Source organism: Phyllostomus hastatus, unplaced genomic scaffold, assembly GCF_019186645.2.
Source record: "Phyllostomus hastatus isolate PE091 unplaced genomic scaffold, TTU_PhHast_1.1 phas_contig_86, whole genome shotgun sequence".
Taxonomy (NCBI): Eukaryota; Metazoa; Chordata; class Mammalia; order Chiroptera; family Phyllostomidae; genus Phyllostomus; species Phyllostomus hastatus.
Window position 1 is genome coordinate 92,865,065 of NW_025333977.1, and position 117,595 is coordinate 92,982,659.

At 38.4% G+C, this 117,595-nt stretch overlaps 2 protein-coding genes and 1 pseudogene across 3 annotated transcripts; all 3 read right to left on the reverse strand.

The window, feature by feature from the left end:
- Positions 1-17,776: 17,776 nt before the first annotated feature.
- Positions 17,777-117,213, reverse strand: OSBPL11 (oxysterol binding protein like 11). 2 transcript variants are annotated; one of them, XM_045851577.1, is made up of 13 exons: positions 117,009-117,213; positions 83,919-83,987; positions 63,410-63,585; positions 62,560-62,639; positions 59,509-59,685; positions 52,900-53,101; positions 48,966-49,111; positions 43,838-43,978; positions 39,971-40,469; positions 36,758-36,944; positions 28,450-28,632; positions 21,755-21,908; positions 17,777-19,464 (listed from the first exon to the last, which is right to left on the reverse strand). In XM_045851577.1, exons 1-13 carry the CDS (start codon positions 117,203-117,205, stop codon positions 19,399-19,401), a joined length of 2,277 nt encoding a protein of 758 aa, XP_045707533.1. In that variant the 5' UTR covers positions 117,206-117,213; the 3' UTR covers positions 17,777-19,398. The 2 variants fall into 2 exon arrangements, with proteins under 2 accessions (XP_045707533.1, XP_045707534.1); XM_045851578.1 differs by lacking the exon at positions 117,009-117,213 and adding an exon at positions 116,822-116,977.
- LOC123827176 lies at positions 66,058-67,435 on the reverse strand (annotated as a pseudogene).
- On the reverse strand, positions 103,349-103,636 carry LOC123826919 (protein S100-P-like). Its single transcript, XM_045851146.1, has one exon. It carries the CDS (start codon positions 103,634-103,636, stop codon positions 103,349-103,351), a length of 288 nt encoding a protein of 95 aa, XP_045707102.1.
- Positions 117,214-117,595: the final 382 nt, after the last annotated feature.

The window sequence follows — 117,595 nt, forward strand, 5'->3', positions numbered from 1 at the left end:
TGGCCATGTTTCTTTTTCTCCTCATTTTGGCAGCCTTCCTTTGTTTGTTTCTAGGTATTAGCTAGAGCTACTATGAGTCCCTGTCTCAGTAGCATGGCCTATTGTAAGAGGTGTGTCCTGTGGGGTCCAGTGGCACAGCCTCCCGGATCATCCAAGCTGGGTACTCAAGGTGCAAACTCCATGTGGGCTGGGTACACCCTCCTCTTGTAGTTGAGCCTTGATTGCTGTCGGCCAGTCAATGGGAGGGATTTAGTCAGGCCAGTCAACTGCAAGGATTGGCTGTAACCACTGACCACCAATCTGAGCCCTGTGGAGGATCAGCTGTGCAGGGGAAGGGTGCTGGTGTTCCAATGTGGTCTATAGCTGTCCATTGGGTTCATAGACTGTGGAGTTTCCCTGGTGGTACAGGCCAAGCTCACCCGACCCCTGTGTTCTGCTGGGGACCACCCAGCATGAACTACAAAGCAACCTGCAGATGGCTGCTGCTTATTCTGGGCCTAGAGTTTCCCTAGCAAAGCCAAGCTGTGATTCAAAGCTGGTTGCTGCCCTTGCTGGGCCTGGAGCTGCTTATCCAGAGGTATGGGGGCAGGGGGCTCACTGAGGGTAGTTGTTGCTTGCTTGAGAAGATTTAGGAAGATGTGAAGCCTGAGACCAGCCATTCATATGGAAAAGCCACTGTTAACAACTTGGGTGGCTGGGTGGAGCCTCATGGATTCCACAGGCTGGAACAAACCCTGTGAGCCACATTGATGGAGTCCCAGATATGGCCGCCCCCTGCTGGCTCTGTGGCTGTGTGGTGATGGGGCTCAGAAAATATCAATGGCCTCTGCCTGTTGGGAACTGCCCTGACTGGTATCAGGAGCTGAAACCCCCGCCTAGGCTAAGGCTAAGGGAATGCCCTTGGAACCGTAAGCCAGCAAGGAGATAAAAGCTTATCTCCCTGGCAAGAATGCTGCTTCTGCTGCTTTATTCATGACTAAACCCCAAAAAGCTTGGTCGGTTAGCCAAAGACGGGTAAGATTCCCCACGGGGGGAACGACCTAAGACAGGCACGATCACTTTTGGGAGGCCCCCCCAAAAGAAGGACTTGGGGGGCTGCAGCAAAAAGGGGGTGATGGACCCTCGCTCCTCGGCTTTGACATAGCCTGAGTTCTCAGCGTCTGGGAGAAAACCTCCTTGTCTCCCAGTTGCCTTAGTTCCCTTGCTCCACCTAAGCCTGAAACAATGACAGGGTGGTGCAGCTCTGTGCTGAGAAGTGCAGATTCCCCGGGGTGATCAGGCCTAAGAAAGAACATGTAAATTACTGTGAAACCTTCTTTGTTTAGAATGCTCTCAGTTGAATGAGAGGGGTCCAAGGAGGAAGTTATGTTCCTCAAAGTCTTACAGCTCTTTGACCCCGACTCAATAGACCGGCAGAGTTCTTTGTTTTCTATGGTTCCTTACTTCCCCCTAATCAGTACTGTACTTTACCTGAATTATTATGCAGAATGAGCCCAATAAAAGCAGGTATGGACTGTAAATCGGCGCGCTCCTCACTAGAAAGGGTGGCCATTTCATCCCTACTTCCCCACAGAAACTAGTCTGTCTCTGTGCATGTGTGGTTTTTCTCACGTGTTTTCATCGAGCCATCCACAGCATTCCGTGGTCACTGCTGGCCGGTGACCCATGCGCAACATCTGCCCGCTTTTCTGGTTGGGAGAAAGCTGCTCCCCAGCTCTTGTCCTGATATCAGGCACTTCAGTTCCCCCCCGTATGCCACTGGTGCCTTTCACACTGCTACCCCAGTGCTGGAGCTCAGAGGGAGTGAGCCTGAGTAAGTCCCAAGTGTGGGTTCTTTAAGATACACTGCTGGGGACTCTAGTAGTTCCTTTTACTGACTCAAACCTTGCTGGTTTTTACAGCCTGAAGTTATGGGGGCTTATTTTCCTGGCACTGAAACCCTGGACTGGGGGGCCTGGTGTGGGGCTGGGACTCCTCACTCCTGAGATATCCCTTTGGAATTTTTATCCACCACACTTGGGTGTGGGACCAGCTCATTTCCTGTCTCTACGTTTCTGCTTCTCCTACCAGTCTTGATGGATGTGGTTTCTTTAATTCCACAGCTGTCGGACTGCCATTCAACTTGATTTCTGATGGTTCTGAGTAATGGTTGTTCTGTAGTTTATTTATAATTTTGATGTGGTTCTGCAAGGAGGCAAGCCATGTTCATCTACACACCATCTTGACCAGAAGTCCCCATCACACTGTCTCTTCACTGAACTTTCATTTTTTTCTTGTACAGAAACAGTTATGTCATTATTTTTAAAAAGTCAGGAAATACCAACAAGCAAAAACAAAAAAAATCCATAATACCAAGATTTTAAAAATCACTATAATTTTGAACAGTTTTCCTGCCCATATATATATATATATATATATATATATATATATATATATATATATGCACTCCATAAAATATGATACTTTATAAAATGTTTCGTATGAAATCTGCTGTTTTACACCCAACAATGTACTGTCAACATCTTTGCTCACTTAGACTTGCCCTTCTCCTGTTATAGGAAGCTGGATCTGAGAATGGAAGATGCATGGTCAGGATCCCCACTTTGATAGGCATTGCCACACTATCCTCCAAAAGTTGTGCTTGATTACAGCCCCATCATTAATGTTTGAGGATATAGATTTCCCTTCACTAACATCAGTTGTGGTTTTAAAAAAAATGTCTGCTAATTGGAGAGATGTAAAAAAGTAATCTCATCAGTGTTTTAATCTCACTTTGTTTGTGTATCTTGCATCTCACCACCTTCTAAGACAACCATTTACCCTTTGCCTAGTTTTAGCTTCTCCATGCATTGAACAGACTTTATCTCAACTACTTTTGGCCCAACTTCTGACAGATCTAACCATTTAAGTGGTTTACATCTGTATTCATACAGGGTATTGCCTATAATTGTCTTTTTCTGGAATGTCTTTGCCAGGTCTTGATATTCAGATAATACGGGCCTCAAAAAATGAGTTTAAAAGTTTTACCTTCTTCACTATTCTCCAATAAAGTTTGTATAAGATTAGTGTTATTTTTTCCTCATATTTCTGTTATAAATCGTTAGAGAAATGATCTAGGCCTGGAACTGTCTTTGTGGAGAAATTCTTAAAAAGATACAAAGGCTGTTCAGATTTTCTGTTTCATTTTGTGTCAGTTTTGATAAAGTTCTGTTTTTCAAGGAGTTTTTCCATTTTATCTAAGTTGTCAATTTTGAGGATAAAGTTTTTCATTATATTCTTTGTTATCCTTTTAATGTATGTAGGATCTATAGTTCTACCTCCTTTTTATTTCTGGTATTTGTGTTCTGTAATTTACGTTCCCTTCCTTTTTTCTTGGTCCGTTAAGCTAGGGCTTAACAATTCTGTGGTCTTTTTACAAATAATCAGTTTTTGGTGTTGGTAATTTTCTCTCTGGTTTATCTGCTTTCTCTATATTAATTTGTTTTCAATTATTCTCTGTTTTCTGCTTATCTTGAGTTTACTTCTTTCTTTAGTTTCTTGAGTTTGTACCTTGGATCATTGATGTTAAACTTTCTTCTTTGGAAATATAAGAATTTAAAGGTATAAATTTCCCTCTAAGAACTGCTTTAGCTGTTCTTATATCTACAGATTTTGATATGATGCTTTTCATGACCATTTAGTTGGAAACATTTCTAATTTCTCTTGTGACTTCTTTCTTTGACCATGGATTGATTATTTATTTATTTATTTATTTATTTATTTATTTTGAAAGGTTTTATTTATTTTTAGAGAGAGGGGAAGGGAGGGGGGAAGGGGGAAAGAAACCTCAATGTGTAAGAGGTAAGTTGATCATCTGTCTCTCACATGCCCCCCCAACTGGGGAACTGGCTTGTAACCCAGGCATGTGTCCTGACTGGGAATCAAACCACTGAACTTTTAGCTCACAGACTAGTACCCAGTCCACTGAGCCACACCAGCCAGGGCTAGCCATGGATTATTTAAAGATATGTTGTTTAATTTCCAAATATTTGGAATTTACCTAGATATTTTATTTTTTTATTTATAATTTAATTATTTTTTAAATTTATGTTTAGAGAGAGGGGAAGGGAGGGAGAAACAGAGAGAAACATCAATTTGTGGTTGCCTCTCACACACTCCCTACTGGGGATCTGGCCAGCAAACCAGGCATGTGCCCTGACTGGGAATCAAACCAGCAACCCTTTGGTTCGAAAGACAGAGCTAAATATACTAAGCTGCACCAGCCAGGGCTAATTTAATTATGTTTTGGTAAGACAGCATCATCTGTAGGATTTCAATCCTTTCAAATTTATTAAGACTTGTTTTATAGCCCAGCAAGTGTCTAAATTGGTGAATATACCATGCATACTTGAAAGATTGTACTCTGCAGTTATAGGACATGGTGTTCTATAGATGAGAATTAGGTCAAGGTGATTAATAGTGTTGTTCAGATCATGCGGTTTTGCTGGCTTTCTTGTCTAGTTGTCTAATCAGTTACTGTAAAACGTGTGTTAAATTTCCAACTATAATTGTGGGGTTGTCCTTTTAATTATGTCCATTTTTGCTTCATGTATTTTGAGGCTGTCTATTAGGTACTTACACATTTATGATTGTTATGTCTTTCTTCTTTGGATTTTTAAATTTTTTATTTATTTTAATTGAATTTATTAGGGTAATATTGGTTAATCAAATTATATAGGTTTCAGTTGTATAATTCTATCACACATCATCTGTATAATGTAGTGTGTGTTCACCACCCCAAGTCAAGTCTCCTTCCATCACCATGTATCCCCCTGTACCCTTTTCAACCTTTCCCATCCTCTTTCTGTTATGTATTTCGAATGGAATTGACATTTTTATCATTATGAAGTGTCTCTTTATGTCTTCTAATACTCTTTGTCTCCAAGTCTATTTTGCCTGATGCTAATATAGTCACACCAGGTATAATGCTTATTGTTTGCATGGTGGATTCCTTTTAGTTATCTTCAACCCATTAAAATGTGTCTCTTTCAGACAGTACTCAGTTGGGTCTTGCTTTTTTACTCATTCTGACACAATAAATGACATGTCTTTTGCTTTGGGGAATTAAAATTATGAGCGCTCTAAGAAGCTGATAAATTTCCTTGAAAGTAGGGAAGACAGGGTCTCCAAGATGCGGTGGTGCTTGGAGACACCCTGATGTGCCTTCCCACTCTGAGCTAACCAACTGCATCCTCTGAGAGTGCCCCGCCCCCACCTCCTGTCATAAAGTTTTTGTATCCTCTACGCTATGTTTAAGTGCATTTGTAAACTATTGCTTATCCCAAGCTGCATTGATCATTTTTCAGAATAACCTTAGTGAATGTGGTGGTGGCAAGGAGGAGGAGGGGGGCTGCATTTGTGAGAAACTTTAAATTACCTTGAATTAGTTTTAAACATTTGTCTTAGATAGCGTCTTCTACTTAGAACTTCTATCCCCCCACCACTCCAATCTATGTTGACTATCACAGGGGAACACTGTCGCTGGCACAGCCCTCCAAAAGGGGTCCTGCCCTCAAAGAGCAGTGGTTCCTGGGGCAACAGGGCAAGGGGTGGGACAGGCCTGTGAGTGTTGACACTAAGGAGCAGGAATTAAGTGAGAGGTGGAGGCAGGAAAAAGGGAGCAGCACCTAGAATCTTACCTCTGTCCAACAAGCAACTTGTCTCAAACACCTTCAGAAAGGTGAGCAAGAAACAGGCAAGAGATGTGGGCTGTAGTGACTGATTACTTTGGAAATCTTTTAAATTGGTGTAATGATGATAACTATTTTATCCTTTCATTGACACGTATAGAACAATAAAGTGAGGCAGGAGACAGCACAGGAGGAACTCTGAGACTGCGGTGCTGTTACTTGGCTAGCGTCTAGCATCCTGGTTCCCAGGAGACGCCTTTTAGCACTTAGGTAGAATGAACACCAAACCAAGGCAGGGAGAGGGAGGGAGGCATGTCTCACCCACTAGCTCAGCAGTCCTGAGCCTGGTCCAGTAATACTGCCAGGTATTCCCACATCACAAGAAATAGCATGTTAACATAGGAAGAGGGCATTGAAATTATTTTTGTATTCTCTACACTATTTGGGGAAGAAAACCTTTGAAACTGTGCTTTCATCCCAAGGCCTGGAAGGTGAGACCTCTTGCTGGCACCTTCCACAATGCCAAAAGAAAGAAGCCCATGAAACAGCTTTGGTTAATTGCCTACCTCTGGTCACTATCTGTTTTATGAGGGAGTCCTTGATGTTTACAGAAAGAGCCCATAAATAACTTTGAGTAACTGTCCCAACGTTAATTAACTGCCCCCTGTCACTATCTGTTTTACAACAAGATGAACAAATGTGGTCTGGAGCAAGATAAGGATCCAGGCTAACAGACCCCCACACATACCTAAATTCGGGTAGTCACATCTCCTCTCCCCCAACTCCAGGAAACCTGGCACCACCTTTACCTGTCAATCAATATGTAACTTTTTACCCCCATCCTACCAACTGTATAAACCCTCAGGAACAAAGGACCCTTTTTCTCTTGGCTCTCTGGCCTCCCAGCCTCTGGCCACATGGGGCTGTGCTTGCCACCCTGGCCTTTGGCCAGCCTTACTTTCGCTACCTTGCTTTGCCCTGAACCTATGCCTTTCACCCTCACCTTAGCTAGGCCTGTTCTCTTCCATGGGAACCAATCACTAATACACCAACTGCACACTAATAGATTTGCTGATCTGTAATTCTTTACATGCATCAAGAGGAACCAGGTTTCTCCCATTGACATTATTGAGGAAGAATTGGTAGGATTTTTCAGACTACATATAAGAAATAAGGTTAAAATGTTAAAAAAGAAATAAGGGAGGAGTGTAGAACATCCCCAGGCCTTTGGCTTGAAGAAAAATGTTCTTTCTGTTCTCTGGTGGTTTCTTTCCCACAGCGTCTGTTCTTGCTTTAGGTATGCAACATCTTTTCGAATCTCTGGAACTACTCCTCAGGGTTTTTAAATTGTATTTTTCCCCCTTTCTTGTTGTTCCTGTTTCCTACTGGGTCATTTTTTAAAAATCAGTTACTTGCTTTCATTTTGTAGTTTTCTGAAGAGGTCTGATGATCCTAGGATGTTCAGTGATATTTCAAACTTTCAAATTTAGAATTTTTAAAAAGCTCCATCAATTGGTTCTGTCCACTGGCAAACTTTGCTCAGGGTGAGCTGATGGCAGTCAGGTGTTAATGCTGCAGGGGCCCCTAGGGCCAATCTAGTGCCTCTTGTTGGGATTCCCAGCTCCCATACCCCCTTTCCGCTTCTCTCCTTACAGAATCCTGACTTTGCTCCTTATTATTCTATAAACTTCTTCCTGGCAGCCCATGTGCTTCAGGAAAACTCAGTCCACCCTCAGGTTCAGCATGGAACTGTAGACTCTTCCATGAAAACAAACATGACTCCCACAAGCCTTAAAAGCTAATGATGATCTTTACCAAATGTCTCTTGATGTAATAAATGAAGAACTACATTAAATACCATACTTTTCATATCTACATCTCTCCTAAAGTTCTACTCCTCAAAGCAACTACTCCTTTTTCCTTACCTTGCCTCGAAATTTCCTGCTCACTCAGGCTCTCCTTTCTCCTGTCACCACCAGATCTTTCCATTCTATCTCAAGATTGCTTCCAGATCTTTCTTCTGTAGAAAAATCTATTGCTTCTCTCTTCGTCTTTAGTTGTCCACCTCCGCCCAAGGTTATGACCTTGCTCTGAAAATGAAGAATGCCTGCTAGACAGGGGACAAAGGGAAACTCTGATAATGACAGTAGTTTGATTTTTTTTGTATCTGCCACAACATACATACATGTGCATATGTATGAAATGGATAGAAAAAGTGGGGTGGATGGGCACAACCGCACCGCTAGTGGTTTGGGGAAGAAAACAAAGGGTGAAATCAAAGAGAAGCTTTCATTTGTTACTTTATAAACTTCTGTAATTTGAATCTTTTTTTTAAGATTTTATTTATTTATTTTTTAGAGAGAGAAGTGAAGGAGAAAGAGAGAGAGAGAGAGAAACATCAATGTGCGGTTGCTGGGGGCCGTGGCCTGCAACCCAGGCATGTGGCCTGACTGGGAATCGAACCTGAGACACTTTGGTTCGCAGCCCACGCTCAATCCACTGAGCTACGCCAGCCAGGGCTTGAATCTTTTACAATAGGAAATGAATACAAATACTGCTTGAAAATTCTTTTCTAAAGTATGGAAAGTCATCCACTCGTATCCTTTGAAGTGGAAATGAAAGCTGGAAGGAGAAAAGTTCTTTTTACTACACACACATCTCTACCACTTAAAAGGAACATCAGTTATTTTTGAAATTTTAAAAAAATTATTTAAGAAAAAAAACAATTACAAAATTATATGATAAGTACAAAAACACAGAGAAGGAGCATTCATCCCAAACTGGAAGGAAATGGTAGTAAGAAAAAGAAGAGGTGAGAATTATTTGGGTTGAGAGGTGGAGTGGCCTACGAGTAGGGAGGTTAAAGTCCATGCAAACACCATAAGGAGAGACACTGAGGCATGAAACAGGTACATTTTGGGAAAACTGGTATTATCATGTCCTGAAGTGCAAGAGTGAGGAATGCTGGGAAATGATGAAGAGGTGGATGGGGGAACAGAAGGGGTGGCAGGAAATGATCCATTTAAGCTCAGCCACAGGTATGGTCAGAAGTTTCATAAATAATATTAACTGATTTAAGCATGACAAGAAAATCTCTCTTATTCAGGCCTCAAAACTCATATTCAGCTGTACAATTTCAATTCACTTCCACTTAAAATTTTATTTAAAATTTTAGAAAAATTAATACATACTGTTCAATTCTATTCTAGGACTTCTGACCAAGGTGGAGGCATAAGTAGATACACTTTGCTTCCTCCACAACCAAAAGAAGGACAACAAATTAAAAAACAAAAACAAATAAACAAACAAAAAAAACCAGAACTGCCAGAAGATCAAACTGTATGGAAGTCCGACAACCAAGGAGTTAAAGAAGAAACATTCATCCAGACTGGTAAAAGAGGCAGAGTGGATGCAGAGCAAGGCATAAACTGGAGGATCAGGTGGTCCCACATTTGCATGTGGATAAACCAGAAAAACTGGGAGTAAGACAGAACATACCACCCAAAGTTCTGACATGGGAAATAAAGCCTTAAAACCTCTGGCTGTAAAAAGCTGTGGGGGTTGCAGAGGCAAAAGAAACTACCAGACTCACAGGAGAGTTCACTGGAGAGACCCACAGGATCCAAGAATGTACACAAACCCATCCACCCAGGAATCATCACCAGAAGGGCCAAATTTGCTTGTGGGTGACTAAAACCTGGCCGAGAGCCAAGCAAGTGACATTGCTCCCTCTCCAACCCCTCCCCAACATACAGCACCAAAACACAGTAACCTGGGTTGCCCTACCCTGGTGAATACCTAAGGCTCTGCCCCTTACTATATAACAGGAAAACTGAGACAAAAAAAAAAGTATGGCCCAAATGAAATAATAGGTCACAGCTCCAAAAATAGAACTAAACAATGACTAGATAGCCAACCTATAAAATGCAGAGTTCAAAACACTAGCAATCGGGATGCTCATGGAAATAGTTGAATATGGTCACAAAATAGAGGAAAACATGAAAGCTATGAAAAGTGAAATAAAGGAAAATATACAGGGAAGCAACAGTGAAGGGAAGGAAACCTGGACTCAAATCAACAATTTGGAGTAGAAGAAAGAAATAAACATTCACCTGAAACAGAAGAAAAAACAAGAATTCAAAAAACTGAGAGGCTTTAGGAACCTCCAGGACAACTTTAAATGTTCCAACATCCGAATCATAGGGGTGCTAGAAGGAGAAGAGGAAGGGCAAGAAATCAAAAACTTATTTGAAAAAATAATGAAAGAAAACTTCCCCAATGTGGCAAAGGAAATAGACTTCCAGGAAGTTCAGGAAGCTCAGAGAGTCCCAAAGAAGTTGGACCCAAGGAAGCACACACCAAGGCACATCAGAATTACATTGTCCAACATTAAAGATGAGGACAGAATCTTAAAAGCAGCAAGAGAAAAGGAGACAGTTACCTACAAAGGAGTTCCCATAAGGCTATCAGCTGATTTCTCAAAAGAAACCTTGCAGGCAAGAAGGGGCTGGAAAGAAGTATTCCAAGTCATGAAAGGCAAGGACCTACATCCAAGATTACTTTACCCAGCAAAGCTATAATTTAGAATGGAAGGGCAGATAAAGTACTTCCCAGATAAAGTCAAGTTCAAGGAGTTCATCATCACCAAGCCCTTATGATATGAAATGTTAAAGGACTTATCTAAGAAAAAGATGAATAGTAAAGCATCAAAATTATGAATAGTAAAATGACAACAAATTCACAGCTATTAACAAGTGAACCTAAAACAAAAGCAAAAACGAAAACAAACTAAGCAAACAACTAGAACAAGAACAGAATCACAGAAATGAAGATCATATGGACAGTTATCAGTGGGGAGGGGAGGGAGAATGGGGGGAAAGGTTCAGGAAATAAGCATAAATGGTGGGTACAAAATAGACAGGGGGGTGTTAAGAGTAGTATAGGAAATAGACAAGCCAAAGAACTTATATGTATGATGCATGGACATGAACTAAGGTGGGGGGAATGCTGGCAGGAGAATGGGTTCAGGGCAGAGGGGAGTAAAGGGAAGAAAAAAATGGGACAACTGTAATAGCATAATCAAGAAAATATATTTAAAAAATAAAATTCTAGAAAGTGTAATCTATTGTATGACATGAAGTACGTTGGTGGTATAGGGGATTGAATGGTGGCCTCCAAAAAGCTATGTCCACATCCCAATTCCTAGAAACTGAATGATAGTTTTAGTTGGAAAAATGGTCTTTGCACATATAATGAAGGATCTTGAGATGAGATCACCTTGGATTATCTAAGTGTGCCTTAAATATAATGTCAGGTGTCTTGCAAATGTAAGGCAGATGATTTAAAACCAACAGAAGAGGAGAAGGCCCAAAAAAGAGGAGGCACTATGACCACAGAGGCAGAGATTAGACTAATCAGCCACAAGTCAAAGGATGACAAAAGACACTAGAAGCTGGAAGAGGCAAATAATGTATTCTCCTGTAGAGCCTCTAGAGAGAATGTGGCCCTACTAACATCTGGATTTCAGATATCAAAACTGTAAGAGAGTACATTTCTGTTGTTTTAAGTCACTCATTTGTGGTCATTGTTATAGCAGCATCAGGACACTACTGTGAGAGGTTCCCTGGAAATGGGACAGGGGTGGAGAGGGAAATGTGGGAAGGAGGGATTTCTAAGGGGGTAAGAGTAAACTCTCAAGAATAATAAATATTATCATGATTGTGGCGATGTTTCATGGGTATAGGCCTATGTCAAAAATGTCAAAACTTATAAAATTGTATACTTAAAAATGCGTACTTTAAGTTCATTACACATTAACAAAGCTGTTAAAAAGAACATATTAATGGGTCTAAAATAAGACTTCATTTGCAATGTTCCAGCCTTTTCCAAGTAGTCCACATAACACTGAAACATGGTGCATTTTCAGGAAACTGATCATAAGATGAAATCCTACCACAGGAATAACAGCTGAATAACCTCAGAATATTGAAACTGGGGGAACTGATATGCCAAGATATGAAATATTACCATGTGCAAGAAAAAAACATCCTCATCTTACATGAACTGTTAGAACTGAGACCAATGACATCAGTTACAGTGAGACAGATTTTGGTCCAGAAAACTTTCTAAAGTTAGTGCTGTCCCCAGATAAAACAGCTATGGGAGGAGCTAGTTTATGGGTGACTATCATCAGATATTATAGAATGGATTCTTCTCTTTGACCCCTTCCTCTGTTGGGTCTGTTTTTCTTGATATCATTTTCTCCAATTCCTGCTTTCTCCCCATCCTGTGTTTTGCTGGAACATGTATTTAATAGCTTAAATGCTGGGATTTTTTTTTTTTTAATTTTGTATGCCAGATTCACACTTTTCACTGAGGATAAAATTCTAGTCAAAAATTGGAGGTGTTGCTCTTTTGCTTTTGGCTTTCATTAATGTAATGAGAAGGCTGATGCTATTATGATTTTAGGTCCTTCTCTTTATCCTTAGTGTCATGAAATTTCACAACGTGCTTTGGTTTGAGCTTTTACATTTCCTATAGAGGACCATTCTGTGTGGCAGTGGAAAATGTAGCCCAGCCCCACTGGGAAAGGCCAGTGGGGAGTGAGGTCCTGCACACAGGACCCTCACCTACGGATGGGTTCTCCCTTGGGGAATCAGGCCTGCATTGTACCCAGGCTGCTATGAGGCTTGCTTTTGCTAAAACTCCTTCACCCTGAATTGAGGCAGCAAACGCTTACTGCATATCTTTAAAGTAACTTTCTGAAATCTGAGCTAAACCTCCCAAGGATGAGTGTAACCAGTTCAACCACTTTTCCCTTCACATTTGCAAATATCCTTCTTCTCTGATGTGATTAGCAACACCCTCTTCTTTGTTTGCTGTACAAGCAACCACCTAAAGCGAACCTGGTCACAGTAAATGAAGACCATCCTCAATGTAATGTACCCATAAAAACAATAAAAGCCTGTCCAGGCAGGGGCCGGGGTCCTCTCTTTCACTTAGAGAATGGCCATGCCATCCCTTTTTCTCCACAGGGCTTCTGTAGTCCATGTGAATTTGTCCATTGCAGCTACAACACACAGATCCTGCTGGCCAGGGTCTGCTTCATCTAGCGCCCGAACAGGGACCCTGGGCTATGAGCTGCAGTTGTGGACAACACACCAGCTTGGTTGGAGTGTGCACATCAGCTCAGGCAAGGGCAGATGACGCTGAGTGCTTTTCAATAGGGTCATAGGGTGTGACACTTTCAGAGAAAAGGGGATTTCTTCCAAGGTTGTCCTCTCGAGACTACTTTACATCTGTACTCTCTTTAGTAAGCAGAGCCTTGCTCTCTCTCCCAAGCATCTGTTTTAATCTTGACAGGCATGGGTCAAGCAGTTAAAAGCCACAAGGGTGCTTGCCACTAGAAGACTCCTGTGAGAGGATCAGCTGGGACGTCAACTGAGTCAGAACACTAGGTTTCCTGACAGCAGCAAGCAAAAGTCCATGCAACAAGAGGCACACTGTAAAAACACAAGCCCATCCCTGTGGTACAACCCCCAGCTAGGTCTAGGCTTGGGAGAAAGAGCAAAGACTTTTCCTTTAAAAGTAGCAACTAGTTACAGGGATATTTTACAAGCATCTCAGCAAATTCTTTCAAGCTGCCTCTTGCGGTCCTTTTGATTTTGCCTTTTCCCTTTGTCCGCCTGCATAAGGAAAAGCAGATAGTGAATGAGTGTTTTGGTTTTGATCAGACCCCAAAGATCGCTTTACAGAAGAATTTAGTGTTAATCAACAGATTTTGTATGAGAGCTTTTGACATTTGCCAAGCTCCAAAGACAAAAGGCACTTCCTTCCCTTGGTCTGAGAAATAAGGTGCTCTCACGTGACTCAGAACCCTGCGAGGGTGTCTGGGATCAATTCCCGAGATGTGCAGGGGCATTATAGGGACCTCCAACATCACTTGATCTAACTTCTGGCTCATCCAAGAAGTGCGATATAAAGGTTGGTCACCTAACGCTTCAAGCCACGCCCCCCCGCCCCAGTCCTAAACACTTGGGGAGGGCCCCGAAACCCGTAAGCGTGGTTAGTGTACTCGGTAAGTCTGGTACCCCTATCCCCGGTGGTCTTTCACCAACAGCACATTTAGACCCACCACACTATATCCCTCAATAGCTAACTAGTTAGGGTTCAGCTCAGGCAGCAGAATCTGAAAAGACAACAATCAAAAGTAAAAAGGAGCCTTTTAATAGCAAGAACAGGCTCTGGTTTATCTGAAGAGCAGGAAGTTTACCTGTGGGTGTTACAGCAGCTCCTCCGGGGAGTGGGTTGTAAGGTAAAGGAACAGCATCTCATTCAGCTTTTACAAACTATAAAGGAATACTACCCTGCTTTTCCTGACAAGGGAACCTTAGATACTGAGGTTTGGGGAGAGGCAGGTGGTAAGTTAAAATCTTTACAGAGCAGTAGTGTTTCTATCGGAGCTCAAAACTTACTAGCTTGGGGGCTAGTCAGGACTGCTGTCCTGCCCATATGGGCTAGGAGACCGGAACTAGCCACAGAGAAGGATGAGGAGTTTAGTTCAGAGGAGGAAGTCACGTATGATGTGGTGGAAGAACTAGCTAAGAAAGTTCTGCCCACAGCCTCAGCGGAGGACCAGCTTCGTAGCCATCACTCCTTACTTCAACTCTGGGAGTGTTCCTCACAGGATGTCTCACCACCAAGAGAGCCAGAAAATTTAGACAGATACCCTGTTAGGGCCATGTGACAGTGCCTTCAGCAGGCAGCAGATGCTGGGGATTTAGAGGCCCCTTCAGCCTTCCCCATTATAGTCAAGGGTCAAAGAAACGTCCATGAGCCCCTTCCTTTTTCCCTTTACAAGGATCTAAAAAGGAGCATTAGAGAAAATGGGCTTAAGTCTCCTTATACTAGCGGGCAATTTCAAGCCATCACTGACAGCTATAGAATGGCCCCTTGTGACTGGATTGCCCTGGCCAGGACGGTCTTAACCCCAGCTCAGTTCATGGTCTGGCATTTGGTGTACTCTCAGCAAGCTGGCCACCGAGAAGCCGAGAATGCACAAAAGAATAATCCTGTCACCCTCCCTGTGCTGCTTGGGTCTGGTGATTTTGCTACCACTGCAGATCAAGCCAGACTTCATCCTCATGCTTTTAGTCAAAGTGCTCAAATTGCTCTCAGAGCCATGAAGGTTGTGCCTGATTCTCAGGCCAGGGAAACTTCTTCCTTTACCAATATCCTTCAGGGTGCTATGGAGGCATATACTGACTTAACTGATCACCTCCAAGAAGCTATTGAAAGGCAGATAGATAATGACAGAGCAGCCAAAGTTCTTTTGTGGTAGCTAGTTTATGAAAATGCTAACAAAGACTGAAGGGCCATTATAGGACCCCTGCGAGGTACCACCAAAGTCATCAGTGAGTTTATCAAGTGTGCCAAGATGTTGGCACAGAGCAGCATAAGGCTTCTCTCTTGGCTGCTGCAATTAAGGGAGATACCAGATGTTACAATTGTGGAAAACCTGGTTACCTGCGTAAGAACTGTTTGTCCACATTGGAAAGGATACAAAGTAATGACAAGCTTCTCCCAAGGATTGTCTGTGCTGTGGCAAGGGAAGACATTGGGCAAAGGAATGCCGCTCTAAATTTGACAAAAACAGCCAACCCATTCAGGAAAACTTCTGAGGGGGCGCCTGCTCCAGCGCCCCCAACCCCAATTGGAGCTTTCAGAACAGCAATCAGTATCAAGGAATTCGAGGAACTGCAGTTTCCAACCTTCATGCAGCCACTGGCAGAAGCACAGGGTTGGACTTGGTCACCACCGAGCTCATCTTAAAGGAACAGGATCAAGTAATTATAGCTCCCACTGCTGTTTGGGGACCTTTACTCCCAGGAATGATTGATTTAATCTTAGGAAGATCTAGTATTACTACCAAAGGCATTTTTGTTCAGCTAGGAGTCATTGACTCAGACTATCAAAGGGAAAAGTGATTGAACTGGTTCCACTCCATACTTGGGAGGTTTAGCTCAGATTTTAGGAAGTTACTTTAAAGATATGCAATAAACACTTGCTCCCTCAATTCAGGGTGAGGGAGTTTTAGCAAAAGCAAGTCTTAAAGCAGCCTAAGTACAATGCTGGCCTGATTCCCCAGGGGAAAGCCTATCCATGGGAGTGGGTCCTATGTGCTGGACCTCACTCCCGCTGTCTTTTCTGAGTGGGATCTGGGCTACATTTCCCACACCACGTGGAACCATCTCCTGTAATTTCCCTTGTGCAGGGTATTCATGGCCTTTTCAACTGGATTCACGTCACTCAGTTCTGGTAAATTTTCTTGTATATATATTCATATTTCTAAATAACATTTTCCCTTCCACTGGTTTTCTCTTCTTGGAACCCCTCCCCCAGTTGTGTATTGGACATCCTGGATGGCTCCTGTAATTTTCATATTTCTCTCCAATCGTCCATCTTTTGTCCTTTTGTTCTACTTGCTGAGAGCTTATTTTTTATTTTTGAAGCTTTATTGATATAATTGACAAATAAAAATTGTGGCTATTTTTACATGTGAGAACTCTATTTATCTTTTAGAATTTCTATTGAGGTTTAATTTGAATTATCATATCTTTAATTTTGAAGACCTGTTCTTGTTCTCTAAGCAGTCCATTATTAAAATAGCATTTTGTTCATGTTTCATAAAAGCAAGACCAAATCATTTGAAGATTTTTCTGGTTATTTCCCCCATTTCCCAAATTATCTGCTTCCTCAAATTTCCATTTTTTCTGATTGATCATTTTATTCATGTCGGAAACTTCCCTCAAATGTCTGCTGATCCTTGGCTATTGCAGTGAGATGTCTGTCTAGTAGAGTGCTGGTGGGAGGAGGGATGCATGGAGTTTGCTGGTGGGAAGGTGAAGGGTTGGTTATGTTGGAGGGAGTTTTGCCTTTGCTTTATATAATTACCAGGGTTGTCAGTTAAGATTTTTTTGTTGTTGTTGCTGGACCCTCCAAATATATTGGTAGCACTTTTTTCTGGAGTTGTTCTCCCCAAAAGGATCTTTAATCTCTTGCCTGAGGGGATAAGCCTAACTGCCAATATTTTGGGAATGGGATAAGGGAAGGGGCTGAGAGCTCTTACCTTAAAGTGTATTCAGTTTATAAATTTATTTGTGTTCCTAATTTGGGAGCCTCTTTGGTTTTATCTCTCCAAAGTCTTTTGTAGGGTTAGTTGCCTGGCTGCATTATTCATGGCTTCCTGTGCAGACTTTGAATCAATCCCCTTGTTTTCAGCACATTTCTCCATTCTACCTCCCACGATGTCTTTCTGGGGTTTGAAAAGACCAACAGCCTTGCCCTTGTTAACATCCATTTCCAGGAATTTAGCTTTCATCTAAGTCCATAAGGATAGGGATAATATTTGCCATGTCAGAGTCTAATGCACCATCCAGCCCCGAAGGAATATTCGCCAAATGTTTAATAAACAAATAAAGGTCTAGCTAAGAGATTTCAAGTGGGCACTAAACCTTCTGAGCAATAATTTCTTGAAAGCCCAAATACACGGTCCGAACATTTTCATTGTCACTTCGAATCTTGGAATTCTTGACATACAATTCTTAGTAGCCAGGAGTGTACATTTAAAATTTTATCCCCCCAAAAAGAGATACAAACATGTAGCAATTGCTACAAAGACTCATTTCCCTGGCCAAATATTAATAAGGTGTAGCTAAAACAAAACAAAACAAACAGAAACAAAAAACAAAAAAAGCCTCTAGCTCTTGTCAGGTGGATAAGGTGTAGCTTCTGGAAGTAGATATTCTCCTTTCTAGGAGAGAAGTGAGGTGGCAAGCAGAGAAGGACAAGGTAAAACAATTACCCTGCAGTAGTAGTATTTCACTCCTGTCAAAGAGTCCAGTCTAATAATATGGGGAGATTTCATACTAGTAAATGTATTGTTTTCATTAAGAATTTAAAAACCCATTAAATTTACTCCTTTATCTAAGAGATTTCTGAAGATAAGGATTTAAAGAAAAAAATCAATGTTTCTCAAAAAACAGGGTAATAACTCCACTAAAATATGAATTTCTGATTTCTCTCCATTTATAAAACAGACAAAGGCATCATTGTTCTCTAATTTTATTAATTTTTAATCTTCCCAACACATGAACTATAACTCACTTTGAGATTTTTTTCAGTGCATTTCACAGCAAAAATGAACGGAATCATTAAAATGGTTGTACATAAACCAATTATTTTCTTGTAATTTACAATTTGTTGAAAAAAAGTGTTTTGTTGTTTCATCCTATTAACCCTTTCAATAAAACACAATTTATTCAGAGCACAAAGCTTAAATTTCTTATGATGACGTAACAGACATAGCCACCTACAATGGCTGATGAAAACAGGTATGTATTACACACACTGATTGGAAGACCACATCAGAAGAACAGAATAAGGCACCACTCTTGGAAAATTAAGGTAGCTTTCAGTAACAAGTACTGAGCACCATAAGTAGGTGCTCAATAAATACTTGAATGAATGATGATAGCCGTAATTAGCACTATTCTTTTAGTTGACATAAACTCTTTAACCTCAATAAAATACTTATTTTTAAAAAGATTTGTACCTGAATACAATTTCCTGATATCTTTTGATTTCATACTTTTTCTTCAGCATTTGAGTTTCCTTGAAAAGAAAATATAGTAAAACCATACTGTACATGTTCTCAGTACCATACATAACTTCTGAACTACTGACAAATATGAAGAGTTGTTTTGAATATTGAATGAACACAGGTAAGACAAAGCATACTTATCCAGAGGGATAAAACATAATACTGAATATTAACCTACAAGTGGAAAAAAAGTACGAAAAAAGTAACAGTTTCATTTTTTTAAATATTTGCTATGTACTTTAATGCCTCAGTTCTTGAGAAAGGCCAAAATCTCATATTGACATGAACACATTTAAAAAACTGTCTCTCAAGTGTAATATTTAATAAAACTAGGTATTGAAAAATGCTCTGAATTTTTCAAGTCAATGTTGTTTTCAAGTATATTAAAATGCTCAGAAGAAAAAGTTCTCCATGGTTGTAATTTGAATCAATTTATAAATATACTTTTTAAAAGAGAGTTCCAACGGAGGTGGATAATGGATAGATCCTCAGACACAGGCACACAGTCTCTTTGAAGGAACAGAATGCCTTGTTTCTACAACTTGGTTGATTTTTTTTTTTTTAACACTGATTTCAGGCACAATGGCTGAGTCCACTTCTGGGTTGTCTTTCTCTTCCTCTTGGTTTTTTATGAGCAATGACTACTTAAAGTTACTGACAGAAAGCAAAGCATAGACTCTGAAAAGAGACTTCACTTTTTACTATAAAGAAATTAACGTCATTAAGTTTTTCACTGTTGTGTTAATCTGTTGACCCCATGCAAAAATAGGGGATTCAAATTTAGCTTAGGAGCAGGAACTGGATAAAAGATTAATCATCTAACGAGTCAGATGAGAGGGTTTCAGATGATATTGCTCACATCATGTGGACAGGTAAGTGGTGAGAGGTCCATAGTGCTTCTTCAACACTTTGGTCTCGCTGCGGTTCTATGGTGCCCGAACAGGTACATTCATGTTTAGCTAGTTTCAGTCTGCAATCAGGAAGCAGGTCACTCAGTGCAATGACTCCATTCTGGGAGGATTTAGGGTAAACAGAGAAGAATTTCATTTGGTCGAGTCTTGGTGTGTGTCACTCTGCTGGTTGTGTTGCTGGAATTATTTTCCAAAGGGGTTTGTGATAAACCCAGCCATCTCCCTGAAACAAGTAGAACAGTAAATTAAAGAACCACTCCTCTAATATTTTCTGAATCAATAACCAAAACTAAAAGCAACACCCTTATTGAAATGAAATGGAATTCTGTTCTCATATTTAAAAACAAAGAGTTTCTGAAAAGGAAAAAATCTCTGTGCTTAACTAGGACATGAAACAATGCCTGTGGTTTGGCTAAGCTTAGGTGAGAAGTTCTGGTCCAAGAGGATCTAGTCTGTGCCCCATGAACACTTTATTTTGCAGAAGTCAGTTGCAGCAATTCTGCCAATCTTGCTGAGATGCTGCACACTGAGGCAGCAGGCAGAGCACAAATAAATGGTCACGGAGGTCCTGCCTGTTCTCTCCATCTCACCGGCATCTCTAGGCCCCGAGCATTGTTTTCTAGTTTTTCCCTGACTCTACCCCATTAGTTTTCTCTTGTTCCTGTGAACGGAGGATACCACAAGGAGATAAAGGCAGAGTGAGAGACTAAACTAAAGACAGGAGAGGGCCGAGTGAGGGAAAAAGGAGCAGCGGCAAATGTGCAATACTGGGGTGTGGGCTTGGCAGAGTTGAGGCCACAGTGGCCATGATTAAAGTTCAGTGTTTATTGTTTACAGCACCAGGAAAAGTCCGTAGGCTTTGAACCTCTGTCCTTAATCCCAACATCTCCTTCAATTTATATTTAAAAATTATTTTTATATATTTATCCTCCTTGTTCCAAAAATGATTTAAGGCCATGAATTATTTGGCTCATAGTGGCCAGGACTCTCCCTGGCCGAGCTGTAGTCAGACCCCTTTGAGCCTCTCCCCTTGAGTAGACCTCATCTTGGCCTCATGGAGCTCAGTTTTAGCAAAAAAAAAAACAACAACAAACAAACCCTGATAAACCAGTTTATCAAGAATCACTTCATTCTTAAGAGCCATTCAAACTCCTCTTCCCTCATCCTTAATTATCCAATCAAGTGCCTCTCTTCCTTACTCCCTACCCCTGATGCCTAACCAAGTTATTCTTAGTAATTTTCCATCCACCTTCTCACTCCGCCCACTGGCGATAAATTCCTATTATGTAAAAATCATGTTCAAATTACTTTTTTAAGATACCATCCTGGTGGACCAATATTAAAATTCAGTGGGTATACTTAGACTTGGCTCTAGACAAGAAAACTTTTCTTGATATCAGATCTGGTTCATTATTCACCTTTCTGAGGCTACCAGAAAGTAATAAATAAAACAAAATCTTTAAATTTAGAAAAGACTTCAGAAATCATTTAGTTCAACTGCAAAAACAGTGCATTAAACTCTTCCACATAGGTCATTATGTGAAACTCAAAATGTGCTTCCTAGTAGTTTAGGCTTAGCTCAAGTCTGCTATTAGAACTGATTTAAAAAAGTACTATATAATAAGCCTACATATATTAGAAGGTTATAATGAATGGCTTCTATTTTCTGTTTTTCAGGCTAAACACCCCCACTTTCCTTAAATGCTGCAAAGATTCTAGTCACTTCCTTTGTGTAGCCAATTAAGTTTCCCATGTCTCCCTTAGAATATGGTCTCTGGTCCGTCTGACTAGCTAGCTTGGTTGGTTGGAGTGTTGTCCCAATACAGCAAGTTTGCAGGTTTGATTCCTAGTCAGGGCACATATAAGAAACAGCCAATGAATGCATGAATGAGCACAACAACAACAAACAACAAAGTGGTCTCTGAAAGCAAACACAGAATTTCAGTGTGGTACAAAGGCAATAAAATTATAAACTGTATATTTTATTATTATAATTAAAGATTTTGTTAGCATTTTCATTTGTGGTCAATTAAGTCCCCAAATCTACTTCAATTGAATTGTTGGTGAACTATTTTGTTTTATTTATTCATTTTTTGTATCTTCACCTGAGGCAATATCTATTATTTTAGCCAGACAAAAGAAGGGCAGGGGGGTGGAGAGAGAGAGAGAGAGAGAGAGAGAGACACACACACACTGAGGTGAGAGAAACATTGTTCAGTTGCTTTTCACACACATCCCAATTGAATATGGCACCTAGGTATGTGCCCTGACCAGGGACTGAACCTGTAACCTTTTGGTGTATGGGACAACGCTCCAACCAAATGAGTCACCTGACCAGAGTTGAATTCTTTTGTTTTGACAAATTGTGAAAAGTTCATAAAACTGCTCATGGTTAAGCTGGACTATTTTTAGAAATGGAGATGTATGAGTGATAACAATTCAAGAAAGCCTACTAAGCTAAAGCTCTCACTAAGCAGGCAATGAATTTTGGTCTGAAGACAGGTGGAACATACCTCTTTAATAAAATATTTGGTTTTCCAGGGCGTGCCTGTTTCAATACGATGCCTTTCTTCAGTCCTCTGGCGTTCTTCCAGGGTACGTTTATGCTCTGTGGCTTTATCAATTTCAGATTCTCTCAGAGAGTCTGTGACATTTTTCCATAATCGCCTGAAATCAGAAAGTCACATATTTTACAAACATTCTTCAAGATGATATTAAATAGAACTGATATCCTCAAAATTACCAGTAAATTTAAAAAATTATGTGTCCTAAATCAGGTCTATAATTTCATGCCTATGAGTTACAAGAACACTGATATGTTGCTGATATTAATGTCCAAAATGCTGATGAATCTGCTTCTTTTTTAATTAAAAATCATTTATATTTTAAGTTATAAAGCCAAGATTTTTATCTTTAAGAAACTTATGAAATGCTAAACAAAAATAAAAATTTTAAGCTGAAATATAAGAGAGATCACTTCTGCTTCTGGACATGATGATGTAATGGGCACCACATTTACCCTCCTACCTTTAATTAACTAGGAAAACAGACAAAATAGAATGAAACAACCAATATTGCTCTGATATTGAGCAAATGGCAGCACAGGACAGTAATCCCAAACAGAATGGAAACAACTCCAACTCACTGACTGACGAGTTTACCGAAATAGCATAGGGAGGGGGAAGCTAAACAAACTCCAAGCAAAGGAAAAATGCCAAGACAATTCTTTGGGGAAAGTAGGATATAGTCTGTTCAACAAATGGGACTGAGATAACTGGATCCACATGCAAAACAAATTTAGACCTTAACCTCACAATACAACTTTTAGAAGAAGAAAGAGGAGAATATCTTTGATATTTTGAGTTAGGCAAAGGTTTCTTAAATGCAACACCCTAAACCATATCAATAAAAGAAAACGTTTATAATTTTACCTCATCAAAATGAAAAGAGGACACTACTGACAATGCAAAGATGAGCAACAAATTAAAATATTTTCATCTCATCAAAACAAAAAATTTTTACTGGAAAAAGAACACCATTAACAATGCAAAGATAAGCAACAAACTAAACTATTTGCAAAGCCCATACTCTACAAAGGATTTTACCCAGATTTTATGAAGAACTGCTGCTGTAACACAATAAAAGAACAAACAATTCAATTTTTGAAAATGGGTAGAAAAATACAAGCAGATACTTCACCAGAGAAGGTATACAAATGGCTAATCAGCACACAAAAACATGCTCAACATCACCAGTAATGACAATGAGATACTATCTCATACCAACTAGAATAGGTATATTAATTAAGACAGTAAGAAATGTTGATGAGCCCTGGCTGGCGTAGCTCAGTGGATTGAGCGCAGGCTGAAAACCAGTGTCGCAGGTTCAATTCCCAGTCAGGGTACATGCCTGGGTTGCAGGCCATGGCCCCCAGCAACCGCACATTGATGTTTCTCTCCCTCTCTGTCTCTCTCTCTCCCCCCCTTCCCTCTCTAAAAATAAATAAATAAAATCTTAAAAAAAAATGTTGATGAGAATGTGGAGAATTAGAATCCTCATACACTGCTATCAGGAAATGTAAAATGGTGCAGTGATTTTGGAAAATAGTTTGGTAGTTTCTCAAAGTTAGACATACAACTACCATATATTCTATTTCCAGCAATTCTATTTCCAGTATTTACCCAAAAGAAATGAAGACATGTCCACACAAAGATTTGTATGAGAATGTTTATAGCAGTATTAATCATCATAGTTCAAAACTGGAAATGTCCATAAATGGGGAATGGATAGACAACTGTGGTACTCCACTGAGCCTTTTAAAAAATATATTTATTTATTTTCAGAGAGGGGACTAGAGGAAGAAAAACATTGACGTGCAAGAGATACATTGATCAGTTGCCTCTAGAATACCCCACCCCAATGGGGACCTGGCCTGCAACCTAGGCAGGTGCCCTGACCAGGAACTGAACCAGTGGCCTTTTGTTTCTCAGGCTGGCACTCAAACTACTGACACATACCAGCCAGGGCAAAATGGTGTATTATACAATGGAATTATATGGGACTTAGAGCAAAATATATAGCATTGCTCAGTAATAAAAAAAATGAACTACTGATACACGGTACATCATGGATGGACCTCAACAACATGTTAAGTGGAAAAAGGCACAAGAAATCACATTCTGTATGATTTCATTTATCTGAAATTGTTACAGAGACAGAAAGTAGGTTCCCTGAGACTAGGGGTGAAAATGAGGATTAACTGTAAATGTGTATGAGGGATCTTATGGGCGGATGAAGATTCCAAAACTGACTATGGTGATCAGACTACACCACTCAGGACACACATAAATTTATGATGTGTAAACTGTATCTCAACAAAGTTATATTTTTAAAGTAACAACTTGACATTAAAGTAGAATTCAAAGCAAGAACTATGACCAGGGATAAAGGATCATTTCATAATGATCAAGGGTCAATGTATGGATATGTAATATCCTAAATGTATATTACCCTTATAAAAGAACTTCAAATAATATGAAGTAAAATCTTATAGAACTACAAAGAGAAATGTCCAATTATAATTGGTAATTTCAGTAACTGATTTCAATAAGTAATCTCTACTGATAGAATGAGTGAATGAGTACACAGAAAACTGGTAAAGATACTGAGGATTAGAAAAATACTATCAATGCTCTTGACCTGATTGACATTTCCAGAACACTTGTACCTAACCTCAACGGAACACACACCTGTCAAGTGCACATGAAACATTCACTAGGATGTAACATAGTGAGCGCCACAAAGCAAATCTCAGCAAGTTTTAAGGACTGGAGCCAACCAAAGTGCATCCCCTGATCAAATGAAATTAAATCAGAAATTAATAATGGTAAGATATCTGGAAAACCTCCAAACATTTGGAAATTAAACACAATACTTAATGACTTCATGAGTCAAATAAAATCATAAAGGAAATTTAAAAATACCTATCAAAAGTTCCAAAGTAGCAGGGTATAGAGAAAGTAGACTTAGAGGAAATATACAGTTGTTTCTCTCTAAGTTTATATTAGGAAAGAAGAAAAATCAGTGACCTAACCTAGGGGTCAAACTATGGTCCACTGCCCATTTTTGTAAATAAACTTATCCCTATTTTTGTTCTAAAATGGCAGAGCTGAGTAACTGGTAGAGACTATCTGGCCTGTTAAGCCTAAGATATTTACTTCCTGACCTTTTACAAAATAAGTCTGCTGACCCCTGACCTAAACTTCCATTTTAAGAAAGTAGGAAAAGGAATAGGTACAATGCACAAAATAAGCAGAACAAAGGAAATTTAAAAAAAGAGCAGAAATCAATGAAAAGGAAAAGAAAGGTAGATAAAAATCAATGAAACCAAAAGCTAGTTCTTTGAGTAAAACCAGCCTTTAATCCTACTGATTAGGCCAAGAAGATGCTACCAATAAAGAACGAGCGTGGCAACATCACTACAGATCCTATACACGCTCTTAAAAAAATGGGAATATTATGAACTATATGCCAATAAATTTCATGAATTCCATGAAATTATATGCCAATAAATTTGACAAATTCCTTGAAACATACAAACTATCAAAACTCACTCAAGAAGAAACAGATAATCTTAACAGCCCTAGGTACTAAAAATATTGAATTTGTAGTTAAAAACTTTCTTCCAAAGAGAATAGACAGATATCCCCCACCCCCATGAGTGTAGACATAAAAAAATCCTTAATAAAATTTTAGCAAAGATAATAATCAGGAATATCTCTTAAATATCTTATTTAATAATATCCAGGTTCTTACATCTGCTTCTACACTTAATTTGCTGTGATATATTGTTTTAAAGTATATAAAGTATGGTCTCACACAGATATACAGCTGGAAAAGGAAAGACTATAGGCTTTTTTCAAATAATTCAGTTCTTTGATATTATATCAAAACTCCATAAGTGTTAGTTTTTCAAATTTAACTGCAATATAAAAACTGAAAAATGTCAATGAATTTTTCATACTCTACTACATTGAAATCTATTGGTATAATTTGTGTCTTAAGTGGAATTTTTACTCATGCATAATTTTGTAGTATGATGCATTCATCATTTAAAACATGGTCTTCCAGATGTTGACATTTTATTACGTAGTAATTAGAGAGTACATTCATTAGTATCACCACCAATTTCATCAGAAAACTTTTTACTTGGAAAGCTTTTAAGGTCATTATGGCAGGCGCAAGTTTTCAAAAATCTAATTTTACCTTGAAGCTTTTTTCCCCCTAGTTTTATTGAGATATAATTGACATACAGCACAGGGTAAATTTAAAGTGTTCAGCATAATATACTGATTGATACTGTGAAGTAATTACTATAATAAATTTAGTTAATACCCATCATCTCATATAGATACAACAAATAAATACTTTTTCCCTTGTTACGAGAACTCTTATAATCTACTCTCCTAACAACCTTCAAAATATACCATACAGCAGTGTTAACTACGGTCATGATGTAGTATATTACATACTCAGCACTTATTTATTTTATAACTGGAAGTGTGTAATTTTTGGCCACCACTATTCAATTCCTTTACTTCCTACCTCTGCCTCTTTTTTTAAGTTTATTTTTTATTGTATTTTTTCCATTACCATTTATCCCCCTGATACCATCTTCCACCTCCATTCAGCTCCCTGTAATCACCACACTGTTGTCCTTTTTCCCTTTTCCTCAATCCCTCCAATATGCCCTGCCCCACCCCACCCCCACCCCACCCCCACCCCACCCGGCCCAGCCCCCCGAGCAGTCAGTCAGCCTGGTCTCTGTCTATGAGTCTGTCTCTATTTTGCTTGTTATTGTGGTTTGTTCATTAGATTCCACATGAGTGAAATCTCACAAGTGAGATTATACAGTATTTGTCTCTCTCTGTCTGGCTTATTTTGTATGTATAATGCCCTCAAGGTCCATCCATATTATTACAAATGGCAGAAATTTCTTCATTTTCTTTGGATGAATAATATTCCCATACATATGTGTACACATACATGCACACACTCCCCACAAGTTCTTTATCTATTTATCCATCAATGAACACTTAGGTTGTTTCCATTTAAATTTTATGATTTGTAAAACACAAATTGTTTTCTTTGAAGTATCATGTTCACATTACTGATTCACAAGAAAAATCTAATATTGAAATTAGAACAGCTATAGTTTGTGAATCATTCCTTTAAGCAAAAATGGTGTTTCATGAAGAGTAATTTGCTTGTAACTCAACTGCCCAAGAGCTTTTCTTCCACATAACCACTGTACTTAATTCAGTATTGAACGCAAGTGTTTTATGGCTACTCCCAATTTGTCATGTAGAACATTAACAGGAATTCTTTTTCAAAAAACTGGCATTTAAAAATATAAATAAATCAAAATAAAAAATAAATGGCACGTTCACGGCAGTGCGGAACGCAATGACTACGAGTACCATCTGCTGCCTTGGTTAGGGCTGAGGCCCAGCAGTGCTGCTCCCCACCACTGCTCCTGTGCCACCAAGGCAAGTAAGTGCCAACAGAGTGAAAAAGGCAAATAACATCTTAACATTATTATGAAAAACATTTTGTTAAATTGGAAATACCCTGAAAAGATCTCAAGGATCCCAGGGGTCTGTAGATAAAACTCTGAAAATGTCTTCTTTAGGATAACTCCCCTGAAGAGTATTTTATTTCAATCACTACTGTTTTATTTTTTGACCCAGCCTAAGTCATTGCTTAATGGGTATTTAATCCCTTTACTCATCTAAGCTATTTGGTTCCATTTATATGACCTTAATTTAAGATATTTAATGTTCCCTTGTCTTTCTTTATTCTTTTCAAAATTGATACAGTAATACTTCCACATGACACAATTATTTAAGCAGTACAAAAGGGCACTTCCTTTTCACAAAGGAAGTCTCCTGCCTGTCCCAGACTCTGTACTCCTTTCCAGAAGTAAATACTGTCAACACATTTTGGAGAGACTGCACCTTAACACATATAGATCCACTTCACTTACGTGTACAGGCCTATGATATATATTGCCAAAACACTCTCTTGGAAGGCTGTCCCAGTTTACCTTCTAACCTGCAGTATAAAAATACCTATTTGCTCATACTTTTCCACCCAAAGAGGTATTATTTTAAAAATGAATTTGTCTTATTGTTTAATTTGCATTTCTTTGAATTCTAATTACACTGAACATTCTTTCACTTTCTTAATGGGTATTTTTTTCCTATTTTTGTGAGCTACCTCTTTTCAAAAAAATTTTTTGTGAACTACCTCTTTACGCCCTTTGCCCATTTCTCTGCTGGGGGCAGTGGTATTTTTGTTAATAATGTCTTTTGTCTTTTTGTCTTTTAAGACAATAATTTTGTCTTTTTGTTAATAATATGTAAGCATTTCTATGACAAGGATAATAGTAATCCTTTGTGTTAAATGTTAGTATTTTGTCCAGTTTACCAATGTTTAGTTTTTACTAAAAATGTGACCATGCATCACACAATGCCACAGCTGGAAAGGGGTGTAAGAGCATCAGATTGACCAAACCCTTTTAATTCACAGATGAGTACGCTGAGCACACTGGTGGCATGACTTGCCCAAGATAAGAAGCTACTAAAAAGGCTTAGATTAAGATGCAGAGCTTGTGCCTCTTTCCTGGGTGGATGCACAGATGACACACCTGGATTCAAATGGGTCCTGCTTCTCCAGAGGTCTCACTCTTTTCTTTGTCACTGCCAGTTTAGTCAAGTCCACATTCTTCGTCTCTCCACTGCTGTACGTGAACTCGAGAACACTATTCCACTCCCCTTGCACTCTGCACACCACAGCGTTGGTGGTGTTGTGCTTCACTTCACCTGTAACCCTGGAAGCACACAGAAGAAGAGACATGCTGTTATAAACTGATACTGCTTTTTCCTTCAGATTCTGAACCCAAAAACATACTTTGTGAATTCTTTAAATTAGCTACACAGGTCACTTCAATTTGTCAGTGCCAAAGTCAGACTCTGTAAATTCACATTAACTTCCTAGTAATTTTTTCAAATAACATCAACTTTAATCTTTAGAAGGAACACTGGGAACCAAGATAGAGACTTAATTATCATAAATGATTACCAAGTGTGATCTTTAAAATGCTTGCTACAAAACTATTATAACATTACAACTAAATAGGAATATGAAAAATATTAACATTTATTTTCATCATGGACAATGTTGTAATATCTAACTTTTGAAAACTAGTCCTATTTATTGAAAAGTTTAGAGTCCCTATTTTGCAGTTTTGGCTATGTCAATTTTGCATGAAATTACACAAGCCTAATTTTAAATTAATATAGAAAACAGACAGATCAATAAACAGTAGAAAAACAGAAAAGATACATTAAAATTTAAAAAATTCTCTTGACAAAATAGAAAAATTTAAAGAACACTGGTATACAAAAATCATTATAACACAGAACTCAAACACTACTGTTGTTGAAAGTTTAATGAAGAGTTAATTATCTGGCTGGTTTATTAACAGATAGGATACAGCTCAAATGAAGGCTGGAATACGAACAGGTCTAATTATTTCTAATGAAGTATTTTATGTTCACTGAAGGACACAAATAACAATAGGGTCAGATTAAACAGACATTCAGAACTCAGAGAACAGTGGGTAGTTTAGGGTCTAATCATTGTGCAGAGATTATGATTTATCTGGAGTTACCAGGGAATGCAGAAAGACCAAACCCGAAGGTAAAGGCTCAAGAATACTAAGTAGCATTTTTCAGGTATAAACCAAGGGCTCAGCATAGGTGAGTTTAGGGAGTGCACAGTTTTTAGTCAGGATAAGTCAATGGTCCACAAACTCAGAGCTCAACAGAGAGAGGTGTAGGCATCAATAAGCAAATAATCAATGAACCAGATCTTAAAGACCAGGAGGAAACCAAACATCCAAGATCAAATGTTGGACGTAACTACAGCTCAGTGGACACAAAGGGCACTTTGATTACAAGTCAGCTTGATTGCAGGAGCAGCGGGACCTCTGGATTACACTTCAAAGCATCTGAACATAATTACACTTCTAAGGGTTTTTGCCTGACTGAATGTTTCTTGTGATATCCATGTTTCTTCTCTGATCCCACCTGCCAGCATTGTTCCCTTCCTTGAAAACGCATCTCTAACCAATCAGGATATGAGGCGATGACATTGAGCACTTATCTCTTCCCTTCTCCATTCACACATACCCAGAACTATATTCTGAGAACTAGGGAACAACAGTCCACTCCTCACTTGGTCTCTCTTTTACTGACAAAGCATGATCTCTCAAGTTATTATTATCTTCTTCACAAGCCTTTCCACTTAACAAATAACAAGCCCTGCTCCCTGTTCTTGTTGGGTTATGGGGTCCTTGCTGCTTAGTGCAGTAACACAGCAAGAGCAGGGCAAAGAGAGCTGGGGGAGGGAACAAGAATCACACATATTAGACACAGGCCATAAGGAACTTGCAAAAGGAGCTCAAGGAGAAAGAAGGGCCTCATCTCATTTTGCTTATAACCATTCTTCATAACAGTCTAGTAGAGGGTTGGCAAAATTCTTTTGTAAAGGACCAGATAATAAGTACCTTAGGATTTGTGGGCCAGACTATCTCTGTCACAACTACTTCTGTCACCATAGCATGAAAGCAATCATAACAAGTAAATGAATATCTAAATATCTAAAGCATTTAGATCTCAATCTGGTAGCAATCAATGACATAGAATATGTTGTCCATAAGGCACTTACCAAAAAGCTAAATCTTAAGTTGTCGTCCTACTCATCTCTAAAGTGAGAATAATTGTTAATTGATGAAGGCATTTGCTCTCTCACTTTCTAAAAACCTGACATTGGATTGGCTTTTTACATTGTGCAGACCCTGTCTCTATAGCTATTTGGAATATCAAAATCACTTGATTATATGAATTTGGCTTCATTATAGAAAGCTTCTACTAATTGAAAGTTAAGATTTTTTAAAAGAGATTTTATTTATTTGTTTTTAGACACAGGGGAAAGGAAGAAGAGAGGGAAACATCAGTGTGTGGTTGCTTCTCACACGCCCCCTATTGGGGGCCTGGCCTGCCACCCAGGCATGTGCCCTGACTGGGAATCGAACTGGCAACCCTTTTGTTTGTAGGCTGGCGCTCAATCTTAACTTTCAGTCCTGACTGAACCACACCAGCCAGGACTGAAAGTTAAGAATTTAGCTTTGGGTTTCATTGATGTACATATAGGAAATATTCACATGAAGGGTAAATACATTTTATGCAGAACTACTAAAGAAGACACTTATGTTACTCATCACCACTCTGTAAGGACACCTGCAACAAATCCCTTTAGAATTTAACACCAGAGAAATAGTTCATCTCTTTTGAAAAAGTGATAGGCTTCCTTTATCAGACAATGAGAAGTATGTTGAGCATCATGTTTCTTCTTCTTTTTTTTTTTTACTTTAACAGAACAGTCAGAATTAAATTTTATTTTTAGGTATAATAATTCCTAATCCTAGCTTCACCATATTGTCCTTTTCCACTATTATCGTTATTATAATAAGACTTCATTTTCAACTCTCTGTATGAGTTTTTCCTAACTACAGAAGACTGAGCGCTTCTCAAAGGCAGAGATGGTCTTTTTCCTTCCGTGTATCTCCAGTATGCAGAAAAGTATGTCACTAAGCAGACCGTTAACATAATCTTAATGACATTATACCACTATGTATATAAGATGATCACCCCAAAGTGAGTGTGGAAAACGGGACCATGAGATCTACAAGAGCATGAGGATTAGTTAAGTAGGTTTGTTTGGCTGTATCAGAGATAGCTGTGGAAAACGAGGGTGTAAGGGAAGACAAGTGGAAGATAATATATTTCTACCCAATGCAGATGGTAATGTGTCTGTTTTGATTGCAGATAGCAGGTTAAATAAAACCCTAGGCTATGTCTTAGGAGGAAGGCATGGCCATTAATGAAGGAACGAAAAATTTTAGTTATAATATTCTGTAAAATCAAGGAAAAAAAGATGAAAGATAGGGAAGGCTGTTTCTACTATGAATCTTTTAAATGAGAAATTAGGTGGAACCACTTGTCTTAAGGGAGATTAGAGTGAAATAAAGGAGTTAGCCAAAAGTATCTCTCAAGATATTATGTTAAGGAAAAGTGTTACACTTCCAAGTAATGAAAAGATCCAATGACTGTGGCCTTGTGGCTAGGTAGAGTATGAAAGGAGAAAAGAAGCTAATTTAAGTAAGAAATTCCAAGAAATAAGATGGTAAATATAATGACTGATCAGTAACAAAAATGGGATGTATATCTGAAATTATTACAAATCTTCAAAAATGAAAATATGAAAACCAGGTATAAAAGCCAGGAAGGCTTTTGGATGTTCCCTTTTAGTAACCCAGATGCCAAGACAGGAGAAACTCGAGTCATGTGAGAACGCTGCCTGTAGGCCCTTTGCTGACAGCCCCAGCTGAGCTCCTGGACAGCAGCCAGATCTACCGCTTCCCACGTGAGTGGCTATCTTGGATACCCAGCTGGGTCAAGCCCTTATTTGAAGCCCCAACCAAAATCCAACTAAAACCACATGAAACATGCCAGGTGAGAATCACTCAGCTGAGTCTAATCAACCCACAGAATTGTAACAGATAATAATGAATTCTGTTTTAAGCACTATGTTTTAGAGAAGTTTATTACCATCAGTAGATAACCAAGACATCACCCAAAGTTATCTTAGCCCTGACTAGTGTGGCTCAGAGGGTGGGGCATCATCCTAGAAAGCGAAAGGTGCCAGTTTGATTCCTCATCAGGGCACACGCCTGGGTTATAGGTCTGGCCCCTGGTTGGGGCATGTATGAGAGGTAACTGATCGACATCTCTCTCTCACATCAATGTTACTCTCCTTCTTTCTCCCTCCCTCCCCCCTCTTTAAAAATAAATAAATAAAACCTTAAAAAAAAACCCAAAGTTATCTTAGATGCCTCTTCTATATCCAGTCAGTCATTTCTTTTAAAAAAATTTATTGATTTTTAGAAAGAGAAGAAAGGAAAGAGAAAGGCTGATTTGTTGTTCCACTTATTGATGCATTCATTGGTTGATTCTTGTATGTGCCCTGACTGGGGATTGAACCTGCAATCTTGGCATATTAGGGGCAATGCTCTAAAACAACTGAGCTGCCTGGCCAGAGCACCAATCAGTTCTTTCTTTCAAGGATTAAAAAAATAATTATACATCTCATAGAGAGAGAGAGAGAGAAACATCAGTATGTTGTTCCATTTATTTATACATTCACTGGTTGATTCTTGTATGTGCCCTGACCAGGGACTGAACTTAAAACCTTGCTGTACTGGGACGAAGCTCTAACCAACTGAGCTACCCTGCCAGGGCCCCAATTATTTCTTAAAGTTTGTCAATTCTGAATCTGTAACTGGTCTCCCAACTTCTAATATTCCCTTACTACCTCCCCAACCCAATCTTTGCCGCCAGACTGATCTTTTTATTTTTATTATTTTTTAAGATTTTATTTGTTCACTTTTCGAGAGAGAGGAAAGGAAGGAGAAAGAGGGGGAGAGAAATATCAGTGTGTGGTTGCCTATCATAAGCCCCCAACTAGAGATCTGGCCGGCAACTGAGGCATGTGCCCTGACCGGAATTGAATCGGTGACCCTTTGGTTCGCAGGCCAGCACTCAGTCCACTGAGACACACCAGCCAGGGCATATTGATCTTTTTTAAAATAAAGATTTAAAATATATCACTTTCAGATACAACATTGCTTCAATTGTATTCTTGTCAAAATGTGTTATTACCTGAATCTAATTAAAAACAAAACAAAACAAAACAAAACAAAACAAAAACACAGACAAACCCAAGTTGAGAGGCATTCTGTAAAATTGGCATGTAATCTTTAAAAATGTCAATGTCATCAGTGGCAAAGAAAGGCTGAGGGAATGTTGCAGGTTAAAGGAGACTGAAGGGGCAGAACAGGAAAAGGTGATGCATGATCCTGGGTCAGGAGAAAAAAACACTGCCAGTACTGGGTACAACTGACAAAAATTTACTATGAATTATACATTAGATAATAGTATTACATCAATATTAAGTTTCCTGAATTTGACAACTATTCTGTGATTGCATGACAGAATTTCCTTATTCTTATGAAATTCAGGTGAAAATATTTGGGGTCAAAGTGTCAAGACGTCTTTAATTAACTCTCAAATGGTTCAGGACCAATAATCACAACAACAACGGCTATAAAGTGTGTGATCTAGGTAAATGGTACATGATAGTTTTTAGAACTCTTCTGAGTTTGAATTACTGTAAAAGATAAAAGTAAGTAAAATAAATAAAATGGATCACTTCCATGCTTGAAAGCTTAATTGGTTCCCTTCAGAATACAGATCAAATTTGTAAAAAAAAAAAAAAAAAAAAAAAATCACTGAAGATAGTATGATAGGAATGTTAAGTCAATTATAAAAGGAAGCCTGAACTTACCCTATCTTTTTAAAGCCCCTAAAACTCTTAAAATAGATTCTGTCTCAAGAAAACTGTGGATATGAAATGGTTAAATAAAGGAAACCATTCATTTTTGAATAAATAGTCTGTGTAAACACTTCAGGAGAGAAAAGGCACTATAGAATTGGCCACCTTCTCTCCCACTGGGCCACTTCATCCCGCTCCCTCGGCCTTGCACACGCTCTCCAAATCTTTGGAGATCCAGCAGTGGACAGGCCTCACGCTCCTCACTACATTTCCACTTTGCTTGCTTACTGTTCTGCCCGCCCCAGCAGGGATTACAGAGTGAGACAGGGGTCAGCAGAGTTCATAACAATGTTGACAGAGGAAACCCAAGGATGTGGTTGTATACTACACTGGGAAGACTGAGCATTACAGAGACTTAAATAAAGTGGTGACACTGGAGAATGCTGGTAACCTAGTCTCAGTGAGGCATCAACTCTGAAAAACAAATATAATTTCCCTGTTGGAGGAAAAAGAAGATTGATGAAGGGAAGAATGAGGATGTCCCCAAGGCACAAGTCTACGTACTGAAGAGAAACTTAAAAACTAGGAGGAATTTTCTATGTAGGATATTTGCAGCCAGCAACTATCTAAATATCATAGCAATGGTGAGATATGGGAGATGAATTCTGATTCTCCACATTTAGGTAGTCTTTGCAAAGTAATACATTATAGTTTGTATCTATTATTATAATTTAGGGCAAGATAAAGCACTAGTTCAGGAAAAAGGGTTGCATATTTTGCATTTGGGGATAAAATTAACCTGCGCTCAAAACTATAATCTGAGTTGTTATAAAGAAACACTTGCATAAATGTAATTCATATATCAGTATTTGAAACATAGTTAAGACAGAATTTAATCAGAATAACTATATAGTTAGTTTAGATATTACAAAAGAAGAAAATTCTGACCATATAACACTATGTGTACTAAATCTGGAATAAGGTTTTAACTGAAGAGTATCAGAGAATTCATACATACAAAGAGAAGCCCCTTTTTCCTTCTCAGTAGCAAAGATTTAATACTGGAAATAAACAGTTTGAATTGCAATGAATATGGAAAAGCTTCCACTTATGGCTCAACATTAGCTCAACATGTATCCATATGGGTGGAATATGAGATATCCTTCAAAAGAATTTTATCTCTTAACCAACCCAAGGAAGTTCACAGAGGAGAAAAACCTTATGATAAATATTTCAAAAAATTCTACAGTCATTAGTTACTCATATGTGGGAGAACTTGCACTGGAGAAAAACATTATTAATTTCATATCTTAAATGGCACAAGAGAAAACATACTGAAGAAAAATCATATGAAACCCTGCCTGGTGTGGCTCAGTTAGTTGTGCATTGTTCCACAAAGCAAAAGGCTGCCAGTTTGATTCCCTGTCAGGGCACATGGGTAGGGTGCAGGTTTGGTCCCTGGTCAGGCGTATGGGAGAGGCAACTGATTGATATTTCTCTCTCACATTGATGTTTCTCTCCCTCTCTCTAAAAATAAATAAATAAAATCTTTAAAAAAAAAGTCATATGAAGGCCAATATTGTGAGGCAGCTCTCCATGATCATTTTCTCCTTAATGTGAGAGAATCCATACTATGTGCATGTGGTCTATGTGGGAAAGCCTTAGTCAACACTCAACTCGGGTAGCACAAGACGATTTACACTGGAGAAAACCCCTCTAAGTGTACAATAGTAACTGCAGATGAGACTTGAGCCAGAGCTCTTCCTTTTGTAACAACAGATAATTCATACTGATTCAACAGATGTCTAATCAATGTGGAAGAGTATCTGACCAAAGTTTTAGCCTTGAGGCTGAAACAGGAAAATTTATATACTAGAGGAACCCTAAAACCGTAATAAGTGTGGTCAAGGCCTCAGCCAGGGTTCTACTTTAACTGGCATCAGAAAATTCCTAGAGGAAAATATTATTTTGTAATCAACTGGAAGGGCCTTTAGCTGGAGCTCTGGTCTTAGTGTACACAGACCATTCATATTGCAGAGAAATACCACACATGTAACAAATGCAAAGAAGGCTAACAGGAAAAAGTCTCTCTCTTTTTTATTCCTTATCCGAGGATACCTTTATTGATTTTGGAGAGAGGGTAAGGGAGTGAGAGAGAAAAACGTGAGAGAAAAACATCGATCGGTTGCCTCCCACATGCTCCCCAACCAGGGATAGAACCCACAACCTAGGTATGTGCCCCAGCAGGGGACTGAGCCTGTAACCTTGCCCTGTTCGGGACTCCAGCAAACTGAACCACACGGCAGGGCAGATGTGTCACTATTTAAAAATCTAGGTCATGATTTCCAGAATGTCCTGAAACATGAAATATTAAAAAAACCCAAACATGCATAAAAATCCAACCCTATTTCACATAAAACAAAGTAGAAAAAATTATAAGTTACCATAAAAGATCAAACAGATAGAATAAGAGTCATGTATCATTAAAATGTACTTACCGGTGCAATTTGCCACCATAAAATGGCTTGGTATGAAAAGTGATGCTGGCTGAATACCCAGTTTTTACACAGTTGATACTGACTTTGCCACCCAGTTCTACCCAAGGAACAGTCAAAATTGACCGGGCATATGCACAAGGCAGAGAAAACGTATACTCCTCTCCATGCTCCAAGAGACTAAGGATACCTGAATGTAAAAACATGAAAGTTGTCAAATATTTTTAAAAGACAGCTATGAAAAATCCTTATTATGTTTTCTCCTGCGTAGTGAATAAAGAGAATAATTTTGCTTAATTTTCATTCAGCTTTGGATGAAACTGGCTTCACTTAAAATTGTATTTGACACCAATTCCTGATCACAGTGAATAAGATTACTTCCACTATGACCTTACTATTTCTGTGGGGCTTATGAAACCAGAAAATGTTACAGTGGAAATAGTTCAAGAGTCCTCTCTAATGATCCTAAAAATAAAATGAAACCTTCAGTCAGAGTAAAATGCCATGCTATACTGCATTATGTTTAGATCTGATCAGCACTGATTACTAAAAGTTATTACTTTTTTAGTGGTTTGGAAATAACTAATTGTTTAATGCTGTATAGGCATAGAAATTAATCTCAGACAGTATGATGAAAAATGTTCTTCTTTTAATTGTATGTATATTTAGGGAAAAAAGTAGTTTTATGACAATACTGTGGTCATCAAAATTCTGTTTGCCAAATTCTGAAACATTTATGGTAAAGTTACAAGAGATAGAAGTGGTAGTTTTAAAAAAGTATTTTTCCAATGAGGCTTGTTACATATTAAGTGACGCTATATTAAAGATAGTTTTAAAAAACGTATAAAAAGAGAATTACGTTAATGAATAACCGATTTATACTAAATAATCAGAGACTCTAAGGAGACGAGCTCTGTTACTAACCTTAGCTTATTACCTAGTCACCATCAAAACAAAGACAGAATTGGGTGTGTATCACTGGTCTGCACTGTCCCTGTACTGCTCTGTTAATAAATGTTCACTAAGCACTCTGTTCTTAATATTCACAAATAAGGGCAAGAATTATAATAAATATTTTAATACAGTTAATTTTTAGGGTAAACAAATACACAAACTGAGATTTTATATAGTCTATAGTAGTAACACCAATGATTTTCTGGTATTGCCCTTAGGAGTCTTCACAAAGGGCAACAATAAATCTAGAATTATTGAGCCATTTATAGGCAACATGGTTCTGGCTACAATATATTTACATGTAATTGGAGATGTCAGAAAACATATGGATAATACTTGGGTATACTTCAAGTGTTTAATCATTATTTGATTATAACTTGATTAAGTTGGAAAAGAAACATTTAAAAATGTATCTTTTAAAAATCATTAAAAAATGTATCTCTAAAAATATATGATATTATAAACAGGATTTATAATCTTTGATTTCTAATAATATATTTAACATAAGTAGCATAAACTATAGAATTTAAGATCTGAAGAAATATACAACCAGTTTTGAATATATGTGATAATATACTAGTAAAAGAACTGAGACTCAAAGAATTCTAAAATTTCATTTATCTACTAATTAAACAGAATTTTCCTCGACTATTAAATAAGAAAACATGGCTGCTAATAGGAGCAAAATGAAATGTCATAAGTCCCAGTCCCTGATGACTTAATTTATTTTCTGTTGAGGGTACCTATAACAACTTAATTTCTAAAAGGCAATTCATAAATATATAATTAGGATTTAAATAATGAAAAAATTAACTATTATATACCTCCTCAATGATTAATGCATGAATAACATATTAATGCTTTTCCTCATTTCTTGAGGTATTTCCTTTCTTGGAGAGGGAGAGGCTACCGTTATCAGACTCTGTCTGTTACACGAGCTGATAAGAGTGACCGTCCCAGCGGAGACTGTGCGCCTCCTTCTAGCTCTGCCTTTCTCAACCTCTATGACCCCAGGCATGTTCCATCGCCTCTAGACTTCAGTTTTTTCATCTATATGGGAAATAAACTGATTTATGAAGAGCTCAGGGCTAATGTTAAAAGATTATAAACAAAGGTGGCAAACTTTATTTTCAAATTAATAAAATATTTTCTTATGTTATAAAACTTTTGATTAGTTTGACACGTTATCTGGAAATTGGTAAGACTCATACTACAACAGGTGTTAAAAATAGGGAAAAATTGGAAAGTGAGATAAATTATTTTCTTCACAGTTACACTAACACAATCTCAAAATGTCAGAGTTGCAGGTTTAATTAACTACGTCACACTTACTTACACTGTTAAGTTTATATTCAGAACAAATTACATGCAACAGTGCTCCTTTAGCATTAAAATGGTATTTTTTTCTGCCATTATACAGAGTGGGGCAAAAGTAGGTTTACAGTTGTGAGTATGTAAAACACACAGTTTACTCCTGTATTATTATTTATTGCCTTATTTTCCATACGAAAAACCATAAACCTACTTTTGCCCAACCCTGCATTTGCATTAACTCTGCAATGATTTCTGTGGAAGCTTTTTGTTGTTATTGTTAACTGATTATTTTTTGTGTGTTCTAGGTTAAATAACAGTATTTCCTTAAATTACTTTTTCATAATCTTCTGCTGAAGTAGAATTAACATTTGGCAATGTATTTTAAGATATTCTATGAGTATCTCCATATAAATACACTTATAAGAAATATAAAAGATGTAGCTTTACCTACAGGTTATTTCTTGAATGCTTTTTGTAATAATAAAAACATATGATTTAAAGATTATCAGTAATATGAGAAAAATTAACATTTAAGCCAAAAATAGCAGGACACAAAACTATATGGAATCACTCCTAATTTTATAAAACTAAAATAAAAGTATAAACATACAGAAAAAATAAAAAAATATGAGCTAAATTTATCCATCTCTGGATAGAGGGATTAGAGATGCTTTTATTTTCTCTTTGATACTCCGAATTCCAAGTTTTCCAAATTTTCTACAATAAAAATATTTTACATTTAAAATCAGAAAAAAATTATGTAAAAAGAGAATTTATATTTTTTCATAGATATACCCCTTCCTCCCACAGCACTCTAGAACATATTAGGTACTAGGGGAGAAAAAAGTAGTAGACACAACGTTTCAAATTTATAATTAATATTTATCTAGCTTTCCAAATTTTAAGATTGCTGTTGGATATTAAAAATTGGACAATTTTTCTACTTACCTTCTCCAACCATTGTCACACCTATTGACATGCCTAAGAATTTGCTCTTAGTCCATACGTGTGCATTTACACACATCTTCCTCTCTGCACATTCTGCATAAAATCCTGATACTGGAGGATGATGGGAAACTTGCTCAGCAACAAATCTGACTGTATAATAGTCTGGTCCCACCTTGCTCAAAGCCTCTTCTGAGAGAGGACCATGATTTGAGACTGCCTGCACGGAAGAGTTGCTAGTAACACTGGATGGTACTTCGCTTTTCGGCATCTTCCAGGAACAGTGAAATGTTTCTCCAATGATAGGATTGTATGGTTTCTTAGCAATGGCTCCCTTACGGCCTTCATGAAACGAGGTAAGGTAGTACTCAACAAAACGAATCATTCTGTCTTCAGCTGTGGCTCCATTAGTGATGGCTATAAATAGGTCTGGATGAGACATAAAATCTGCATACATTTCCAGCAAGGAACGCTTCTCCAGGATAAATGTAGGAAGCACCACCTAAAACAATAACAGCAAAACAAAATAAAGAGAAATTTTAATCCAATGTAGACAATTATTCTTCTCTCAGAAATATTCATTCTAGATGGGTATTAAAAATAAAGTCACAAAGGAAAAGAACTCGGTCTCATGAAAAAAACATTTTTTTACTAACTATATACACTAATAAAAATTTTAAAAAAATTTTTAAAAGTATGCTTAAAAGGAAACAAAAGCCTTCCCAACTGGAGAGAAAAGAGAAAAAAGGAGAAAAAAAGAGGATCAGCAAGTCCAATAGTCAGGTAATAAAAGTTTCAGAGAGAACAGGAAAAAAATGGAGAAAATTTCCAATGAAATAACTCAAGAAGATTTCAGAAAACTGGAAAATATGAGTTGTCATACTGGAAAGGCCCACCAAGTGCCCAGAGACAGTGGATAAAAAGAACCCTATACCAAGATATGTCACTGCTGTTTGGATCAGCTGTAGACATTCATTTCACCCACAGACATTTTGTGGCTTCAGTCTACTGCTGAGAGTAGGAGGTATAGGGCATGGCTGGCTTAGAAGCAGAGAATACTGAGCAGCTCACTCCCTCTGCCTACATTCCTGCTCAATGTTCAGTACCTGGCTCACACCAAATGCTTAAGTCTGTTACCTAAATATTTCACAGGATTCATTTAAACTAAGCCTTGTGTGTGTTTTTTTTTTTCCAGAAAGAGCTCTTCTAAACTTTCTCAATAATTTATAAAATGCCAGAGAGACTCTGTTTAGTTTATCTTCTTCTGGGAGCCTTCTTCTATTAATGGCAATATAGCCCTTTCTTTACACAGTTAAGCTTGTGCTGGCTATTCACTTTTTTCTAAACTAAGTAACACTGTTATGAGGTACATATATACAATAGGTGGTAAAACTATGAAGGAAAGTAGGGTGATTACCACAAAAGTCAAGTAAGTGGTTGCATCTAGGAGAAAGTAGGGGTCTACAATCAGGAGCTGCATGCCAAGAGCTTCCAAGTCTGACAATGTTCTGTTACTTAATCTGAGTTGTGGTTACACGGGTACTCATTTTACCATTGTTCTTTGAAATGTTTATATGCATTCTATTTAGTCTTCTGGTGCATATAATACATTTCACAAAGAAAAGATATCTGAAAAAAGGAAATGTAACGAAATTAGATATAAACTATAATTATATGTAGATTGGCAGTGAATCTCAGAAAATGAGAGTTATGTTGTTAGAATGATGAAATTATAAGAGATTTTTTCCTTTTATTTTCCAAAACTTTCTGTGAAGTGTTTAATTATACTACATTCATAATATTATCTAAAAAGGAACAAAATAAACCGTGGGGAAAATGTATGTTACTTGTTCGCCACATCAGCACCTTCTTTGTTGCAGCAGTGCCAGCACCTGGCAGTGTTTTAGAATACAAGGGGGTTCAGTAAGTGTTTGTTTCGTCAGTGTTGCTGTAGAGAGGAGGTGGATGTGACTGTAGTTTAGTCACCAGGTCCTTGAATGTCTTTTGAAAATAAAAATAATTAAAAATACAATTAAAAATAAAAATGCTATGTGAAAATGTTTGTAATTCCTGACTGGTTAATGTTAGTGATTTTATATATACATCTCTTTAATTAACAAGGCACACACAAATGTGGGGAAACTATATAATGTACAGTTACTCATGCCAAGAGAGCACTTTACCATCTGAATTACTATCACAGCATATTCGTTTCAAATGTTCCTATGCCTCATAAACCTGAACACTGTACTTATGCCTTATAACCCTAAATCTACTAAGGGACAGCAAATATCATAATAACCAAACAAATCCTTTGTAAGATTATCCATTATAACTAATTTTAGAATTAACAGCCTTTTCTGAACCACTAACATGAAACTATTTCTAGAATAGAAATGATACCCAGTTGAAATATTAAGGTTAAATGAAAGATGAAAGGTTAATAGGTTTCTCTATTAATTTCTAATGCCTGCTTCTTAGTAGGCTATTAATTCAATCCATGTACTTATTTTTAAGGCTCTAACTGGCTTTATTCAGTGATGTATGAATCAGGCAGCATCCCATCTACAACCTAGAAGTGTACTCCCCAATCCACTTACTTTTAAACCCTCTTATAAATCACTGTAAGTCAAGGGTAATAAAGAAATGTGTTTTTAAAAAATTTTTTAATTTTAAAATGCTTTTAAGTGAATGTAAAAGGCAAATGCTTTCTATTCAAATTATATTTTCAGAGGAATAATTCATTGTAATTAAACAGCCTTTTAACCTACACTTTCACTATCTTCGCTGGCACCAAAAACTGCAATTTGAAATACACTTCTTAAAATCAATTTTGAAATGCCACACTAAGACAAAGTGTCAGTAGTAACTAAAAGTACATAATCCCACAGCAGTAAATATTTGACAATTATAGGTTTTAACCCTGATTGTCTTTTTAAATAGTCATAGATTAATTGTTAAATACAAATTAAGGAACACTAATTAAATCAACTTGGAATTAAAAAGACTGACCTAAAATTTAACACCATAGATCATATATATATATATGATCTTTAATGTATATATGAGCCACATTGGGGTCTTAATAAAATGTAGATTCTGGTCCTCTAATCTGAGGTTAGGGCTGAGATTCTGCATTTCTAACACATTCTCAGTTAACGGTGATTCTACTGGTCTTTGAACCATCTCCCCCGCTGCCCTGCCCCAGTCTCACTGAGGTGTAGCTGACAAAGCTGTAAAGTACACACTGGTGATTTAACGTACACACATGGCGTTGAAAAGGTTCCTACCACTTATTTGATTTAGGCAGAGTCTGCAAACTACAGCCTTAGGGCCAAATCCAGCCTGTTGTTATAAAGAAAGCTTTGTTGAAACATGGCCACGCCTAATCCAACATACTACCTGTGGCTACTTTCATACTACGAAAGCAGATTTGAGTAGTTCCAACAGAGACCTATGCCCACAACGCCAAAAAGACTTACTTTCTGGTCCTTTACAGAAAATGTTTGTTAAAGATAATACCTAAAATGTACTATCCAATATAGGAAGTAAAAGTAAAGCAGAAAGAAGTGTCTATGACTTTCATGGTTTTGTAGGATTACATCTTTTCTTTAGATTTTCCAATTCTACTAGTGGACCCCTTTCATTTGGCACAGGAACAAGAAGACTATATCTTTATTTGCTATGCAACTTTCTATTGGCATTTTCTGAAAATAAGAAATTACTTTTTTAATGAAAATAAGAAATGCTGATCAAGAGACTAAGAAACCGACTCATAAAAAATAAAAGCCCTAACAACCTTAATGACACAGTGCAGCAGGTGCAGTCCTGACCCAGTGATCTCCACAGGCAGTTTACCCCACCACTTACTCTCGTTAAGTCCATGCCCAGCTTGAGCTGTGACAAGAGATGCAGGATAACACTGCGCTGCTCTTCCACAGCTCCCAGGTCATCCTCCTTGTTGTCACAAGTGTCCTCCACCTCATCATCTGCATTTATTTCTTCAGGTTCCTGATGCAAAACAAGTCTGTTGTTACAACTGTTTATGAATATCCATTAAGAAAAAAATATACACATCAGATTGAAGGCATTTATATTGAGTGTAAATGAATCTGAGAATAGGCAAAAATCTTTCTAAAAATGGAACTTTCATCTCCTGGTCATGGAACAGATTTCTTTCAATGAACCCATTATCACTGACATTGAACTTTTTTAGGCTTTGCCATATATATCACATATAAAATAATATATTTGTAAAAGTAGGATTTTTCGAAAAAAGTGAAAACTCTCATTTTGGAATCTTAGGCTTTGACCACTGCCCTAGGCATACCACCACTGCCCTAGGCATACCACCATAATTTAAGTTCAAGATATTTTGAGACTGATATATTTGTCCTATTTTTTAAGCTAAAATTATAAAAGTCAAACTTTAAAGTGACTATACATGTCCAATTTAATTACTGTAATCTACATTCACTCATTCATTTTTGGAGTTGTCAGGAAGAAAACTGGGGTTGAAGAGAATTCTAAGTGCAGGCATGGAAACCCTGTAGTTCCTCATGCCATTGCAATGCCACAAAAAGTTCTTTGCACAGCTCTTTAATCAGTCAATCAAACAACCAGTCGGTCAGTCAAATCAACTCCTTGGAAAACTGAAAATGTTTAATCTCAATAAGGTGTTAGCTCCAAATAACTCATTAAGAGAAACTTAATTTCATATTTATTTCTATTTAAAAAACAACTAACAGTTTCAAATCCCAAGATTCTCTAGAATCTTATCAGATGTCACTTTCCATGTTCACCTGGGGGCAGTGTCCCATCTCTCTCATGGTAATGGAGCCTCTCCTTTCTACCTCTATGCAAGACAGCTTCATATAAGTATACTGTCTTTGCTACTGTATTAGACTTTAAGTTATACGTATTTAAAAAAGGAAATAATTTTCCTTTTTAAAGATGTCTCTGCCTTTGATGTTCTCTTCCCATAATCAAATCCTATCAAGCAAGAAGTCAGTATGTTCTACATAGCTAGGCAAAGAAAACTAATCCCAATTAGGCACTAAATCAAGAACACAATGTTCTCTCAAAATACAACAAAATATAAAACACAGTGACAGAGTTAAGGGATAATGGGCTTCTGGCTATTCTTTTGCCTTTTTCTCCTTTTTTCTCTTCCATTCTACCAAGGGAATCTGTATCTGCTCAAATTCTGATAAATCAATTAATGGTCTTGTTCATTTTCTCACACTATTGCTTGTTCAAATCAGAATTACTTCTGTTTTTATGACCTTGAGGAGAAATTCCATAGGCTTTCTTACTTCCCCCTTTCAATAGCTAGTAAGTCTGTCAAAAAGTATTTCCTGTTATCTATTCTAAATCAGTGTACAATATAGTTTCAGTGTACTTGAGAATGGTTATTCATCATAAAACGGGAAAAAGTTGATCACCCCCCTCTCTACATATGGGTACCAAACATAATTATTATTCATTTGAGAAGTGTTGAGAAAAAAATCTAACAGGTCTTGATTTATGTTCACCAACCCTCTGGATTGGTACCTTGTCATAACCTAGGACACAGACTAATAATGCAAATATAACCTTAACATTACTATGCAAGAAAAGTTTACTTCTGCAATTTCTCCTAATGAAAATAATATTAAACTAAAGAAATAAAACATAATCTGGTAGAAAAACTGTTTAAGAGAATACAGTTTTTATTGTATTTATAAAAATAGTTAAATCACTTATCAGAATAGAAAAAGAGAAATTCTATTAACAAATACAACAGCTTCTAAAATCTGGTGTGAATGAAAGAATTTAGAAGCTCTCTTTTTAAAATGCTCCTACTTATAGGTCATCATGCCTTTTTTACAGAAAAGTGTAATGAAAAAAAGCATTACCAAAATTCAAATAACATGTGCCAATGTTTAAAATCTCTATAAACCCAGAATGATTAGCAAATACAGAAGAGGAAGAGCTGTTGAATTTCTAGGAATTCATACAACTTGGAGATTTCATGGCAAAAGGAAACCTCATTTTTTGTCCTTCTCATTTGTGATGGGCACAACAGAACTATGGGCTTCATTCTAGTCTCAGTGGAATTTATTTCCTCCATCACCTGATGGCAAAATCTCCCTACTTCTCCATATGTCTCCAGCTTGCGTTAACAGTCATGTTTCAAAAAAAAGGCATATGGTATGCTTCAATGAAGTCTAATGTCTTGTAATTTAAAAAAATGCTTATTTTTTCTAATGCACCATATGATGAAGTTGGTCTATTCATCATTGCAAAACATTAGGTAATACAGCAATCCTCTCCTCCCCACCTTTGTACCCCATCTGCGATATGCCTCTATCCTGAGCTTCAGCATGCTTTGTATTCTCATTTAGAAGAATAAAGATGGAGTATATAACCTATAGTTTATAATTTTTCTTTTTTTAATCCTCACCTGAGGATATGTTTATTGATTTTAGAGAGAGAGGAAGGTAGAGGGAGAGAGTTGGGGAGAGGGAGAGGGAGAAACATTAAGTAAGAAAGAAAAATTGACTGGTTGTTTCCCATACATGCCTCAACTGGGGATTGAATCTGCAACCTTTTGGTGTACAGGACGATGCTCCAACTAAATTAGTCTCTCAGCCAGTGCTAGTTTATAATTTTTAACTTGCAAATTACATCTCTAGTCCTAATCTTTCTCCAATGCTTTAGTTTCATTATTTCCAATTGTTTTTTATATACATTTACTATCACTTATCCTCTACTCACATAAAATCCAACCATATTCATAAACATTTTTCTCTCAAAAAGCTCTTCCTCATCTTCCTAGCTTTGTAACTGGCACCACAATTTCATCTAGTCATTTAGGCTCAAAAACTTGGAATCATCTTTGACCCAATCCTTTATCACTTGAAATGCATAGTACCTATCCATTTGTCTTCATTTCTATTTCCTTAGCTTCTACCCACACTTTAATTCCAAGTCATATATACCAGTCTTCTTAAACATATCCCATCCCTCCCCATGCTCATGACCTTATTATCCACCACATTCAGACTAAATTCTTATATATGATTTCTAGGTTCCTCAGGGGTACAGTTTACACTATATTCTATGGAGCAACACTCCAGGGATTGTCCTTCTACAGAGAATGCAATATGAATATCATTGGATTTGTAAAATCCAACAACCCTGTGATCATTTCCCATAAATCAGGTGCTCTGCTTACTTTATTTTCTCTTCATAACAATCTTATAGGTATTAGCTTCCCTGCTTTACAGATGAGGAAACTGAACCTAAGAGTGGTTAACCAACTGGCGAACATGTTAGTAAATGACAAGATCAGGATTCAAAACCATCAGGCAAGAATTCTCCACAGTAACTACAGATGCCTCAGCACCCCTGCTTGTGTTATTCCCCCATCTTGAGAGATTTCTTTACTACGCTTCTTCTCCTCAAATCTTGTCTCTTTTCAAAGCCTAATTCTAATTTCTCTCCAAAGCATTCCTGCTGCACTCTACTTAGTACATCTCTTCCTCTGAATGCCCATATTCCAACAGTCTAAACAACATTAGTTAAGAAGAAAAAAAGATACTGCTTCATATTGTCACCTCATTTTTTCAGTGTATGTGTTGTGATTCTAAGTCTCTTAAGTGAAAGAACTGTCTTCTATTTTTATGTTCTCTGATTCTTAACTTTAGACTTATATACTAGATAGCTTAATAAATATTTACTGATTGACTCCACAAATGATCTAGTCAAAAAGCTATGGAAAAATAAAGCATTATATACTTTTTTCTTCTCCCCTGTCCATTCTGCCACCATTGCCTGCCTCCGTAAGTCAGTCAAGGCCTCTGCCAGTTGTAGAAGTCCCTGCGTCATCTATTTCTTAAGGGGCTCAGGGCATGGACAACAGTGTGGCGCTTGTGAGGGGAGGGGGACATAAGGGGGATAAGTGGTAATGGAAAAAAAATAAAATAAAAAGAAGTAATTTGCTAATATAAAAATAACCATAAACTGTGGATACTCTTGATTCAGTAATTCTACTTAGAAATATAACCTAAAGATATAATCCAAATAAAGGGGAGAGAAAAAAAAGGTAGACAAGATGATACAGTGCTACCATAATAACCAAAAATAACCTAGATATTCAGTAGCCTATTTCAACCTTTAAAACTTTCATTAATTAATAGGCCAAAATAATACAGAAAAGTGCTTTTGAGAAATGTCAAGTAAAAAGTGCTTAAAACTATCTCTATAATTATGATAACCATAAAAAGTAACAAATATGAACTCAAAAGGCAAAACAAATATGATTTACTATAATGTTAGAACTATAAACAGAATAAAACACTCTTTAGCATCTGAGAAATGTAGAATAACTATTAGTTATTATATAGTTATTAGTTATTATATATAATAACCAATATAGTAGTTATTATGTAATTATATAATAACTATCAGCTAATAACTATAACTATTAGTTATTCATAACTGTTAATAGTTATAAAGTATATAACTATACTGTATAAACATACTAAACCCTAAGACTATGCTATTTTAAGTAGAATACCACTTTTAAAATTTGGTTTAGTAAAGTGCTTACTATCAAAAAGACTTAATAGTAAACTTTTAAGCCTGTAAACATAATACTAAGCATCTGGTAAATAATATGGAATTGAGAATTTTAAGAGATAAATATGCAAATAATCCTAAATTAGGTAAGTTATTTTCTAGGAAAAGAAAAGCATGCAACTTCCATTTTTAAATATACTTTTTATCAAGAAAAAGTAAACCCCATCTAAAAAGGGCACATAAGTTAACCTGGAAAACACAGTATGTCTAAGTTTTATAAAACAGACTTGTTCTAAAGTCAATGCAGTTAGAGTCCGCAAGAATGCTGCTCTGGTTTTAGGCTGACTTGCACGCCCTGATAACGAATACAGAACTGACCCTCTTCAGTGACTCCCAATTTTTACACCAAAACCATATTTTCACATTACCTTACCCTTGCTAATAGTCCAGATTCTGCAACACAATGCTCTTCTGGGACTGCCACTGGCTTACTCTGTTCGGTTGCAAAGGGCTGGTCAGCTCCATTTTTATAGTGGTTTGATAAAGGTATCTTTGGTTCTAACCACTCAATTGTCGTTCCTGATGAAGTAAGAGAAAACTTTTGCTGAAACTTGCTCATAATCTGGATAGTTCAGCAGATGTGGACTTTATTAAACAATTTTGTTTTGAGCCTACAGGACTAAAAGCAATTCAATCTGTTAAGAGACTGCAAGACAGCCATGGGTATCTCATTAGCATGCACACCATGATTGGGTGTTTTACAAAAGAGCAACTTGCAACTTGAAATCAGATACTACCCTTTAAAAGATCAACCCTGAATAGGACTGAACTCACTTCTTGGGCAAATCTGTGGGTCATAAAGCATATTCCCACCCTAACAGTGGATTTGCCAGCCTTTCTGTATGAATCCTGCCCCTCTAGTGATCATAAAGTATGCAACTGGGCTCTGGAGAGTCGCAATCACAGGAGGAACCTGGGACAGTAAAACAGTAAAATCTGCTTCAATTTGGGTTGAATCTTATTCTCAACAGCAATTCTCTAACCAAGCAATAAGAATTGTAAAAATGTGTCCATTCTTTCAATCATATATATAAAAAAGCTCCATATACTTTTAAAATGTAAGGCGCTTCTACTGAATAAATAATAGCTGACCCAGTGAAAGGCAGTGGTCACATTTACAGACCTGTCATCTTCTCAATTAATGACTCAAATGTCTCTTATTACCCTCAACTAGTTTAACAAAGTGGATTCTATGCCTAATCAATAATGGAAAATGTTCCATTTGATTTCAGAGGCTGATCAACGTTTCACATAAGCTTGATTGCTCAGTCTACCAAGCAGAACTTTTAAACAGAATGGAATTTACTTAGTTTATAACAAAACCCCAGACTTCAGTAGAGAAATAAATTACAAAGTTGTGAGGTTACCAACCAGAGCATCTTACACCTTATCATTCAGTTCAGTGTTACTTGGCACTGGGGCAATGCCCTGGGTAAGTTCATGGGGCCTCTTTCAAAATCCCAAGGAAATTAAAACACTTTGCTCCTTCTTAAAAATGTTAATTTTTAATATCACTAGCTAGATTTCTTTATTTCTAAAAATAAAATGCACACAAATACTAAATTTAAGAGCTCACTCAATTGATTACAAATCGTAACAAGTCCTGGCTGGTGTGGCTCAGTGAATTGAGCACCAGCCTGAAAACCAAAGGGTCACTGGTTCAATTCCCAGTCAGGGCACATGCCTGGGTTGCAGACCAGGTCCTCAGTGGAGGGTGTGAAATCGACAAACACACATTGATGTTTCTCTACCTCTTTATCCCTCCCTTTCTCTAAAGCTAAATAAGTAAAATCTTTAAAAATATATAAAAATAAGACTATTAATTTAAAAACATAAAAAACTTAAAAAGTAAAAACATAAAAAATTTTAACCACAGAAGTGACATTTCTAAGAATTTAAAAAACTACATAAATTTAATTAAGTCTTTGTTGAGCATCTAGCGTAATATCATTGATGTATTTTTAAAAAACTAAGTTGCATATACTGGAAACAAATTGTTTCATTTAATTGACAAAATTATTGCTAAACTAGAATTAAACCAAATTTCATAACTGAGGGTAACTCATCCAATGTTCCACACAGGGGAATAGTGAAGGAAACCAAAGTGCATCTACCCCCTCAAAAGAATACAATGTAGTCAATAAAACTTACGTTGACCAAAAGCATGTAACACATTACAAATGTGCAATACAAACATATATTTTCTAATAACCATGGGGTGAAACAAACAAAAACTGAGAAAACAGAAAAAACTGGTGGGGGAGTATACTAATATATTAACAGTGGAAGTCTCTGGTTGATAAAACAGTGTATAATTTTTGTTTCTTTTTTCAATTGTATGGCAGTTTATAATTCTCTTTTTTATCCTCACCCAAAGACAAGCTTATTGATTTTAGAGAGAGGGGTAAATAGAGAGAAAGAAGGAAACATTGATTGGTTGCCTTTTGTACGCTTCCCAACCGAATCTGCAACCTAGGTACGTGCGTTGACCAGGAATCGAACACATGACCTTTCAGTTTATGGGACAAAGCTCCAAGCAACTGAGTCATACCAGGCAGGGCTGTAAGTTTTTATGTGTAAGTTGCTCTATAAGAAATTTTATACTGGACTTCTAATTCCACCAAGGCAGCAGCAGTTCATGTTCACAACTCACAATTTAGGCTTTTCCACTCCCTTTGGAATGCTCTCCACCACCCCTCCTACTCCTAATCTAATTGGTTTTTGTAGCTTTTCTGTGCCTTTCCCAGAACTTTTCTCAAACAGTCCATTTATATATTCTCCCATAGTACTTTGTTCCCATTTAAGTGGCACTTTATTTATTATAGTTAAGTATTTACATGTTGTTCCCAAGTAGACTATGAGTTCCTAAGAGGAATATACATAGTTTATTGGCCTCTGTAATACTGCCTTGACCTATACCTACAACGGACATTGAAAGTAATTTCTTTTGCTTGAAACGTTGAATTTAGGCACATGTGAGAATGGGATCCATACTATCTATATTCATATCAAGATATGACTATGGTAAACTTTTTCCTGAGCAGAGATTATCTTTCTAAAATATCTTTCTGCTTATGTGGCTCCATGGATTGAGTGCCAGCCTGTGAACTAAAAGGTCTCAGGTTCGATTCTGGATTGCACATGCCTGGGTTGCAGGCCAGGTCCCTGGTGAGGGCATGCAACAGGCAACCAAAAAATGTCTCTCTTGCACACTGATATTTCTCTCCTCTTTTTCTCCCTTGCTTCCCTTCTCTCTAAAAGTAAATTACACACACACACACACACACACACACACATAAAATGAACAAATTTTATACATATAAAATTTACTTTCATAAGAGGAATAAGTTGGATAAGAGAATAATGACTTCTTGTGGAATACTAAATTGCTACTATTAATAAAATGTAAAGGGATTACAGAGATGTTAAAGGGGACAAACTTGCAACTAGAAGATTAACAAATTTCAGAGAGTTAATGCATGGCACAGCTATTTTAGTCAGCAATACTGTATTACATACACATGTCAAAGTTATTAAGAGACTAGATCCTAAATATTCTTACCACAAAAAGAAATGATAACTATATGACATTACTGAGGTATTAACTAGCTAATGCTTTAGTGGTAATCATACGTATGTATCTACATGTTGCTATATATGTATACATATGTATATGGCAACATGTCTACCTTAAACTCACACAATGTTGTATGTCAACTACATCTCAGTTTTAAAAAAACCAATGTGATGAGTTTATTCATCTCATTTAGTAGAAAAACTTATTTTTTGTTCCCATGCAACAGCATTCTTTTCCCCAGTAAACTGATTTCAACAAATAAGTGCTCTCAAATACCAGATATATACCATATTTTTCAAACTGAAAGGTGACTCATAGACTTAACTACATATCTCAATATGGAAACAACAAATAGCAGCCTGAACCAAAACTCAAGAAATGATCCCAACGTTTTTACTTTGGTCAACTGGACGAGGTGGTATCGCCAATTTTAACAGAAATACAGGAGATGTGGGTTTTGAGTTCAGTTCTTGATATGCTGAATTTGAGGTCTCTAAAGAGACATTTAATGATATTAGCATTAGACCTAAACTCATTTTAAGTCAAAAAAGGGCACAGTAACGAAGACTTTCTGTAACATCAGAGTTATCATTAAAAGAGCCATGTTGATTCTCTATTCTTTGTTGTTTGCTTTTTAATTAAGATTTTCTGAAGTTAGAATTACAACAAATGCAGTCCTGTCCAGGTTTTGGCCCTTACTGTTATGTCCTACCTTTAATCCACAACTTACCTGGAGGCAATGAGCCCTTTTGATGTGATGCATGCTGCAACTGGAGAATATGAAAGCAGTCATTTAAGCAGTTCATAGTTGCCATGGAAGTGGCTTTGAGCATTAAGAGATCCTGGTCCAAGGAACTAAGATGGCCAGAAGCAGGAAGGCATTCAATTCGTCTAATTAAGTCTCTTTGTTGTCCTTCAGCATGTGACATCATCTAAGGAAAACAATAGTTCTGTGTGTCCCACTCATGGTTTCTGTATGTACTATACATATGAGGGAGGCCCCAAAAAAGAACAATTATTTCATGCAAGTGGGCCCCTTCTAGTACAGGCTTCCCCACTAGCTGAGCGTTCTAGGAGCCCACCTGTATCAGAGTACCAGCTGGCATGATTGTCAGAGGCTGCATTCAGTCTCTGAATTTTTTTTTGAAGACTTTCAATGCCTTTGTCCATTTCATGATGGGTGATTTACGAGCACACCTGCCCATGCAGCACTGAGTATTCAGCAGCTTTTGACCAAAATCACGGCATGACCCCCATGCCCCACACTCCTTATTCACCCAATCCTGCCCCGACTTTTTTGTTTCCACAGAGGAAAAAACTCAAAGGGAAATGTTTTTGCAGATGTGGAAGATGTGAAACAAAAAATGGCAGAAGCACTAATAGGTATCAAAATCGACGTGTTCACAAACTGTTTTGAGCAGTGGGAAAAACGTCTTGATAGGTGTATTGCATCAAATGGAGAGTATTTTGAAGGTGATTGGAGTTTAGACATGTAAGAATAAATACACAATTTTTCCATTTTTGGGGGGCTTCCCTTATACAGTTGCCATTTTAATAACTATTTGCTTTTGAGACATTTTTAGGTTATACTAGGCTTAGAAATCTATTTTAAGTCTGTTTTGGCTAGTCTCAATTAATGAGCATTTACAAATGCTTGTCAACTGAGCAAAAGGTGGTGGGTGACCTTTGGCAGCTGCACTTTTTATTTGAAAGCAACAAAACTCAAAAGCCCTGACACACTTTTTATTAATAGCATAAATTTATACAAGCCATCAAAAGAACATTTCATTCCAGACCATCTTTAAGAGCAGCATTAAATATTTGATTCCAAAGTAAAATTAATTCCCAATCTGGGCTCTCTAGTACTTTCTCAGCACCTCCGTCCAGGTTCAATTTGAACCTATAGTAAGAATATGGTGGTTTACCTGCTTCTTCTTTCCTAATATAACTTTCTGGTCCCATTAGTCTGATTTTGAGCAAATAATGAATATAAGCCTTTCAGGTTAAGAATTTAATGCACTCTGTTTTGATCAGAAGCTGAGGAAAGGAAAAAGTGAGTAAGTTCCTTTGACTAAATAGTAACCAGGGAAGAAAGAGCCTATTTAAATTCCTCCTAGGGCAAACCACGGGAGATAGCCATGTATATATGACCTATATACAGGGCTGGGCTAAAGTAGGTTTAGCATGTCATGAAACTGATGAAAATGAAGAATTCTGTGCCAAAGCTCTTCAAGTAGACTACAAGAATGTGCAAATAACGAAGGCAAGCAATTTGAGCGCTTACAGGATTGTACATGCGTACTGTGCCACTGCAACATTCTTTTGAGTTAATAAAACTACTGTAATAGTCATAACCTGCATATCTTTTTCCTTACAAACAACTATACACCTACTTTTGCCAACCCCTGCAAATATATACATACGTGGCCTATTCAGTTTTAACACTAAAGATCAGTGACTATAGAAAACAGTGCCTGTTCTCTCTACATCCTGGTGCAAATCCACCTCAACGAATTTCAAGCTGTTTAATTATTTCCAGACCCTGTGCCCAGACTCTCCTGACACCAGGGGGGGCACAATGACCCAACCTTATCTGCCTTATGCATTCCTTCTATTCGATGTAAAACTATTCATCACTGAACTGTATACACCCTAACTGAAACTTCCAGTGCATCAGATGTAGTTTTCACTTATTCTTCTGTCTGTATAAGTACCCTCCACTTTTCGAACATTAGAGCACTATTTTAAAGTTTCTTGAAGGTCTGCTTTCAGGTCATAGTCCTTGGATAAGCCCAAATAAAACTCTAATATTTTTCAGAGATTCAAGTTCTTTTCATGGACAGAGCCCTGTCCACACTTCTCTACCAGAGTCAGTGGAATACCAATGACAGATGAGCAACCCAATTTTTAAAAATGAAACTGAATTTACTATGCATAATTACTTTCAATTGTGAGCAGAAGGTTCTTAGATTACCCATCCTGTGGACACTATTTTAATTCATGTAAAAACTTTAGAGTGGAGAGATTCTTTTAACTTTCAGAGGTTCTGTTCCAGATAATTTTTAATACAGCACACCTGAGGCCTAGCAAGAGATGCAAAATGATCCTATCAGGCAAATCAAGTGTGTCACACATAAAATAGCCCCTTAAAACATATCTTATGATACTGGATCAAACATTTACCCTTACCAGAAAAAAAAGTTTTTTTTTTTAAGAAAAAGTGTGGGTATGAAAGTATCTACACACATGCATATATGTGTGTGCTTTCTGTGTGTATAAATGTTTTTGTACATATATTTTGGAACTAACTTCCAATAATCCAAACTAATGAATAAGTACAAGTCTGGAAAACAGTAGGCAGTATCTACTAGGGTTAAGTTTATAGAGCTAAATAAATGCAATTCATTAACGAACAATTAGTCTTAGATATGCAACTGACAGATATGTGTACATATGTTCATCAACTCAAGTGTCCAGAAATACCGGAATAAATAAAACTAAGATATATTCACACAATGAGTACTATATAGCAGTGAAAAGAACTGCTACACTCAACCTCATAAATCTCAAATACAACGATGACTGGAAAAAAAAAGCCATATCCAAAGGAGTACACACTATTTAATACTAGTTTCAGAAATTTCAAAAATAGGCAAAATAAAGCTACAGTGTTAGGTGTCAGGATAATCAGGAAGGGTGTAGTGATTAAGAGGCATGAGAGGATCTTCTGAGGTGGTCCCCAACCTTTTTGGCACCAGGGGCCAGTTTAATGGAAGAAAATTTTTCCACAGAAGGGGGAGAGGAGATAGGGGCTAGTTTTGGGATGATTCAAGTGCATTACATTCAAGCTCACCTCCTGCTGTGTGGCCCTGTTCCTAACAGGCCCGGACTGGTGTCAGGGTTGGGGACATAGCAACATATAATTTCTTGATCCAGGATATGATTACATGGAAATTACATCAAGATGTACATTTATATTTTCTGTACTTTTCTATATTATAAGCTAATAAAGGAAAAAAATAATAAGTAGGATAGTCACAACATAAATAATCAGCTATCACAATAAAACACTTAAGAGAAAAAAAGTTTCTTTGTGCAAAAGGTCGCCAAAAGCCACCTGCTAATGCTGGTGTCAGAAGTGAAGGGGCTTAAGACAGTGATATTCTTGGATAAAAAAAAATTAACTTTAAAATCTAGTACAAATGTTAAAATTTAATAATGGCTCTTTCCAAAGCAAATGAGTTGATCATATATTTGAAATATGAAATATATATATATGAAACATATATATGATAGAAGTATTTTATATTTCATATAAAGAAAACTGACTTCTAAAGCTATTTTTGTACTTATTCCTATAAAACCAGTTCCTCAAGGAAAACTTCAGGAAGTCTGAAAACTTGGTGAATTGTGTTTTGTAGCTATTTATGGTGAATATGGTGATACTAGTATATCACTTATGTGGTATCTAGTCCAGCTGAAAACCGGATTAGAATTTTGATTTTTTTCATTCATACTTTGTCTGTCTTCCTTATGAGACTGGTCATTTTAGCTACTTCTAGGGATAGACTAGCACCAGCATGAAGCATGTACTGAATAATGAAGTGATTTGATAAACAGCATTGACAATAAACACCAAAACAAATCATTTTAATTAGGTAAAGCTTTAATAATAAATGTTCAAGCACAATACACTATTCTGAATAGTCAGTTGCTTTTGCCAAATGTTATTTAATCTATTGCTTTATTTACCTATGGACTTGGATTAAAATGTTCCTTTTAAACTCACTGTGAATTATAGCTTTGCATTACAACCTTCTGGAGCTGGATCACAGTCTTTAGAACATTTCTCAAAACGCGAGCTAGCTGTTTTTTCCTGAAGGTTACCACTGTGACATGAAAGGATGTGTGACAGTAAGAAACATGTACTTGTTCTCTGCTACCCACCCCTTCCTGGCACACAGCAACTAAACCTTTGTAATTCCCTAAATGTTTAGAACATAGGGGCATCTTTCGTTATATTTGGTTTTGTTCCCAAAGTAGCTTCAGAGCATAAAAGTGAAATAGGTGTGTTTTGTTATTCATTACAAACCCCTTGCAACCACACTAGTTTTTAGTAATGAGGTGATTTTTGGTGAGTTCTCCCCTACTGAGGGGCTGGTTGCCAGGGGAACACAGTGATTAGAGGGTGAGAACTTTCAGCCCACCTGGCAACCTCTCAAAAGAGGGGCAGAGGATAGAGATTAAATTAATCACCACCCACCCAGGATCTAGTGAATCATGGCTGCATAATGAAGCCTCTGTAAGAACCCAAAAGCAAGAGGTTTGGAGAGCTTCCTGTTGATGAACACTTGGAGGTACTTGGGAGGGTGGTATGACCAGAGAGGGCATGGAACATCCATGCCCCTTCCTCCATATCTTGCCCTATGCATCTTGTCCATTTGGCTTTCCCAATGCACTTATAATACACTGGTAAAATAGAAAAGGAACTGTTCTGAGTTCTATTAGCTGTTCTAGCAAATGATCATACCTGAGGAAAAAGTAGTAGAAACCTCAAATTTATAGCCAGTTGGTCAGAGGAGGACAGGGTCAGAACTGAATTAAAATTGTAGGATACCCAGCTAGTGTCCACAGAGAATTACAGAACTGCCTAGCCTAATTCTCTAATTCATCTGCGGGCCGTGTGGGGCCCAGGATGGCTATGAATACGGCCCAACACAAAATTGTAAATTTACTTAGAACCTTCTTTTTGCTCATCAGTTTTTGTTAGGGTTTGTGTATTTAATGCATGGCCTAAGACAACTCTTCTTCTTCCAGTGTGGCCCAGAGATGCCAAAAGGTTGGACGCTCCTGGCTTAGTGTGAGGGCAACCCCAACACAGTTGGTGAACAGAGTACAGAAGTGTACAGTGCTCTAGTAGGGTAGAGGAGAAACACAGGAGTGTCTTTCCTTTACAGAATGAATGTTAGTAGTTATAGATGTTCAGACCTGAAAGGTTGTGCAATTTTCTCAAAATTGAGCAAAATGAGCCTGACATTTCAAGAAAAACTAACAGTTTTTTTTTGCCAATTATAAAATCTGAGCTTTAAAATGAAAATTAGAATTTTGGAACACCTACCTGTCACCATAAACTTGACAGCTTCCCCATACTGAAAGCCTTTTCTGATGATATTGATGGGGGTGTTAATGAATGTTAATTTTTGATATTATAAAAATTATAAAATAGATCAACATTTGCAAGACCTGTATAACTTGGTGAACTAATGTTTTCCAAATGACTGATGCATGGTGTTATAAAATCATGCACAGTTTAGGGTCCATTCAAAGTGTAAAACATACCAATGAATTTTCATATATCAATATGAGAAGTCCACTGATCTATATTAGCGTTCACATGACCACTGTCAAGTTTCTGTGCAGTACCAAAGAATAGCCACAAATAACTTGAAAGGCTATTAAAACATTCCTCTAATTTTCAACCACATTATCTGTGTGAGGCCATGACATAGATATCTACAAGCTCTATCAAATTTAGCTCAGCAAATAATACCTGCAATATTTAGAATCTAACAACCACATTATGAAGTAGAATTATTTGGCACTTGGTTTGAAAGAAAAAGAGGCAAATGTTGAGGTAAGGTAACATCAAGAATTTATTCTATATTTGTGTGTACTTGAAATTATCTATATGTGTGTGCGCACATATATGTATACATATACATATATAGATATATGTCTATATTGTTTAAAAAGTCACTTGTTTGGCCATATAGCCTTCCCACTAGGCTTAAATTGTACATCAAAGGAGTCTGTATTTTTACTTGAGAAATAAGAGACTTCTGAAAAATGAGAGTGTATCTAGTATATAGCTGACAGACCTGAGGAAACTTTGGACACCCTATATACACAGGAGATTTTTTTTTTTAATTTTTCAATCACAGTCCACATTCAGTATCATTCCACACCAGTTTCAGATGTATAGTATAGTATCTAGACAATCACACACTCCACAAAGTGGTATCCACCATATATAAGCATCCACCTAGCCCTACACATAGCCATCGTAACATTAATGACTATTCCCCATTTCTGCAATCCAGATTCCTGTGACTGTTCTTTAAGTACCAATTTGTACTTCTTAATCCCTGCACTTTTTCACTCAGCCCCCAACCCTTCTCCCTAATCAGGGAATCTTTATGATTTAAAAATTATCTCAGCATACTAGATGGGAAGCACTGGGGGCCCCAGAAGATGCAAAAATTTTTTTTAAAGTTTTTGTGATAAAACCCAATAGATAAGATTATTTTCTGCATTTTACTTGACCTCACTTTGTACTTACTTCTCTGACTTCCACGAGATGGTCTGGAGGTAAGTGAGCTCTTTTGCTCACTGATTGCAGTTTGGAATGTCCAACATTAAAAAAAGAAATGGCATTTTGACTTGGTCTCCTCTGAGATATAGGAGAATTACCACTAGATGCAAGTGAGAAGTTCCGTGATTTCAGAGGTGGATTATTCTATTAGACAAACAAAGAAAATGATTCTTTTAAAAAAATTTTATACTCTCTAACCCTCAAACTATAGGGTTTACATATGAGTAAATTAAAAAATTAATCTCAGAATTGACTATAAGAATGTTTCTGAAAATCAACTTTAAGACACACAAAGTATAAGCATTTCACACATCTCACAGTAAACTGGTCATTGATTTAGAAACTTAATTGCAGGTGTGCAGTCAAGAATATTTTTTCAAAGGAGAAAACTGTATTTGAACAATGATTAAAATTAAAAAAAAAGAGAGACTAAAAAACTAAATGTAACATGTGACTAAGAATTGGATTATGGGTTAACGATGCGGGCGGGTTGGGGGGAATTGTGTTTGGGGGTGTGGATTACTACAAAGGACTTTAATGGGACAACTGACAAAGTCTGTATATGTAGTATAATCAATACTAACATTAAATATTAAACAAGTGCTAAATTTCCTGAAAAAAAAAAAAAGAATATTTTTTCACGTTATAAATAATACAATAATAAATTTCTAATTTCATCTTTTTAAACACCATGATTGAGGCACAAAATGTACTTAGCAATATTCCTTAGCAATATTCACTATAAATTTTCTAAATGTAACATGCAAGTTTCTTTGAAACACACTGGAGCTTTCTGATAGCTGCCAATGATTACACTCCTGTAGTATGAGCAAAGCTTATATGTCAAATTTCCTGAAGACTGTGTAATAGTCCTAAAACATAAAAAACTTTTTAATTTTTAATTTACTTATTTACTATATTTTATTGATTATGCTATTACAGTTGTTCCAATTTTACACACTTTGCCCCACTCCACGCAGCTACCCCACCACCCCCGGCAATTCCCACACAACTGTTCATGCCCATGGATTATGCACACAAGTTCTTCGGCTACTCCATTTCCTATACTGCACTTTACATCCCCACGACTGTGCTGTAACTACCAATTTGTGCTTCTTCATCTATTCACGTTTTCACCTATTCCCCAATCCCACCTCACATCTGGCTCCCATCAAACCATTCTCTGTATCTGTAATTCTATTTCTGTTCTGTTTGTTTGCTTAGTTTGTCTTTTAGCTTCATCTGTTGACAGATAATGTATTAATTGCCATTTTGTTGTTCATAGTTTTGATATTCTTCTATTCTTATTTTCCTAAATAAGTCCCTTTAACATTTCATATAATAATGGTTTGGTGATGATGAACTTCTTTAACTTTACCTTGTCTGGGAAGCACTTTATCTGCCTTTCGATTCTAAATTATGCTTTGCTGGGATGAGCAATCTAGGTTGCAGGTTCTTGCTTTTCATCACTTTGAATACTTCTTGCCAATCCATCCTAACCTGCAAAGTTTCTTTTGAGAAATCAGCTGACAGTCTTATGGGAACTCCCTTTTTCATAACTAACTGCTTTTCTCTTACTGTTTTTAAGATTCTTTCTTTAACTTCTGGCATTTCAATTATGATGTGTCTTGGAGTGGGCCTCTTTGCATTCACCTTGTTTGAAACACTCTGTGCTTCATGGACTTGTATGTCTATTTTCTTCATTAAATGAGGGAAGTATTCTTTCATTATTTTTTCAAATAGACTTCAAATGTCTTGCTCTTTCTCTTCTCCTTCTGGCACTCCTATGATTCGAATGTTGGAAAGCTTGAAGTTGTTCCAGAGGTTCCTTACACTATCCTTGTTTTCTTGGATTCTTTTTTCTCCTTGTTGTTCTGATTGGTTGCTTTTTGCTTCCTTATTTTCCAAATCATTGATTAGATTCTCAGCTTCATGTAACTCTACTGTTGTTTCCTTATAAATTGTTCTTTATTTCAGTTCATGTACCCTTCATTTCTGACTGGATCTTTTTTATGCTGTTGAGGTCCTTACTAATTTCCTTGAGCATCCATATAACCAGTGAACTCTGCATCTGATAGATTGCTTTTGTTCATTTTGTTTAGTTCTTATTTCTGGAGTTTTGATATGTTCTTTCGTTTGGGCCATGTTTCTTTGTCTCTTTGTTTTAGCAGCTTCCCTGTGTTTGTTTCTATGTATTAGGTAGAACTGCTATGACTCCCTGTCTTGATAGCATGGCCTAATGTAGTACATGTCCTGTAGGGTCCAGTGGCACAGCCTCCCCTATCACCCAAGCTGGGTAACTCAAGGTGGGCCCTCCATGTGGTCTGAGTACACCCTCCTCTTGTGGCTGAGCCTTGGTTGCTGATGGCAGATCAATGGGAGGGATGTACACATGCCAGTCACTCAGCTGCAAGGATTGGCTGTGGCCACTGACCACCCACCTCCACCCTGTGTGGAGTATCAGCTATGTAAGAGCAGGGTGGTGGTGCTCTGATGTGGTCTGCAGTTGTCCACTGGGTGTGCAGGCTCTAGGGTTTCCCAGTTGGTACACACCAAGGTCAGCCACCACCTGTATTCTGTCCAGGGCCACCCTATATGAGCTACAAAACAATCTGCAGATGGCTGCTACTTGTGCTGGGCTGGAGATTCCCAGGTGTAGCCAGGCTGTGAACCTAGGTTGGCTGTTGCTAGTGCCAGGCCTGGGGCCCCTTAGCATGTGATATGGAGACTGGGGGCTTGCTGAGGCCAGTTGTTGCTTGTTTAATACGATTTAGGAAGATGTGAAGCATGAGTCTAGACAAGCAATTCATATAAAAAAGCCACTGTTAACAGTTTGGCTGGACCTGTAAGGTGGGTGGGGTGGAGCCTCAGGGAATCCCCAGGGCTGGGCAAATGTGAGCCAGGCTGATGAAGTCTCAGATATAGCCCCCATCTGCCAGCCTTGTGGTTGTGTGCATGGAAATTTTAAAAAGTTCTTTCCCCACTTTTGTGCATTACTATCATACAGAATCCACATACCTTTCCAATAGCTTCAGTGTGATGCTGTGTACATATCTGAAGTCTGCTAACCCAATGCTGTCGCTCTTTAGCATCTGTGGCTGGTAAAAAGAATCCACAAGTTATCTACTTTTGTAATTATATTTGGAATACAATTGATTGTCTATAGCATAAAGAAAAGATCATCGAAAAACAGGGATTGGTCATTCTCTCCCTAGAGCAAAGAGACCCAAGCATCAACCTTGTTAGGTGACATAGTAGCTAGATGTGGATATTTCATAAGGAGGATATACTACATGCAGCATACTTTTATGTATTTTTATGAAAGTACTTAGTACTTTCAGACCTCAAGCAGCATGCCCAGCTAGGATTACTATTATACTTCATGTGTATTAATTAGATGAAAAACAAAAACTTCTATATAGATTAAATTTATCTACAAAGATATAACTTTTATTTTAATGAATAGGAACATTTTAGTAAATCCCAACTATATCCATTAGTTTCTGAAAATCAGAAAGAGGGCACACAAATCAAATCAAGAAAAGGGATACACTATTCATCAGTGGCAGACATAAAAACGTATCATTTAAAGAAGGCTATGCTTTTAGATTTTTCAGTAATTAGGGTTTCATCTGCACAAATATTTTAGAGGGGTCAATCTTAAACAGATTTGTTCACTGTCCCACTTGAAGAAAGTATTTATTAAAACAGATTTCATAAATTCTTAAAGCAATTCCAAGGTTTAGAATAGTGTGTGTACATCATCAATGACAGTAATTTCTATAAAAACCAAATGTAAGCAGGAAAGTACATCAACTTCTCAAGGGAAAAAGAAAATCATAATATTCATCTCATATCTCAATCATACCTCTGAGTTTATACTGTTCCCCACTGGCAGCATTTACAGTGAAGGTGTGAGAGTCTTCATCACTGGGTGATATTACAGCTCCTGCAAGCTGCAAAGTACCTCTGGGTTTTTGATTTCTAGACTGCTCATTCACAAAGTATTCCAATAACCCAGCTTCGTTGTTTAAAACAAAAAACCTGTAATGATTTTCAAAAAAAGGTCACAATTTTTAAACATTTCCCCTAGTCAAATTAAAGCAAACCAAGCTTTAATAACTTACACACTTTAAAGATTCTGCCATAAAAAAAATTTCAAAAATATTTCAAGAAATACTTGGAAACACTAGATTGAATTTCCTAGCAATAAAGATTATTGAAAAATTGAATGAGCTTAATAAAAGATGTAAAACCTACAGCTGTGCCCTGGCCAGTGTGGCTCAGTTGGTTGGAGCATCGTCTCGTACACAAAAAAGTTGGGGGTTCGATTCCCAGTCAGGGAACATACCTAGGTTGCAGGTTCAATCCCTGGCTGGGGTACGTATGGAAGGCAATCAACTGATGTTTCTCTCTCTCTCTAAAATCAAAAAACATATTTTTTTTGGGGAAAAAAAAAACACAACCCTCCAGTTGAGGGAGGGGCACTTAATAGGGAGGAAGCATACCAGATAACGCAAAAAGGAAACAAAGATATAGTATCCTTTCAGAGGAAGATTTCACTCCAGAATTCATTAATAGGGACGGTAAATTGCCCAAGGACAGATGGTAATGAGAAATTTTATTTAAAATTTATTGCAAACAAATCAAAACATGAACTTTGGGGTTAACTAAATGCTAGGTAAGAAATAAATCTAATATAAGATTTAATCAGTGAAATATACAATGAGAATAATGTCAGGATAGAAAGATTTTGTGAATGTATCATTAAATAGGTCACAACTAAAGATTACTTATCCTGTTTAAAAATGAAAAAGCTGCAACTGGAGATGTAGAAACATAAGAAACTTGAAACTAAATGATGACATACTGATACACTTTGGAAAATAATTTGATGTTCTGATTTGTTCCTAGATTAACTACCTTAGGAAATATATTAATTCAGATTCCAATTTAATTAATATAACAGCTCTTTCTTTAAGAAATATAAACAGTTCTGATTTCAAAAAATTAATGTTTGGGCTTGGAGCAGTTTGGCATTGTACATGTTAATGAGCTCTATAACAGACAATTTGATCCAGTTCAATGTCCTAAAAGATATTATCTTAAGCAATGAGACAACCATATCAAACTGGGAAAGAATGGACTCAGCCTTTTATACAAGTGGAAAAAACCCCCGAGTAGAAGCAAAAGGAGTTGGAAGTAGTTGCTTGAGAAGGGAGACAGGAAAGCAAAAAACCATTGTTTTTCTTGTTCATCTTTTAGTATGCTTCTGATTTTAAAAATTATGTTCACATATTCTGGTAAAAAAATAAATTAATTTTGATATTTTTGAGTTTTAAAACTTCTGTTTCATTAATTACTACACCTTTTTATATTTTTGTTTGTTTGTTTGTTTTGGCTTATAGCAACTTGTTTATTATGTCACAGTCTTGTATGTCAGAAGCCTAGGCACAGCCCAGCTAGATTCACTACTGATGGTCTCAAGGCCAAAATTTAGGAGACAGTTGGAGCTCTGGTATCATCTGAAGTCTGGAGTACTTTTCTAAGCTAATCTAGGCTGTTGAAAGAATTCAGTTTCTTATGGTTATACATCTCAGGTCCCAGTCTGTCTTGCTGGCTGACAGCCAGAAAGTAGCTCTCATCTCCTGGAGGCCACCCTTAGGTCTTAGCCAATGTGACCTTCTTACAGCGTGGTAGCTTCCTTCTTTAAGGCTCACAGAAGGATGTCTCAGATGCCTTATAAGAACTCACCTTATTAGATCAGGCCCACCCACCACAGTCTCCCTGTTGATAGTCAGCTGATTAGGAATTTTAACTGCACCTGCAAAATTCCATCAACTTTGCTGTGTAACATAATTTAATTCTGACCATATCAAGGCAGTATCATCTGGGTATATTTGGCTTGTGGTGAATACTTGCTTAGAATAGCACACTGTGAACATGACCCTATAATCAAATGACTGTAATAAAATTTATAGTCATCTACGTAAATCTTAAGTTTTATATCACTCTTTAAGACACAAAGTACTTGTAAACATTCTGCATCCTTTGATTTTCATGATTACCTGCCAGAGAGGCACAGTAGGTATTATTAGTCCAATGTTACAGTGGAAAAACCAATGCTCAAAGCAGCTAAGTGACTGCCCAAAGCTTTACAAAAAATTAGTAATGGAGTTGGGCCTCAGCCCAGGGTCTTTGCATTCTATAGTCCAGTCCTCTTTTTTGCTAAGCCTGTAGTTTTCAAATTGTGTTTGATGAAGTTCCATGAAGATGTCTCAGGGATTACGGCACGAATGGAGGGTGACACTAAGAAGGCAGGGCTAAGCACTGATATGGCAGCTCTGCTTTTATTTGTTCTCCATGTTTGGGGCTCTACCTAGGCTTTAAGAACCACTGTACTGCACCATGCCGCCTTGTTAAATGTAAAGAAGAATGCTTACCAAAAGAATTTAGTCTAAAAAAATGGTTTTGACAGCTGTGTATAAAAAGCCAAGTGTCTATTCTACTAAAGTTTCAAGAAGCTGTCATTTCTTGCAGCAGCTGTTGGACCTTCTTAATATCTGGTCTCTTATTTTTCTTTTCATGCATTGACTGGCAACAGAGTACATAGTTTCAATGGAAATGAAATCAATGTCATTCATCTTCTTATCAATATAATCTTCAATTATCTTTTCTTCACCTTCAATTTCTTCTTTAATATCTAGCAATAATTGAGGTTCCCAGAATTCATCCACAGTTGGAAGTCTAGTTATTATTTCTAGTAAAACAACACCGAAGTTCTAGGCATCAGATTTGGGTGCTATTTCTCCTCGCAAAGCTGCAGGTGCCACATAAGCTGTTGTTCCTACAATTCTGCTAGTCATGGCTGTCTGTGAAAGCTTCTTGGAAGCCTATGTAGGCCCAAAGTCAGATATTTTGGCTGTAAAGTCTTCATCTAGTAAAGTATTTGCACTTTTAATATTTCTATGAATTTGATGGTTTTCATGTAAAAAACTGATACCATTAGCTGTACCTTGAGCATTCCTGCATCTCATGTGCCAAGAAAGTGGTGGAGTATCATCCAAACAAGACAGTCTGTCTAGCAATGAACCATTAGGCATGTACACATATACCAAGCAGAGGTCATCTCCATCACTTAAGAAACCAAGTAGTTCTGCTAAATTTTCATGTTGGCACTTTGCCATTACTTTTATTTCTTGATCAAACTGTTGTCTCAGTCCTTCAGTATGAATGTCAACCATTGCTGCAAGCCTCTTCACTGCCACAGTTCTGTTGTTCACATAGCCTTTATAGACATCTCTAAACCTGCCCTCTCCCATTTTGTTAACACTGACAGAAATGGGTCATTCATCAAAGTTATTGGTGAAATCCTTCAATTCATATAATGAAAAACTGTGAAAACATGTATCACTAACTTCTAAACTTTCTAGACTTGAGGAGTCAGGTGGCATGTAATTTTATTCAGGATTCCATACAGGTATCACGGATGTCTTTCCTATCTTTGCCACAGAGGGGCCTCTGATTCTGCTCAACTGTTACAGCTTCTTTACAAGGTAGAGTATTGACAGTTTTGGGAACAGCATCGGGTAGCAAAAGTCTTGCTGGGGCAAAAAACTCATTTTGGACCAACAGGTCCACAAGATCACCAACTGTGCAACTTGTCGTGCCCTGGTCAAACAGCAGTTCACCAGTGGGACTTTTTCCAGTTTGAAGTAATACTTCACATCTACTTATGTGAAACTGATTATATCTATAACCACTAGATGGTTTTTTTAATAGCTACTGCTAACTTCTTCCATCCTTCTTGAGGATCAACAAAATCTGACAGCTTCCTAATTAGTCCAACAATGAGGCAGTGCACATATGTTGATGGTGTTATGGGTTTGTTCATCTTCTATCCTCAATTCAGTGCACCCTGGTTTCTTCCTCCAAAAAAACAGAGATGGTGATACTGCCCAAGTGCTGGAACTGGTGGCCGGACTGACCCTGCCCAGCTGAGTCCCCTTGCATGTGTTTTATTGACCATTCATAGTCCTACTTATAGTGAACTCCCAGTTCAGTTTTGCCGATTTTTAATAAGGTTATTTTTATTTCCCCAAAGATTATTTGAATTAACATAAGATAGTCACTGATACAATCTTAAATTTCTGAAACATAAGACCTGTCCAAAGTAAAATGCACAAAGGCATCTCCTATGGGCTGAGTGTATTCCCCTAAATTCCTGTGATGAAATCCAAACCCCTAAGGTAAGCGATTGGGTCATGAGGGCAGAACCCTCACAAATGAGCTTAGTGCCTTATAACAGAGATCCAACAGTACTCCCTTGCCTCTTTTCTGCCATGTGAGAATGCAACAGGAAGTCTGCAAAATGAAGAGGGTTCTTGCCTGACTATGCTGGCAAGGGAGTCAGCATGATCTTGGAGCTCCAAACTCTAGAACTGTGAGAAATAAATTTGTTGTTTATAAGCTGCCCACTCTGTAGTATTTTGTTACATAGCCCAAAATGACAAAGACATGAAAGCAATCTCTTTAATATACTGAAAACCACTGAGTTGTACATTTAAGTGGGCAAATTGTATAGTATGTGTATTCTATTTTAATAAAGCTATTTTAAAAAATGAACAAATGAGGAAGAAAGGAAAGAAATCTGTTTCCACTGCTCTAAGCAGTATGTACAATTTATTTCAACAAAGGAAAATGATTTATCTCATCTTCTAAAAGCAGTCAATTCCAAGAATATAGAGTACAATATATTTGGAACTGTCAAGTTTGCTATGAACACATATTTCTTACCCTAAAATCATTACCACAAATTTATAACATGGGAGGTATCACCTAGATATACAGAAAGTAATGCTGAGAAGGGACTGACAGAATTATAGAAATGAGCCAATAACCACACAGCAGGGTGACTCCAGTTAATACTACACTGTGTACTTGAAGGATATTGAGAATAGATCTTAAAAGTTCTTATCACAAGAAAAAAAAATGGTAACTATGTATGGTGACAAGTGTTAAATAGATTTATTGGGGTGATCGTTTCCCAATGCAAGCATATCTCAGGGATATTGAGGGTTTGGTTCCAGATGCTTACAATAAAGCAAGTCACAGATTTTTTGGTTTCCCAGTGTACATAAAAGTTACATTTATACTACACAGTCATCTACTAACTGTGCAATAGCATTATGTCTAAAAGATGGAAATACCTTAATTTAAAAATAGTTTAATTCTAAAATATGCTAACCACCATCTGCACCTGCCGTAAGTTGCACACTTTTTTGATGACAGAGGGCCAGGGCTCCATATTGATTGCTACTGGCAGATCAGGATGGTGATGCTGAAGGATGGGTGGCTGTGGCAATTTCTTAAAATAAGACAATGAAGTCTGCTGCCTTGATTGAGAACAATTTTTCTGTGGGATGCAATGATATTTGATAGCATTTTACCCACAGAACTTCAGTTCTCTGAAACCCTGTTGCTGCTTTATCAACTAAGCTTATAAAATATTCGAAATCCCTTGTTGTGTCAACAATTTTCAGACAACCTTTTTTAAAGTATTTTTATTGATTATGCTATTAGTTTTCCCAGTTTTTCCCCCTTTATCCGCCCTCTACCATCCCCTCCTTAGTTCATGTCCATGGGTTGTACATATAAGTTCTTTGAGTCCTCTGTTTCCTATACCATTTTTATCTTTCCCTGTCTATTTTCTGCCTACTAATTATGCTTCTTCTTCCCTGTACCTTTTGCCCCCTATTCCTCCCTCCCCTTCCCCACTGAACTCCCTCTGTGTGATGTCCATTTCTCTGATTCTGTTCCTGTTCTGGTTATTGGCTTAGTTTTTGTTTTCACTGTTTTTCTTTTCTTTTATGTTCATTTGTTAACAGTTGTGAGTTTGTTCTCATTTTACTGTTCATATTTTTTATCTTGTTTTTCTTAGTTAAGTCCCTTTAACATTTCATATAATAAGGGCTTGGTGATGATGAACTCCTTTAACTTGATCTTATCTGGGAAGCACTGTATCTGCCCTTCCATTCTAAATGAAAGCTTTGCTGGATAGATTAATCTTTGATGTAGGTCCTTGCCTTTCATAACTTCAAATACTTCTTTCTAGCCCCTTCTTGCCTAAAGGTTTGATAGCCTTATGGGAACTCTTTTATAAGTAACTGTCTCCTTCTCTCTTGCTGCTTTTAGGATCTTCTTTGTCTTTGATCTTGGGTAACTTAATGATGACGTGTCTTGGTGTATTTTTCTTTGGGTTCAACTTCTTTGGGACTCTCTGAGCTTCCTGGACTTCCTGGAAGTCTATTTCCTTCACCAGATTGGGGAAGTTTTCCTTTGTTATCTGTTCAAATAAGTTTTCAATTTCTTCATGTTGTTCTTCTCCTTCTGGCACCCCTGTAATTCGGATATTGGAACATATTTCAGGTTGTCCCCGAGAATCCTCAGACTCTCCATTTTTTTGGATTCTTGTTTCTTCGTTCTGATCCAGTTGGATATTTATTTCTTCCTTTTGTTCCAAGTTGTTGCTTTGAATGTTGGTTTCCTTCTTGTCACTGTTGGTTCCCTGAATATTTTGCTTTATTTCACTTTGGGTATCTTTCATTTATTCTTTCGTTTTTCAACCAAGCTCAATCAGTTCTGTGAGCATTTTGATTACTAGGGCTTTAAATTCTCTATCAGATAGGCTGGCAATCTCCTCATTGTTTAGTTCTGAGGTTTTGTTGTGTTCTTTTATTTGGGCCGTATTTCTTTGCCTTGGAGCACCTGATCAGTTGTAAGGGATGGGGCCTTAGGCCACCCTCCTTGCTCCACTGCCTGTGTGGGAAGGGTCAGAGAGGGAGCAATGCAGCTTGCCTGCTCATCTCTAGCGCACTTTCCAACAGACTCTCACATCAGACTGGAAGTATCTCCCTCCCACCGTGGCAACCCCAGCCTTAGCCCACAGTCAGTTCTGAGTCTCAGTTTTCCCCTTAAACCAGTCCATCCTGCACAGCTCTGCCCAGCTCAGCAGTCAGCCCCGCCCCTCAGCCACCTTGCCAGGATTTTTCTGAGTTGGTCTGTGTGATTCACCTTACGAGTCTGGTTGATTTTTTCTTTAATTCCTTGGTTGTCGGAGTTCCATGCAGTTTGACTTTCTGGCACTTTCGGTTGTTTATTGATTTCAGATTGGTTGTTGTCCTCCTTTGGGTGGTGCAAGGAAGCGAAGGGTTTCTACCTACGTCTCCATCTTGGCCAGAACTCTGAATTTTCACAGTATCTTCTTTATTCCAAATCATGTAACCACTTTTTTTGCTCATCCAGAAGAAGCAACTCCTCATCCACTAAAGTTTTATCATGAATTTGAAGCAATTCAGTCACATCTTTAGGCTTCACTTCTAATTCTTGTTCTTGCTATTTCTACCATGCATGCAGTTACTTCCTCCACTGAAGTACTGAACCCCTCAAAGTCATGCATGAAGGCTGGAATCATGTTCTTCCAAATTCCTATGAATGCTGATATTTTTATCTCTTTCCATGAATCATGAATATTCTTAATGACATCTACAATGATGAACCCTTTCCAGAATGTTTTCAATTGGATTCACCCAGATCCATCAAAGGAATCAACATCTATGGTAGTTATAAACTTACAAAATGTATTTCTGAAATAAGACTTGAAAGTCAAAAATTACTCCTTAGTCCATGGGATGCAGAATAGATGTTGCGTTAGCAGGCATGAAAACAACATTAATCTTGTTGTATTCACTATATCTTTAATAGAGCTCTTCAGTGACCCAGTAAAGTGTTAATGAGTAATAATATTTGGAAAGGAATATTTTCTCCTTAGCAGTAAGTATCAACAGTGGGCTGAAAATAGTCAATATATCATGCTATTAACAGATGTGCTGTCATCAGGCTTTGTTGATACATTTATAGAGCACAGGCAGAGTAGATTTAGCATAAATCTTAAAGGCCCTAGATCTGCAGAATGGTAAATGAACATTGGTTTCAACTTAAAGTCACCAGCTGCATTAGCCCCTAACAAGAGAGGTAGCCTATCCTTTGAAGCCAGCATTGACTTCTCTTCTTTAGCTATGAAAGTCCTACAGATGGTTATCTTCTTCCAATAGGAGGATGTTTTGTCTACTGAAAATCTGTTATTTAGTGTAGCCACCTACATTAATTATCTTAGCTAGTTCTTCTGGAGAACTTGCTGCAGTTTCTACATCAGCACTTGCTGCTTCACCTTGATTCTTACGTTTTGGAGGCGGCTTATTTCCTTAAATCCCATGAACCAACCTCTGCTACCTTAAAATTTTTCTTCTGCAGCTTCCTCACCTCTCTCAGCCTTCATGGAATTAAAGAGTTAGGGCTTGACTCCGGATTAAGCTTAAGAAAATGTTGAGGCTAGTCTGATCTATCCATATGACTAAAACTTCCTCCGTATCAGCAATGAAGCCTTTTACTTTCTTTATCATTCACGTGTTCCCTGGAAAGGAAATTTCATCTCACTTAGACACTTAGAGGCCTACTGAAATTGGCCTAATCTCAACATTTTTGTGTCTCAGGAATTAGACAGCACTGAGGAGGGGGAGAGACACAGAAGCAGGGGAATATCCAGGCAGTGGAGCAGTCAGAACACACACAATATTTATAGACAAAGTTGGCTGTTTTATATGTGTGTGGTTTGTGGCTCCTGAAAAACAATTATAATAGTAACATCAAAGATCACTGATCATCAATTACCATAACAAATATAAGGAATAAGTTTAAAATATAGCAAGAATTACCAAAATGTGACAAAGAGACATGAAGTAAGTAAATGCTGCTGGAAGGATGGCACCAATATGCTTGTTCTATGTAGTGTGGCCACAAACCTTCACTTTGTAAAAAACACACTATCCCCTGCCTGGTGTAGTTCAGTGGATTGAGTGCGGGCTGTGAACCAAAGGGTCACCGGTTCGATTCCCAGTCAGGGCATACGCCTGGACTGTGGGCCAGGTCCCCAGTGAGGGGCACATGAGAGGCAACCACACATTGATGTTTCTCTCCCTCCCTTCCTCTCTCTAAATAAATAAATAAATAAATAAATAAATAAATAAATAAAATCTTTTAAAAAACCCCATATCTTGAAGTGCAATAAAACAAAGTACAATAACACAAGGTATACTTGTATATACAAATATTCAATTACTATGTTATATTCCTGAAACTAAGATAATGTTATATGTCAATTACAACTTCATATAAAAAATAATCAATTATCTAACACCAAGATGATGCAATGAACCCAATGGCAATAACAGAGCATTTGGGGATATATTTCATTATATATGTATTAATACAAATATTTTTCATCCCTTTTATAGAGAGATGGTTTACAAGATATCAAGATTGGGGTTAAAGACACAACCTACAGGATTTCCAACCAAGACAGAGGCATAGGTAGATATACATTGCCTCCTCGCATAACCAAAAAAAGAACAAATTTAAAACAAAAAATACTCAGAACTGCCAGAAAATTGAACTGTATGGAAGTCCAACGATGAAGAAGTTGAAGAAACATTCATCCAGACTGGTGGGAGGGGTAAAGACAGGCAGCTGGGGTGGAGAGAAGTCGTGGCAATGCGGCGGCAGGGGGACCAGGGCAGGTGAGGCGGTGGCTAGCAGACAAGGTGGTCCCACATTTGTGTGCGGATCAATCTGGAGGAACGACTGGGTAGCCAGACAGACTGTGCAATCCAGGGTTCCAGCGCAGAGAAACAAAGCCACAAAACCTCTGACTAAGAAAACCTGTGGGGGTTGAGGTAGCAGGAAAAACTCCCAGCCTCACAGGAGAGTTTGTTGCAGAAAACCCACAGGGTCCTAGAAGTTACACAAACCCACCCACCTGGGAATCAGCACCAGAAGGGCCCAATATATTTATGGGTAGTGGAGGAAGTGACTGAAAGTAGGCAGAGAGCTGAGCAAGGAGCAGTGTTCTCTCTCTGACCTCTCCTCCACATATACACAGTATATGTGTCACAACACAGTAACGTGGGTTGCCACACCCTGACAAATACCTAAGGCTCTGCCCCTTACTACATAACAGGTGTGGCAAGACAAATAAATATGGCCCAAATGAAAGAACAGATCAAAGCTCCAGAAAAAATACAACTAAGTGATGAAGAGATAGCCAATCTACCAAATATAGAGTTCAAAACAGTGCTATTCAGGATGCTCACAGAAATTGTTGACTATGGTTGCAAAACAGGAAAAGTGAAGGCTATGCAAAGTAAAATACAAAAAAATATACTGGAACCAACTGTGAGGGGCAGGAAACTGGAACTCAAATCAAGAATCCTAACCAGGAGCAGAAGGAAGAAATAAACACCCAACCAGAACAGAATGAAGAAACAAGAATTCAAACAAAATGAGGAGAGGCTTAAGAAGCTCCAGGACAATTTTATAATGTTCCAACGTTTGAATCATAGGAATGCCAGAAGGAGAAGAAGAACAAGAAATTGAAAACTTATTTAAAAACATAATGAAGCAAACCTTCCCCAATCTGGTGGAGGAAACAGACTTCCAGGAAGTCCAGGAATCTCAGAGAGTCCCAAAGAAGCTGAACCTAAGGAAGCACACACCAAGGCACATCATAATTACATTGTCCAAGAGTAAAGATAAGGAGAGAATCTTAAAAGCTGAAAGAGAAAAGGAGTATTGGAGACTATTCATGGACCCAGCTCCCACTCAGAGGTGCATAGGACCCATGCACATGGGTAAGTTCTCCCGTGGGGAATCAGGCCTGCATTGTACCTAGACTGCTATGAGACTTGCTTTTGCTAAAACCCCCTCACCCTGAATTGAGGCAGCAAGTGCTTATGGTAACTTCCTAAAGTCTGTGCTACAACTCCCCAGTATGGAGTATAACTGGTTCAACCACTTTTCCCTTTGCATTTGCAAATATCCTTCTTCTCTGATGTGATTAGAAGCATCATCTCCTTTGTTTCCTATAAAAAGTAACCACCTAAAATGAAGCTGTGCATAGTAAATGAGGACCATCATGTAATGTGCCCAGAAAAGAAATAAAGGCCTGTCATGGCAAGAGCCGAGGCTTTTTCTCCTCTTGAGAGGAAAGCCATGCTGTCCCTTTTCCTCCACAGGACTCGGTAGTCTGTGTGAATTTGTCTTGTGTCTCATCCACAATGTGGCAGATCCCCCAAGCCGGGGTCTACATCAAAGGAGACATTTACCTACAAAGGAATTCCCGAAAGACTGTCAGTTGATTTCTCAAAAGAGATCTTGCAGGCAAGAAGGGGCTAGAAAGAAGCATTCAAAATCATGAAAATCAAGGAACTACATCCAAGATTACTCTATCCAGGAGAGGTATCATTTAGAACGAAAGGGCAGATACAATGCTTCTCAGATAAGGTCAAGTTAAAGGAGTTCATCATCACCAAGTCCTTATTATATGAAATGTTAAAGGAACTTATTTAAGAAAAGATAAAAAATATGAACAGTAAAATGACAACAAACTCACAACTATCAACAACCAAATATAGGACTTCCGGCCAAGATGGAGGCATAGGTGGACACACCGTACCTCCATGCACAACCAAGATTGGAACAACAACAATTTAGAGGCAGAATAACACCCAGAACTGACAGAAAATTTATCTGAATGGAAGTCAGCCAAGAAGTTGAAACAGACCCATTCATCCAGACCGGTAGGAGAGGCGGAGATGAGCAGCTGGGCACGGGTTGCAGCTCAGAGAACAGGAAGAGTTGGGCACATAAGGCAACCAGGAGCGTGTAAGGCATCTGGGGTGTACAAGATTGCAGCAAGTGGGCCCTGAGTACGCAAGTGGCAGCTGGCGGACGCAGTGAGGCGGCGATTGTGGAGCAGGGCAGAGCGCACAACCCAGGATCCCAGGGAAGGGACTAAGGTCCCACGGAGAACGGAGCTACTGTCATGGTTCCCTCCTGACCATGCCCTCACATACAACATCACAATCTAGAGACTGGGGTGCCCAGCCCGGGTGAACACCTAAGGCTCCACCTCTCACCGTAAAAGGAATGACCAGACCAAAAAAAACAAAAGAGAGAGAGAGAGAGAAGGCTCAAATAGAAGAACAAATCAGTGCTCCAGAACTCATCCTTTTGAGGGACCAAGAAATAGCTAACCTATCAGATGCACAGTTCAAAACACTGATGATCAGGAAGCTCATAGAATTGGTTGATTTTGGTCACAAATTAGATGAAAAAATGCAGGTTACCATAAAAGAAATGAAGGAAAATGCACAGGGAACTAATAGTGATGGGAAGGAAACTGGGACCCAAAACAGTAGAGGGAACCAGAAAGAAGAAAGAAACAACCAAACAGGAAAGAATGGAGAAATAAGAATTCAAAAAAACAAGGAGAAGCTTAGGAACCTCCAGGACATCTTTAAACGTTCCAACATCCAAATTATAGGGGTATCAGAAGGGGAAGAGGTAGAGCAACTGATTGAAAACGTATTTGAACAAATAATAAAGGAGAAATTTCCCATTCTGGCAAAGGAAATAGACTTCCAGGAAGTCCAGGAAGCTCAGAGAGTCCCAAAGAAGTTGGACCCAAGAAGAAACACACCAAGGAACATCATAATTACATTAGCCAAGGTAAAAATGAAGGAGGGAGAGAATCCTAGAAGCAGCAAGAGATAAGGGGACAGTAACCTACAAAGGAGTTCCCATCAGACTGTCAGCTGATTTCTCAAAAGAGACCTTACAGGCAAGAAGGGGCTAGAAAGAAGTATTCCAACTCATGAAAGACAAGGACCTACATCCCAGATTATGCTAGCCAGCAAAGCTTTCATTTAGAATGGAAGGACAGATAAAGTGCTTCTCAGATAAGGTCAAGTTAAAGGAGTTCATCATCACCAAGCCCTTATTTTATGAAATGTTAAAGGGACTTATCTAAGAAAGGAAGATTTAAAAAAAAAAACCACGTATAGTAAAAGGACAGCAAACTCACAATTCTTAACTACCACACCTAAAGCAAAACCAAAAGAAACTAAGCAAACAACTAGAACAGGTACAGAACCACAGAAATGGAGATCCCATGGAGGGTTAGGAACAGGGGGGTGGGAGGAAGAGAGAGGGGGAAAAGGTACAGAGAATCAGTAGCATAGATTGTAGGTACAAAATAGACAGGGGGAGGGTAAGAATAGTATGAGAAATGTAGAAGCTAAAGAACTTATAAGTATGACACATGGACATGAACTAAAGGGGGGGGAAGTGGGTGGGAGAGGGTGTACAGGGTGGAGGGGAATGAAGGGGGTAAATGGGACAATGGTAATGGCATAATCAATAAAATATACTTAAAAAAGAAAAAACAAACTAAGCGAACAACTAGAACAGGAACAGATTCACAGATATAGAGATCACATGGAGGGTTATCACTGAGGAGAAGAAAATGGGAGAATGGGGGAAAAGGTACAGAGAATAAGGAGTATAAATGGTAGGTACAAAATAGACATGGAAAGGTTAAGAGTAGTATGGAAAATGGAGAAGCCTAAAGACTTATATGTACAACCCATGGACCTGAACTAAGTTGGGGGAATGCTGGAGGGAGGGGGCAGTATAGGGTGGAGGGGAATAAAGAGGAAGAAAAAAAATGGGACAACTGTAATAGCATAATCACATTTAATAAAATATGTTAAAATGTTTTCAAGACTTCCAGCAAGATGGAGGAATAGGTGGACGCACCGTACCTCCTCGCACAACCAAGATTAGAACAACAATAATTTACAGACAGAATAACACTCAAAACTGACAGGATTTATCTGAATGGAAGTCGGACAGCCAAGAAGTTGAAGTAGACCCATACATCCAGACTGGTAGGAGACGACGAGCCGGGCGGGCGCGGGGCTGGTGCGGGTCTGCGGCGCGCGGAGGTCGAGGAAAATTTGGCGCGAAATTGGTGCGACAGCCATCCGGGGCGCAAGAACGCAGCGGTGATCCCTGAGTACGCAAGCTGCGGCTGGCGGACCCAGTGAGGCAGCAATTGTGGACCAGGGCAGAGCTCACAGCCCAGGAGCCCAGAGCAGGGACTGAGCCCAGGAGAACGGAACTGCCGCCATTGTTCCCTCCCGTCCCCGCTCCCGCCTCCGCCCCCACATATAACGTCACAATCTAGCGACGGGGGTGCCCAGCCCCGGTGAACACCTAAGGCTCCGCCCCCTACCGTAACAAGAGCGACCAGAGACAGGGAAAGACATAAGACATGTTGCCAACAGAACAGATCAGTCCCCCAGGACTCATCCTTTTGAGCGAACAGGAAATAGCCAATCTATCAGATGCACAGTTCAAAACACTGGTGATCAGAAAGCTCACGGAATTGGTTGATTTTGGGCGCAATTTAGATGAAAGGATGCAGGTTACCATAAAAGAGATGCAGGAAGATACGCGGAGGAGAGCCAATAGTGAAAGGAAGGAATCTGAGTCTCAAAACAATACAGTGGACCAGAAGGAAGATAGAATCAACCAAGCAGGAAAGCATGATGAAATAAGAATTCAAAAAATCGAGGAAAAGCTTAAGAGCATCCAGGACACCTTTAAACGTTCCAACATCCGAATTATAGGGGTACCAGAATGGGAAGGGAAAAGCAGCAAATTGAGCACGTATTTGAACAAATAATAAAGGAGAACTTCCCCAACCTGGCAAAGGGAACAGTCTTCCAAGAAATCCAAGAAGCTCAGAGAGCCCCAAAGAAGTTGGACCCAAGAAGAAACACACCAAGGCACATCGTAATTACATTAGCCAAGGTAAAAATGAAGGACAGAATCCTAGAAGCAGCAAGAGATAAGGGGACAGTAACCTACAAAGGAGTTCCCATCAGACTGGGAAGCTGATTTCTCCAAAGAGACCTTACAGGCAAGAAGGGGCTGGAAAGAAATATTCCAAGTCATGAAAGACAAGGACCTACATCCCAGATTGCTCTATCCAGCAACGCTCTCATTTAGAATGGAAGGGAAGATAAAGTGCTTTTCAGAAAAGGTCAAGTTAAAGGAGTTCATCATCACCAAGCCCTTATTTTATGAAATGTTAAAGGGACTTATCTAAGAAAAGAAGATAAAGAAAAGACATGTATAGTAAAAGGACAGCAAACTCACAATTATTAACAACCACACCTAAAGCAAAACCAAAAGAAACTAAGTAAACAACTAGAACAGGAACAGAACCACAGAAATGGAGGGCACATGGAGGGCTAGCAGCAGGGGGGTGGGAGGAGGAGAGAGGGGGAAAAGGTATAGAGAATAAGTAGCATAGAATGTGGGATGAAAATAGGGGGAGGGCAAGAATAGTACAGGAAATGTAGAAGCTAAAGAACTCATAAGTATGACACATGGACATGAACCAAAGGGGGGGAACGTGGGTGGGAGAGGGTGTACAGGGTGGAGGGGAGAGGAGGGGGGAAATGGGACAACTGTAATAGCATAATCAATAAAATATATTACAAAAAGGGGTAACAAATAAATGAAAATCATGAACAATTAAAAAAAATGTTTTCAAGAAAAAAGGGGCAACCTACACGGTGATGAAATTTAACAAAGCTATTTTTCCCAGAAGAGTACTAGACTGTTTTTCACTTTTAAAATCACTGTATTTTTCAGACTATAAGATGCACCTCCCAAATTTGGGAGGAAAAGGGGGGTGCATCTCATAGTCCAAATGTAGCTTATCTGGCTCGCTGTGTGTGTGTGGGGGAAGTCGGGGGGGGTGTGGAGCTCAGTCATGTGTTATTAAATATTTTACCATATGTTTTGCTTCAAAATTTGTTTTCCTATTTTCCTCCTCTAAAACCTAGGTGCATCGTAAGGTCTAGTGTGTTTTACAGTCCTACAAATACAGTATTTCACTTTATTTATTATTTTACTAAATTCTCAATTGAGCCATTTTTAGCAAGTTGACCTAATAATCAATTAGCTAAGAAAATATAGAAACAAAGGCTAAGTGTGACAGTGAAACTTAATTTCAGCTTTTTACAAATCTTCACTGCTGGAAAGTTCACCTAAGTTGTTAAAGGAAAAATATTGTTAACACTGGCAATGAAGTAACTGTTCTTTTTTTGCTATTTCAAAATAACAAAGTCTGTCAGTTTGGGAAAAATGACTAAACTCTGAAAACTAGCTGGAGGGATTGCCCCTGGCAGAGGCAATGCCCCTCCCTATTCTAGAATGATCACTTGGATCTGGAAGCAAACTTCCCAGACAACCAGTGGCCAATACATCTTTGTAACAGGCTTCCACATACAATGATACAAATCGTGCCCCTTCTTCCATGCTCTCAAGTTGTCACTGAACTCAAATGTCACTTTGAGTATATACTCAACTTTACATGAGTTTTCTCACTGTTCCACTTTTGAGACTTTGTCAATAATATTCTATAATATTATATAGAAGAAAGTTGTTGATGTTGGAGGAGAAAGTTAACTTATTCTCTCTTTAAAAAAGAGAACAAAGACTTGGGGTGGTGAATACACAATGTACAGATGATGTGTTGCAGAACTGTATACCTGAAACCTGTGTCCTTTTGTTAACCAGTGTCACCCCAATAAATTCAATACAAAGAAAAAAAGAACAAAAAGTAGTACTAGGAACAAAGTGACAAACAATTTTTTGAAACTATTATTTTGTATGTCATTTGAATGTGTAAGCCTTCAACAAATTACAAAAAAAATTAACTGAGGTGGAAAAATACAAAATGAAAAGGCTCACTTGACTTTGCTTTTTTTCTTAAATAAAAGACGGGAACCCTGGAGAACTGACTTTTTCACTACAATAAGAACTCCCAGCAACTGAGGTTCCAGCCAAGATTGAGGTGTGGATACAAACCTTTCACTTCCTCACATAACCAAAAGGAGGATAACAACCAATCTAAACTCAATAAACAACCAGAAGTGCCAGAAAACCAAACTGCATGGAACTCTGACAACCAAGGAATTAAAGAAAAAGTCAACCAGAACGACCAGACCAGAGAGAACCCACGGCGAGGCAGTGGACAGCACGGCTGCAGCTGGCTGAAGGCGAAACTGAGACTTAGACCTGACTGTAGACTACTGAGACTGCTGAGGTAGGAGAAAACTCCAGTCTCACATGAGAGTTCATTGGAAAGTGGGCTGGAGCCTAGCAGGCGAGCTGCATTATTCTCTCTGGCCCCTCTCCCACAGGCAGCATGGCAGAGTTGCCCACCCTGGTGAATACCTAAGACCCACCCCCTTACAACTGATCAGGTGCCCCAAACAAAGAAATAGGGCCAAAATGAAAAGAACAGAGCAAAACATCAGAAAGAGAGCTAAGTGATGAGGAGATAACCAACCTATCTGATGGAGAATTTAAAGCCTTGGTAATCAAAATGCTAACAGAACTGATTGAGCTTGGTCAAAAAATGAAAGAATAAATGAAAGATACCCAAAATGAAATAAAGCAAAATATTCAGGGAACCAACAGTGACAGGAAGGAAACCAGGACTCAAAGCAATGATTTGGAACAAAAGGGAAAAATAAACATCCAAATGGAACAGAATGAAGAAACAAGAATTCAAAAAAGCTAAGAGAGACAAACTTCTGGGAAAACCTGAAATGTTTCCAATATCCAAATCATAGGGGTGCCAGGAGAACAATAGCAAGAAACTGAAAACTTATTTGAAAAACAATGAAGGAAAACTTCCCCAATCTGGTGAAGGAAATAAACTTCTAGGAAGTCTAAGAAGCTCAGAGAGTCCCAAAGAAGTTGGACCCAAAGAGAAATACACCAAGACACATCATCATTAAGTTACCCAAAATTAAAGACAAAGAGAGGATCCTAAAACCTACAAAAGAAAAGGAGACAGTTACCTACAAAGGAGTTCCCATTAGACTGTCAGCTGATTTCTCAAAAGAAACCTTGCAGGCAAGAAGGGACTGGAAAGAAATATTCAAAGTTATGAAAGGCAAGGACCTACATCCAAGATTAATCTATCCAGCAAAGCTATCATTTAGAATGGGAGGGCAGATAAAGTGCTTCCCAGATAAAGTCAAGTAAAAGGAGTTCATCATCACCAAGCCCTTATTATATGAAATGTTAAAGGGACTTATCTAAGAAAAAGAAGATGAAAGTATGAAAGTATGAACAGTAAAATGACAACAAACTCACAACTATCAACAAATGAACCTAAAAGAAAAGACAAACAACAAAAACAAAAACAAAAACTAAATAAACAACTAGCAAAGGAACAGAATCAAAGAACAGACATCCCATGGAGGGATTTCAGTGGGGAGGGGAAAGGGAGGAATAGGGGAAAAAAGGTACAGGGAAGAAGCATAATTAGTAGGCATAAAATAGATGGGGAGAGATAAAAAATAGTATAGGAAACAGAGAAGTCAAAGAACTTATATGTACAATCCATGGACATGAATTAAGTGGGGGGGAATGCTGGAGGGCTGGGGGTTCAGGGTGGAGGAGGGATAAAGGGGGAAAAACTGGGAAAACTGATAGCATAATCAATAAAAAATTATCAAAAAAAAAAGAACTCCCTTCTAATTTTTCATATCCAGTTTTGACCTTTCATATGACCTCCAACTTCCTGCATATCACTCCTGTTTGGATTTCTTAATGTTATTTCAAACTAAACACGAACCAAACTGCCTTTTCTTTTAAACAGTCACATTTTCATCAGTGCTTCTACTACTACTCTTTAAAAATGTCTGCAAATCATTCTTTCATATATCTCATTTTATAGCTGTTTAAGGTAAGAAGGAAAATTCAGCCTCTGTTATTCTACCATGGCCAAAAGCAGAAGTCTCCAAATAACATATGAATTAGAAGCAATATGATATAATATAAAAACATAGACTTTGGAGTCAAAAGTATTTGGGTTCAAATTCTAGCATTACCATTTTTATTTTCTTATTTATTTTTTAAAAGGTTTTGTTTATTCATTGTTAGAGAGAAGGGAAGGGAAGGAAAAAGAGAGGAAGAAAAACATTGACCTGTTGCCTCTTGTATGTGCCCCGACCAGGGACTGAACCCACAACTCTGGCATGTGCCTTGACTGGGAAATGAATTGTCAACCCTTCGCTTTAAGGGCAATGTCCAACCAACTGAGACACACTGGTCAGGGCTAGCATTATCATTTTTTAAAAGTTTAAAACCCACACAGATACCATTTCACACCCATGAGAATGACTATTATTTTAAAAGTATAGAAAATAGAAAAAGAATGTTGGTGAGCATGTAGGGAAACTGGAACCCTTGTGCATTGCTAGTAGAAATGTAAAATGGTGTAGCCACTACGAATAATGGTATGGGGATTCCCCAAAAAGTTAAATATAGAATTAGCATATGATCCAGCAATTCCAGCTCTGGGTACACACACACAAGAAGTGAAAGTCAGGACTCAAACAAATATTTGTACAGCAATATTCATAGCAATATGATTCACCAGAGCTAAAAGGTAAAAGCAAATTTACTGTCCACTGACAAATAAATAAGCAAATAAAACGTGGTACACACATGCAATGGAATATTATTCAGCATTCAAAAGGAAAGAAAATCTAACACATGCTACAGTATGAATGAACATTGAAGATATGCTAAATGAAATAAGCCAGTCACAAAAGAACAAGTATTCTATGACACCACTAAAATGAGGGAACTAGAATAATTAAATTCACGGAGACAGAAAGTAGCACAGTGGCTGCCGGGGTCTGAGGGAGGCAGGTGTTTAATGGGCACAGAAGTATCAGTTGAAGAAGAATGCAAAGAGTTCAGGAGATGGGTCATAGTGATCAGGGTAGAGGCTGCTCAACAGTGTGAGTATATTTAATGCCACTGAACTGTACACTTACAAATGTTTTAAAATGGTCAATTTTGTTATGTATATTTTACCATAATTTAAAAAATAAAAGTCTAATCCCCCTGCTCCACAAATGCCAATTCTACAGAGTCTTTACGATAGCTGCTTTGCTACTTACTGACTTCCTTGTGTGGCCTTGGACTGGTTATTTAAACTCTCAAGGTCCCAGAAAAGTTTTGAGAATTGGACACAAAACAAACACCTAACACAAATCTGCTTGGTGCCTACAAACCACCCTAATAGCCTAATCACTGCAAATATTTGAATAAACTCAATTCAAGTAAACAAGTGGTTATAATCCTAAAATAATTAACTTCTGAGGCATTTAGAGGTTGTAATTTGGAAGATACAATTCTTCCCACCCTCTAAAAAAGAGAAGAAAGTCATCCAACTTTTAGAAAACATGGTAAATCCTTTTATAAAAGGTTTCCCAGCCATGTTTATACTGAAGTACTATCAGGATATAAAATTATCACCCCCAATTCTGGTCTCTTGGGAGAACCATGTGTCACAGAATAATCAAAATCACACTTACCTATACTGCCACCCAGTGACAAGGTTGGTGTACTTCATTAAGTAGCCATACACATTTTCCATGTGATCACTGTTTCAAAGAATCAGAAAGTGCCAGAATCAGTGCAAACTGCAAGAAACATCAGGAAGTTATCTATAGATACATATGTTTTACAAGTGCCTCAAAGTTTCTTAAGAAGTAAAATTTATAGGCTAACAAATAGAGGTAGTCACTCAAATTTCATACACGTGGGACTTTATTTTACCAGATTGCTTTTAAAGAAGTATCATCCAACATAAATCCTTATATAATATATTTCAACTACAAAATCACTATACAAATATAAAATTACAAATATAAATGAATATACTGTAAATTTAATTATAAGTAAAAATATAACAATTCAGTGCTTAAGAAATAAAATCTAGTTTTATGGTTCCGTAACAAGTAGTGCCTCTTCACTCTTGACAGGACACACAACAGGCCAATCTGTACTGTCTCTGACAACTTGGGCTCCCATAATGAAGACCCTGTTTTTGATGAGATGTGACAGCTCACTCCTATTGTCCTACCCCAGACAGGCATAAAAGGCACCGTGCTCACTACGAGTCTTGCCAATGGAAAGCTTTTATTTGTGACCTGTAGCACTCGCCTTACTGCAATTGAGTTTCTTTACTTTCTGCCCTCTTTTTTCATTTATTACAGGTAAATTCTGTTACAATGGTTCATAGAAAATGCAATATCTCACTGATACTTCCTTTCCAATAGTTTAAGTTTCCTTATACTTAGGAAAATACATTAAAGCTAGACCTACAATGATGTATCTTTTTTTATATCTGGCTTTCATTTTTTAAATTTTGTAAATTACATTAAAAATTCCTTTTAAATGCACCTAAAGTTTTAACTTTACACTATAAAATGCAATGGATATTAAACATTTATTTTCTCTACTATCCCTGAATCACTGGGCATAGCTGGTAAAATTTCAGCTAACTAACATCCAGGAAATTGAAAGTGTCAGACAATGGGCAACCTTTAAAACATGAATGTCAGAGGCAAGAAAGCAAGGCACAGCTCACACAACCAATAGAACAAAGTCCAAAAAAATTTAGATTGATCCGAATGACAGATGAAAAGGGTTGATGATAAGGACACTTTCAGGCAAACAAAACCACCAAATTTACTGTAAGATTCTAGCCGTTGTTACTGGAGAATGAGTAGGGGGTGCACTCAATGTCTGGTATCTTCCAAATCTTATTTCTCCAAAGTGTGTGAAAATAAAGATCTAATCTGAAAATACAGAATTGATCCCATGACTAAATATGTATTTTCCCCTGTATTTTTCTTCCATTCTAAGGCTAGCAAGGAACACTACTTATTCATGTTAAGTGAAACTGCTCCAGTCCTTCTGATTTCCTAAGGCAGGTTGTCTATTTCTAAAATGCCAGCCTGATGTTCTGATAATTATATACCTATACTGTTGAATGATTTCTCATTTCAGCATTTTCTAAGGTCCACATCTAGAGGAAACCATTCTTCTGTAAAAACTTAGGGCTTTGGGTTTTTACTAGTTCCTCTATTCCCAGTCCCAGGTCACACAGCAAAGATATTTCTTTCAGTTCCATTGTTACTTGAAAAAGCAGAGATATTTTGTTGTTGGCTCTTACATCCTTCCAAGACTTCAAGCTTCAACAGTTCTTTGGAGCCATAGGAATGCCAATATCTCAGACTCTGCCCAAAAATAATTTCCCAAAGAGTCCCTCCTGTTATAGATATTTAACACACAGCTCAGATTGCCTCAACTGTTCTTGTCTTCAAAACTTACTCCATCAGTTCACTTAAATGTTAGGGGAGAAAGGAAGAGAACGAGGGAGGAGGGGAGGAGAAGAAGAAAGAAGGATGAAAAAGGAAGAGAAGGAGGAAAAAGGAAGAGGAGGAGGACAAGGAAGAAGAGAAGGTAGAGGTGGAGAAAGAAAATAAGTATTCAGATACAGAGAAGAGATTGGTGGTTTGGGTGGGGGAGGTGGTGCGAGGAGGTTGTCCGAGGCAGGTGAAGGGTGGAAGATAGGAGGATGGGTGCGTAAAAGATAAAAACTTTCAGTTATAAAATAAGTCTTGGGGATGTAATGTACAGCATGGTGACTGTAGTTAATAATACTGTAGTATATGTTTATTTTTTAAGTATACTTTATTGATTATGCTATTACAGTTGTCCCATTTTTTGTCCCCTTTATTCCTCTCCACCCTACACCATCCCACCATCAGTCCCCCACCTTAGTTCATGTCCATGGGTCCTACATATAAGTTCTTGGGCTTCTCCATTTTCTGTATTACTCTTAACCTCCCCATCTATTTTGTACCTACCATTTATAATTCTTATTCCCTGTACCTTTTCCCCCATTCTCCCCTATCCTCCTTCCCACTGATAACCCTCCATGTGATGACCATTTCTGTGAATATATTTCTGTTCTAGTTGTTTGCTTAGTTACTTTTTGTTTTTGGGGGGTTTGCTTGTTGATAGTTGTGCTTTGTTGTCATACTACTGTTCATAGTTTTGATCATCTTCTTTTCCTTAGATAAGTCCCTTTAACATTTCATATAACAAGGACTTGGTGATGATGAACTCCTTAACTTTATCTGGGAGGCTTTGTCTGCCCTTCCATTCTAAATGATACCTCTCCTGGATAGAGTAATCTTGGATGTAGTTCCTTGATTTTCATGATTTTGAATACTTCTCTCTAGCCCCTTCTTGCCCGCAAGGTTTGTTTTGAGGGATCAGCTGACAGTCTTACGGGAATTCCTTTGTAGGTAAATGTCTCCTTTCCTCTTGCAGCTTTTAAGATTCTCTCCTTATCTTTAATCTTGGATAGTGTAATTCTGATGTGCCTTGGTGTGTGCTTCCTTGGGTTCAACTTCTTTGGGACTCTCTGAGCTTCCTGGACTTCCTGGAAGTCTATTTCCTTTGCCAGATTGGGGAAGTTTTGCTTCATTATGTTTCCAAATAAGTTTTCAATTTCTTGCTCTTCTTCTCCTTCTGGCACTCCTATGATTTGAATGTTGGAACGTTTAACGTTGTCCCAGAGATTCCTAAGCCTCTCCTCATTTTTTTGAATTCTTGTTCCTTCATTCTGTTCTCGTTGAATGTTTATTTCTTCCTTCTGCTCCAAATCATTGATTTGAGTCCCAGTTTCCTTCCCTTCACTGTTGGATCCCTGTACACTTTCCTTTATTTCACTTTTCATTGCCTTTACTTTTTCCTCTATTTTGCCACCATACTTAACCATTTCTGTGAGCATCCTGAATAGCAGTGTTTAGAACTCTGCATCTGGTAGATTGGCTATCTCTTCATCACTTAGTTGTATATTTCCTGAAGCTTTGATCTGTTCTTTCATTTGGGCCATATTTCTTTGTCTTGGCACACCTGATACATAGTAAGGGGCAGAGCCTTAGGTGTTCACCAGGGCAGGGCAATCCACGTCACTATATTGTCTGCTGTATGTGCAGAGGGGTCCGAGAGGGAACACTGCTGCTTGCTCAGTTCTCAGCTAGTTTTCAGTCACTTCCCCCGCTACCCACAATCAAATTGGGCCCTTCTGGTTCTGATTCCTGGGTAGATGGTTTTATGTAAGTTCTAGGACCCTGTGGATCTCTGCAACAAACTCTCCTGTGAGGCTTTCTCCTACCGCCTCAACCCACACAGGTTTCTTCAGTCAGAGGTTTTAAGGCTTTACTTCTCTGTGCTGGAACCCTGGGTTGTGCAGTCTGTTTTGCTCCCCAGTTGTTCCTTCGCATGCAAATGTGGGACCCCCCAGTCCACCAGATACCATCTTGACTGCCCAGTCCTCCAGCTGCCACCTTGCCAGAGTCCTCTCCACCAGGCTGCCCCTCTCCACCCTGTCTACCAGTCTGGATGATTGTTTCTTCTTTAACTCCTTGGTTGTTGGACTTCCATACAGTTCAATTTTCTGGCAGTTCTGGTTATTTTTTGTTTTTAAATTTGCTGTTGTCCTTCTTTTGGTTGTTCAAAGAGCCAAAATGTTTCTATGTACACCTCCATCTTAGCCAGAAGTCCTGTATTCTATACTTAAAAGTTACTGAGGATAGATCTTAAATTTTTCATCACAAGGAAAAAAATGTGTAACTATGTGTGGTGATGGATATTAACTAGACTTATTGTGGTGATCATTTCACAATATTATGTCTATTAAATCATTATATTTGCTCTGAAAATACTATGATGTTATAGTTCAATTATATCTCAATTTGAAAGTGTTCTTTGTCGCTAAGTCCTATACCTCTATAACCTGAATATTATTTATTTATTTATTTATTTATTTATGTTCTATATCAGCCCTCAAAAGGCCTAGGTGTCACATAACCTAAATGAAATATTTCCTGTAAGTGACAAGATATTCCATAATTCACTGTTTTCCCCCTTAATCTCTATGCTAAGCCTCATTACATAGCTATCAGTGTGTAATAAAAATATCACAATACAATTATAGTCAATTCCTCTGGTCCTAGGACTACATATATTCTTAAAATGCATATGTGGAATGTAGGGAGAATATTTCTTAAAACCTCAAAGTGTACTATCTACAACAAAGAAAAAGAAAATCTGCATTTCAAAGCAATGAAAGATAAGGCCTCATATCCTTTGTTCAGTTTCTCATATCACTAAAGGTATTCCTAATTTTGGTCATATCTAAGTTATTTATATCATTTAGTGGCTATCAATAAATTTTTAAGAGTACAATTTCAGTAGCATCATTCACTAAATAAAATCAAAGTATATCTTCAGAGTTCACAGTATAGCAATGTTGTATATTCAGTTTTTAATGTTATTAATATTCTGTTGATGCTCATATCTAAAAAGGGTTAGCTTTCTCAGAGAAACTACAAAAGGGATACGGACATGGTTTATTTAATAGAAGCATAAAGCCAGCCTCAAAAGAATGAGATCTGAACATGCAATTATAAATTGCTGATCTGTTTTTACTACATAAAACATATATCCAAGGTTACAAAGAACCAACTTACGAACATCCTATTCTTTATTTATTTTTTAAAGATTTTATTTCATTTTCTGAGGGGAAGGGAGGGAGAAAGAGAGGGAGAGAAATATTGATGTTTGAGAGAAACATGGATTAGTTGCCTCTCGAATACCCCCCAACCAGGGACCTGGACCACAACCCAGGCATGTGGCCTAACTAGTTTGCCAGAGGACGCCCAACTCACTGAGCCACACCAATCAGGGACACTCTATTCTTTAGAACAGCAGGTGGCACAGTCCCTCCTCTCATCCTTCCCCTTCTACTGTACACAGTGAAACCAGCTGATGTGGAATGACTACGCCATCTGGTGGCTAGCATAAAGAGCTCTGTGGATTACTGTTTTTTGTTCACTGTCTCTCTACCTCCTTATAATTCAGTTATCATGTTAACACCTTTAACCCTCATTCTTTGCTCCCATTTAAAGTGTGTGAAGTTTTATAGAAGATTTAAAATATACCTGTTAATATAAATAAAATCTAGTTGTTAAATTGGAAACACATCCCATATCTGATTATATCATACTATTTTGTGTTCTATGAAGTAGAGATGATAGTCCAAAAAACTAATACACTAAAAAATAAGCCGTAAGATGATTAATTTCTTTTTTTAATGTTTCAGCAACTCCTCCACTCAACAAATTGGTATATTCGGATTTTTTAAACTTGTTAACATTTAATTGAGATTAGCTCTAGAAGCTGATAGTCTATAATAATAGTTAATAACTGAACTATGCTTCTTTTTAGGTCTCAGATATACCATATTATAATTTCAATCTGTATATACCACAAAGTGATCGCCCCCAAAGTCTAATTACCATCTATCACCATATAATTGACCCCCCTTCACCTCATCACATGCCTACCCCCTTTCCCTCTGGTAATCACAATCTATCTTCTATGAGTATGTTTTTGTTTGTTTTTTAGATTCCACATATTAGTGTAATCATATGGTATTTGGCTTTCTTCTCACTTATTTCACTTAGCATTATACCCTCAAGGTCCATTCATATTGTCACCAACAGCAAGATTTCTTTCTTTTATGGTTGAGTGGTATTCTGTTACACACACACACACACACACACACCCCTTTACACTATTTTGAATAGTTTCAAATCCTTTCATTTCAGTTTAATTTTACCCAGTAACTTCTAAATGCAAAGCACTCCGAAAATCCACTGAAAAGGATGGGAATATTAAAAAAGGTCATTCCTCTCCATCCCCAATCCATAATCTAATGTAAAAGAACTCTATCTCCTGAAGAAAAAGACAATGGTAAGGGCTCCTACTGGATTAGAGACATAGTTCAGTATTTTTAGCTGTTACACACATGAAAAAAATTTCATTAAAGACTAAGGGTTCACTAAACAAAGACACAGGATTCAACAGTGACTGAGGTTAAAATGATTGGTTTTGACTGATTATGTGTTAAGTGAGAATGAGAGTGAGAGTAAGGGTGAAAGAGAAGGAACAAGGGCAACACCTAGATTTCCAAATTGTACAACTGTGTAGATACTAATGCTTCAGAGAAATTGGGATCACAGAGGAAGTTCTGGATTTGTTCCAGTGTAACAAACTGAATTTAAGGGACCTGTGGGGCATATAAGGGAAAACACCCAATAAGGTAGCATGGTTTGGGTTGGACACACAGATTTATTTGGTAGTAGTTAGTAGATAGGCATAAACTGGTATTTGAAGCCATGAGAGTAAATAAAATAACCCAGGAAGTATTAGAAAATGACAAAAGATGGGACAGAGTCTAAGAGGGAACCCTTAGGAGAAATTTTAAAGGGAAGAGGAATGCACGTAGGAGGTAAGTAGTAGCCGAGTAGTAAAAGAAAACCAGGAGCATTTCAAGTTCTGGTCAAGAATGTTCAGTGCTACTGAGGGGTGAAGTAAAATAAATACTGCAAAGTTTCTATTAGATTTAGCATACAAGAGATGGAATAATGAAGGAAGAGCCAGGTGGCTGTAACTGAAGACAAACTCAGAGAAATAGGAGTGATTAAGGGAATGTGGGCTTAGGGAAGGTACCATATTTTGCTGTACATAATGCACACTTTTTTGCCCAAATTGTTGAGGGAAAAACAAGGATGCACATTATACATGGGTATTGTATCTGTTCTAGTGTTCTGTAATTATATGTTACATAAAATTTCTTGTACCATAATATGTTCAAAAATAAATGTTGAAATTCCTTTATAATACAAAAAATCAAGTATTGAAATATAAATAAATAATTTAATTAAAATATTAAAACAAAAGATTTTTTCCCTGAAAGTCTGGGCCAAAAACAGGGATGGGAATTATACATGAGAGTGCATTAAACTCAGCTAAATACAGTAGTTCTAAGTGCCTAATAAAAAGGAGATAAAGGAAGAAAGGCTCAACACTCAAGAGAAAGACAGTGGAGAAATAGGGGAGAGGTGGGCTTCAGGGTGCAGTTAGAGAAATTAGTCTTAGAAACTTCTTAAGGCATTTAACTGCAGGGAGGAATTTATACAAGCTGTAGAAGGTATAAAGGAGGTGCCAGTCAAGTCCCGCCAAAATTCCTCCTTTCACCCTGGCTCAGTTGGTTGGAGCATCACCCTCTATCAAAACATTGGGGGTTCGATTCCTGTTCAGGGCACATACATCATTTGAAAGCTTGATCCCCAGTCGGGGTGCAAATAGGAGGCACCAACCCCTCTCACATCAGTGTTTCTCCTTCTCTCCCCTTCTCACTCTTTCTAAAATTAAAAAAAACAAAATTCCTACTTTCTACTAGGCAAACACTGTCCTCCAAAAAAGGCTTGGTTTTGGTCCATTCCCTCGATAACATAAATAGTATGACTAAAGGGGGAGCAGCCTGTTTAGCTGAAGAAGCAACAAACGACACATGGCAGTGACAGCAACGCTTGTACTTCCCGCTATAAAAAGGCATTCCACAGAACAGTGATTGCCTCTTGCTCATCCAGTATTTCTTTCAGCACCTAGTGTATGGCCTGGAATAGAACCAGGTGTTCAATAAATTCCTGTTGAATGAATCAAACAATGGGAAGATAAAAGCAGAATTTTTCTATAAAACTTCAAGACAATGTTGAATAGTCTCCAAAATACCTATTCAATTCACAACCTGTATACTCAAATCAGTTTAAACAAATTCTGAATCCAACTGTGTCTTAATCCGTAACAAAAAATATAAAGTGAAGCAGAGATCCTCCCTCCTATTAAGAGCCTTAAAAACACTTCTAGGTATCCAGGCTAAGACAAATGATTAAAATGCAGACAAAGATAACAGGCAACCACATCAATTATAGCACTAATTATAATAGTAAAAAATAAAAATAGCAAAAAAGGAAATGAATGGAGAGAAAAGGAAGAAAACCAAGCTAAATAAACAACATTAGAGGATAATTAAGAAATATTATAGAATATTCCCTGGCTGGTGTGGCTCAGTGGATGAATGCCGGCCTACGAACCAAAGGGTCACTGGTTTGATTCTCAATCAGGGCACATGCCTGGTTGCAGGCCAGGTCCCAGGTGGAAGGGCACATGAGAGGCAACCACACATTGATGTTTCTCTCTCTCTTTCTCCCTCCCTTCTCCTCTGTCTAAAAATAATAAATAAAATAAAATATTTTTTTAAAAAGAAATATCATAGAATAGTATCACCAATTAAAATGTTTATGAGTTGTTAACAATATGAGGAACTGCTTATTAAGATCAGTAAAACAGCAGGCTACAAAATTTTATATAACACGTAAAATATATGCACAGAAATAAGAGTATACAAAATATAACTGGATATCACTGGATAGAAGAATTACAGAAAACTTAACTTTGCTCCCTTTTCAAGTATATTTTATTGATTATGCTATTACAGTTGTCTCATTTTTTCCCTCCCCTTTACCCCCATCTGTGCTGCACCCCTCCTCCCACCAGCATTCCCCACCCTTAGTTCATGTCCATGGGTCATAAATATAAGTTCTTTGGCTTCTCCATTTCCTATACTATTCTTAATTTCCCCCTCTCTATTTTGTGCCTACTATTTATGCTTCTAATTCCCTGTACCTTTGCCCCTATTTTTCCCCAGCCCACTCCCTGCTGATAACCCTCCATGTGATCTCCATTTCTGTGATTTTGTTCCTGTTCTAGTTGTTTGCCTAATTTGTTTTTGTTTTAGGTTCAGTTGTTGATAGTTGTAAGTTTGTTGTCATTTTATTCACAGTTCTGATCTTTTCCTTTGCTTCAATGATTATTTTCAATAGGTGGGATAGTATGGGCACAGAACTACTTATACCTATTTATAGGTATGGATTAAGTTGTTTTTTTAACTTTCCAATGTTGTTGGGAACCACCCTGCCCAGTATCAGAAGCTGTAACCCCTGCCAAGGCTAAGGCTGAGGAAACAACCTTGGAACCGTAAGCCACCAAGGAGACAGGCTTATCTCCCTGGCAGGAGCGCCGCTTCTGCTCCTTTTATTTCACCCTGCCTGGCCCCAATGCTTAGTAGGTTAGCCAATGACAGGTAAGATTCCCCAAGAGGGGAACAACCTAAGACAAGCACGATAATGTGGGAGACCCCCCAAGGACAGACTTTGGGGGCTACAGCAAAAGGGGGGTGATGGACCCTCACCCCTTGGCTTTGACATAGCCTGAGTCCTCATTGTCTGCGAGAAATCTCCTAATCTTTTGGCTGCCTTACTCCCCTTGCTCCACCTAAGCCTGAAACAATGACAGAGGGTGGTGCAGCCCTGTGCTGGAAAGGGCGGGTTCCCAGGGTGATCAGGCCTAAGAAAGAATATGTAAAATCCTGTGAAACCTGCTTTGTTTAGAATGCTCTCAATTGAATGATAAGGGTCCAAGGAAGAAGTAAGTATGTTCCTTAAAGTCTTTTACAGATCTTTGACCCTGACTCAAAATAGGCCCTCAGACTTCCTTGTTACCCATTGTTTGATCCTTACTTCCTGGCAATGAGTAATGAGCTTTACCTGAATTCTTATGTAAACGAACCCAATAAAAAGCCTGCTTGGGCGGGGGAATGAGGCACTCTCCCTTAGGGGCGCTCTCCCCTAGGGAGGGTGGCCATGGCGTTCCCCACTAGAGAGAGTGGCCATTCCGTTCCTATTTCCCTACAGGACCAGGACCTCTATGTATGTTTTTCTCGTGTTTTGACGAGCCATCCGCAGCGTTCCACGGTCACTGCCGGTCGGTGGCCACGACACAATGTGACTGAGCATTGCTCTTTTGGGATGTAGAACTATTTCCTATAAGTCCTTACTTACCAAATTAGGTCACACATATTCAAAACTGGGCTAGGTGGCTAGGAGAACAGGATAAAATCAGACTACCTTTCTATAGCAAATGTATTTAACTATAAGAAATTGTATTTGTTTTTCACTGATTGGCTTATTTCACTTAGCATAGTGCTCTCCACATCCATCCATGCTGTTGCAAATACCATATGATCACACCTATAAGTGGAACCTAATCAACAAAACAAAAAGCAACCAAAATATAACCAGGGATATTGAAATAAAGAACTGACAGTAACCATAAGAGGGGGGTAGAGGGATAATGGGAGAAAATAAGAAAAGGCACATCAAGGAACATATATAAAGGACACATGGACAAAGCCAAAGGGGGTAGGATTGAGGGTGGGAGGTGGGGATGAGGGGAGTGATGAGGGGAAAATGGAGACAATTGTACTTGAATAATTTTTAAAAATATTAAAAAATCAAAAAATAAAAAGAAGTATTTTTAATACAAAAACTCAAGTAAGTGTTAAGAAGAAACTTGCTCTCTCTTCACACATTTCCATGTGTAGAACTGCAGAGTCCCGTCCTCCCCTCCCCATCCTTCCCTTCACTTCTTCCACAGCTGAGCATGAATGGCTCAGCCCCTTCTGGGCTCTTTTCCTTGGAGTTGCCTGCCTACCCAGAGAAGACAATCTGACCTACTCTGACAGAGATAAGACCTGAGTATTCCAAGCTGCCCAGTGACTAGGTAGATAAGGGTACCTAATTCTTAGGTGAAGTATTAGTAAATGTATTTTACCCATGTTGAAGCCACTTTCTTCAGTGAGCTTTTCCAGTAATAAAACTATTTCTTCACATCTATTACGATGGCTATTATAAAAATTAAAAAAACAAAACAAAACAGAAAATAACAAGTGTTGACAAGGACGTGGAGAAATAAATTGGAATCCTTTTATATTGTTAGTGGGATTGTGCAATGGTATAGCCACTGTGGAAAACAGTATGGTAGTTCCTCAGAAAGTTGTATGTAGAATTAATTACTATATGATCCGGCAATTCCACTTCTGGATAATACACAAAAGAATGAAAGCAGGGACTCAAACAACTATTTGTACACCAGTGTTCACAGCAGCATTAATCACAATAGCCAAAAGGTGGAAATGACCCAAAAGTCCATCAACAGATAAGTGGATAAATTAAATATGTATACATATACAATGGGATATCATTCAGCCTTAAAAAGGAAGTAAATTCTGACACATGCTACAACATGGATGAGTCTAGAAGATGTTAGGGTGAAATAAGCTAGACACAAAAAGACAAATATTGTGATTTCATTTATATGAGGTACTTAGAGCTGTCAAATCATAAAGACAGAAGGTAGTGGTTGCCAGGGGCTGGAAGGTGAGGGGAAATGGGGAGCTATTATTTAATGGGTAAAGTTTTCATATAGGATAATGAAAACTTCTAGAGATTAACAGTGGTGATGGTTGCATAACAGTGCTAATGCACTTAATGCCACTGACCTGTACACTTAAAAATGGTTTAAGTAGTCAATTTTATGATATATGTATTTTACCACAATAAAAAAAAGAACACTGACAATTTGATTGAGTCCTGTCTGATCATTATCTTTTAACTGGTCCTGAACTCAGGATATTATTTGTTTTGACCTCTGGAAAACACATGAACAGCTATATTATAGAGTAGAATATAAAATCCTCATGAATTTTGAAGATAGTACAGAAAACTCCCAAGAAAGCTGCATCAGCCATGGACTGCTTTAAATCACAAACAAGAGCCAATGAAGGTACCTATTATCTTATGCAGGTAGAGACATTTCATGAAGAAAATTTGACAAGCACAACTCTAAAATCTTTGCCTATACTGACCAAAAAAAAAAGGAAAAAAAATCCTATATATAATCTGATTGTTACAGATAACTAACTCTGAAAAATCCCTCACACAAATAACTAGCCATTTGATAACAGAGTTTCAATGAAGATGGGACAGAACAAACTTCTACATGGAGAAGTAGAAAATCACCTCTAACACCTCCAGAAAGTTAGGAAGCTGTTTATCATAATGCAAAGAGAGTGGGCTTAACACCAGACAGATACAGGTGTGAATTCCAATGTCACCTTAGGCAAGTAACACAGCTGGCCCTAAGTTTCCTCATCTGTTAATGGGGATAAAAACATCTATGTTGCAAATGTACAAGGAAGAAAAAAGAAGAAATAACATATTTCAATTCTTACACACTTGAACATGATACATGCCCAACAAATATTGGTTCTCTCCTGCTCTAACACGTCAATTTTTCTGCAGGCAAAGGACTCATTTTCTAAATCAGTTTTCTAAATCGGTCTTATCTTGTTAGCCTGAATTTTCAAGTCAGAATGATGGGACCTAAAGAGCCACAAGACTTCCACTTCTCCTTTTTCCTTTCCACAGTGGAGCAAAGGAGGAGAAACAGAGCCTCAATAATAGCAGAGGCAGCTATCTTGTAGCTCCAGCCCTCTCCTCTTGGTATGGTAGCTGCAGGTGGGCTAGGTTAGGAGCCAAGGTGACAGCCAGGGCAGTAGCCTGCCCTCCCACCATGGGAACCAGCTGGCCTCAGAGAAGCAGTGGGCAGCAGCAGTAGCATTAGGTTACAGATGGGGACAGGGAATGTTAGTTGAGCTGGCTGATACCCATTCCCCCAGGGGTGGTGCTTGGTAAGGGCACAGGGAGCAGGATGGGGTGGTGGTGCAGAGTGCGAGGTGGGGCATCTGGTGTGTCTCTCAGTTGGCAACAAAGAAGTGACTGGACATACTATCCAGGAGTAGTCAATACTGGACAGCTGGTTGTCCCCAACAATGGCACTGCAACCTTGGCTATACCAGTGGCTTCACACAGTGTTCCAGGAAGGTCCAGCTTGTTGGCAAAGATAAGCAGTGTAGTTCATGCCAGGCACTCCTCCACCAACAGACTCTGGAGTTCCTGCTGTCAGTCCTGCACGCACTGGTGGTTGGTGCTGTCCACTACCCAGATGAGGTTGTTGGTACACTCACAGTAGTTCCACCAGTAGGACCACTGGGACTTCCAGCTGCCAGCAACTCAGATGTTCAGCTTTAATCTCCGGTGTCCAGGTCTTGACATTGAAGCCCAGCATTGGAGAGATGGTGTCAATGTCCTCATTGAACTTCTTGAGGATGACAATCTCATTGCCCAGGCCAAGCATGAGCAGTTGCAGGTTCTACTCTTTGTACCTCATCTTCTTCCTTTACTTCTTTCATTGTATTTTTTTTCCAGTAGGTATTCTCTCAAGATTTATAAAGGGTCTGAGATATTACCTACTTGCAAACTAACAATTAGCCTGCCGTAGTTTCATTGGATACTGGTAAAAGACATACGATTCCTGAGTCAGAGACAAAAGACCTTCAGTAGTCACAGCAATAGCAGGAGACAGATTATTGACCCAATCACATAAGGCAACACAAAATGGGCAGATGTCTGCACATGCAATGGGTTGTGGTACAGAGGAGGAACCTCCACTGAAGGGAACCCAAATATTTTAATGGAGAGTAAGTCTGCTTGACCTCTGAGTCAAGGAGACATTATTTTTATTATTCTACACAGTAAATAAATATGACTTTTTCTCAGGAGAAAGACAATGCCTCTATTTTCCAAAACTATCTGCTATACCAATGTTTTTGGGAAAAAAAAAAAAACAGTACAGAACGGAGGGCAGTCGGTGCCTCTGATCACAAGATGTGCAGAAACATGAGATAGCCATGAAAAATTGTTCCCAAGTAATACATGCATATTACAGAGAAAAGTCTCTTACCCAACTCTTCTAGTCACCAGTTCCCCTCCTTAAAGACAACAGCTTCCCTCAACTTCTTGTGTATCTCTTCAGAGATATTCTATGTGTCTGCAAGCACATATACACCTTATTTTTTTAAACAAATGGCTGTAATTATGCACACTGTTCCGTAACTTGCTTTTTCAGTTTCTTAGGGATGGCTTCACCTAGACACATGAGGATTTCATTCTTCTTTTAAAAATGTATTTTATTGATTATGCTATAAGAATTGTCCCATTTTTTCCTCCCCTTTATTTCCCTCTGCCCTGTACCCCTGTCCCACCATCATCCCTCCCACCTTAGTTCATGTCCACGGGTCATACATATAAATTCTTTAGCTTCTCCATTTCCCATACTATTCTTAACCTCCCCCTGTCTATTTTGTACCTATCATTGATACTACTTAATCCCTGTACCTTTAAGCCCATTACCCCCTTCCCCACTGATATCCCTCCTTGTGATCTTTATTTCTGTGATTCTGTTCCTGTTGTAGTTGTTTGCTTAGTTTGTTTTTGTCTTTGTTTTTTTTTTTAGGTTTAGTTGTTGATAGCTGTGAGTTTGTTGTCATTTTACCGTTCATATTTTTTATCTTCTTCTTTTTCTTAGATAAGTCCCTTTAACATTTCATATAATAAGGGCTTGGTGATGATGAACTCCTTTAACTTGACCTTATCTGGGAAGCACTTTATCTGCCCTTCCATTCTAAATGATAGCTTTGCTGGATAGAGTAATCCTGGATGTAGGTCCTTGCCTTTCATGACTTGGAATACTTCTTTCCAGCCCCTTCTTGCCTGTAAGGTCTCTTTTGAGAAATCAGCTGACAGTTTTATGGACACTCCTTTGTACGTAATTGTCTCCTTTCCTCATGCTGCTTTTAAGATTCTCTCCTTATCTTTAATCTTGGGTAACTTATGATGTGTCTTGGTGTGTGCTTCCTTGGATCCAACTTTGTAGGGACCCTCTGAGCTTCCTGGAAGTCTATTTCCTTTGCCAGATAGGGGAAGTTTTGCTTCATTATTTGTTCAGATAGGTTTTCAATTTTCTACTCTTCCTCTTCTCCTTCTGGCACCCCTATGACTTGAATGCTGGAATGTTTAATGTTGTCCCAGAGGTTCCTAAGCCTCTCCTCATTTTTTAAAATTCTGATTTCTACATTCTGTTCTGGTTGAATGTTTATTTCCTCCTTTTTGCTCCAAACCATTGTTTTGAGTCTCAGTTTCCTTCCCTTTACTTTTGGTTCCCTGTACACTTTCCTTTATTTGACTTTTCATAGTCTTCACTTTTTCCCGTTTTGCAACCATACTCAACGATTTCTGTGAGCATCCTGATTACTAGTGTTTTGAACTGTGCATCTGGTAGGCTGGCTATCTCTTTATCACTTAGTTGTATTTTTTCTGGCACTTTGATCTGTTCTTTCATTTGGGCCATAGTTCTTTGTCTTGGTGCTCCTGTTATGTAGTAAGGGGCAGAGACTTAGGTATTCACCAGGGCAGGGCAATCCACATCACTGCATTGTCATGTTGTATGGTGGGGAGGGGTCCGAGAGGAAACAATGCCACTTGTTCGGCTCTTGACCATCTTTCAGTCACTTGCTCCACTACCCACAAGCAAATTGGGCCCTTCTGGTGCCAATTACTGGGTGGGTGGGTTTGTATATGTTCTAGGACCCTTTGGGTCTCTGCAATGAACTCAACTGTGAGGCTGGAAGTTTCTCTTGCTGCCTTAACCCCCCACAGGTTTTTTTAGTCAGCGATTTTGAGGCTTTCTTTTCCCATGCTGAAGTCCTGAGTTTTGCAGTCTGTCTTGCTCCCCAGCTACTCCTGCTGGTTTATCCACATGAAAATGTGGGACCACACGCTCCACCAGCCACTGCCTTGCCCAGTCTGCCAGCTGCAACCTTGCTGAGAGTCCTCTCCAACCTGGCTGCCTGTCTCTGCCCCTCCTACTGGGTCTGGAGGAATGTTTCTTCTTTAACTCCTTGGCTGTTGGGCTTTTATACAGTTCAATTTTCTGGCAGTTCTGGTTATTTTTTGTTTTTTAATTTGTTGTCCTTTCGGTTGTGCAAGGAGGCAAAGTGTATCTACTTAAGCCTCCATCTTGGCTAGAAATCTGAATCTAACTCATTCTTAACATCTGCATAGTAATCCCTTTCATAGCAGTTATTATTTTGTATTTAACCAGTCCCCCTACTATTGGACATTTGTTTCCAGGTTCTTATTACAAATAATACCAGTGCAACAAATTAAGTTATACATATCTTTGCATACTTTTGCTAAAAGTACAATTGCTAGGTAAAAGGCATATGCATTTCTAATTTTCAGACATACTGCCCTCCAAACAGGTGTCTGAAGGCAGGTGCCTTCAGACACCTGCTCTCCAAAGAGGCTTTACCAATTTAAGTTCCACCATTCAATGTAAACAAAAGAGCCTGCTTCCTCACACCAGCCTGACAGCACTGTTTACCATCAAAAAATAGGGTGCAGTTTCTCCTATAGCCAGAAATTTCAGACATTACTAGTAGACTTTTCAATACACCTATGTTAAAATTAAGTTTCTAGAGTTAAGTGTAAGATAGTGTTAGGCTGTGGAATGAGTACCTAAAAGGGGTGGTAGATCTAGTTTTGACTTTCCCACTAACACTATGAGTGGGACCTTGGCTAAATAACTTAATCTCTCTGGGCCTTGCAGTTCTTGGTCAAAACTGATTAGAACTACATGGTGTCAAGAGAAGTGGGATTCAGAGTGACTGCTTCCTCTTTGGGCACCTTAGTAATGTACCTACAAAGTCACTGCTCTTTACTGCCATTCTAATAGTCCTGGATGATTGTGGGAAGTCCTCCTGGACCCTAACCTCCTACCTTGGTTGAGGTTCAAGCTCTAATTGTGCGTCCTCTGCTGCCAGTATTTTGTCTACAGGACTTAAAAAATGTCCATCTAGTGAGCTATTATGCTTTTGAAAAATAGGAAGTTCACTTTCTAAGGGAATAATTGCTGAACAGTCACCTTCTGGAATTCCTGATAATTTGTATAAAAAAATAATGGGCCCTCATCCGGGAACTTTCTGTCTCATTGGACCATAATTACCCAGCATGATTTACAATTAAACTGGCTAACCTGGAGCTCTTTTGAAATCCCCAAGCTAGTCTATCTGCACAGTCAACTGGAAAAAGACTATAAACTAAGCAACATGAATGGGAAGTACATTATAATCAGCATTTTTGAAGCCTCCAAACATATATCAGCAGTCCCTAACCTTTTTGGCACTGGGGACCAGTTTTATGGAAGATAATTTTTCCACAGACCGGGGGTCGGGAGATGGTTTTGGGATGAGTCAAGTGCATTACATTCAAGCTTACCTCCTGCTGTGCAGCCCAGTTCCTAACAGGCCACGGACTGGTATCAGTCCATGGCTCAGGGGGTTGGGGACCCCTGATATAAGTGATTCAAAAATTGCTTCCCGCCCTTGCTGGTGTGGCTCAGTGGATTGAGCCCTAGCCTGCAAACTGAAGGTCATTGGTTCAATTCCCAGTCAGGGCACATGCCTCAGTTGTGGGCCAGGTCCCCAGATGGCAGTGTGGGAAAGGCAACCAATCTGTTTCTCTCACACATTGATGTTTCTCTCTTTTCCCCTTCCTTCCCTTCTCTTCTCTCTAAGACTAAATAGAATTTTTTTTAAGATTTTTTTTTAATTTATTCACTTGAGAGACAGAGAGAGACAGAGACAGAGAATCATCAACGTGCAGTTGCTGGGGGTTATGGCCTGCAACCGAAGCATGTACCCTGGCTGGGAATCGAACCTGCGACACTTTGGTTCGCAGCCCGCGCTCAATCCACTGAGCTACGCCAGCCAGGGCTAAATATAATTTTTTTTAAAATGCTTCCCTCTAAGACACAAATTCTAAATTAACCAAAGCAAATTGAGTTGTCTCAAAGGCTTCCTAAACTTGAGGAAACTTCTAAATGTTTCCCTGACATCTTATTATCTGCACCTTTGGCTCCTTTGCTGCTTTCCTGTCCTCCCCCCTTTACCCTTCACTGGGTGAATTTCATCTTTCTATTTTTTTCTTTCTTTTTTTTAATCCTCACCCATGGACATTTTTCATTATTTTTAGAGAGTTGGAAGGGGGGGAGGGGGAGAGATAGAGAAACATCAATGTGAAAGAGAAACATCAATTGGTTGCCTTCTCATATGCACCCCAAAAGATTGAACTCATGACCTTTTGGTCTACAGGATGACACTCCAACCAGCTGAGCCACAATGGCCAAGGCATGAACTCTCTTTTCATAACAATGAACCCAAGGCTCTATTAAATCACCCCACTTTTACTGTTCCATTTAAAGGTAAACCATCGGATGGGTCTGGTCCAGAATGACAACCCCTATTTTTTTATGTCCCCATGGACTAAAACTGAACTCCATGCCATACTAAAGAATTCCCTAATCCCAAAGAGGATCCCACTGTGTTTGCTAGAGAATTTCTGTTCACTATCCAAACATAAGCCAGGATTCTCTGAACATCCTAATTACCAATTGCCCTTTTTCCTTTTCATCCATGAAAGAGAAGGAAATGCCTTAGGTGTCTTGACCCAGTGACATGGAAACCAACATGGACTCATTGGATACCAGAGCCAACAATCAGACCTGAGGGCCAAAAGTCTCCTACTCTGTATGAGACATATTGTGGCCACTGCCAATTTACTTTAATAGGTAGAAAGGAATATAATAATAGGCTCTCCAATAACTCTTATATGCCTCATGGGAACTATCTGCTAGAAGACTAACCCCCCTACAAAATTCTTTTATTGTCTTCATCTAATATGACTATTACTCACTGTAATACCCTGAACCCTGCTACTCTCCTCCCTCTGAGGAAATCCCTCATGATTGCTTGACTTTAACAGACTGAACAGTAACTCCCTGAACTGATTTACAGGAAACACCTCTTAAAAATGCTGAATTAGTTTGGTTTACTGATGGTTCTTACATAAAGGATGAAATAGGCCCTGGCCAGGTAGCTCATTTGGTTAGCATCATCCTGATCCTCAAAGGTTGCAAGTTCAATCCCAGTCAGAAGACATACAAGAAACAACCAATGCATGAGTAAATAAGTGGGACAAACCAATGTTTCTCTCTTTTTCCCTTCCTCTCTATCTAAAATAAACTATTTTTTTCATTTCACTAATTAATTAATGCATTTTATTAATCAGACAGCCATCAGCTCACTCAGCCCACAGAAATAATTGCCGCCTAGAGCTTTCTGGATGCCAGGGCCCTGCTCCCTGGGCCCTCTTCAGGAATCTGGGTCTGCAGGACCTCAGTTGAGTCCCTTCTGCTGGAAGCACGAGTGACAAACGGTTGTGATGGCAGCCACAAACTCTATGAACTTGTTGAAGTCTACCATGGTATCTCCATCAGCATCCAGGTCCCTGGGCAGTTTGTCCATGGCCTCCTTGTCCCTTCCACTCTGCAGGAAGCCCAACAGCTTCTTCTCCAGGAGCACCTTCATCTCCCACTTGTTCAGGCTCTGCACGGTGCCATCTGTGCCCATGCATGGGGTGAAGACCTCGATGATCAAGGCCATAGCCATCTCCAGTCGCAACATACTGCTGGTTGTGGGTTCACGTCCCTTGGGGTGGCTGGTGTGACTGAGGAAATGACCTAAACTTTTTTTAAAAGGATGAAATAGGCCACTATCAAGCAGGCTATGCAATCATCTCTCTAAATAAAACCACTAAAGATAGTCCTCAGGCAACTTCTGCTCTATGCTTGCAATCCAGCCAAAGATAGCTAACATTTATTCTGACAGCAGATATATCTTTGGTGTTGCCTGTGACTCTGGTATGCTCTGGAAACAGAGAGGATTCCTGAGATCTTCCAGACAAAAGATAAACATCAGTTCTTATGTTTTAGAACTCATAGAGGCTATCCAATTACTTAAATCTTTAGCAATTACAAAAATCCCTGGACATTCAATGGCAAACAATGAGGAAAGTAGAAGTAATCATTTGGCTGCTGCTGCTAAGTTAGAAACATTAAAACAATCTCAGCCCCCAATAGAAGCACCTACACCACCAGCTAAAGTAACTGGAGATTTAAAAGAAAACATTATGGAAGCACAGCATTTAGCTGGTTGACAAAATAGAAAGAAATGCTTACAACAAGGCTGTAAATTTGACCCCAAAAGAAACTTATCACTACATCAAAAATGCTTGACCACTCCTCCCGGACTGCACACAACATCACATACTACAATATGCACATGACTTAACTCATTCCAACACTTACAAAATGGCTCTATGGGGGGAAAAAAAAACAATACTACTGGAAGCCATTTCCAAAGAGAACTTCACTGGTATATCATTAATGCCATATCTAGCCTAAGCACTACCCTAGAAAGCTCTTTCATACCTGTATGGGGCATTTTCCCTTGCCTTTTGGACCCTTTGAGGTCTGCCCCCTCCTCAAGGTTATAAATGTGTTAGAATGATTTGTATGTTTTCTCACTGGGTGAAAGCACTCCCAGGCAGCAGAGCCACAGCCTCGGCAATAAATAAAAAACTCCTAGAGAAGAACTTTCCCCAGAAAGAAAAGAGTTCTTTCCCCTAGAAGAGAAGAACAACTTGGGGAATCCCCACAGACCTCCACTTCACAGGACAAATTACACAATCCATTTATAAAATCTGGTTGACTTAACATTTCCATTGTGTTTATCACCCCCAGTCCTCTGGTCTTGTAGAAGGGACTAACTGGGTAATCAAAACTCAAAACTCAATTGGCAAAACTTGTAGTGTCTTTTAACCTGCCTTGACCTAAGGCTCTTCCCTTGGTATTACTCAACCTGAAATTACTCTACTTCCTTTGCCAAAAATAGACTGTCTCCTTTTGAAATTATTACTGACAGACCCATGAGATTAAATCAAGGAATGTATGAACCTGCACTGCTGAAAGGAGATCTGATTTACTGTAAAGAAACAGTAGCCCATTGTCTAGAGATATTACAATTAATAAATCCAACTGAGAAACCCTCTACAGAGAACTACTGATCCAAGGAATATGTGACTTAGCTCTGCTTCCAGAAACTCTCCTTATTGCTAAAATATGGCCATAAGCTCTCTTACTGCACACTCAGACTTATTTCCCTTCTACATGGGACATGACATACCAGACATGAGCCTTCCAGTGATGAGGGATCACTGCTACTTTTTCAAAGATGGACCAATGATATTTCCAATAGTCATCAATGACTATTGATGCTTTCTACAGAAATACCTTGATCAAAAGGGGGAAACGTGAAAGAAAACCTACAAAATGGAGTTATATTAATACAGGGAGATCTGGCCAGATCACTGGGGAGAGGAGAGAGGTCCTGAGGCAGCACGGGAGAGATTGCACTCCCCAGAGTGAGGGAGGGGTTGCAGGAAATGCTGGGTAGTGTGGCATTGTGCAATGTGTGACAACAGATTCCCTGCCCTGGGCAGAGATGTAGCAGGAAGAAGCCTTGAATAGAGTCTGTGTGAGGATGGAGAGGGTGGCTGACGGAGGAAAAAGTCCTCTTATTACCTTCCATAACATGGTAGCAGGGGAGGTGCTGGCCTGCCAGTGCAGCCTGGGAAAAGGATGGGATGTGCTGAGAAGCATGGAATATGTAATCCTTCCAGAGCCACAGGATTTTGGGCCGGGAGATTTCAACAAAGGGTAGGGAGAAACATGTAGTTCTTTCCTTTCACTCACCCTGTTGGGGGACAGGAGCACTCATGGACTGGCAGGCACTGTAGCCATGTGGCCAAGTAGCAGGCCCCTAACACCTGCAGTGAGAAGTGGTGGCAGGCGTAGGTGACTAGTGACGTGTGACCCTGCTTAGCGTGGTGAAGGGATGCATCAGCGAGCTGACAGCTGGAGGGATAGCGTGCAGGTGCTAAGCTGGTGGGCAGTGAACAGAAGAAAGGGCAGAATGCACACAGACTCCAAACTGAGGCCCAACGGTCATAGGGAAAGAAATGGAGCACCTTCAAGGCCAATTCAGCGGATGCCTGCAGTTTACCAAAGGAATGTATTTTTAAATAGGAAAAGAAACTCTGGGTGCAGCCTTGGATTGGTCTGGCAGAGGGTGGAAGGGTTTTTCTCTGAGTGTTCTGAAGAGGAGGGACTCTGAGGCAGAAGCTTGCCATTCTTCCAAAACTGTGTAGCTTTTGAATAAATGACTTCTTTCCTTTTTTACCAAACTTCTGTCTCCAGAGTTTGTCTATGGGCATTGGGAAGTAGAACCCCATTTCTGTTTGGTAACAATATTTCAAGAGAACAATCTAAAACAGAGCCTGGAGGCATCTGGGAAGCTGAGCTAACTCACCTTCCTCATGTGAAAAATGAATTTAAACTGGGCTAAACCAAATGACTCTGTAATGATGCAGTTTCTGGAACTGGCTCTGCATCACTGAACTCTCTATTAAAAAATAAATTTTCACTTGGCAACAGATTTAAGCAATTAATTATGTATAGCATAGTGTACGTGTGCTTGCCAGCACCAATCACAGCTTTCAGAATTGATGTAATCCCTTTGAAGGCCACACCTTTTCTGTTTTTATAAACTCGTCGCTTTTATTTTTAAGATTTTACTTATTTATTTTTAGAGAGAAGGGAAGGGAAGGAGAATGAGAGGGAGAAAAACATCAATTGGTTCCCTCTCACATGCCCCCAACTGGGGACCTGGCTTACAACCCAGGCGTGTGACCTGACCAGGAATTGAACCAATGACCTTTGTGGACAATGCCCAATCAACTGAGCCACGATGGCCAGGGCTCTTCTTGCTTTCTTTCTCTCTCAGAATACAGTTGGGTTTCTCCCCAAATCTGTAACTCCTGGATTTGCAGATCACATTTTCATTTCATTTCATTCCCTTCTCTTCCTCCCTACCTCCATCTCTGTCTGTATCTCTTTGCTATGTTCTTTTCCTTTTCCTGTTTTCCCTCTTGTTCCTTCTCATTTTCTCTCCCTTCCATCCAGCTACCTAGGGTTTCCAGCTGTAGCCAGTAGCAATCACAGACTTAAGTTTATCCCCTGAGGGACCTTCCAGCTAACCTCAAGAACAGCAATGCAAGTAAACTGAAAAGGCAGCCAAAACTCAAATTCAGGGACTGAGTGGGAAGACATACTTTGTTACAACACCTAATAAACCAAAAAGAAAATCCCGTTCTTTCACCAACAAACTGAACTGCTCTATAAATTGCCCTAAAACCCAGTGTTGTAATGCCAAAACAATAATGTAACTATTTAAACAGGTAATTTAGTTTTAAATTTAACCTGAATAAGTCTGAACACAAATCATTTTTCTAAACAAAGTCAGTACAGGGGAAGATTCTGACCTAATGGAACATGTTCACTCAAAGGAAACAAAGATGTTCTTTCTCTTCAAGGCAATATGATTTACATCAAAAATATTTTCCACTATTTTCAAAAGCAAAAACAATAGATTAAAAAGGCAAAAGTTCCCACAACTCTATTTGATGAATGATAACCTCTGGGACTTAAACTATGTGATTTATTTGAGAAGAACTAAAAAGAATAATTTGGAACACTGTTTTATAGTTTTCAGTTACATGTGTATAAATAGTCATTCTTTTGTTTTTACTAGCATCTATAGCAGATTCAAGAGAAGGAAAACAAAAACTAGGGTATGGAAATATACATTCAACTTTCCTTAACCCCTACAGAGAAAAAAAAACCCAAACATTTAAGATGTTTTCTTCAAATTATCCTCAAAACAAGTGGTAAAAACTAAAAGACAGTAAACATTAGGTTATATTTAGGCAGATCTCCTTCCTCTGTTTGTAAATACTTTTTCTTTTGAAAGAATTATTTAGAGTGGAAGGCACAAGTTTTGACCACAAAAATTCTTTCTATACTATACATTTGTAGACTTCTACACATGTACTGAAACACATAACTATTTGCTAACAAGGAAAAAAAGCCTGCCAGTTTGTTAATGGTAATTGGCCATCACAGAACCCAAATAAAAAAAAGCATGCTTATCATATACCCAAATATGCTTTTCAGTTCCTCCTCTGGGTAATTCTCTTCTGTCCACTTGAATAAACAAGAGGCAGATTTGCAGATTTGTAAATTTTTCTGAAAGCTCATATGCAGAATATAAAAATAATACAAACATGCACATTTAATAAACTTTGAACATTTACTATGAAAAAGGAAGAAAGACTCCAGAATGAAGAAATTTAATTTCCTTGGACTTCCAGTTAAGATGGCAGCGTAGGCAGACATGGCTTGCCTCTTCGCACAGCCACACCAAAATTACAACTAAAATACAGAACAACCATCACTCAGGACCGTCAGAAATGGAGTTGAATGGAAGTCTGGCAACTACGGAATTAAAGACACCACATCCATCCTGACTGGTAGAAGGGGCACAGATGCAGAATGGGCTGGTTCCACACCCATGTGTGGTGGACAAAAACTCAGAAGGGATAGCAAGGAGTCCCAGTCCCACACCAGGCTTCCCAGCCCAGGGTTCCCATGCCAGGCAGATAAGTCCACATATCTTTTGGCAGCAAAACCCAGCAGGGACTGAGTCAGTGGAAGAAACTTCAGGAGCCCCCAGCAGTTCCTTTTAAAGAACCCACACACGGACTCACCTACTCAGACTTACTCCCTCTAAGCTCTAGCACTAGTGGCATACTGGGAGAAACTGAAGTGTCTGGCATTAAGGCAAGCAGATGCCATTGTCCCTTTTCTAAACCCTTTCCCTACAGAGCCACAGAGCCAGCAATCTGGTGCCATGTCTGAGACTCCATCACCCTGGCTAACACTGTTTGATCTGTCTTGGAAGATCCCCAGATACTCCATCCCACCCAATTTACAGGCCCACCCAAGATGTTTTTTCATATGAAAGGCTGGTCTTGGCTCATACTGCACAACTTCCTAAATCCTCTCAAACAAGCAACAGCTGGCCTCAGTGAACCCCAGGCCTGGCACTAGCAACCGTCAACCTAGATTTACAGCTTGGCTTTGCCTGGGAATCTCCAAACCCAGCACAAATAACAGCCATCTCAGATTGGTTTAAAGTTCAGGCAGGATGGCCCTGGGCAAAACACAGGTAGGGGCTAACCCTGGCCTGTACCGCCTGGGAAATCCCAGAGCCTGCACACCCAGTGGATGGCTATGGACCACAATGGAGCACCACCATTCTGCCCCCGCAGAGCTGAACCTCCATAGAGGGCAGAGGTTGGTGCTTAGTGGTCACAGCCAATCCTTGCAGCTGACTGGTCTGTGTAGATCCCTCCCATTGATCTGCCAACAGTAGCTAAGGCTCAACTACGAAAGGAGGGTATACTCAGGCCACACCAGGGGAGCAACTCAAGTATCCAGCTTGAGTGATAGGGGACGCAATGCTACTGGACCCTACAGGACACCCACTACATTAGGGCATAAATCTTGGTAGTATAATCAGCCTCCGGGACAACTTCAAGAGGCCCAACATTCACATCATAGGGGTGCCAGAGGGAGAAGAGGAAGAGCAAAAAATTGGAAACCTATTTGAAAAAATAATGAAAGAAAACTTCCTTAATTTCGTGAAGGAAATAGACATGCAAATTCAGGAAGCACAGAGTGTCCCAAACAAGATGGATGCAAAGAGGCCCACTCCAAGACACATCATAATTAAAATACCAAAGGTTAAAGACAAAGTCAGAATCTCAAATGCAGCAAGAGAAAAGAAGTTAGTTACCTACAGGAGACTTCCCATAAGACTGTTGGCTGATTTCTCAAAAGAAACTTTGCAGGCTGAAAGGGATTTCCAAAAAATATTCAAGGTCATGAATAGCAGGGACCTACAGCCAAGACTGTTCTACCCACTAAAGCTATCATTTAGAGCAGAAGGGCAGATAAAGAGCTTCCCAGACAAGAAAAAACTAGAGGAGTTCATCATCTCCAAACCAATATTATATGAAATGTTAAAAGGACTTAAGAAAAAGAATATCAAAACAATGAACAATAAAATGGCAATAAACACGTATCTATCAACAATGAAATCTAAAAAACAAACTAAGCTAACAAGAACAGAGACAGAATCATGGATATGGAGACCATGTTGATGGTTGCTAGATGGGAGAAGTGTGTGAGGGAATGGGTGAAGAGGTGAGGGGATTAAGAAGTACAAATAGGTAGTTACAGAATAGCTATGGGGATGTAAAGTACAGTGTAGGAAATGGAGTAGCCAAAGAACTTATACGCATGACCCATGGACCTGAACGAAGGAGGGAGGACTGGCTGAGGGAGTAGAGAGTACTGGGTGGAGGGGGGCAAAGGAGGAAAATCAGGACAACTGTAATAGCATAATCAATTATATATACATTTATAAATAAATAAAAGATGAGGCTACTTCTTTTGGAAAATTTGATATATATATCAATTGTTTACACACACACACACACACACACACACATATATATATGAACATGATGAGCCTGCTTCTTTTGGAAAACTTTACCTGAACTTCTATACTCACATAACAGTTTGTTCTTTAATCAATTAGAATTTAAGTACTCTCCCAAACTGAATACTTCATTGTCCACTTTTAGACTCAGAATTTAGCAATGTTCCTGACATATAATAATTTTAAAATATTTATTGAAAAAATTTTAAAAAAGAAATTCATTTCCTCTTAAATAGTGAGGAGATTGCATTATATAAGTATCAATTACTCTGAAAAGAAGAAAATTTAAGGCTAATCTAATACATTCACTTCTCAGTTTTGGTTAAAAAAATAGGTCATCTTGATAGATTTTGCAAATGCAGCTGAAGTTCTTCCATTTTCTGATTCTTTTTCATGATCCTCCCAAAATAAGCACTGGGGTTCCTACTTTATTTTTTGCTGAGTGTACACATTAATTTGGGCTTCAGAGGGTTTTACACATGACAGAGGCTCAAAAATATTTGCCGCATGTGTCAGAATACTAGTAAAGGATGAAACCACCATGATCTAAACTAATTATTTGTCAATAATTATTCATTCCTTTAGAGAACTTATCTATTTTTAATACCTCCATGAAAATAACTACCTAAGAATAAAAGTTCTATTTATTTACTGGCTCTATAATTTGGCCAACTCATTTTGACTTCCATTTCTTCAACTGTAAAATGAGAGTAACAATGTCCTCAAGAACTGTTGTAAGGTTTAAATGTGATAATAGCCCTGGCCAGGTGGCTCAGTTGGTTGGAGTGGGTTTGATTCCCAGTCAGGGCACATACCTGGGTTGCAAGTTCAGTCCCCAGTTGGGGCATGTATGGGAAGCAACCAATAGCTGTTCCTTTCTCACATCAGTGTTTTTTATTCTCTCTCCCCCCCTCCTTCTCTCTCTAAAATCAATATACATATCTCAGGTGAGAAATTTCTTTAAAAAAGTAAATGTGATGATAGAAGTGAAAACATCCTAGATACTATAAAGGGAATGATCCACACTTCTAATGCCCTGTGTGTCTAAGGTACTGATGGATATGCCACTTAACCATTCTTGCAACTTAAGCTCAACAAACCTAAAATCAAACATATCATTTGACTCTCTAAATCTTTTCTTCCTGTAGACTGTCCAAAGTTTCAAATCTGGATGAGTGAAGTCAATTGTACTTCCTTATCTCATCCTCACCTTCCACCCAGTCAATCACCAATGTCTACCAATCTTTCTCTAATGCAGCAAATTTCAACCTTCTTCATCTCACAACACACATAAATTACTAAAATTCTGTGGCACGTGAAAAAATATATTTGTTGCCAATCTGACAAAAAATAGGTATAATTTTTGAGTCATTCATACCACATGGCTATTGTTGTTTTGGCTGTTGTCATTTTTTTGACAATCTCAGGGAAAAGAAGTCAGAGCCCCTAACTAGTCAGGTATTGCATGTTTTAAAAACTCTTGTGGCACACCAGTTGAAAATCAATGCTGTTTCCTTCTTTTCCAGCCTACTGACACGTTCCCTTTATTACCTCGTATCTAGGTCAACGCAACTGATCAACAATTGCACCCCCTTATAAGTCCTCTTATTTCCCAAGCAGCAGATTCAGTCCCAAACTTTCAACTTTAGAAACAAATTTCCAATTGCCTGTCAAATCTATCTCAACAATATATGACAATCTAAACTTTAGATTTAGATTGCCGCCCAGGATGGATATGAATGCAGTCCAACACAAAATCGTAAATTTACTTAAAACATTGTAAGATTTTCTTGTGATTATGTGTCACAATATATTTAATATGTGGCCTAAAACAACTCTTCTTCTTCCAGTGTGGCCCGAGATGCCAAAAGGTTGGACACCCCTGAAAAGTATCTTTACATTAACATCTATAATAGGCACCTTCTTGCATGTCTTCCAATGATCTCAACCTGCTGGTATTCACACCCTTGTGTGGGCTGAACCTCATCACTTGCTTCTAATGAATAGTGAAAAGTTATGTGACTTCACTTCCATGCTTTGGTTACAAAAGACTTTATGACTTCAGTATTGCTAGCACTCTCTTGCCTTCTTATTTCCTCTCTCTGAGGAATCAGGCTGCCAAGTAGTAAGTAAGCTGCTCTGTGGAGCAGCCCATGGGCCAGGAACCAAAGGAAGCCACTAGCAGTCAGTTCATGAGGAAATGTGGTCTTTGTTCAGAAGGCAAAAATAACTGAATTTTTGCCAAGAGCCATGTGAGTAAGCCAGGAAGTGGCTCCTTCCCAGTTGGGCCTCAAGATGACTGCAGCCTTGTGAAAGACCCAAAGCCAGGGAATCTAGCTAAGCTGCACCAAGATTCCTAACCCACAGACGCTGAGATAAAAAATGTTGCTTTTTCAATACATTAAGTTTGGGAGTACTTCATAGCAAAGTAATAGATAACATACTATCTATATATTCCAGGCAGATTAAAAATAAATGTAAAACAAAGTCATTTCTTAAAAGATTTTATTAATTTATTTTTAGACAGAGGGGAAGGGAGGGAAAAAGAGAGGGAGAGAAACATCAACGTATGTTGACATCCGCACACCCCCTACTGGGGACCTGGCCTGCAACCCAGGCATGTGCTCTAGACAGGGGTCAAACCAGCGCCCTTAGATTTGCAGGCCGGCACCCCACCACTGAGCCACACCAGCCAGGGCCCAGATAATTTTAAAACTACATGAAAATACGTATTTATAAAAATAACTTTCTATAAGTAGAAGCGAAAGAAAAAAAAGAGTAAAAGTTCTGACTTACAAAACTTTTTTATATGCCTGAAAATATGTAATAAATTAAAATATAAAGCCTAGGAAAATATTTGCAGCCAGTTTGGAAAAAAATTTAACCATACAAAATTAAAATATACCCTATATAATTATATATTTATTATATAAAGAATGTAAATTTTTCTGGGCCTATAATGAAGAAATTAATGAGACAATGTTTCCAGGGAGGGAAACTGGGTGGGTGAGACAAGTATGTAAGATAAACACTTCACTCTTTTCCCTATTGAGGACAAAAATATTCCAACAAAATATTTTTAAAGAAATACTGATATTTAAAGATAATAATATGTAAACTGGAAAAATAAACATCAAGTATATTAACAAAAAATACAGAAAATAACACCAGATATTTCACAAAAGAAAAAATACAATTAATCATAAAGTTAACTCAATGGATCAGAGATCTAAATGTGTTAAAATATAAAGCTCTTAAATTAAATTAAAACATTTCTATAAATCTTTGTGACCTTGGACTAGACAATGGTTTCTGAGATGTGACACCAAGTACAAACAAAAGGGGGAAAAAAAGAAAATTTAAAACTTTTGTACTACAAAGAATAACATCAAGAAAGTGAAAAGATACACCATAGAATGGGGGAAAATATTTGCAAATCATATACCTAATAAGGGAACTGTACCCAGAATGCATAAAGAACTCTTAAAACTCAATAATAAAAAAATAACTAAATTTAAAAATGGGAAAAGGATCTGAATAAACATTTCCCCAAAGAAAATAAAAGAATGACTAGAGCTCAACCTATTAGTCATCAATGAAATGCAAATGAAAACCACAATGAGATACACTTCAAAACCATGAGGATGGCTAAAATAAAAAGACAGACAATAACAAGTGTTGTTGAGAATTTGAAAAAAATAAATCCTCATACATTGCTGGTGAGAATGTAAAAAGTCAGGATGGCAGCTGCTCAAAAAGTTAAGCATAGAGTTAAACACAGAAGATTCACTGTATACCCAACAATTCCCTCCTAGGTAATAGTAAGTCCTTACTTAATGTCGTCCATACATTCTACAACTCTAGGCAAAAGGAAGTATGACCAAACCAATTCACCATAGGCTAACTGATATAAACAAGAGTTAAGTTCCTACAGCATCTCATTAACAGTATAACAAAATGGCATTATTCAAAGACCTGCTATATACTTAAGAGATATGAAAACATATTCCCACACAAACATGAATGTTCATAGTATTCATAATAGCCATAAAATGGAAACATCCCAAATGTCCATCAATTGATGAATGGATAAGTAAAATGTGATATATTCATATAACAGAATATTATTCAGCCACGAAAAGGTACAAAGTAATGATAGATGATACATTTATGAACTTTGAAAACATGCTAATTAAATTTCTAAGTCTGCAAAGTCAAACCAGAGAATCTTTACTAAATTTCAACTACTCCATGAGATAACCTGAAATCTCCATTTAAAAAATGGGATAGTAGCAAATTACAGGTAGGCAGCTGGATATATGGCTCTTGAGTTGCAAAAAGAGCTGACAACATGAAACACAATAAGAAAAAGAAAACATGTAATATAAGAAAAGAAGATAAGGTATCTGTCATACCAAACTTTAAAGAGCCAAGCAAAGAAACTGAGAAAGGAACAGTAAGAGGAATAAAGAAATCAAGAAAGCAGTATCAAAAACTTCAAGAAAAGAATTCTAACAGATATACTTGCAGAGAAATCAACTGGTATTAAGAATCTAAAAACATTCCTTGTTTTTCATGCACATCCTTGGTGAGAACAGAGCCAACTGTCATGGGTTGAGCAATAAATGAGGTTCAAAGAACGGAAGGCAGTGAGTACCAACTGCTTTTTAAGAGGAAAGAATTAGGTTGGTTTTTATTATTGTTGTTGTTTTTAAAATCTAGAGACCTTGAGCCTCAGATGAAGAAGCCACGAAGTGGGAGCAACACAGGACAATGGAGAAAATTGCTTGTCCTAAAGGACAAAGGAATAAATTAGATTGAGTGCTAGGTTGAAAGATAGCCTTAGACAAACCTCAAGAACATAAAAATATATATCAGTATGTAAATGCGTTAATGCCTTATTTATTTGCATCCTTGGGGAAGAGTTCCACATAACTGAATTTTGTAGACACATAAGCATCTTTTTTTTAAGTTTAGCTATTTTCTTTGCAATTATTCACCACTGTTTCATATATTTCTCTACCTTCTTAAACCGAGTGTGCTTTACTGGATGACTGAAGGTCACTGTGACTATGATTATTGTACTAGGAAGTAATATAGCTGAACCTGTGTTAGTTTTTCAAATCTTTGACTGTCCCAAATTGTCAGATGACATTTTCTCTGATACATTTCCCATGATAACCTTTCTGTTTGTGCTTCCAATAGATTCCAGTTTGAAAATTATATAACCATTAAGTAATACCCTAAATAAGGGATAATAGGACTCTGAATGGAAGTACAGGAGTCAAGTGCACGGCTTTATGACAAGTCTCCTTGGTACTTCTAAGAAACTTGTTTCACTTTTCCATTCAGTTGAGACCAGGTTTCAGAGAGTTGAGGATGCCAGAAATGTGATCTCTGACTACATGGAATATTACTTTATCTTGCTTTAAGCCATGTCAAAATATCCCTGCCAAGTAATTGGTAATTTTATATGGTTAGTCTTAAATCACATACAAAATTACATCATGCTGATTCCAAAAGGGGGCCTAGATACCTCACAGTAACCAAATATACTTTCATGTCATACAATCATTTACCAATAAAAGTTATAACCTACACTTTTGTTCTGTATGTTAATATAGTCATGCATAGTTCACATACATAGATATTACTCATGATAAAAGTATATCCTTCACAAAATCTTGGCTTTAATCTCTCAAGTTTCACACAAATTTCACAACTACAAGCAGCACAAGGTCTGAAAAGGACTAGAATCAGGCAAATTTAAGAATTCATCCCTTTAGTTCCAATACCATGGGCTATCCTAATGTCATTCATTAAGATTCTCGAAGAGTATATCCCTCTGTATTTTACATAACAAAACTACTGTTGCTTCTCCAGGACTCTCCTCCAGTTCCTTATTTTTCATTCATATTAATGAAAATTAACAAATGTAGAACTTCTCATCAAGAGAGAGAGCTTCTAAGTGGCCTGATAACTCAAGGCACTCAAGGCACTAGTATATGTACCTCTGCATTTAAACTATCTGTACCCCTCCCCTTCTAAGTCACAAACACCCGGAGGGCAAGAATCTTTCTGATTCAATTATTTCATTCAAGCACGCGACAAACACATTTTGAGCACCTAGTATTTGCTAGCTTCTGGAGACAGCTGAGTTAAACAGCCCCCGCCCTTACAGTCAAGCAGAGAAGGCAGTCTTCTAAACAAATTGCAACACACACACACTCGCACACAAAACAGAAGTGAGTACAGAATTAAATCAGAGGAAGGAGTAACTCCAGGAAGTTGCAGAGGAAGTTCAAAGATACATTTATATATTCTCCAATAGGCCTCAATAAATACCTGTTGAGCGGACGAATGAATGAATGAAATCTTGCTAATGAAAATTGTGATTCGAGGCCCAAATGAAATTAGTTGCTTCTGGAAGTCAGTGAGTAAACTTGACCATTCAAAAGCTGCAGGATCGCAGACTCCAGCATACTCACCCTCACCTCTACCTCAGGAAATCACCTTGGAGAAAGGGCCATACCTGTACTGCCAGCCTTTTGCACTGCCTCCGCGGCTGCTGCCGCTGCTGCTGCTACTGATTCCACCCCCACAACTGCTGTTGCTGCTGTTCTTGTTCGGGGTCAGGGCTGTGGCCAGGCTCTCCAGCTTTCCTTCCGTCTCTGAGACTTTCATGGTTGATACTGGTTCACCCCCCTGCATCTTAACTCCAAAGTCCATTTGCCCTTCTTGGGCGGAGAGAACAACTCTGCCGTTTTGTGGGTGATAATTTTTAAGATCTGATCTAAAGATGATCCCACGAGCTAAATCATACGGTGGTAACCATCAGATAGTCCAAAGAAGGAATGAAGCTTTCCCAATGAAGGAAAACTTTTAGAGGACAGGGGTTGTGAGGAGGAGCAATCCTTTCAATATGTATCTTCTTCCCAGCAAAGCGAAGGAAGAAAAATCACCCTGCTAGATTTGCTGGCATACTCGAAGAAGAAGCAGAAGCAACTCGGGGAGGTCGCTGACTCTTGCCAAAAGGGCTGGGCGAAAGACGGAGAACCATGGACGGGGATCAGCGGCCTGACCTCTGCGCTGACGGACTAACTTGCCAAGATCCTTCTT

Excerpts from the sequence above, each read along its gene's own strand:
- LOC123826919 (XM_045851146.1), bottom strand. The coding sequence starts at position 103,636 with ATGTTGCGACTGGAGATGGCTATGGCCTTGATCATCGAGGTCTTCACC.
- OSBPL11 (XM_045851577.1), bottom strand. The coding sequence starts at position 117,205 with ATGGACTTTGGAGTTAAGATGCAGGGGGGTGAACCAGTATCAACCATG. Across the intron at positions 43,979-48,965 it reads AATCTGGACTATTAGCAAGG|GAACCTGAAGAAATAAATGC; the intron begins GTAAGGTAATGT and ends GTTTTGCATCAG. Across the intron at positions 40,470-43,837 it reads TGGGCATGGACTTAACGAGA|GTGGTGCTTCCTACATTTAT; the intron begins GTAAGTGGTGGG and ends TTATTGTTTTAG.